The 137,107-nt window shown below is 48.9% G+C and overlaps 3 protein-coding genes and 1 long non-coding RNA gene across 10 annotated transcripts; 3 read left to right on the forward strand and 1 right to left on the reverse strand.

The window, feature by feature from the left end:
* The first annotated feature begins 25,599 nt into the window (after positions 1 to 25,599).
* CORO2B (coronin 2B) lies at positions 25,600 to 70,611 on the forward strand. Of its 4 annotated transcripts, none has more exons than XM_056346983.1 (14): positions 25,600 to 25,832; positions 32,946 to 33,035; positions 39,137 to 39,203; positions 48,272 to 48,475; positions 60,920 to 61,036; positions 65,134 to 65,283; positions 65,654 to 65,818; positions 66,400 to 66,516; positions 66,615 to 66,719; positions 67,028 to 67,124; positions 67,663 to 67,775; positions 68,451 to 68,541; positions 68,651 to 68,790; positions 69,394 to 70,611. In XM_056346983.1, the coding sequence occupies exons 3-14, from the start codon at positions 39,153 to 39,155 to the stop codon at positions 69,523 to 69,525; spliced, it is 1,482 nt and encodes a 493-aa protein (XP_056202958.1). In that variant the 5' UTR covers positions 25,600 to 25,832; positions 32,946 to 33,035; positions 39,137 to 39,152; the 3' UTR covers positions 69,526 to 70,611. The 4 variants fall into 4 exon arrangements, with proteins under 4 accessions (XP_056202958.1, XP_056202959.1, XP_056202962.1 ...); XM_056346984.1 differs by having other exon boundaries at positions 48,275 to 48,475; XM_056346987.1 differs by lacking the exon at positions 39,137 to 39,203 and having other exon boundaries at positions 48,275 to 48,475.
* A 7,155-nt stretch (positions 70,612 to 77,766) lies between these two features.
* ANP32A (acidic nuclear phosphoprotein 32 family member A) lies at positions 77,767 to 100,628 on the reverse strand. 3 transcript variants are annotated; one of them, XM_056346990.1, is made up of 8 exons: positions 100,436 to 100,628; positions 84,557 to 84,706; positions 84,284 to 84,406; positions 82,583 to 82,781; positions 82,278 to 82,376; positions 80,603 to 80,700; positions 79,404 to 79,464; positions 77,767 to 79,201 (listed from the first exon to the last, which is right to left on the reverse strand). In XM_056346990.1, the coding sequence occupies exons 1-8, from the start codon at positions 100,487 to 100,489 to the stop codon at positions 79,140 to 79,142; spliced, it is 846 nt and encodes a 281-aa protein (XP_056202965.1). In that variant the 5' UTR covers positions 100,490 to 100,628; the 3' UTR covers positions 77,767 to 79,139. The 3 variants fall into 3 exon arrangements, with proteins under 3 accessions (XP_056202965.1, XP_056202963.1, XP_056202964.1); XM_056346988.1 differs by lacking the exon at positions 100,436 to 100,628 and adding an exon at positions 98,578 to 98,816; XM_056346989.1 differs by lacking the exon at positions 100,436 to 100,628 and adding an exon at positions 88,942 to 89,432.
* On the forward strand, positions 98,764 to 100,402 carry LOC130152838 (transcription initiation factor TFIID subunit 4-like). The gene is made up of 2 exons (XM_056346992.1): positions 98,764 to 99,351; positions 99,925 to 100,402. Exons 1-2 carry the CDS (start codon positions 98,765 to 98,767, stop codon positions 100,118 to 100,120), a joined length of 783 nt encoding a protein of 260 aa, XP_056202967.1. The 5' UTR covers position 98,764; the 3' UTR covers positions 100,121 to 100,402.
* A 198-nt stretch (positions 100,629 to 100,826) lies between the features above and the next one.
* LOC130152839 (uncharacterized) lies at positions 100,827 to 103,791 on the forward strand. Of its 2 annotated transcripts, none has more exons than XR_008823118.1 (3): positions 100,827 to 101,014; positions 101,943 to 102,068; positions 102,329 to 103,791. It is a non-coding gene; the product is annotated as an uncharacterized LOC130152839 (long non-coding RNA). The 2 variants fall into 2 exon arrangements; XR_008823117.1 differs by having other exon boundaries at positions 100,828 to 101,014; positions 101,938 to 102,068.
* Positions 103,792 to 137,107: the final 33,316 nt, after the last annotated feature.

Here is a 137,107-nt window from a genome sequence, read left to right on the forward strand (position 1 = left end):
GTTTTCGGAGAGGTTGTTTGGAAGCAAGTCACTGGAACCACCCGGCTTGAAGGGTTTTGGGAAATAGCACCAGAGAAAGGGTCCTGGGTCCCGTGTTAACCCTCCCGCCCCAAACAGAGCAAGCAGGGTCTCAAGCACCACATTTCAGAAGTTAAAACTCTCCATGGAAAACCAAACAGCAGCAGCTGCCTCCTGCCTTGAACTCCCCAACCTGGAAACCAGAGGAAAGTCGGATTTACAGGGATCCACTTCTCCACTCCTGCCAGGGGACCGGCCCGAGAGTTTCTCTGCACCCACCACAGTTCCCGTGAAGCAAAACAATGGGAGACACCCCCCCACCAGCTGCGTGGGGCCCACCAGCGGCTCCCCCCAGACCCCTTCTGCTGTGTCTCTCCTTGCTAGTTGTCTGCGAGCAGCCTGCAGGTCCCTGGGGGTTTCTCATTAGTCTAGATTGGACCCGACTGGGGTAGCAGGGGAGCGGGGTCTTACTTGACTCATCTTCCGCGAGACTCTTTTTAACTAGACGGTCACCCACGTGGCTGCAGACCCCTCCTCTGCCAAGTTCTCAGTGCTCGCCCTCAGACATCTTAACAAAACCGAGAGAGAAATGCCAAGAGTTCAAAGGAGAAGAGCTGTGCTGTGATGATATTGATGTAATACTTCCAAAATGTAAACAGCTGTCAGTGGAAGCGATGGATGGGAAAACAAACCCCAAGGAAATAATGGTATTTATAAGTATTGCATCCTTAATATCTAAAAAGCCTACGGAACATAATTTTCATTTATTAATCATATGATATTAATCCAGTAAAAAGCAAAAAAGCTGGGCACATATTAAGAGCTGCCTTCCCACTTCATTTTTGGATCCTGCTCCGATTTCAGTGCTGTTTCATCCAGCCCAGGCAATGCTTTCCAAAAAAATCTCTGCCTGCAGTGGCACGGAGCCGGGGGCAGCCAAGGAAACCCACACGTGCTGCCACAGGGTGAAACAAACTCAGGCAGCTGAAGGAGGGTTATTTTATTTATTTATCCACCCCTACTCCCACCCTCCCCATCTCCCAGCTGCTGACTGCACTGAATGCAGCAGCAAGGGGAGCAGTTTCACACATGAGCATCACGGGGGATGAGGACTGGCCGGCAGCATCGCTTCCTCGTGGGGCGAGCACACGCCAACCATCTCCAATAGAGACCGGCGTGGCTGCAAACAAACAGCCGGTCCCTGCGCAGGCGCTTGGAAGGGCGGTAGGAAAAGATTTGCTGCGAGCTCTTCCTGGCTGTCAGCAAGCCCTTGGGATTTTTTGCTTTATGTTGGGTTTTGCTGGGGGATGTAGGGGTAAGGGGTGCTCAGAACCAGGATGCTGCGCTTTGCAGGTGTTTGCAGGATCCACCCCACCTGTTTAATCAGGCATCCCACCATGCTGCAAAACAACCTGATGAGAGCAGCATCAAGGCCTCAGGGATCTCAGGCAGCCAGGAATAAATTGGTGGAGAAAGTGAGAAACAAAACAATTTTCTCCTGAAAACAGAACAAAGCAACAGCTTTTGGTGGGGAATGGCAGTCCTCAGCTTCCAACCCTGAAAAAGTCTGGATCGTGAGGAAAGTTTCTTCTTATGGCTCAGATGTCTGAAGTCTGTGACCAAAAACCCCTCATATTTTCTCTGCCAGCCTGACAGTTTCCAAGTGTCAAGGTGCAAACTAAGGCTTGGGCACATCAGAGATCATCCACGCTCTGCAGCTGGACATCACTGGGCTTAAATCACACACCCCCCTTCTGCAGAAGCAAAACCCAGGAGCTGAGCTCTGCACCTGAGCCCCTGGCAGTCTGTACCTTCCCGACCATCAGGACTTTCTGCAGATGCCTGCACGAGTCAGTCAAAAGCAAGGAGAGAGCAGGCAGGGACAGTTTCAACCCAGGCAGCAAGTTCATCTGGCTGCAGATCTGGTCAGGGAATTACACAAGCCATTCCTGAGCCATTCCCAAAGGGAAGATCTTATGTCTTCCCCAAATTAACATCCTTGGATGGCCTTCTTATAAAATCTGGAGAAGTAACACACTGCACTGACCATGCCCTTGCAGCTCGTGTGAGGATGACCCCAGTCTGCACAGCTGAACCAGGAGATCCTTCGTGCACCACTTAATAGCAAAGCCTACAAGTAACTATAAATTCCATCCATGCATCCCAGTCCCAGCTCCAGCTCTCACCCCGATGCCTCCAAACCCTACACAAGCTTGTGCTACTGCCTCACTGGCTGCCTGACCTTCCTCCTCTGCATTTTGAAGTCGTCCCAGCAGTTCACTGTAGGTTTTCCCAGGTGTGATCATTTTTTTCCAAACTTCAGCCTTTCCCTGCGGCAGATGCCCCCTTGAGCCTGACCTTTCGGAGGGTGTCATGTATTGGATGCTATTGCTTCTGGAGTTTTGGAAGAATTAAACTAGGATACAAGGAATGTAAACAGAGGCCAGGAATGAAAACAAAATCCTGAATTCACAAATATAAATGGAGGAAGGGCTGATGGCGTCATGTGGGGATTTAATTGCCAGCTGCCCCAGGGTGATGGTGCTGCAGAGGGTCTGGGATGTGCCCGGTGCTCACAGGGGTGCTTCTCCCACAGTTGCAGGGGAAAGGATGGGTGCAGGCTGGATGCTCACGTTAAACACATCCCCCAGCTCAGGAACACCAAACGCTGCTCAGGACCTGGGTCTGGGTTCAGGATTACACCCACAAAGAGCTTTGGCATGGCAGGAAGGGAAAAGGCAGCATGAAGCCAGACTGCCAGCAGCTCCCTGGGGGTCTCTGCGTGCTCGGACCCCTGGGTGGGCACAGTCAGGTGCAAGCAGATTTGTGACAGGTTTGTCACCCTTGGGTGGTGGGGAGCAGCTCAGAGCCGTCTGCCGAGGGCGAGCGTGGGCCAGCACAGCACGTGGCGCCGTCACGCCTGGCCATCATCAGGCAGCCCTGCTGAGCTCAGGGCTCTGGAGACGTGGTTGTCCAAAACAAAAGCTGATGTAAACAGAAAGCCAGCCTCTCCCAGAGACTGTCAGCTTCGTGTGAAGCCAGGAAACCTTACATCTCTACAGAGCACAAGACTAGGAAGCCAAGAGTCTCCCCTGCCCTGCCAGCACAGTGCCCGGCGGGAGTGACCCAGAAGTTTCGCACTTTGGGATGCTCCAGGATTATTTCTGTGCCCTGGGGTTCTCTCCATCACTCGCACTATCCCAAGGACAAGAGCAACATGCCAGCTGGGATTGCCCCGGGTAGAGCCAGGGGAGCAGAGGGAGACCAGAGCCTGGGAAAGGAAGGGAAGATGCTGAGCCAGGACCCAGGGCATCCACGGGAGTGTTGCCTGTGGGAGCCAGAAAATCCCGAGTTATGCCACACGACTGATGTTCAACATCTGCCTCCTTGCTGGCACAGTTCAAGGTGCCTGCTCACAGCATCCCACACCAGCTGCGGGATCCCTCCACCTGCACTGGCCATCCCAGGCCAGGCCAGACAGACCCAGACAACCTAATCCATCCATTTGTCCAGGGAAGCTGAGGAGGCGGCAGCCACGAGCAACACCCAACTCTAGAAGCAACAGTGGGGGACAAAATATACACTAACCCAAGAGAAATTCCTTCAGTGAAATGGTGCCGCAGAGACCAATTGGCTTTTTATTTTTTTTAGTCTTTCTAAAAGGAGGAAAGTAATTTAACCTCCGGAAAGTAGAGACTTGGCACCTGTGCCATGTTTAGAAGAACTTTGGCCCTCAGCTTCCAGCACTCAATTAGCATAAGCTGTATTTATTAGACCTCGCCAAAATGCTTCTTTCCTTTTCTTCCGTGCCACCAAGCTCGTGCCAGGGCCAAATGCTTTTGTAGCTGGACCAGGGCTCACAGGGGCTCAGGGGTGCCAGGCTGAGGTAGGCAGCAAAGCCCTCGCAAACAATATTTTTGCAAAAATATACACAAAATTCAATAGCCGAGACGCAACTTGTCAGGTATTTCTTGCCGTCTTGGCAATTGGCGCCCAGCTGTAAACATCCACCTCCGAACAGATGGCTTTACACTCCGAAAGCCGCTTTCTGAAGTGGGCGAGAACCCTGCTAACAGAGTCACTGGAGTCCCAGGACCCGGCGGCAGGGAGCTGGGGGAGCCGCAGCCTCTCCAGGGGGGACTGCGAGGCTGCAGGGGGGGGAGGAAGCAGCTGTGGGGGTGGGGTCCCCCCTATATTTAAGGTCACTCCTCTCCCAGCTGGACCCCAGACCCGAGGCTCCCCAGGTGTCTGGCACTGCTGTGGTGACTTCACGATTCAAGCAGCTTTCCCAATGCCGTATTTACAAACCACCAACGGTAAAAGCAGTGTTTGCTACCGAGGAATTTCTTTGTTTACTTAGCTAGCATAATTTTTTTTTTCTTCTATTTATTTAGTCTCTCCCTGTTTATTTCGTACTGTGAATGAACAAACATCTACTCTGCCTGGATAATGAATTGTGAGGAAGAATTCCCTGGGGCAGAGCTTGTGCTAAGTAACTGTGGTCCAAATTCCCCGCCTGGCCCATGGCACACGCTGTCTAGACGAGTTCCCAGGTACGGCAGCTTGGATCCTGCTCGGATCTCTTCCACACATATGGTGCACACACACACACACAAAAATCACACAGTTGGGTTTTTCCCCCCGTTATAAGAAGCATCCAGGCTGGATAGATCCCAGTGCATCACCCCAGAGGGGCCCTGGGAAAGCCCTAGCATCCCAAGCACTTAACCCGTTCTCAAAACAAGAGAGATTAAATACAATCAAAACAAACTTCCCCCTGGGAAATTTTCCGTTGCAGAAAAAACCTTACGTAACTATTCCCAGCTATCTATTATGAATATTACTTTATGTCCAGCTCCACAGCAGTGCTATTCGCAGCCGCAGGTTTCTGCTACCTCCATTTGCCTGCACGTAGCAATTTCTCCCTGTCTGGAGGCAACGGCTGTGCAATATGAATTCTAGTTTGGTGGGATGTTCCAGTTTAATTCTACTGAAATGACACACAGAGCTAAGCCTGAAACACAAATGGTAAAGCTATTTAAACCTTGATTTGTCAGGGAAGATGCCAAACTGTCTGTGTGCAGTTGGCAGTCCATAAAAATCACAACATCAGAGGAGAGCTTGATTAATACGCTGCTGAACCTCCTGGACAGGAAAATATGCAATGGTAAAAGTTACTCTGGGCACAAAATCGTTTGCAAAGGAGGGAGAAAAAAAAAGCTTTTTAGACCTGCTTTCCTCCCTGTTGTGCGAAAAAGGGAGGCACAGCCAAGAGAAGAGTGGTGCATCCATCTCCTGCACACCATCCATCTCTCGTGCACCATCTATCTCCACACACCACCCACTCGGACCCCCCACATTCCCTGGGGATTAAACAAGGGATATTGCTTGCACCCGCACAGCTTCATGCTTTGTGGTGAAAATAAAAAATTACCAAGGGGGAAATTGTGTCAATTCAGACAGAGTGGGAGAAAAAATCCACCCACATGATGGACTCCGCATAGGGAAGGTGCCCTGGCAGCATCACCCAGCCAGCCCCTGCAGAGCTCAGTGGTTTTGCTGAAGGTGCTTAAGGAAAGGCAGGCGAAGTTTTACACTGAGTCCAAAATATGGGGTTTCCTTCTTAAAGGAAAGCAGTCTAATAGCCTCTCTTAGCTCAAGCTTTGAGGGGATTCAAAACTTTCAGAAAAGGGAAATACAAATTTGACCTGAAATTTGGTGGAGGCTCGAGACTGTCATGGCACAAGTCCCACCAGTTCCTCCCCACTGCTTGCCTCCACGCCAGCTTCCAACACTCCCTCCAGACCAGCAGCATTGAAAGGGTAAGACCAGCCCTCACATCACTTTATTGGGAATTATTGCTCCTCGATGCAGGTTAGGAACTGAATATTTTGGTCATTTCTCCAGAACAGTCCACTACAGAAAATAAGCATGTTACCCACTCCAAGACACAACTAGGTTAGTATAACAAGCCTTCATGCTTTTGCAAAATACCTCCTTCAAGCAGCTCAAATGCCTTTCCAAACCAGAAATGCCACTGGGCAGCAAAATCTGATCCTCAGCTCCCCATTCACCTGACTCCAAGAGCACTCAGTGCTGGCATTTTCTAGACAGCCCTCTCTAAAAAAGGGAAGGATGAGCCATTTTTAGACTCTGGAGACAGATTTAACACATTCCAGGCACCTGAAGAGCGCTCTGCTTTGCTGTCCATGCTCTGGTAAGGCCATTACTGGCTGAGCGCTCCTGCAGAGGATGAGTGCTGCGGTCCCCTGCCTTGCCGATGCTGATGCCCAGCAGCCAGGACCCAGCCATGTCACAGGATATTGCCTCTGCTGTAATGTTTGCAGACTGATAGCAGATCCCTGCTGCCCTGTGGTTCAGCACCCACATTAAGCATCCTCTGACGGAGGGTTCACTCCCAGCAGGGTGGCTGGCAGCAGCTGCCCTGCAATGAAGCACGTGGAGAGGGCTTTGGCTCTTGCAAGAGCATCCCGGTGTGCTTCACATCCCCAGCACACGCTCTCCCACAAGGCAAGCTGCTCTGCTCTTCCCTCCCCATTGCCAGTATGACAGAGCAGATACCTTCGCGTACAGGATCATGTAGGTTGGCAAAGAACTTTGAGGTCATCGAGTCCAACCATTAACATGGTCCTTTAAGGCTTTTAAAATGCCCCCCCTCTTTGCTTTCCATTTTTGAGTCTGCTTGCATACCCATTCAGTTTGTCAAACATCAAAGCTTTCCTACTCCCCAAGTTTCAAGCACAGAGGTGTGAATTCAGCTGCGTTTAGTGCCCCTTTGGCCACCATCTCCAAAGCCGATGGACATTGCCAGGAACCACGTTGAGCCTCCAGTTTCCAAAAGATTCTCTTGCACATTGCAGTCTCACAAGCTCTGCCCATGTATTGAGAACGCCGATGTTTAACAATGATTTAAAAAAAATGCTTTTAAGCGATTTTTACAAAGTGCTTAAAAAAACCAACCAAGCCTCCCTGGCTGTGGCTGCTGTGATAGGAGAAGGGATGCACGCTGACCTTGGACATGACAGCCCAGCCATGGCCATGCCGTGCAGACTGGCACCTGGCTAGGTGTCAGGGATAGCTGAGCAAGGCAAACAAAAAGCATCATCCTCAAGGCATCGTCTCTCTCAGTCTGCACTGCTTTAAGTTTCATACTAGAGTCAGTGCAAAATTTCCTGCTTCTGCTAAAGAAGAATTTGAAAGTTGTTTTTTTTAAGTAAAGATCAGCCAAAGGAAGGTGCTTTCTTTGTTAATGAATTCAGGTTTTGCTTCAAAGCTGAGTGCCAGCACATTCTCAGATTTATTTATTTTTTTTTTTCTGGAAGAAAAAGTTGAAGACATTATAACGAAAGCCAGTTCTTCACAGAGAACGCTGACCCTACTTTTTACCCTTCCCTGGCTGCCTGTGCTGGCCGGAGCACTGGCAGCTCTGCCATGCAGCATTGTCTGCAGAGCAGGAAACGCCATCTGAAGGCATCCTGCTAAAGGAACCAAGAGAAATGGAAAAAAAAAGGAAAATGTGAAAGCATTTAGGGCCACAGCTGTCAGACCAGCTCTCACCAAAACACATTCTCAATGTCTAAGTAAATACCTCACAGATTCTGGAGATCCACACAAGAAATATTTCAGGCTAAGGAACTTATTACCTCAACGAGCAGGTGGTTTCTTTTCCTCTCTCCAGTCCATAAAACCCACCCAGAGATGTCCCAGGGACAAGATTGCTTTGAAACCACACTAGCACCACAGCGGCTCGCTCCTGTTTCTGGCTGGGAATTCACTGAAGGTTTAACTCCACTGCTAGCTTAAAATCATATAACAGCATTGTTAAACTTTCTCCTTGTCTATTTCTTGGATTTTGGCTCCCTCCATGGCTTTTGCCATGGAACGGGATGGAGGAAGAGCCACCCCTTCGCTGTAGCAGCTTCAGGGGAGAAATCTACCAGCCGCAGGCGTCTGTACTCATACTCCCTATTTTTTCCCCCTAGTTCAAGCTTCCAAACTACAGTTCTCTCTGGCTTCTCACACCTCTTCCCACATGTTATTTTAATATTATTATTATTTCCCAAGTCACGGCACATGCAGAAGCCCTGCCTACAATGGCTAGCGTGGCTTACAAATGCCTCGCTGCCTGGTGGTCCCGTAGCTGCTCTCCACTTGCCCGTTTTGGGGAGCAGACCCCGGGACCACCCCCAGCTGGTGCTGCCAAGGCTAGGCAGAGGGGTGGTTAAGCAACTATTTCAGCAAGTGATGAGTCAGTGTCACAGAAATGCCAGCTTCGAGGGAAGGATGCAGCATCAGCAAGAAACCTGCCTTGGCTTGTAACAGGAAAAAGATGTTTTGCTGCCCAAACCGGCCCAGGGCCTGGGACAGATTAGGAACAGAGAAAACTCCCTGCCAGCATGCACCAGGGATGTGCCAGCGGCTGCAGTGGGCTGGCACCCACTCGGGAGGACAGAGCAGGGATTAGTTAATCCCCAGGGCTGCCTGCCTTCCTGGCCATTCACTGGTTTTAAACCAAATTCCAGCATCTCCTCCAACAGGCTGAGCTGTGCATCACCCTCAGCCTGCATCACTCAACCTCTTCCTGCAGCCAGGACCTCCCTGGGCAGCTGAGTCCTGCTGCTGCTGGTCCTTTTCAAGCCTGTCCCAAAGCAGGGACATCCCCTGACCCGGTCCAGGGATGTTACAGGGGGACCTGGCCTCCAAGCAGCCCGGGCAGAGAGTGCAGCCACCTGTAATGCTCTTCGCCACTGATAAAATCCTTTTCTAAAGAGATTCATGCATCAGAATGAAATAAAGTGAAGAAAACAGGCTATTTTGTATTTTGCTAGTTATGAGAAATGAGAAGTTATTCCATCCATGGAAGATATTTATACCAAATGCAGCACTGTAATAAATAAGCACCTTTGTAAACCAAATAAATCTGTCAAGAAGCAGGTTCTAAGATCTTTAAGATCTTTCAGTGTACAAGCGATTTTTCCTATACCATCTGCATGCCATATTTGTGTTGGAGTCAAGTATTATGTATAAAGGCACCTCTTCCAGTGTCAGGATGCTGTTGGGATGGAATAAAACCTGGTGTGAAGCTCAGCTGAGCACCACACACTGCTCGTCCCATGTGGGTTGACATTGGTGTCTCATATGAAAATGACTCTGGTTTCAGATCAAAAAGGCAGCTTTATAATTTAACAGCTACTTCAGCAAATCTCATTTTCCAGAGCCTTCAAAACCCAAGGAGTCAGCACCCGCTTCCACTTCTGTCAGTGCTCCCGTTGCAAAGTGGCACCGACTGCTTACGGCTCATCCCAGCTCTCTCCCTTCCACTGCAGCTGCTTCTTGGGAAAACGCTGCATTTTTCTTAAGCTCTCAACATCTTTTGGTAGTTACAGATTTTAAAAAGCTTAAAATAATCTTATAAACCTGGAGTTTAATTATTCCCACGTCGTTCGCTTTTAAAACCAGCCTTTTCCAGCGGGATGGGCTGACGCACACCAGGGAGGGCTCCACGGGAGGGACCCTCGGCTCAGCCGCCAAGCTCAGCTGAACGTGAGAATTCACAAGTATCCTTTTTGCTTCCTTTTTAATGAAGCACGTAATAAGGAAAGACAAGTTTCAACGGCCCACAAGCACTACCCATATTAAAGCAGACTTTCTCCTGCTCCTCCACGGCTGCCACCAGCGTTGCAGCACATCTACTCTGCTCCCTCCTACCACCCAGCCGGCAGAAGCAGTCCCACTCCTGACTCGAGGAAGCTATATTTAACATTTTAGGAAAAAAAAAACCCTAACAACAAACAATTTTGCAAACTGTAACTGGAAAAATATGTCATTTTTCAGATATTTTCCTCCAGGCCAGACTGCTGGGAAAACATGTGTTTCATTAGATGCAGTAAGTCGTGCAGGTGGTCAGGGCGAGGGAAACCAGCCCCGTGGCAAATGTGCTTGTTTATTGTTTGAGGAAGGGGAAAAAAAGCCTCACATGATGTCATGAAACCTCCGGACACTGCAGTCCCCTGCTCTAGAAACAAGGATGGACTTGCCAAACCCTTTAAAGGTGCTTTTCCCCCCCAGCTCCATCAGAACTGTATCAGGAATGTTAGACAGATACTGGCTGGAGACTGCAGGGAATCAAGGAGCCTGGCTGCAAGCTTAGCCTAACTTTGTAAATCACAGCTTACCTGGGAAACCTGCAGCCCCAAGGGAGCCGGTCCTCGTAGGTCAGTTCTGTATTAGAAACACAGCAAGAGCTGGTTCCTGCGCCAAAGGCTGAACAGCCTTCACCCACCAGCATCCCCACGACAGAGGGAGCCGAGGCAACATCCTGCAGCCCCTGCACAGCAAGCCAGGGAGGGCTGCAGCCAGGGACCTTTCCTCCAGCAACCACCTTTCACTGGGACCAGTCAGGTCCTTGCTGGAGACTGTACTGTGCACCCACCAGCTCTAGGCTCCACCAGACCTCAGAGACAGAGGGTGCCCAGGCAGGGGCTGCAGTGACATTTCACCCTGTTCCACAGTGATCCCAGCACAGAACAACCCGGCAGCAGCACCTGGACCACACCGAAATGGCACAGCTGTTATCCATCAGATGCTGCTGATACCTGAGCATCCTAGATCCAGACCCAGTCTGGATCTCTCCAGTCCAGAAACCCTGCTATAACCATCACTACAGGACCTTTCAACTGTAAAATTACTACTTCAACTTTTTTTTTCCATACTCCTATCACATAAAAAAAAAATAAAAATCTTCGTTTATGTAGCCAAGTCTCTATTACTTCTAAGTATGATGTATTGTTAATACATTTATGGAGGCAAAGCCATTCCTTTCATTTAGTGTTATAGCCCATGTTATGCTACCTACTCACACCTGAAAACCATTTAGGGGAGCTCTAAATTATTGTTCTGCTGCTGTGCTCGCCTAGGTCTGTTAGAAAAATCAAACCAGAGCGGGTGGATTGGTTTCTCCTCTGCAGCACTTGGCAGCCTGTCCCAGGCCCCCATTTCAGCTGCTGGGATTTACAGAAGAAGAATCTTTTTACAGTATTTTTCACTTCACACACATGCACACAGCCCCTTTTCGTCACCTTTTGAAGTGTTAAGCGGGTCCGGACCAAACGCCAATGCCTTTGATCCAGCCCCACAGTTACCCGGGCTGTTTTGCAGCCAGACCCCTGCATCCACCACCAGGCTGGGCAAATATAAAGCAAAACTGGAACACCCTATAAAGAAATTTTGCAGATATTTCTGGCATTTTGGGGGCTGCTCTAGACACTCCAGCATCAAAAGTGAACCTGCCATAGCCTAGCAGCAGGGGTTTCTCATGCTTGAGGTGCTTTGATTTCTCATGCAAAGCTCATCTAGCTCAAGGCTGGGGAAGGATATGCCAAGGTGACAGTGGTCAGCACTTCAGAGAACCAGCCTTTGCTTGATCCCCCCCTGCAAAGGATGGCACAGGTTTGAAAATAAAAGTCCATTTTTCATTCCTGAGAATGAAATCCACTCTTTGTGCGGGGCAGGCAGACTGAGCCCTACACCTCCTTCTACTTTACTGCACCACGGGGGAGGACAAAGCTGTTTAAGATTCAAGATTCACATCCCCAGGCCAGGACCCTCAGCAGCTACAGGGACAACCACCCAGTTACCAGCACAGCTGGCCCCAAAGCACTTGAGGAGGTCCCCGAGCCCCAAATTTCCATGTTTTGTCATTTCAGCTCCCTCCGCTCTCTTCCTCCTACATGCATGCACGTTCACAGACAGATACAAACAACATTGCTATTAAAGCTCCCAAGTTTATTCGCAGAAAAGCACGTAATATGTAAAAAATGAGCGTGCTGGGCCCCCCTGCTGCCTGCAGGCAGCTCTCCCCTGCCTGCTCCTCCACAGCGGACACCGCACCGGCTGGCTCTTGCTCACTGGAAGGGAAATCATGGGAAGTCACCCTGTACCAGCAGCTGGGTAGCACACATTGTCGTCCCACCCCAAAGCCCTCTGGAGATGATCCCAGCTAAAAGAAGGGGGATATCCCACCTCCTGGGGCTGCTCAGTGTCCCCAGCCCCACACTGTGCCCAGCCACGGAGCAAGCATGTGGCCACGGCGTGTAACGGCACGTCCCGTTTGGGGTGCAGCAGCCCCTGCCGAAGCTTGCATGCTTATGGGCACCGCAGGGGCACACATGCCAGCCAGGGTGGCACTGGGTGTTTTGCTCAGCAGGTAGCATTTGAGCTGGGAAAACAGAGGTATATGCTAATTCAGAGCAAGTCAAGAAAAGAGATTAAGGCATGTCTTTCTACATAAGAGGGACTTCCTATTTGAGAGGTGAAACGGGCATTTCCAGCAAGCAGCTGAGATGTTTGACAGCAGAGGGGTTGTGTTGACCTGGCTTCATCAGAGGGGGAATAAAGAGCTCCCTTCCAGCCTGCACAGAGCCAGAGAGGAGCCTGCATGGACACTCAGGGCTCCTTTCACTCACACAGGGGTACATTTACATGGCACATCAGGAACAAGCCCACAGCCATGCGGCTTCATGCCCGCATAAGCAGCATCCTCCAGAGCTGAGCCCCAGAGCAAGAGCTAGCGGCTTGCACCAGCCTTCTCCCACACCCCTTAGAGCAGCAGGACCATGAAGCGTTGCTCAGAGGAGAAGCCACCTCTGCAGAGCCCATCAGCAGAGCCATGCAGACAACCAACACCAGGGCCAGACTGGACCTCCAGAAGCCCAGCAGTAAAGTGCTCTGAGCCACCTGGCACCTCTGGGTGCTGCAGCAGTAGGGTCCAGCAGGCTAGAGACAGAGCTGAGCTTTGCTGACATCCACAGACCAACGAGGAAAGCACCTCCCATGCTCAAGCAACCCCAGTACTCACCCCAGGCAGGGCCAATTCACTCACTGTCACAGCCACATGAGTCACCTCTCCTGGAAGATGCACACAGCAGCAGGTGCCACCAATGGGACAAGTCTCAGGAGCAGACGGAGGTTCACTACGCACCATCCACAGCCAGAGCAAGGGCAGGTTCCTCCAGCACAACCTCACGCCATCCTTCACGCAGAGGCACAGAGCCAACCTGGGAAGATGCTTACTCTGGGTGCAAAGCTGGGCAGAAAGGCTTTGGTGTCCCTGCAGGACAGACTCCCACACCAAGGAACCTGCAGGACACCACAGCTCCTCGCAGCACCAACAAAATACTTCCCTTGGTCCAGCTCCAACCCTTTTAAGCAAATGCTGCTCATTAGCACTTGCAGCCTAATGAGTTCATTTATCTTGGAACTCACAGCTGACAGCCCACTCCTGCTGCAGCCCCGAAACGGAGCAGCAAGGTGCTGGGGTGCTCAGGAGGGACATGGGGGACAGAGGGAGGTGAGGCAGCCCAGGGTGCCGGGGGGAAGGACCCTGCCTGGTGTATCCCCTGGGAGAGGGCAGGATTTGGGGTCAGCTGTGGCTCCGGCAGCTGCTGCACTGGATCAGACCCAGGTGGCTCCAGCCCAGCCGGGGCCGAGCACACGGATGGCCAGAGCTCGTGACATGCACCCACGCTTTGGCAAAGCTGACCGAAACCTCCCTGTTTGAGCTCACCGATGGGCTTTCTCCTACCAGCAACCACAGAAAATGATGAAAATAAGCAGGGAAGGAGAATCAGACAAAACTGGTATGAAGCAGCAGGGAGAGACCTTTTCGCAGCAGTAGTTGGCCAAGGTGCACTGCACACGGCTGTGCTTCCAGCGTGAGTCATCCCGCGGAAGCGGGCTCCATCGCCAGCCCCAAACCCACGTTTCCAACAGGACCCTGCTGACATTTGCCAAAAAATTAACCCGGAGCTGTGTGAAACGTGTGCAGCATGTGTGGGTGGGCCGGGAGCGCTTCTGGCACCGTAGGAGGGTCAAACAGCCTCTTAAAAACTGCCAGGAGAGGCAAGAGCTGATGCACTTTCTCCATGTGTTATGCACAAAGGGTCGCTTTCCCTCGCTCCCTGGCTCGGCCACGGAGCTGCAGGCAGTAGGACCAAACATCACCCCTCCTAGGCAGAAAAAGCCTGTATTTAAATGGGCGTTTAGAAAAATAAACGTCACTGCTAGCAATGATGCTCAGAAATTTTTATTCTGGGGGTGTGACGTACTGTCCGGCCAACACGGCCAGGGTGCTGCAGAAACCCTGTGCCTGCCTGCGGTCGGTGCTTGGAAAGTAGCAGCTTCCATGCTCTGTCTGGGTAAACTGAGGCACGGGAGCGCAGGTGGCCAAGCAGCCCAGTGGCCTCCATCGCCGTGAGTCTTGGGGCCAGCGATTACCACGTGTAAAATACAACTGAGCTCTGGCAGAGCTGGTGAAGCTGCCAGTCACTGGAACTGCGCCCCACTGGGCCCAGCTCCTCGGTCATGCTTTGTGGCTTTCCTAGGCAGCGCTTTGTTTGCTTTTATTTATTTTGCTTCAAAATATTTGTAAAACGATTGGGGAATGTAAATAGTTCCATAGCCACTGTGCCAGGCACATGGCTCCGGTCGGTGTCACGGTGCATTGCTGCCGGGCTCTGCCTGGTGTGCGCTGTGCATTGTGTGCTGTCCTGTCCCATCCCGTCACAGCCATGTGGCCATGCTGGCATGCTGTTGGGGTGCTTGTCCCCTGCGAAGGCTGAGCACCCCATCCGGTTAACACACGGGCAGTTAGCCTTGGTGCTGCAAGCCCTGGCCTCCCGCGCTAAAAGGGGTGTCAGGGGAGAGCACTATGCATTTGGCTAAAATACACAATTATTTCATGGCTCTGGTGGGAATGGCAGCGGCTTTGTGCACCTTCTCTCACGCCCGGTCCCGCACAGAGTCGTTGCTGTTGGGTTTGGCACCGCCAGCTCAGCACCGTGCTGCGGCTGGCACCGGCACAGGCTGGGGCTGACGTGCTGTGCCTGGGCCCGGGTGGGATTCCTGCTGGCCGAGGTGGGGGGCACCGCGGGGAGACCCCGGCAGGGGGGATGCAGCAAGCCCTCCCCAGGGTACCGGGGGCAGAGGGGAGCCGGGGGCCTGGCGGTGCGCCGCTGGCTGGGCCCCCCGCCGCACCGGGGCAGGATGCGGCCGCTGCGCAGGGACGCGGTCGGCGCTAGGGGGCAAGCGCGGCCGGCGCTGCTGGTGCTGCTGGTGCCGCACGTCCTGGCGCTGCTGCCCCTGCTGCCCGTGCTGCCGGTACTGCCGGTGCCGCCCGTGCCGCCCGTGCCTCCCGTGCCGCCCGTGCTACCCGTGCTCCCGGTACTGCCCGTGCTCCCGGTACTGCCCGTGCCGCCGGTGCCGCCCGTGCTCCCGGTGCCGCCCGTGCTCCCGGTACTGCCCGTGCTCCCGGTACTGCCCGTGCCGCCGGTGCCGCCCGTGCCGCCGGTGCCGCCCGTGCTCCCGGTACTGCCCGTGCTCCCGGTACTGCCCGTGCTCCCGGTGCCGCCCGTGCTCCCGGTACTGCCCGTGCCGCCGGTGCCGCCCGTGCCGCCGGTGCCGCCGGTGCCGCCGGTACTGCCCGTGCTCCCGGTACTGCCCGTGCTCCCGGTACTGCCCGTGCCGCCGGTGCCGCCGGTGCCGCCCGTGCTCCCGGTACTGCCCGTGCCGCCGGTACTGCCCGTGCTCCCGGTACTGCCCGTGCCGCCGGTGCCGCCCGTGCTCCCGGTGCCGCCCGTGCTCCCGGTACTGCCCGTGCCGCCGGTACTGCCCGTGCTCCCGGTACTGCCCGTGCCGCCGGTGCTGCCCGTGCCGCCGGTGCCGCCCGTGCTCCCGGTACTGCCCGTGCCGCCGGTACTGCCCGTGCTCCCGGTGCCGCCCGTGCTCCCGGTACTGCCCGTGCCGCCGGTGCCGCCCGTGCCGCCGGTACTGCCCGTGCTCCCGGTACTGCCCGTGCCGCTGGTGCGACGGGCTCAGCCCTAAAACGCTGCAGTGTGTCTTGGGATCAGCACCCTCAAATGTTGGGGTGCATCCCGGGCTCAGCCCCCCAAAATGCTGGGGTACATCCTGGGCTCACTCCCCACCCCCGAGCCCCAAATGCAATGGTGTGCCTTGGGTTTAGCCCCCCAGACGCTGCGGTGCACCCTGGGCTCAGCTCCTCAAAATGCTGGGGTGCACCCTGGCCTCAGCCCCCCAGAACGGTGCAGTGTGCCTTTGGTTCAGCCCCTCAAAATGCTGCTGTGCATCCTGGGCTCAGCCCCACAAACACTGCAGTGCACCCTGCACTTGGCCTCCCAAAAGGCTGCAATGGATCCCGGGCTCAGCCACCCCAAAATGCAATGGTATGCCTTGGGATCTCCCCCCTCCAAATGCCGTGCTGCACCCTGGGTTTCAGCCCCCCCAAAATGCTGCGCTGTGCCTCAGATTGAACCATTGAAAGACATTGCTGTGCATCTTGGACTGAGGCCTCCAAAACGCTGCAGTGCCCCTGGCTTAGCCCCCCCAAAAAGCTGTGGCACCCCAGCTTCAGCCCCCTAAAAATGCTGCAGTGCACCCTGAGCCCCCTGCCTGAAGGGTGCTGCAGAGCCCCAGGCTGGGAACCCAGAAATGCTATGGCGTGCTTCAGGCTCAGCCCCCTGAAAGTGCTGCAGTGCCCCAGGCTTGGACCCCAAAAATGCAGCGCTGTGCCCAGGCTCAGCACCCAAACTGAAGGGCCATAGGAAGGCCACAAGACCCACTTGGAGAAGTGTTTGACTTGGGGCTCATTTCTCAGTACTTTTCTTTCCCAGCTTGTCCAGGCGAACCAGGAGGGAATGGCGGACAGGGGCTGGGGGGCACAAAGGCTGGGGGTACTGGGAGGAGTGAGGAGTTTCTCTGGGCTCCCATCAGCTGCTGCTTCCCCAGGCCCTTTCCCAAGGACTGTGTGGGGTCTTCCAGCTGGGGAGCAGATCCCATTACTGGTGATGTGATCATTGTGGGGATCCTTGGCAGGTTGCCCACATGGGTCAGTGGGAGTGACTGAGGGGACCTGGTCACTCTGTCCACCCTGACAGTGTCAAACCCCCCCCCCCTCACCACCACCACCCCTTGGTGGATGCTCAGGCTAAGAGGGGAAAAAGAGCAAGTGGGCCAGGCGTTTCAGGTTTGCCTTTAAAATGCATGTTGGAGGCAACTGCCAAACACATTCACCAAACAACAGACTCAGGCTATGGAAAACCCTTCTTAAATGGCCTGGGCTGGCTTCCCACAGCCCAGGATGCTTGCCAGGATGCTCTGCTTAAAATGGAGTCCCGTTTCCATGCCCTCCATGCTGCAAGGAGAGCTCCCAAGTCTGGCCACTTTCCGATCTGCCACCGTATCGTCCATGTTTCCAGATTCAGTGTATGCTTTTCCCCAGCTGGAGATGTGACTTAGAGCAGCCTTAAATCTGGACTCCATTTAAGTAGAAATCCGTATCAGGCATTTGCCTGTCTGAGCAGCAGCGGTTCAGCCAGGCAGACCCACGCTAATGAGGGTTAGGAAATTAGCTCCCTGTATGGTTCAGGGGGCTCAATTTGGGTACCCACTGGGAGACTTTGCACTGCACTCCCTTGTCCTTTCTGCCGCTCTTCCCCGTGTCCACCCAGCACCTCTCTCTATAGGTTACAATATTAAGACACTTGGAACCTCTTGAGATTAAGCCACAGCTCGTGGGGCCCATGGTACCCAAACACTGCTGGGCTGGGAACTCCTGTAGGAGATAGCTGAGAGGCTGAGGCTGAACCTTGGTGCATGGTTTTAACCCGATATTGTCCCTCTGGTCTCTTGTGCTTTAGCCGCCGGCACTGGAAGCGAGAGGAGCTTTGCAAGAGAAGTGCAGGGGGCTACCATAACACACAGCCCATGGTGGGAGCCACAGTTCGGAGCTGGAGGGTGGGGGAAGCATGTCGGGAGTGTGTTGGCTTTGTGGGACAGCAACGGAGAAGAGTCACCTGTGCAAGGAGGGCTTTCATCTCAGTCAGGCTGGTGGGAAAGCTGCTTTCCACAGGATTTTTGTAATCACCTTGAGTTTTCCCACTTATCACTCATTTAAATTTCTCCTGCCTGGGTTTAGGGTTAGAGCTGCTCTGGAATCCCACAGGTGTATCTTCATCAAGCTGAGAGCAACGGAAAAGCTCCAGCAGACCCCAGCTTCTCTTCTGCACCATCTGCTGCTCTTCCCTTTGGTTTCCCAACAAGAATTCTGTATGGGCAAAAAATAAGGAAGCTGGGAAGTATTTTCAAAAAGGAGGGCTAGGTCCTGGTTTGCATGAGGCACAGGACAGACCTTTTATAAAAAAATTAGTCTGGAAAGCAGTGAAAGCTTGGTTCACAGTGCTGCCTCTGATCCATGCCAGTCCTTCTGCACCTGCCAGGGCAAATCCACACGTCCCCAGGGAGCCCAGCCATGCTGGCTGGGGACCAGAAGCACCAGAAGCACCTCCGTAAAGAGGAGAAGAGGGGGAATGACATTGCTGTGCCTCACAAAGAAGATGGAGGCTTCACACCTCCTTTGGGCAGCAGCGTTTCACCCAAGCTCAGGAGCCAGCACCCATCTGTGGGTACCCAAATGAGCTGTCTGATTTCAGAGCTCCTTGTGGCACACGTTGGGTTAGGGAGGCTGAGTCAGAAAAGCTGCTTTTACCAAAAGCCCTCTCCTTTCAGAGGGTCAGAAAACCTCCCTGGGTGGGCAGCTCAAGGGGGAGCCACCGTCTCCTGTGCCGTGACAGAGCTATCAACATGGAGAGTGATGCTGCATGGGAAAAGATGCAAATCTGTCCATAAGCTGCATGTCCAAGAGGTCACTGGAAATATCCTTGCTGGGACACAAGCCATCAAAACCACAACGCGCCCAGCTCATGAAAAGATAGCGAATACTTTCAAAGGGCTTATTTTTAAAAGTAATTGTAAAGTCCTTTGCGCCCCCAGCCCAAGCCCTTGGATTAGCAGCGAGAGCCCGGCTGCCTCCTGAAAAGCCCTGGAAAAACCCACTGATCTCAGGGTGTTCTCCACCGCAGTTAGCCCAGAGTCCACAGATCACAGCCGTTACTGGTGTGCTGAGATGCAGGGGAAGGAAAGCCTGAAACCACACATATGCTCAGCATGGGGCATGGTGACAAGCACCGCAGGAGCCACCAGCTTGGTGACAGGTGCTGCTGCAAGCTGGTGGCTCTGCTGAGCTGGGGAAATGCCGGTGGGCACGAGCAGCCTCTTTGCAAGGTCAGGGATGGGGTGAAACAAGTTCAAAGGCGGAGACCAGCTCTGTGTTTCCAGTGAAATCTGGCTCCCCTGGACGTTGGTGCAATGTCCCTGCCAAGGGACAGGTTTTCTGTGCTAGCTGGCACTGGGTGAAGCCGAGTTCAGAAGGCTTCACTGGCTGCACACACCATCCCAACACCTGAATAATCACACTTCCCTTTGGGTAGAGTGGAAACATAAAAGAGCAGCGACAGCCCTACGTCTTGGCTACTCTGCAGTGAACTGGGGCTGCTTCAGACCTACCTCCAGACAGCAGCCCCGAGGGAGGACACACAGGCGGGTGGTTAACTCCAAGCACATCCCTACTTCTGCTGCCATCAGAAGCTCAGGCACGCATTGAATCACTCTCCCGTGGCCGGGGGACTTGAGGTCTTTGCTTGCAGTACGTGACCGTCCTTTCCTTGCTGTGCTGCCCGCCAGCAGGCAGCTCACCCCTCACTGCGGCAAGCCCTGCTGCAGGAGGCAGCCCTGCTGCGTGGGTGCCTCGCGTCGCACACCCAGTGCTTCAGTGCCGCAGCAGCCGCCGACCTCCACATATGGAAGGAGCACACCAGGCAGGGTCAAGCTCTGAGCACCCCAGGGGGTATATTTATGTATAAAATACATTGTATCTATCTCTTTATCTCCCCAAAACAGACCAACCCAAAATCTAAATGGCTCTTCACCGCAGTTCCCCTGCTTTGCTCCAGCCTCTGACACAATTGCTGTGTTTCTTTCTGTCATCTTCTGCAAAGCATTTCCGATCTGTTTGCATGCTATCAAATTAGCAGCTATGGCAAGAGCTGGCTATAAACAGGCGCTATGTAAACAATAAGCCACAAGAAGGGGCTGGATTTAACTTGCTGGTGTTGAGAAGCTCCCTCTTGTTTGGTTTTTCTTGGGAATAGCTTTTCCCACTCGTGAGAGGAGGGCTCTCCTCCCAGCCAGCTAGTAGAGGCTGCTGGCACCCTCGCTGGGGAGGTGAGCGAGGAAGGCTGTCCCTCCTCCTTGCTGGAGAAAACAGCAGTTTCCCACCAGGGTAAGAGACGGTAGGTGCCAGGAGAGTGGTTTGGGACCCTCCTATCCCACTTGGTGTGGAGGAGCCCCAGACCCCGGCACTGGCTCAGCCTAACCGAGCTGGGCTGCTTCCCCAAACCCACACTTCAACCACGGCTTCACCTTTGCCAGGGGTCATTGCTACCGGTCCTGGTGGTTGCCTGGGGATCGAGGACCAAGGGCACCGCTTTGGGGCGAGAAACTCGGCTCCAACCCTCCATCTCCTGTGCCGTTAGAAGTGATTTTCCACCGGGAGGAGCTGCCATGTCTCTTTGATTCCCTTCACATGTTGGAGCTCACTGCGTTTTCATTTGTGCACCACATTCAATTCATACTTGAAATGAGTAGAAATAGCTCCAAGTTCCCCTCCTAGCTCCCTGAGCAAGACGGGACCTTATCCAGGACTAATCTGAACCAGATGACTGCAGCAGAGGGGAAGAGCAAGGAGAGTCAGTAATAGAGAGATGTTTGTTCTTGCTAACAGTGTTTTTAAATGGAAACATCTTGCTTTCAAGCAGAAGGGCTTGAGTTTTCAGTGCGGTCCAAGCACCAGGTTCTACCAAGTATTGTTATTCCAGATGAACTTTCATCAAAGCAGATGAAAGCTTGTCCCTAGACTTCTCTATAAATTATCTGGTATGAAATCCAAACATTAATCTCCATATAATTCACAGCTGCAGTAACTCTGGGGATAATCCAGGACAATTTGCCATGCACAGACTGTATGTAGTATCTATGCTGTATTTATTTCAATGTAATTTTAGCCAGCACAAACAATGTGCTCAGCTTTGTCCACCCTACTGCCCCAGTCCAGCAACGGGCGCGTCTCTCAGAACTGTAACTCATTTTTGATGGGGCAAGGAGCCAGCTCAGTGGATCTTTCCTTAAGAATCAAGTATTTGCTAAGAGAGAATGACACGTCCCTCATTTCAGAGGGAATGGCATTGCTGAGAAAGAGTATGGACCTGGAAGACATGAAGACTTGTTCCACTGCCGCTGGGGCAGCTCATGGTCGTGGCAGCACAGGGACAATCACCTCTGACGGCAGCACTGGGGCCACCGCGTCCGATGGCAGCATCGCTCATGGCCAGTCCCCCCGGCGCACCAGTGCCAGTGGAGCCCAGCCAGCCCCAAGCACTGAGCGGTTCCGTCTCCCAGCCAGATGGGCAGCCACCTCGTGCAGGAGGTTTGGGGCCTGACCTGCATCCCCAGAGCAGCGCCATCATGGGCTTGCAGCAAGCGACTTGGCGAGCTCCATTCATGAATCATCTCGTAACCGGGGCTCTCTGGTGACACAGTAATTATGTGTTACACTGTAGCTTCGTTATTATTCTCATATGTCCACAAGCACAGCCTGGTGCAACAGAGATGCGTCTTTCTGAGAGTTTCATCAAATGAAGGGCTAAAGTCATCCGTGGTTTAACCAGCTCAGCCTCGGAGCTTACCCAGAGCCAAGCCAAGCAGTGAGTAATGGGTTGATGAAGTCTCTCTAGATTCATAATTCAGGGTGGGTTCGGCAAGATCTCTCTCAGGAGCTTTCCTTGAGCAAGGTGGTGTATTGCACTGAAGACAGATATTTGTCTGCAGCGTTACATGTCCTGAATCTCCTGGACACAGGCACTACGAGCCATGCTCTTCCCGCAGCCCCCATCCACTGCGCAGCCAGCCAGCCAGCCAGGCTCCAATTTTCCCGATGACTTGTTTTAATTGCTCACATCCATCGAGGCAGCATCTCCTTCCTCCTGCTCAGCAGAGCCTGTAAATTAAGGACACAGATAAATAGAGAAGTGGGATGAGCCGCATAGCAGGAAGGACGGAAACGCAGCCGTGCTCCACGCGTGGGCTCCAGATGCTGCGAGGCGGGAGGTCAGAGGGCACAGGGCCCCCCCCAGCTGGTTTTTGGGAAAGCTTTTGTTAATTAGCCCAGCTCAGACCCTTGAGCATCCGTCTGCCTGGCTTTGCTCTGCTGCAGTGATGGCTATGGGCTTTTGCTTGCCCCAGGGGATGTCACTGCCACATCACCCCCCCCCACAGTGTCCCTGAGGTCCCCTGGCATCCTCTGTCCTGTCCCCACGCCATCCATTGCAGCTGGCGTGTGCTCACAGGCTTGCGAGCTCTCCATCCTCATGATATATGCATCAATTTTATCTCAGCAGAGCCGGGAGAGGGAGCCCAAGCCACCCCCGCCGCCGCTCCTCGCCCCAGCCCCTGGCACCCCCAGCCCTCCACACCCACCATGGCTGCTCAGCTCAGCTCAGCTCAGCGAGGCACCGCATCGCTCTCAGCATCACCAGGGACACGCTGTGGGTGGGAAATTCCAGCACCCTCCACAAAAGCTTTGCTCTGCAGCTTTTTGCAGCAGATGCGTTTGCACAGGCTTGGGGCTGCATGGCCTGATCCAGCCCCACAGGAGTGTTCCTGCTAACCATCCCATAGGTATCCTCCTGAGCCAGAGCATGGGGACCAAACGAGAGCATGGGGACCAAACGATCCTCCCCACACGAAGCCACTGTCTGATGCCGATTTCCTCTGCAGGCAGAGGAGGCCAGGACGGATCCTGCACTGTGCCAGCAGGAGATTTTAACTCTTTGCAGGCACTGAGTATCTCATTTTCTCCAGGGGCTGCAGCAGGAGAGCAGGTGCTGTCCATGCAGGTCTGCACAGCCTTGACAAACCCTCCTTCTTGGCCCTCCCAGGAGGGCAAGTCCAGTCTGAGGCCTGAATGGGGTCCCAGCAAACCTTCAAAGCGAAACCTCAGTAACAAAGCCCCTGCGATCTATCACTGGCTTAATTTTGATCCAAACTATAATAAAATCCTTTCCAGTCTGCCAAAAGCTAGATGATTTTGGGTTGGAGTTGCTGTGCTGGTGAAACAAGGAGCCCATGCTATTTTCCTGGCCCTGGGGCAAAGCTAAGGACCTTTTTGCCCTCGCCAGCTCTCAGCAGTGCCCCACGCATCTATTAATGCTATTTTCTGCTGGGACTCATGCAGAGATGCTGCAATGGGTGCCTGCACCCCGCAGCATTGCTGGAGGGCAACCACAGCGCAGGCACTCAGGGCAGGGAATTGCCCCGTGCTCGGCAGGGCCAGCACTGTTGCGGCTTCCCCATCACTGCAAAATCCCACCTTCCCCACCCCAGCAAGGGCTGAGCTGCCCCAGCACCCCTCCTGCTCCCCAGCAAGGGCTTGGCTGCTGGGGCTGCACCTCCTCACCCATCCCTCCTTGCTCCGTGCACTGCTCTGAAGGGGGTCCCAGCCCAGCCCTTTCCCCAGCATTTCTGGGCTTCCTCCCCAAGCAGCAGCGTTTGGGGGATGCTGGGGTTTACCATGACGTGGAGAGGCTGGGTGGCTGCAGCCCCCCTCCATCAGCAGGATCAGCCCCCCAGGAGCCGCGCAGCAATGCATGCCTTCCTAGCAGCCTTTCCCTTCTCACCCTACCTTCACCAGCTGTCCCAGTTCACTGCTCCAAGAGAGTTGTTTCAATCAGATAATTGGTGCTAATTAATCCCAGCGGCTCCAAATGAGCACAGGAGGTGCAGCGGGCCCCGGGCGCTGCTGCTTCTATGGCACAAGTGACGGTGTCTGGGGCACGGCAGCTCCTCTAAGGCTGTGCAAGAGCCTGGTTTCTCCCTGTTCGGCTCTCCTGGGCCAGGTATCCCCTGTCCTGGTCACCTCCCAAGCTCTGTTCAGTTTTCAGCATCATCTCAGTCTGCGTCGAGCCTCGTGCTTCCCAGGAAAGTGTATGGAAGCATTGGGAAGGGGTCATCACTGGGTGGTTTGGGAATTAGAGGTGGCTGCTTCTGCTGGCTAATGTCATTAGCTCTACATTAACTGCATTAACCTTTCTCACAGTTCGCAGTTCAGATCACAGCACATGGTTTATCTTTAAAAACAGAGTTGATTTTTAGGAGAGTATCAGAGGACAGACGTTTTTTCACAACCCTTGGTATTCACTTCTTATCAGACCCACTGATATTTTATGGGAAGGCTCAGCACTAGAATAAAACGCAGTAATCCTTCATCAGACTCTTGGCTGAATAATCTCCTTATAAAAAGGAAATCCTTTGTTTATTGGCAGTGTTTTGCTTTAAGGGGAATTGGAAATGTATTCGGTATCGGCCTCAAGTATTGTTAATTCAGTAACGATAAAATAAGTTGGTGCAACATCTAATCTAATGGCTGGATAATTCTGTGCCTGGGCTGTATCCTGCTGTTTTCATTCCCGTGTAACCAGGAGACAATGAGCTAAAATGCTACTTTTCCTAAGTATTGCTTCTTGCATCTCCAGGGATGGGGATGTTTAAAAATGTGAGAAAACACCTGTGTTTTGTGGCTGGTGCAGGGATGTGCCAGGGTGCAAGGCCTGGTGCCACAGGCCATGGCTAACAGGGATGCTTCAGTGCCTCCTGGTACCCTGCGCTCCTGAAGAATTTGTTTTGAGTTGGTGCCGTCAGGATGGTGGTTTGCTCAGCGGTGAGAAGAGGAAGCAGGATAAAATTACACAGAATTTATTCCCTCATCAGTGACTTGGTGGCAGTTGTTTGGGCCCCAGTCTGTGGAGGTACCTGGGCACCAAGACACTGGAGTCTGAATAACCCTGTGGGTCTGAGCGCCACCTCCAGCCTCGACCACCCTTCGTTTTCCTAGAAAATGGAACTGATGGCTCAGGGACAAAGCAGCGGTCTCTGGTGTTGTCACTTGTCACTGTCTATAATGGAAAAAAGACTGGCTTGTATGCGAAGGGAAATAAGCACATGGATGGGTGTGAAGGGACATAAGCACATGGATGGGTGCTTGTGGGTGCTGTAGGACCCCATGGCGATGCCCAGCCGGGCAGGAGCAGGCAGCAAGGTGCAAAGCCTGCAGCCCATCCCCAGCTCCCGCTGCAGAAAGTTGCTGACAAAACCAGCGCGGTGGGTGCCACGGCCGCGCAGCCCCCCGGCGGGCAGAGCCCCCCGACCCGCCTTTCTCTGCAATCGCTCCGGAGAGAGGAGAGCTACTGCGCTCCCAGTGTGGGTGCGCTGGTTTTACTGGTCCCCCCCGGAGCTCGGTGATGGCCTGCCGGCAGGGGAGCCCTTCCTGGGCCGCCACCGTCCCCCTGTGCATCCCCCGGGGGGGGGGGGGGGGGGGGGGGGGGGGGCAGCAGGTGCCTGCCCGCCTCCCTCCCCCGGGAGGGGGAGTTCGGGTCGGCAAAGAGTTAAAACACGGGTTTTTCTCTCCGCGGAGCTGCGCGGCACCCGCGCCCCCCTCCCCCCGCCCCGCTCCTTGGCTGCCTCCCCGCCTGCCCTGGCCCCCCCCGCGGGAGGCGGCTCCGTCACCGCGCCGCGGGCTGACATCACCGGCCGGGGACCCATCGGCTGCGCGCCCGGGCGGGCTGCGGGCTGCGGGCTCACCCGCTCCGCCGCGGGGACAGCGGCAGCAGCGTCCCTCACCCCCCTCCAACCCCCCCGCGGCCTTTTCCTTCTTTATTTTTTATCCCCCCCCCCCCCCCCCCTTTCTTTTTCTCCACCCCCTCCTCCGCGCATCTCCCGCTCCCGCGGAGCTCTCTCACCCCTCCGCGACATCCCGCATGACTGTCACCGAGGTAAGGACCTGCCTCCCCTGGCTCGGGTGCTGGGCCACCCCCCCCGCTGCCCGCAAGGTGCCTCGCTGGGGACTGCGGAGCGCGGCCGGGCCGCCTCCCCCCACTCCCTCCTCGCCCAGGTTCCTGCTTTATATTTATTTTATTTTATCGTATTGTATTTTATTGTTTTCCTCGCGTTTCCCGCTCGCTCGGCCCCTCCAGCTCGCAGCTGTGCTGCATTTTTAACCCTTGGAGCAGCCGGCCGGGAAGGCCGGGGGGGCTGAGCATCCCCCGCGGGCGCACCCCGCCATAAGCCGCTTTCCGCGGGCGCTCGGCAGATGCTGCCCAGACCTCTACAGGTGGCTGCCGGCTTGTCGGGGGGGGTGGGTGGGGGGAGACCTCGGGAATGGGGCTGGGGGGGATTAAGGAGCGAGGCGGGGGGGCTGCGGGGTGGAAGGGGCTCAGCAGTGGCTGAGCAAACCCACCCCGAGCAGAGCTGCTGGGTGTGGGGGTGATGCGGAGCTGCTCAGGTCCCCCGAATGTGCCCTCTAACCTTAAAGCTCGGCTTTCCCAGATGGCTGCCACTGGTGCGGAGGGGAAAGTTTTGCTGCCTGAGGACTGTTTCCCATTCCTCCTCATCCTCACGATCCCTCATGCCTGGGACCTGTGAGTTCATCACTTCCCACTCACCCCATCCCGCAGCAGGTCGGGCTCCCGTCGCTGAGGTTGTACCAGGGGGATGCTGCCACCGGGGTGGCCCAGAGCACACAGCATCCTGCTGAATCAGGGTGTGTTATGGCATGATATGGCAGTGTCCGGAGGATAAGGGGCCACCTCCAAACTGTGGGAGCCACGAGACTTTGGGAGTAGAGCAGTCCAAGCTGGACCTGCTTGGCCCAAGCCCTCCTTCTCGCTCTCTGGTCCTGACATGAAGATGTGGTCGTGACGATGAGTCTAATGGTTTCATACACTGGAGGGAATACAGTAGCCCCCTTGCCTCAGGAAGCCCTCCCAAGCGAAGGGCTGCCTGGCCCTGCGGCGGGCAGGGTCTGGCTGTAGCTGGAAGCGTCTCAGTGGGCTGTGGTTGCCATCCTGGGAATGGGACTGATGGGGTCCCTGCAGGTGTTGGTGCCACAGCACTGATCTGGGCTGTGACACGGCTCACGGGGCTGTAGCACAGATTTGCTGGGGCAGCGGGCATGGTGCCGAATTAACTAGCTTGGTGCAGGCAGAGCAGAAGCAAATGGGACTGAAGCTGTTGTGGTCCTTCTCAAAGTCCTGAGGCGGGATGTGCCCAGGGAGGGCAGCAGTAGCTGTGCTGTTTGCTGCCTTTCACCACATTGCTGGCCTCCCTGGCAGGAGCAGACACACATATTGGCATGAGTGGGGGGGGGGGGCGGAGGGGGGCACCCAAAAAGCCTGAAGAAGCTCCAGAGCCCACATTAGTGTGTGCCCAGGCTCCCCAGTGAAGATGCTGCTGGGGAAGAATCACTTTCTCCCATCTTTGTCCTTAGCAAATAACTTGGATTTTGCCTGCTTGGCTTTGGCTGGGCAGTCACCACCAATTTGTTGTTGGGTATTTCTGCGTGCCTCGTGCCACATCGTGCTGTCCCACAGCTCCTGCCAGCTCCACAAACCCACCAGCACCTGTGTGCAAGAAAAAGTGTTTCCAGCTCTTCTGGATGCTGAGAGAGGGACTGATGGACAGACCCAAAAGGTCAATTGCGTTGAAAGAACTACAAACTCACTGATTTCAAGTGTCATGGTTTTAAGCCAGGCTGACTAATTTGTAGTGCTCATTAACAATTTTTTTTTTTTTTCTGAGTGCAAATGGATTTATTCAGAGCTATGCTGAGAAGAGGCTGCAGGGCTGTAAGGAAAGCACCTTCAGCAGGATGGGGGAGGGCTCTGCTGTTAGTTTTCAGGGAATGGACGTACAAACTGGGAAGATCTATGCCATGTGCACCAAGTATGCTGTTGCTAAAGCACTGGAAAGCTCTAATACACTCTATACATTTTATTACCTGCAATATGGACTATCCTGATGCAAGCTAAAGGAAACCCAAGAGCAGGCTCCTGACCTGCCACAGCATCGGTGCCGGGGTCTTTCCAAGAAAGTCAGGGCATGGACCCCAGCACCGAATTGGTGAACATGCCCTTCTCTCACCGGTCCTTCCCCTGGGTGTGAGGCTGGGACATATGGCCTAGGCTGATGGAGTGAAGGAAACAGAAAGTGGCATGAGGACCTGTGGGAGAGGATATGGGGGTTTTGTGTGGTTTTGCCTGCCAGGAGTCTGTGCAAGGTGGAGACTCCAGGAAGGGTTTGGTAACACAAGGTTGGGGGGAACGGGGGGGTTTGGGAACCGGGAATCAAGTGTGTGTTCCCACAGTGGGGCAGGCGAGGGGGAAGCTCCCCCGGGGACTTCTGGGGTCTTCACATCCTGCCCAGCAGCAGGTGTCTAACTAAAACCAGTAAAGCCCACAGCTCCCAGTGCTGTCAGGAACAGGCATTTATAGCCTTCCTGCAACAACTCCTCCCACACTGGGGCCGCTTCCCAGGCCGTGCTGGAAACAGGAGCCATGGGTAGGATTTTACAAACTTTGCAAATATTCCCGAGCAATTCATCCTTAGAGGAAAATTGATGTGAAAATCAGGTGTGGGTGCATAAGGCCAGGCAGAGCTGTCCTATTGCAAGCTGGAGACATGGGGAGGCACAGAGAGCTTTTCTTGGGGTGTGTGGGGGGCTGGGGGAAGGCAAGGAAGGGACAGAAATATCTGCTGTCAGTATGTGTAACAAGCTGGTTTCATCTGTGTCCCAAGCCACCCCCCTCCCTCCCACAGGAAGAAATGCAAGCAGCTGCAGCATGTCCCCAGACCTCACTCTTTTGGGGGAGTTTGCTACCCGGGAGACTTTAGGCAGGTTAAAAATAGGATGGAGAAAGACCAATTGAAATGCAAGAGCCCATGTCTCATGCCTGGGGAGCTGCCCAGATTCTGTGACACCTTCCTGGCATCATTGCATTGCGTGGCATGGCATAGCATGGTGTTGCATGGTGTGGCATGGTGTGGCATAGCATGGCATGGTGTGGCATGGTGTGGCATAGCATGGCATGGTGTGGCATGGTGTGCCACACCAGCTCTGCTTGTCCAGGACTTTCTCCAGGCTGTGCAGTAAGAGCTGGCAAGGTGGTGGCCTTTAGCTGAGAAGGTGCTGTAGGAATCAGGAGCAATGTCCTCCCTTCTGTAGATCAGCTGGTCCTGTGAGGGTCTGGGGCTCGTGTTTGCTCTCTGTTGCTTGCAAACAGAAAACCAGCCCAAATGCATTATATATAAAGAAAAGGGTCTGTGCTACGAAGCTAAACAAATCTACTTGCAAAAGCAATAGGCAAACAGTCCTGACAGGCCCAGGTCTCGTGGCAAACGTGGAATTTCTTGATGGCTGTCGTTTACTGGGGCCGGGTGAGTAATTCCTCACCCCGGATGACTTTCAGCTTTATACCAGCAAGCAGGAAGAGCACAAAGCCAGGTTGATGGCGGGCGGGCAGTGTGGGGCTCGGGGGAGAAGGGATGTGAGTCACAGGATGGAGAACAGAAGCGGGAGGAAAGAGCCCACGGCTGGGCTCTCCGAATTCATTTGCCGTTGAAAGGATAATGGGGTCTTTGGGGATACCCAAGTGGGAATCTTGTGGTCAGGGAAGGGCTAGGCAAATATAACCTCTGAGCAGGGGTTGTGCTGGGTGTATTTTGGCAGGCAGAGGCATGGCAGAAGTCCCTTGGTGCTTCCAGCTCCCACCCATTGCCAGAGGCTGTTTCCAAAGCTCTAAATATAATTAACCACGAGCACAAGTTAGTGGGGGCCTGGGGGCGTGTTAATTTGGGGAATATAGTTTTAAAATGACTGGAGGTTTTTCTAAAGCATGCAGTTTGAAAGAGGATGCCATCTGGGAGGTCCCATGGCATGCGTTAGTCTGAATTATCCTATGCTCTCCTCTGGCTTTATTATGTATTAATTGACATTAGCCATTGAGCCACGCTGCCTAAATAATGGTTCATCCGCATAGTTCAGCAAGCAGACGAAGCCAGAACCAAAACCTAGAGAGGAAATTGCCACTGTAGCCTGTTGTGATCGAACACAGTAAATAAATGATGCCCTAAGACGGGCAAATAGCAATTACTGCAGAGGCCCTTGGGTGGGAGGTTACAACATCGTGACATCCCTGATGGCACGGCGCAGTGTCCTCGCCTCATGGGTAAGGGCAGCTTCGGAGTGTCTGGGGCAAATGCTGATCCCATGGAAATGCTGATACTGGTTCGATCAATAGGAAGCTTGATTGAAGGCACTGGGCCATGATGTCAGGGAAAATGGCTTTGCAGCAATTAGGCTTTGGACAGCACAGCATGACTTTATTTCTGGGGAAATAACAGGTGAAGTCTTCTCTAGGCAGTTGGCTAAAAATAAAGTTGATGAAGCACTGTGTGGGCTCTGCGAACCAACTCCAAATAGCATTAGTAAAACTCATGTTAATGGATTAGGTGCAAGATAACCAACATCTCTAGAAAATAGATGAACGGGATTTACCATTGCATGGGGCTTTGCTCACGCTGTTCAGAACAATCGGGCTCCTTTGCTGCTGAGCCCAGCCAGGGCTGTGCACTGGGGACGGGGGCTGGGTCCCCACGCAGGACCCAGTGTCACAGCGAGCTGCTGGCACGGTGCTGTGACGAAGGGCAGATGCTCTTCCCAGCAGGAGAAGGGCACGGAGGCAGCGGTGAGGGCAGGCACAACCCACAGAGGCTGTGGGAGGAGTGGGGCATTTTCTGCCTCTTGCTGCCGTAAAATCCATATATTTTTAGTTGGGGTTCAGCAATGTGGCAGCCAGAAAAGCCTTGCTCATTTGGGCTGCCCAGACAGATGTTGCTTGGAAGTAATTATGCAAAATGGATTCCTGAGGTGGGTTCGAGGCAGGGATGGAGGGATGGTGGCTCTTGTAGAGGAGCTGCTTTGCAGCACCTGATGGATGGAGATCATGTAATGGTGCATGGTGGCACAGCTGACGGGAGGTAAGGGGGTCGCGTTCCTTACCAGCTGGACCGGGACGGAGCAAGGCAGTCAGTACTGAATTGTTAATCAAGTACAGAACAAGTCCCCTTGTCTCCAGCAGTGTGGATGGTCACTAACCTTTAGCTTTGGTGGGATTGCTGGGGGTTAGGAATAACGGGCCGCTTTTAGTCTAAAAATGGAAGCTCCCTGTTTCAAGAAGTATTACTCTCATCAAAGGCAACTTGTCTGGCCTGCGGCTTTTTAATGAGTTTTAATTGAGATTCAATGCAGCATTAATCTGGCGCTTTAATATTGCCTGTCTGTGGCCAGCAGGCTCGCTGGGCTCTGTAATTCATACCCTGCAAATGCAACGCAGGGTCAACCCCCCCCTTCTTCTCCTTTTCATGGAAATTTTATCAAATGATGAATAGTTCAATTCATTACCCAGCTAGCAGAGAGCTCGAAGGAGTCGAATCCTGGATTCCTATCTCCCGAGTCAGTGTGTAATTACCCAAATCTGGCAGCAGGCAAAATCTACGTGACGGAGCCAGCTGCTAGAGTCCCCCACAAATCTGTGAATCCCATCGTTCCCGGGCCGGGAGGGAACCAGTGCCAAGCTCAGCTCCCAGAAATCCTGCGCTCCTTTGTTCATCACAAAGCTGTTGGCAGAGCCCCCTCGCTGCGGCTCCCTGGCCGGAGTTGGTCTGCAGAGCCTCGAGCATCGCTCTGAAAAGCCTCGGGAACAAAACTGCCTGGGGAGAGGCTGTGTGGGGCAGTGCTGGAGCTGCCAGGATGTTGCTTGAGTTACAGAGAGCAGAGAACTAAGGCTAAAGCCTTCAGACCCGAGCCCAAACCTGCTGTGGCATGCAGCTGGTGAGCACGGCAGAGACCCTGCTTGATGGGAAATCTGGGCATCCTCGAGCAGGGCAGGGTGACAGTCACCTCGCTGCACCAAAAATGAGGCTTTCCAACCTGTTGCTCCATATTTACATAAAAGCACTGCTGAGGAAGCTCCTGCTCAGCACCAGGATGGGATGTGTGCTTGAAAGCTGCCCTCTCCATCCGATTGCTGACCACAGCCCCCATCCTCCTGATGGGATGCAGACCTGGGTTTTCCCCTCACAGTGCGGTGGTTTCTTCCACCGACAGCCTGCTGTGCAAATCCCTCAAACAAGCTGCTGGGCCTTATGGAAAAATCCTCACCCACCCCCCGTGCTGAAGGGTCGGGAATAGCTGTGCTCCAGCCAAAAAAGCCGTGGCGCAGCAGGGGAAGCTGCTGGGGCCAGCGGGGGGCTGTGCATGTGCCTGCCTTGGGGACAGGGGGGTGTCGGTGCTGGGCATTGCTGTCATAGAGTTAATGCTGTTTGGTTTTGGTAATGGGAGGGACCGAAAAGGCTGGTTCCCGGGGTTGTAGGGGTGCTGGGGCTGTTGTCAAAGCTGGAGGCATTAGCACCTCATGGATGAGGGTCCTGTTGCAGCCCAGCCCAGCCCCGGCTGCCTTCTGCTCTGAGCATCCCTGCTCTCCGCCTGTACAATAGCTGCTATAAATTCCCCAGGGAATAATGGCCTCTCTGTCCGTGCACAGGGCCATTGCTGCGTGCCTGCCCCAAGGCACGCTGGCCCTTGCAGGGCCTGGGTGGCTCTGGAACGATGGGTGCCCCATCCTGGCCCATCCGTGCTGGCAACACTTTGAGCGTGGCCGTGGTGCTTGGCTGTCCCGTGGCTGCAGGACCCACGGCTGCAGGTGTGCTGGGGCCATCCCTGTGCCAGCTGCTGGCACCCAGAGCCTCTGCACCGCGTGCTTTGGGGCTCGAGATCCCCACGGGTGAATGAGGGCTTGCGCAGCCCATGCTATGAAATCCCTGCTCACAGCTGGGATGAGCAGCAGTTTCGCTGTGCGGGGCCGGCGATGAGGGGGGGGTCTGGAGCTAATCCTGTTATCACTGGGAATCAGCTGCCCGTGGCGGCACAGGCTGCAGCGGCTGCACCCCGGTTTGGCACCCGGCATTTCTTGAGTGCATTTGGCGAAGTCAAAGTTCAGGCTTCGTGCCTGGTGGTGCTGCGGTAACCAAAGGGTTTCCCTTTCTTCCAGGGTCGAGGAGCACCCACGTTTCCCTGAGCCCCGCGTCCGTTCCTGGGTGTCAGGAGGCACCCAACCAGCCCGTGGAGCAGAGCAGGGCAGGTGAGGACCCCGTGCTGTGCCTGCGCCCTGACGGACCCCAGGGCAGTGCTGGGGAGGGCCAGAGAGGGATGGAAACAGCCTAGGGACATGGTGCCATGCCCAGGGTGGGGGTCTGCCACAGCAGCCCCTCTTGCCCAGCCCTAGTTCCTCTGCAGGTAGCTGGGCAGGTGGCTGCACGGGCAGGAGAGCATTTTTTTATCAGCCACTGGAGTTCTCCTCCTCCCAAAATTTCACCCTGTACCCCTGGTACATCGGGTGAGAACAGATCCATGGAAGACTCAGTCCTTGTGGAAGTGCTGAGTTCTTTAAGCCGGTGGTGAAAAAGCTGAGTGTACAGCAATATTGCTGGGCAGCGGTGTGCAGCGAGCATCCCGTGAGGGCTCAGCCTGCGGGATGCCAGCTCCCATGCCTTCCCGAGGGGTTCACAGCTCCGGGTTGGTTCACTACAAACCTCTGGCAAAGAGAGTCACATTGGCCACTCTTGTAATTATATTAAGTGCAAAGAAACCCGATTCTGGAGCACTGTGTGCTAAAATACAGGGAAAACCAGGGAAAAGGCAAGATGTGAGGCTGAGGTGAACGCGTGCACATCACGGGGCAGGGGAGGAATATTGCAACGCGTTCCTCCTTGAGCTTCCCTGCGCTTTTGTTTGTGCCTGAATAACAAGTCTCCATTTTGCCTCTGTGGATGGTTTTCCTCTTCCTGGGAGCCGGCACACAAGGCAGGGCTTGTCCGGGCTCCAGCTCCCTGGCGGGCACCTCGCGGGCTGGCAGCGGGGGGGGTCGGTGCCTCCTGCACCCCGGCCCCGGCGTCCTGTGACCTTCATCCACCCAGGCTCTGGCACTTCCTCGTGCTGGCCAGGAAACGGTTTTCTGAAGCCTGAAATATTTAGAAGATAGTGTTTGTTTTTCTTCTTCTTTTTTTTTTTTTTCCTTTTCTTCTTTTCTTTTGGAAAACTTTTGCCCCCAACTGGGATAAACTTCCAAAAAACCCTCGCAGTTTTGTAAGCTGTCCAGGAGCGAATGGCTCCATGCAGGAGCAGCTGGGATGGGAAAGGAGCTGCTGGAGCCTGGGCTGCGGGATGCTGCCCTACACCCTGAGGAGCATCCCGGGGTGCTTGTTTCAGGAGAACATTTTGGGGATTTTGGGTAGAAAACAACAGTGAGAGTGAGGTGTCTGAGCTGCTCACCCATGCGCTATCTCCCTGCCTTGGAAAAGTCCCATTTGCCAGGATAAAGAAGTTTCTGTGGTTGACATCCTGTACAAAAATGGGGCTTTGTAAGGTTTTCTTTCAGGCTATTACAAAAGTAGAAGTGTTAGTGCTCCCAGCAGCCCTTTTTGCCCCAATATTTTTACCCTCACCCACCCCATAGCATCTTCCCAAGCCATTTCTTACCCGTGGGGTCCAGCAACCACCCCTCTCCCTGCTGTCCCCCAGCCCTTTACTGCCTGTGTGTATGGCTTTCCACCTCTTTACAATTGAAAAGCAGGTGAGTTTAGGAGGGGTTGGATTTATGGCCTCCTCCCACTGGAGGCTTTCTCTTGTTATCCAGGCAGCCCCACTTATTCTGCTTAAAACTGCTGGATCCTGGCTGGAAAAAAACTGTTGTAACCAAGTCTCCAGTAACAAGACTCAGTCTTCTTGATGACCTGTGATGTGACGTGAAATAACACTCGTGGATGAGCGTCTGGCTTGGTTACCCACTCATCTCAACACATGAAAAGAGACTTTTTTCCCCTCTCTGAGTTTCCTAAAAACTTCTCAAGTTGAGAAAAAGTATGCAATATTTCTGCCCTCAAGGAAACATTATTCCAAGCTGGAGGAGGGTAAAATCCTGTGGTCAGTGACCCAGGGCAGCTCCGGGGGCCAGAAATACTTTGTGCTTCATCAGGATGTTTCCGCCAGCTTCACAGGGTGGGAAGTAGTTGGGAAACAGAGTGGGAGGAAAATTGTGCTTGTTTACAGAATTTATTGATGAGCGTGAGATTTGTGTTTCTTCTCAGCACATGGGTCCAGGAGAGGTTTGGTTTGCCTCCCCCAGAAGGTTTCCTGGGGAGAAAATGGTCCAAAATGGGGCCCCCACTAGTCCCACAAATGCTGGTGCCAGGGATGCTTTTTGCATTGTTCCTGGGCGGTCCGGGATGTCTGTGGGACCATGTGAAGTGCCCTGGGAGGGCAGGAAGCAGCACTGTGGTCAAGGAGGGATGGGGACTCATGGTGACAGCCTAGTCCCATGGCCAGGAGACATCTGGCCTCGCTTGGTGCTTTTTTCCCAGCGACTTGGGAAGAGGAGAGGCTCTTCCCAGGCAGTCAGGGGTCTGTAGAAAGAAGACATCATTGAAAAGTTGAACTCCAGGGAAATCCCAGTCACTTCCTTCCAGGCTGGAAAAAACTCAGCTGGCAGATATCGCTTCAGAAATGTTTGACTGTCTTTTGTTTAGAACGCGTTATTGGGATTAATCCTTAATATTGGTAAAATCAATCTACCGCTCTTTACAAGTTGGATAACCATGGAGCTCTCTTTGCTTTTTCTCCTTGTCTGTGCACTAAGGACCAGTGGCTTTCCCACAGTGAACTGTGCCTGCCAAAAATCCTGTCTCAGGGCCCCCCTGGTCACTGTTAGGGAGCTGGGATGCACCCCCTGCCCCAACGGGTGCAGAAGGAGAGATCTGCCCTGGCTCTTGGCAGCTCAGCTCCAGTTGGGGAGACTGAGTCAGAGCAGTGCTGGGGGGGTCGCTGCCCTTGGCTGTGTGACTGCCTGCCTGGCGTCCCCAGTCTGTCTGCCTGGACATTGCCCCAGTGCTAATACCATCACAGCATCACACGTGTAATCACAGCATCGTTCCTGGGCGCAGAGTGCTGCTCATCCTATTGGTGCTGGCTGCTGCAGAGCACCCACCGAGGTGCTGGAGGGCCAGCACAGGGCAAAGCTGATGCTGGATTTGCAGCGCAACCTTGAAAATTGCCTTTTGGAGCATCCCAATGTGCTGCTGTCCCTGGCCCCTTTCTCTGGGCTGCTCTGGCAGGGCTCTGGGCTGGGGGCATGTGGGGCAGAGTGAGCCCAGGGGATGCCCAGGCTCCTGCCTGCTCACCTTGGTGTGTGACCTCCTCACGGGGGGACATCACCCCATGGAGCTTCACAGCAGCCCTGATGCTGCTCCCTTGGTGACATCTGGGCATGGGGCAACTCCAATGCATCCCTTGAGCGCAGCCACTGCTCCTGCAGCACTTGTATCTTGCTGTTGTGTCAGCAGGGTCCGACCTGCTCCTCTGCCGTCCCAGACATGGGGAGAGGTTTGATGTGTGGATGCATTGGTGGGGGGCACCTTTCTGGGGCGCAGCACAAGCGGATGGGGCCGGCCCACCTGGGAAGGAGGCAGCCAGGCCACGTCAGCGCTGGTGCTCCTGCACTGCAAGGCAATTGAATCCATCATCTCACCATTTGCTACAGCAAACAGGCAAATGCCAACCCCCGTGGGTAAGGACACAGTGAATTCAGCATCAAACCCCAGATCTGTGGTTTTGTAGTGCAACCTTAACCCAATGTGCGCTCTGGGGGCTCTGCTGGGCCCATGCTGCGGATGACCCTCGTGGCAGCGTACAGCTCTCCGATGGGCTGGCAGCATCCCCTGCCATGGAATAGCCTGTGAAACGGGCTGCTGCTACTAGCAGGGGGCTGTGAGACCTGAGCTACACCCCCAGCCACCTCTGCTTTCCCCTCTGCCATGCAGTCTGCAAGCTCGTCCTCACCGCTGCCATCCAGCTGTGCCGAGTGAAGCCCAGCAGGACAGAGAGGGTGGAAACATGACAGCCTGTTTTGTGGGAACATACCCTTTCCTGAGGCCCCACTCAGTGCATTTATTCCGGTGTTTATTAGAGCCCAAAGGTGTTTCCTGTGGTGGGTGCAGATCTAGAGCCATTCGCTCAGCTTCCCTCTGCTGCTCCAGCTGTTTGTGCCATCAGGCAGATGCACAAATAAGGAGAAAACAAGATTTGCTGCTTACTGTAGGGTTTGGGTCTCCAAAGTGTTGTCAAGAGCAGGATGAAGGGCTCTCCCCTGCTCTGTGGACTGTGGGGTTGATGGGGGGAGGGGCATGAGGTCTCTTGTCAGCAGTACAAATGTGCACGCAACATGGGACAGATGCTTCAGCACCCTGTCCTGTCAGGAGATGCTGAAAATGGAGCTGGTGGGGTGAGATGGGAGCAGGATGACCCTCTCCCTGCATGGCTGATTCTCCTCTCTTCCCGAGAGAGGAGGGGGCCAATGGCACCTCATCCTGCTGCGGGCACATAGCGAGGGATGCTGCCTTGTGCAGCATCAGCTGGCAGGGACGAGGACCAGCGTGCCCGTGGCTCTGTAGGCTGCTGAGCTCTGCCCACATTAGGTCAATAAAGCAAAAATTATGTAATTGTTTATCAGCCCTCAGCTTTTTGTGGGGGTTAAACCTGTATCAGAACCAGGAAAAAAAGTTTCTTCCCACAGAGGAGACTCTTTTCTCTGTTCTTGAACATTTATAACTAGTTTGTGTTATGTATCGTAACTTTTTTACTGGGGGGTTGAAACATGATTGGAAAAACTTTATTTGAAAGAAAAAGCATCTCCAGGTTGCGGATGGCATTTGGGACTGTGCTTCTGGCAGTGGAGCATTGCCAGGTGGTATTTCTGCCTGTGGGCAGCCATGGAGGGGCTTGCATGGGTCTGTGTGAGACCCCAGGGCAGGGACACGGCTGGGCTGGTGCTGGGGGGAAGCAGAGCTGTGACCAGCCCCAGCCCAGCCCAGCAGCCACCGCGCGCTCACTTCAGCGGGAGATGGATGAGGTCCCGTGGCACCACTGATGTTATCTTGGAGTCATGACTACTGAGCCATCCAAACCATAATAGCTGCATGGAGGCTTAATGGGGAGATTTATTCTTCGTTATTGTCATAGTTGTCTGTAATGGGATGTACGGTTTTGCCTGTCTCATAAATACCCATAATCTGCTTTTTAGTGGTCAGTATGCAATCCTGAACCGGCCTCGTACAACTATTAAGTCCCTTCTTCCCTTCCAGCCCCTGTAACTTTCCCGGGCTGGCAGGACTGGGTTTGGGGGCTCTGATTGTCATCGCTGCTGTGCTGCTGCATGTTGTCAGCCCAGTATGAGTGTGCAGGGTTCCGGCCAGTGTCCCCGAGACCTGGGGCTGCTCCTCAGGGGGACACGTCAACAAGCTGTGTCCATCAGCCTGTACTGGATTTCATGCCAACTGCCTTTTTTTCAAAGGGCAAACAAAGGCTTCTTGCAGAGAAGCACAAATTCTAAAATTGAAGCCTTTGAAAGTGCTCTATTTTAAAAGTTTGCTCCCCAGCAGCGTGTAAAACAGCTTTTCCCTGTGGCTCAGTGCAACCCCCCATTTCTGGTGCTTGCAAAAGCCAGTTGTGCTGAAAATATACAGCAAAAAAGCGTCCCCCTTTCTGTTTCCCCAAGGAAGGGGCTGCCCCTCGCCTGTTGCAGCCACCGCAGCCCTGCTGCCTTCTCAGGCTGTCCCCATGCAGGGTTTGGGGCCAGATCCTGCCCTGGCTGTGGCAGGTGAGGTGCCCATGCCGGTGCTCTGCAGGCTCTGAGCGAGCATCTGACTTGCCGGCAAACTTTACCTGGGTGTATGAATAGATGTTTCTTTACATGCCACTGCTGATCCCAGGGTTTCTGGACAGGCTGAACAGCACGTGAACTGGGTATGAGTCAGGTAATGTGCCGTGTACATAAATGCTTCCATTTGCTAATGGTCTCAGGAGCAAAAACTAGTTCTGGTGGAATTGTTTTGTTCTCTAGAAGAAAGTAGGTGGCAATGCATCATTATAATGGGGCTGGCAGTCGCCAGGGAGGAGGAGACGGGGGTCGGTGTGATGGCTGCTGCCTGTGGCTCGGGGGGCTCAGCCCCGTGCCCTGCTGCTGGCAGTGCTCTGGTTTGTGCAAAAACCCCCCAGGAGCAGCCCCGTGGGGGTCGGATCCTGCCATGCATTGCCCAGTGCTGCGGCGCGGAGAAGCAGGAAGGGTTTGTGTGTTTTATCTCAGCCTCCTGGGTGGTGAATTGAATGTTTTTGCTTTCCCTCTCTGCACAGAGCTCTTGTCGAGTCAATGAGAGACCTCCACAAGTCTAGCGTGCTGGGAAGCAAGCACAGCAGCCTGGTGAGTGTCCCGCGCAGGGCATTTTAATAAGGCTGGGACAGAGAGATGCATAGAAACAGCAGCTGAGCCCAAGCGAGCCAAGAGCCCAACTGGCTGGCTGTGCTCTGAAGGTCCCTTGGCACAAAAGAGAAACCACTTAATTTACACCGGAGACTTGGCGTTTCTTAGCCCGTTTGCTTTTGAGTCAAGCTCGGGCTGCAAACTGGCTCAGGTGCCCCGGCCGAAGCACCAATCCTGCAGCAATGCTGAACCTGGACTTTCAGGCACGTTTGGTGGCTGAATTACGCCTGCACACTGCGAACATGTGTTGCTCTCTGTGGTGGAATTGTTATTAAAATGAAGAACGGGATGTGCCTAAATGTTAAATCTTACCGAGCCTCGTTAGCATGAAAGCCATTAATGTGAACAAAAGCTGTTTTCAAGGTTGAATTGAGAAGCATCAGAGCATTAGAGTGCTGGGGAGATTAAAATCAGCATTTGTTTGGCTCTAATCTAATGTGCATGGAACAATAAGCATTTGATGACTAATTTTGGCAATGCTGGGTATCTTATAAAAATATAGCTGTTTAATTTCAAGCTTTTCTTTAGGGAGTGGATTCCAGCAGCATAAATCGTACATACATGCTTTGCTAACGCACCGGGCATGCACTGAGCAGATCCCATCCTCCGCATCCAGAGGAGCCTGGGCAGGACACATCTCGGGGTGATGGTCCTGCTGCAGCCTGAGCGGCTCTGCCAGCTCCAGCTTGTGCATTTTCCCTTCCGAGTGGAAAAAATACTGGTTTGCTCAAGCAAAGCGAGCGGGGATGGGGTTGGGGCGAGGAGGTGGCTTTGCAGGGGCTCCCCCACCGCATAGTGATCGCAGGGGCAGTGTTTTGTGTTTGCCAGCGTTGATTTAGGCTGTGAGCGCAGCCCTGCTCATCCCAGGGCTTCCCAGGCACGGGTGTCCTGCCTCTGGCTGTTGCAGGACCTGGGGTCCCCCTCAAGTCCATGGCTGATATGTACCACGTCCTTTGGGAAGAGGTTTAATCCCCCCTTGGCCACGAGGCTGCTAAATCCCCCAGTGCTGATGCTCACAGGGTGTGGAGGGGCATCAGGACCAGAGCAAGGTTGTACCCACCTTGCAGGGACTTTAGGGGCGACGGCTCTGTCCTGGAATGCACATGGCAGCGTGCTCAGGAGTCTGGCATGGCAGCGAAGCTGGTGGTGGCTTTTTCCTCTAAAATAAGCCCCTGGTGAGCTATTTTGATATTTTCTTCCCTGCTGTCTGCAGGAGGGAGCTGTGAGGAGTGTGCCTCGGTGAGGATGGGGAGGGGGGGTATCAGGCAGCCCTGCACTTCCTACAGATGAAGCCATCTCCTTGGTTAAGACGTGCCGAAAAGCAGCTCCGTTTTTTGCCCAGTAACACTTTGTTGCTTTAATGGCTGATTGATACTTGAAATGTCAAACTTGAGCACCGCTGACCTTTCTGACAGAAAATAACTCCTGCCCAGCGGCTCGCAGGGATGTGCAGGCTGCAGGTCAGCTCGGGAGCGAAGGAAAATCACCCCACACAGGGCGGGCACAGGGGCAATGAGGGGGTGGGTTTCAGTTGTATTTGGTTTTCTTGATACAAAAGTGTACGTTGAATTTAACTGGAAAGCCCCGGGTAGGGAATGCTCACCAGAACCTCTGCCTGCGCCGGGAGGAGGCAAGACAAAAAGGAATAATGTGATTTTGGAAAGGCACTGTCTCCTGGACTGCCACAAAACCCCTCCTGAAAGCCCCAGATTTTCTAAGCAAAAAAATGAGTGTTGGATTTCCTTTTCCCAACACACTTTTTCATGCAAATATCTTTTTTTTTCTTGCTAGCCAACCATAACCCTGCGACTTAACCACGGGCAGAACAATAAGTCAGAGAGTGGTGATGAAAGAGCACTGGTTTCCCATTAAAAAGTTCTCTAAGGCCATGGGAGATGCTACGTGTCATCGCGGTAACCCCAAGAGCTGCTCTAAGTGCCACAGCCCCCTTGTCACCCTGCCAGCACGCTGCTGGGGGGCACAGGACGAAGGAGAAAGGCCTCCCACCGCACTGGGGCTGGGGGGGTATTGCTAACCCCCCGAATGACTGCTTCATACAGCTGAAAAAAGCAATCAGATTCTCTGAAAGCTTTCACGACTGAGGCAGATTTAACAGCGCTATATGTAGGATATATAAGATATATAGATTTTTTTAGGGATTACAGTCCACTGTGCTGTGTGACTGCCTATTGCAGCGTTCGGGGCTCTTTGCGCAAGCTCTCCCTCCCGGCTGCTGTTGCCAAGACTCCCGATGCTTGAAAAGATGCATTTAAAAATAAACACATTGAGACAAGAGCTGTGTCCTGCTGCTGCTGGTAGGCAAATGCTGGAGCTGCCAGCAGATCAGAAAAGCCTCCAAAGAGGGGCTGGGTTTTTGCTTCTTGGTTCCTTTTCTTTTTTCCAGGCAAATAGCAGCGCTGTTCCCAGGGGGTGTGGGCAGAGCTGGGCCCCGTGGATTTTGTGTGTGCTGACGGGACATGTGGGTCAGATCCGCCTGCCCCACGGCATCTGCTCTGCCTGGCTGATGGGGTATGTGGGGTGGGTACCAGTCCTCCATCCTTGAGAGAAACCTGCAAAAAAAAAAGTTGCTTTTTTTTTTTTATTAAAGCCATTACTCATGAAGCTGTTCTCTGCTGTAAAACTGAATGGAAGCCTGAAACACCCACTTAAAAGCTTATTTCCCCACCCTGCAAGAAGCAGGAGCTTGCAGGCTGCCCAGGATGGGGCAGCTCTGATCCCTCAGCAGCCAGAGGGTTGCTTTGCTCCTTGTCCCGGGGAGCTCCCTGCGCCGCTCGGGTGGATGCCTCCATATCTTGCTCATGTGATACATGATGCAATATTGCATCTTCAGCCCAGTGATATGTGATGCAATATTGCAGCTCTTGTGGGGGAAAAAGAGGGGTGTCAGCTCTCTGCAACTGCCATGCATGGGCCAGCCTGCGCTCTCAGCAAGGAAAACTTGCTCATCCCTTCCCTGGTACGGGCTGCAGCTGCTCCTCAGCATCGTCACCTTAATCCAACCCCACTGCGTATGGGAAGTCTCCTGCTAACCAACCTGCATTTCATGCTCCTGCCCATCTTCTTCCCATATCTGCTTTTGCAGTGGAGCAGGATCAGAGTAAGACATTAATGCAGCTCTGCAAAGGTGCCAAGGAGGGCAGCAGGCTTCACCTGGAGCTGCAAACCGGTCTCCTTGGCTGTAGTATTGTGCCTGGGGGCTTTCCCCATCTCCATGTCTGTGTGTTTTCCTCTGATTTTGAGGAACAGCACAAAACCCAACGCAATGACAGGCACAAGCAATCCAGCAGTCCTCTGCATTTCTCCTTCAATACTCCTTAAAAATATTTTTGCTAACTGAGGGATGCCCCCCCCAAGGCTGGGTGCCTGGCTCGACGCGGGTGCCCGGCGGTGGCAGATATCATTGCTCTGATTATGAAACCTCAATGAGACGCTTTGTTCTTTTGTTTGGAGATGAGGAGCGGGATGGCAGCGCTGCCGGCCCCCCCTCCCCAGGGCTGCTGGGGGAGCAGGGGAAGGAGAGGAAGGGGATGAGATGCTCTGCACTGGCCTGCATCCCTGCTCAGGGCTTCCCAGCACGCCTGTTTTCTGTGCTCACTGTTGTTGCCAAAGAGATTTCCACCTTCCAGCTCAGGATTTTGGGACACACTCTTCCCCTCAAGCACTTAAAAAAGTAAAAAAATTGCAATGAGCCTAAAAACACTGGAGCAGAGCAGAGAATTTTTCTGCTTTTTTCATGAGGTTAATGCTGATGCTGAATGTCGTGATTGGGGATGTGATTTATTTTATTGCCGCACTTCAAAGTGCTTTATAGGAGTCTCGTTTTTCATGTAAGTTCTGCTCGACCCAAAACAAGGGAGGAGTTTTGTAATGAAAGGAAAAACCAGAGTCCAAGAATAATGCAGAACTGGAATGAACCTTGGAAATGGTGGCACATTAGTCTGATTCTGGAGATGGATGGAAATGACTCCAATAAATCAATAATATTTTTTAATGCCTCTCAGCCATTGGGAGTGAGGTGATGGAAAAATAAAAATGCCCGTTACCATCAGCAGAACATAAAAAATTACTCAAAAAGTGAGTTTTATAAAAATTATATGTTGTAGGATTGTAAATGCTCTGGATAATAACTTCCAGAATTGCTGGATGTGGCACATGGCGCAGTGATAGGAGCTGGTCTGTCGCTGCTGGGAGTTGGATCTGAGCTGGGGCCGACCAGGGATATCTGTGGCTTCATGCAAGTGCACCAGGGCAGGCGGTTTGTAGGAGCTAAAATTAGCAGGATATTTTCATCTTCCAGCATCTTCTGCCTTCCCAGAGAGCAGCCAGCAGCAGCGTGCCTGTCGGCTGCGGGGTGGTGGTTGGGGTCTCACAAGCATCCCTGAATTCGCCCCGAGTTTCTTCTTTGCATTTTTCTCTTCTAGAGCAGAGAGGAGGGTGTTCATAGGTGGGGAATAATTTGTGATGAAAATGATAGGTTCTGAACAAACACAATTTTGCAAAATGTAAGTCGAGTAATTTGTAAGTGAGGCAAAAAAAAAAAAAAAGGCAAAGAGGTTTGGGAAAAAAATCTGAGGAGTTTGAAATGCTGTTCATTTCCACAGTTGCTGAAATGCAGATGGAGAAGGGTTTAAACTCAAGGTGAAGACAGCAAATGCAACATTTCTCTTTAAGTTTTGGGAAGGCCCCATCCCCTGGGTCACGTCGATGCCAGCACAGCCGGGTCCGGTCGCAGCCACCTCTCCCCACATCCTGTGGGACATGAGATGCTCCGGTCTCCGCATGTGAACCCCCATGCGAAGCCCCCGGCCGCTGTCCCCGTCCCCCTGGCAGGAAGCGTGGGGCACAGAGGCCAGCGTGGGACCGTGGCCGGGTCGCTTTTTCCAGCCTTTCCTCTCCTGCTTTGTCTTGCCCGAGTCGAGCTCCTCTGGGGAAGGGGCTGTTTTCCTCCCTGACTGGGAAATGTCACACCACCTGCAAAATACTCGGTGCCGGAGGGGAATGCTGAGCTGCATCCCGCCGGTGTCCAAAGCATCCCCCACATTCCCCCTCCTCTCCATCCCCTCCTTGTCTTCAAAAGCCTTCGTGGGCTCGGCCAGGAAATAGGATGTTTGTCCAGCGCTGAGCTCCAGCGTGTCCCCTCTGAGCCCGGAAACCCAGGGGAGCGAAGGAGCACACGGAGGGAAAATAAATAAGTAAATAACAAAACTATTTCCCATTTGAAACTATACCTCTACCGTGGATTGCAGAGGCTGCGGGATACAAGATTTTCATCCTCCTGGCTAGAAATTCGACTTGTTTTCAACAATTTTCCATCATAAAGTGATGTTCCTTGTGAAATCATGTATTTTGCTGGGAAGACTTCCCACATGCAACCCATCGGCCGCCGTCTTTGCAGCATGAGGGCGGTGTATCACCCTTTGCACATTGGTTTTTCATTGACTTTCTTCTTCTCGGCATCCCTTAGGTCACTTGGTGGCCTCGTGCTCTTGTCCGCATCCTTTGGGAGCAGCCGGGTGCTGGGGATATCTTTCCAGATCAGGGCTGTGGTGTCCCCGGCAGTGCAGCCACAGGCTCAGTGCTTGCGGCCACCATGGGCTACCAGCAGAAACCAAAGGGCTCCTGCTCCTTCCCCCATCCCCTGGGTGCTTCAAAGTGCCATGAGAGAGGTTTAAGCATATATAGTAGGGAAAAATAAGTGGAGGAATAAAGAATAAATTAAAATGGGAAAATAAAGCTAGCATCTGCTTGGAAACTTGAAGTTTTCAGCAAGCCAGAACTGAAACATCACTCACAAGAACACCTAGATGGGATAATGCAATGGGAAACTGGTGATTTTGGGGGGGGCAGAGTATCTTTCTAGGTTTTTACTTGTAGGCAATGCCTCCTGCAACCCAGTGGGCTCTGTGGGGAAAGGGGTTTGGGCTGAGCGTGGCAGCCCAGGGTCGGCAGCACCTCCATGTGCCAAACCTGGAGGTGTAAACAGTGCCGCAGAGCGAGGAGCTGCTTTCCCTGGGATGCTTTCCAGCCGGAGAACACAACCTCTGCCAAAGCCATCCACTGAAGGACCAGACACAGATGATGTGGTGAAAGCGGACTTTTCCTGCACGCCCACCTCTTGAGCACCTTGCTCCAGCAACAGGACAAAACGCCGGCAGGAGCAACCTGCTTCAGAGCCTGACAAAGGGGCAAAAGATGCTGAGCTTTTTATTTTTCAACCCCAAAACCCCCATCAGCTCCTTTTCCACGCTCCTCCCGCACTGCAGCACCCTCTCCACCCAAAGGCTGATGCTCCCTGCAGCTGGTGGGGCTGGGACCCCTGTGAGCCCCCCAAGGCTCTCCCACATGGCGCAGGAGCTATTTCTGGCATGGGAAAGCCTCCGCCAGCTGCAAGACCCAGAAATCTGCAGGGAAGGGCTCAGCCGGGAGCCGGCGGCTGCACAACGCCGGCTCTGGGCAGCCTGAGCCTCTTGCCAGGGATTTTGCCGGCGTTTCCGGCCGTCTGCATCCCCGGGGCCGCAGGGCGACATGACGCTGTTTGCAGGAAATACTGACTGAGGCTGAAGGAAAGAAACTCTGGATTTCTCCAGTGAAACAGGCACTTGGGCTTATTGCTTCCGCCCAGTGTGGTGGGGGCTGCGTGGAGACTTGCCCGTTTTTTGGAGAAAGAATAAAATAGGGAGAGCTGGAAAAAAAAAAAAGAGGGATGCAAAAGTGCTGAGGTCCTGGAAGCAGCATCGCCCTGGGAGCTGGGGACCACAGTGGGTAGGGAGCATCCATAGGACACACGTGAGGACCCGCGTGAAGGGTAAAAACACATTTCCAGGCTGCTTGGAGGTCATCTGTGCTGGCGCTTCATTTGGCAGCGACTTGTTAAGTTGAATTTCTGGATGCACAAAATATTGGCAGCCCCTTTTCGGCTAACCCCACGTGGCAGGAGGGGTTTCTGCAGGGGGGGTGGGGGGGTTTTTTCCTGTATGGGGATATGCTACAAGGCATCTGAAAAGTTTGAGTGGGGGAAGGATTGAGCAAATGTCCCTTTTGGTAGAGTTTGGGGCTTTTTTTGCAATAGGTCCAGAGCAGAGGGGCACAGCCAGTAGAAAGTAGAGCAAAGTCCTGGGATCACAGAGCAAATCTAGAGCTTAAAAATATCAAAATAATTTTTTGTGCTTTTTGAATATTATAAAAAAATTAATTTCAATATGAAAACTCATCTGTTCAGACAAAGGAAAATGTAAGACTTAGTGAAAAACTTGAAAGCCACTCCTTAAGCTGTGGTCAGGGTGTTTTTCCTTGCCCTGCCTGGCTCCGACCGCTTGGGTAGGTTTGGCAAAGATTCACAGCGCTTTGTTGGACGTGAGTCTGCATTTCTTCAGAGCAGAAACCTTTCCAGCCAAAAAAAATCTCTTTGCCTTTGTTTTGGGTTAAATCCTTAAGGATCTGTGTCCTTTTTCCTTGCAGCCTGGGGATTGCCAATAGCATTGCATGGCAAGCGTGCAGCCGTGGTGCTGCCGTGCATCCCCAGAAGGATGCTGCCAGTGTGTGCTGCTGGTGAGATGGGAATACCGCTGGGATTGTGGGTGTGGTGGGTGGATATGGGGCCAAGGGGAGGCAGTGGGGTCCGTACCCTCGCACAGGTTTCCTGCAGGCAGGCTGTCGAATGCTGTGAAGAATATCAGCACAGCAGAGCTCTGCTGGTGTGAGGTCCATGCAACATGTCCCATGATGTCAGCCCTATAATGCACAGTGTGGGCTTTACCCGCTACTGCTCCTCACTGTCTTCTGCCCCACATCCGTGAGTTAAGCCGACGAGCTTGTTCATACGAGCTAGAAGTGGGAACACTACTGTTTCCAGTCTTAAAGCGTTCCCTTTTCCTATTCAGGAGCCACTGCTCAAACATGCCGTGCTCCCAACCGCATGCCCGTGGCGTTGAGTTCGGGGGCAAGCAGGGACTCGGATTTATTTAGGATTAGAGCAACCACTGGCGCATTTCTCTGGTGTTACCCCTCGCCGAGAGATGCTCTCAGCAGGTGACCCAGCGTTTAAGGACATGCTTACACGCTCTTGTCAATAGATGCTGGTTATGAAGACGTGAGCGGCTGTGAGTCCTCAGGCGTGTGATTACCGGGTGTGTGGATAGAGCTGAGGGCTTGTGTTGCTTTAAGGTGGCTTAAACGCTTATGCTCTTCCACACACTCAGAGTGCCTTAAATCTTTATAGATTTTATCATGAACACCTGCGCTACCATAAAGATTGTTCAAAAGATGACTGAAATGAAGAAGGCAGTCTCTCTTTCTCACTTAAAAAAAGCAAAGTAGTGAGGACAAGCGAAAGCACGCTCATTTCTGTGCATGCAGCTGCAGCACTTGGACTTGCTCTGGGAAAGCAGGGTGAGCTAGTGAGTCCTTAGGATTCCTGGTCCATCCAGATCAGCTGGTGGGTCCTTGGGAGCATCATCAGCAGAAGTGACTGCAGCTGGCCTGCAGCAAGTGCTTCTGCGGTGTTACGGGTTAGCCCACGCAGGGAGACCTCTGCAAAATAAGCTGAGACAGCTGAACGCAACGTGTACCAGCTCTCTGATGCTCACTCCCTGCCTAAGTGCTCTTATTCTGCCCTGATGCATGCTTTCATGTGGTCCAAACTAATCCATTTCCAAGCCATCGCATTAAAAGCCTTAATTCATTTGTCATATGCACATGAAGGAGTAGTGCTGTGTGTTCTAGATAAGCAGTTCATGCTGAAAAGGAGATCAGCTTAAATTTTGCAACAGTAGAGAGCCTTTTAATGCCTTTTGTGAGTAGTACCTTGCACCAGGGAGACATCTTACATTTTTTCAAGGGTGTTTTATTTGCAGGTCTGGGCCGCCTTGATACTGCCATGCCTCGTCAGGCAAAAGCCCTATTGCAGCACAGGTTGGAAACTGGAAAGCAACTGGGAAACAGACCAGGCGGGGTATTTTCGGGAGGCTAAGACCTCTGTGTTTGCCCAGCAGATGTCATGGCGCCCGCAGTACCGCAGCTCCAAGTTTCGGAACGTCTATGGGAAGGTGGCGAGCCGGGAGCACTGCTTCGACGGCATCCCCATCACCAAGAACGTCCACGACAACCACTTCTGCGCCGTCAATGCCCGCTTCCTCGCCATCGTGACAGAGAGTGCCGGTGGGGGGTCCTTCCTCGTCATCCCCCTCGAGCAGGTAAGAGGTTTGGCCCCGGCAGAGGTGACTCTGATCCGGAGCTGGTCCCTAAGTATGGGTGTGTGGATGCTCGCTCCATCCGGGAATCCCCTCCTGCAACAGGATGTGTTGAAGACTGCTGTCCTTTACTGGGGTTTCCTTGTGCAGGAAAGGGAAGATTTACAGCTGCCTTAGTGAATTGGGTGTTTTCTTTAGGAAGAAAATGAAACATTTGTTAAAAGCGTTTTTGGCATCTCTCAGTGAGCACATGCTGGCAGGGTGGGCACTGGGCACATCTCCACCCTGGCCCTTCGCAGTGGCAGATGCCACTTGGGTTTGTGACCCTGGTATTTGACCGACACAGCTTTCAGAAAGCAAAGGAGTCCCCATGGGGCCCATTGTCCTGCCAAGCAGGTAGCAGGTCCTCGCCATTTATTTGAGCTTGTCCATATCATCTCAGCCCTCAGATGTGATGCCCTGGACAGCCTGAGAGGGAGAGCACAGCTGTGCACCCAGTTTTCCTGTTGCAAAACCCCAGGGCTTTTGCTTTGTGCACTGCAGCAGATGCCACCTCACACCAGATTTATTTTTAAGACTCCATCACCGAGCCGTAGCCCCTTACAAGCAGCCGATGCTCAGGAGCCATGTGCTGTGCAGAGGGCTCTGGGCTTCGCTTTGCGGCTCTACCCATCTAAAGCACTTTGCAGGGGAGGAGCGCACACACCTCTGCACTATTAATCCTGTTTGCAGCACATACCCCTTGTCCCCACCGTGCTGTGCTTTTGCTGCCCCAGCTAAGACTTGCCCCAGCGCTTTGCATGAGTACCCATGTGAATCAGCACATCTCTTGCTCATGCAATTTTAAACTCCCGTAAATTCAGCTGATGCTTCAGAAGTCGCCCCATGGGACCGTGCTTGGTGTGCAGCGGTGGCTCCTGGCTGGGCACTCATCCCCACAGCAGATGCAGAGCTGCCTCTCTTGCAGGAAAAGCCAGACGGCAGTGACCTTGAACATGAAATAAATATTACCTTTGCTTTGCTCCTGAAATTTCAGCGCAGGGCACCACTGCGGGGTACCACGGTTGCACTGATGCTGTTGCTCTCCAGTTGGTGCTCCAGCCTGTGGACTGGCAGCTCTGAGTTGGTACCCTCATCCCATCACCGGGCGGGCACCCTGCCCTCGTGCCATGGCTCTTGGGCTGCAGGAGGGGACACAAATGCTCCCAGTCACTCATTCTCAGAAGGATTTTTGACATCGGATAAGCTGCCATTGCTCCCCTTAAGGATGCACCTACTCCATGTAACTTGAAGACACGCCACCTGCACGGGGAGAAGGTGTTGTCTCTCAGGCTCCTGGACAGCAAAACTGCAGCACCAAACCCACTGGGAGGGGAAGGTGACAGAGCCGGCCACAGTGGGATGGAGATGAGCTCCCTTCCGAGCCCCTCTGCACCCCATCTCCCCATGCCCTGGCATTCCTCTTAGACACTTTCCCCATGAAACATTCCCATCTCTTCTGAATTTCTCTTTAATTTCTGGAGTAGAATCGGCTACAGATGGAAGAAATTATAATCAGCGTTTTAATTGCAGCGCACAGCTTGACTCTTATTAATATTCGAAAAAACAGGAGCTTTGTCTGAGCACTTGGAGCGCTCCAGACTCCATCTCTGCCTCCCTCCCTGTGCCACCAAGCCGGAGCTGGGAGGATGCCTATCCACACACCACTTGCTTGTGATCCTAAATCCTGAGCTAACAACCTGGTATTGCCAGAAAATTACCCTTTTTTTCCTGGCAAACGTAGCCTAGTCCCAGTGGGATAAAAGCAGAAGGAGCGCAATGCCATTTGCAACCTGTTTTGGAGGGATCGTCAGCTCCGTGCAGAAATCCTGTCAATATTGCACCCAATAAATCCCAGCCGGAGTAGACCTCGGCACTCCATGTCAAGTGGTTGCACACGCCTTTGTACAATATAATAATTTCATTTTTTTTTTAATAGGGACTGATTAGCTCATTAAGAGTAAACTAATTTTCTTTGGAAATCAGCAGCCCTCTAATTAATTGGCATCCATATTTAGCAGAACATAATTAAGGTAACCTAGATACTGCAGATCTACTCAGGATTTGATTTGCTGCCATCCTTTTTTTTTTTCCTTCCCCATTTCTGCCCTCTGTTCTGCTCAGAAATGTTCACCAGAAACCCCTCTGCTTTATGCTTCAAGTGACAATGCATTTGCATACATTGGGCCATATGTTCCTCTGCCTGCACATCAGAAATGCTGGTTCCTCACTTATTTATGTAACGAACTAGGGGATGTGTAACCACTTCTGCAAGGCTGTGTGGGTTAGAGGGATGGAGCACGGCTGCATTTTGTTCCCCCATCCTCCCTGAGCCTGTCCCCCCACCCTGTGCTGCAGCAGGATCCCAAATTCTGGAGCCTTGGCCACTGGGAACCAGCCTCTCCCCAGCACCGCAAAGGTTTTGTGCTATAAATATTCCCAAAGAGTGGGCGAAGGAGAGCTTGCACGCTGATGCCTGGGCTGAGGCTCAAGGAGTTGATGATTTGCTCCCCAAACCTTAGCAATAGAAGGATTCGGTCCAGGCTTCAGCTGAAGGGGAGAGGAGACCACAACAAAAACCTCTGTGTATTTTGAGTCAGCAATAATCGGTTGGACTCCGTCATCACAAACAAAACCTAGTCCTGCTCAGATGGCATAATTCTGCAGGAAAGCAGCTCAGGGAAGCGATATCCCTGTTTGTAGTCCAGCATGGACCACACTTCTGCTCCATCCACTCTGGACATGCTCCTGGCACCAACTGTCCCTCACGAGCCATCCCTCATACTCCTCACCTCGTGAAGGGATGCGTGGGTGGAGAGGGGCTGAGCAAGAAGAACCTGTGCAGTTACAGGAAAGCCAGGATTTGGGCTCCATTTTTAAAAAATCTGTGCAAAAATCCCAGAAACATCAGGAATGGTGTGGCTACATTTTTTTTCAGCAGAAAATGCGCTTAACTGGGGAGACTGAGATGGGACATTTTAGAGCCCAGACAGCAGTGCTTTCCCCAGCGCTGCACATCCCTCAGTGCCAACACTGAAACCCGGCATTGCCACCAACATCATCAAGTCACCTACAGAGAAGCCTTCACATCTTCTAGGCTTTCAAATGCTCCTGGCTTTTATTGGTAGCAATGAAGCATTTCTGCTCCTCTGAAAGGAAAGCCACGGCTCTCACATCTACATGCAACCTCAGAGCTAGGATAAGGCCAAGCAGCCCCAGGAGCACCCACCCTACCCCTCCTAGGGGCTTTTCATCCCTAAGCTGTTGTGTTCAGCTTCAATCTGTTTAATTTCCAAAATGCTTTAGCCTTATGCAAAGGCATGGGATGCCTTAGAGTGCACTAAGGGCCAGGGAAGGAACAAAATACATATAGTACTTTTTGAAGATGCTGTACCTGCAGCCCTAAAGCCAGAGAGCTGTTCTCCTCCCAGTCCTATGGCTGGAACAACTTTTAGCAACAGTTATTAAATTAAAAAAAAACAAGCAAACAAAAAAACCAACAAAAAAACAGCCAACCTGGTGTATTCACGCAGCAGCTCACCTACTGCAACCAGCACCAAGGAAGCCCAGAGAGCCCCAGGGCTTTAAGCACCCCCAGAACTTTTCTGACCCTGGGCTGGCTAAAATAGCTGGGGAAAAAAAAGCTCCAGCAGCATGTGGATCTATCTCAGCTGTGCCTGATTTAATTAGCTTCATTTAAACCGGGCTGGGGCTAAGGAGGGCTGTTGGGAGCAGCTCTAGGAGGGGAGGAGGTTGTAATGCAGCTTGCTGGGGTCTCTTAGGGCAGTGTTTGCAGGGGATGGGTGGCTGGCATTGCTTTTGCTGCAACAGGAGGAGCTTTGTTTGTAGAGGGGATGAAGACAGTTCCTTTTCCCCACCAGACAGGGTTATCTGCCTGCGTGCCTGGAGGAAGCAGCGAGCAGGAAGGGGGAGTCTCTGTTTACATGCAGGAGGCTGAAGTCCAAAATTGCGTGTGCCAGTGCTGCCTGTTGTAGCAGTGGCTGCCTGTGTGTGAGCTGCTGTGCCCGTGGCATGGGGCTGAGTGTGGGGCAGCCCCCTCCCCCTGCTGCAGGTAGGGCTGCTATGCTGCTGGCAGTGGGTGCTTGTGCCAGTGGTGTGTGCCCTGGCATGCAGAGGTGTGAACAGGGGGGTCCTGGGGGGCTGGAGGGGGAGCCAGTCCCTCTCTGTCCCTGTGGGACACTGGTGCCCATCACTGCTGCTGTGGGGGTCTGTATAAGCCTCTCTGGAGCAGGGACAACCCAGGGAGGTGACAGACCCATTGCTAATCCCTTTGGAGGCCCCAAAGCTCTGCAGCAGCCCTGGGGAGACAAGGACAGGGACAGCAGTTGGGCAAAGCCTGTGCTTGCCTGTATTGCTTGTCCTTTCGTTACCCAGCACAAAGGGGTACAACAGGGGAGCAGCCCCTGCTTCACAAGGAGCAGTGCCACTGCCCCTTGGCTGCTGGGTTGGTGGCTGTAACCTGCTGCCAGCTGTGTGCCGGGGTGGCAGCTGGCGAGCGGGAGGAGTGGGCTGCGTGCCCTGGGCAGCCTGCCCTGGCTCTGGCATGGCTTGTCTTGGCTCAGGGTCCTGGTGGCATCTGCTCTGCCTGTGTGCTCATGGTACCACCCAAGAGACCCCCATGCATGCCCCCCCCTGCCGTGGGGACACCTACTTGCCAAAGGCAGGCAGAGAATGGGCCAGCTCATCACATAGCTGCTTTCCTCGCTTCTCAGAGCTGCTGTGCTTCAAAGTACCTGGAGGTTTTCTGCAGGCAAAAATACAGAATTTGCTCTAGTTCTCTGTACATGAACCAATTTTCATGTCCTTAGAGCTTTGCTACCTTTAAACTCAGGACACAGGAGACTCCCTTGGTCTGTGCTACTTTTTTTGTTTTCTGTGAATTTTTCTCTGATTCTTAGTCTGCAGGAGACATTTGCTTTGACCTAGAGTTGGCCAGGAGAAAAAAAAAAAAACCAACAAAACAGATGACCTGAGACTTACAAAAAAGCTGACACTTCAGTGTTACAGCTCCACATTGGAACACCATCTGATGTCCTTGCACTTATCAAGGAGATAATGTGAGAGCAGCTGCGGGAAGCCCAGACCTGGGCCCTGGCTGGTTTTAAGCACCTGGATCAGTCAAAAAGTGTTGGTGTAAGATTTTTGTGCTGCCCTGAGAGTTGGTGATGGGTCAGAGGAGGAAACAAGGTTTGAAAATGTGGGTCCTTGGGCTTGGGAGGGGAAAATGTGGATTTTGCCCCACTTAATGCTGCTGCATTTGCAGCAAAACCTGGGGAAGCAGGAGCTCAGCTTTGCCTGGGCCAGCACAGTGCAGCCCTGCCTGCAATTGCCTGCCCCCTCTGCCGGTTAAAATAGAGAGAAACCCTGTCCTCGCTGGGGAAAAGTGGCTTTTTGTTACCAATAAACATGGATTTATTTTTCCATGGATTTATTATTCCATAATCCAATTTAACAGGGACATTATACAGGCTTTTGTCTTTTTAATTAACAAGCCTGAGCCTGGCTACTGCTTTTATGGTGCAGAAAAGTACTTCTGCAGCAAGGCTTCAGGGTTATAATCTGTGCAAATTGTTTGTCAAAAGCTGCTGTGCGCCTTGCTTTGTGGGGTTTAGGGCTATAGGGCTCCGTGGGTCCAGTGTGGTTGGAGAAGCTCATCTGACAGTTACCCCAACAGCCCACAACAGTATTTCTATTTGATTTAACACCATTTCTGTCCGCACAGTAGGAGTAACTGATATTTAAACCTTCATCCTGGCAACAATGGCGTGAAGCAATGCTGATTTCTTTTCCCGCTTTATGACTTGCGTGGTTTAGTTGTACGACAAAAAGAGTAAGTCTATAAATTGTACTTTCTTATGGCAAGTGACCTGATAAATCTGTGACAGTTCATTCCAAAGCACCCCTGACCATGGGGTTTGCCAGGGACAGCGATAGCATCATCACTCCGGGGGGAAACTGAGGCAAGGGGACTGGTGATGCTCGCTCAGGGAGCGTGTCACGGGGGCTGAGGCAGAGGTGCCTTCCAACTGCACCGCTGGTGGAGCAGCTTCTGCTGGGGCTGGGATGGCTGGGAGTGCTTGCTGGGCAGAGACGGTCCCTAAAACCTGCTTGGATTGCAGCCTTCCCCGCTTTCCTCCTCTCCCCACTCACGGCGAGGCTGGCTGGGGAAGGTGCCTGTAGACCCGAGGGTGCGGGAGATGCACAGGCAATAAAATTTAAGGTCTAAGCAGAAATCCTGCCCGGTTCGGTGCACCCCTGCCTGTTTGCACTGCTTGTTTAAGAACACAAACACTGTTTTAGCAGGGGCTGGGGGAGCACATCTCCATCTCCCTCCCCTTGCTGAATATCCCAGGTGTTACAGGCTGGGAAAAGGGGCGGCAGCTCTCACTTGGGGCATTATTTTCTTGGAGGTGCACATGTAGCTAAACAGCTTCTTCACTCAAGAGTGCCAGAACAGGAGCTGAGCTTTTAGAATTTGTTTACTGGAAAGTTGGCTCTTGGTTTAGTGTTTTACTTACAGCTGCCATTCACAAGAGCAGTCGGGAAGCTTGGCAGTGTGTTCACCACAACCTGGTTACTCTCTGCAGGACCCAGAAGCACATTCAGACATTTCCAGTGCCTGGAGTTAGTGTTTTGATGAACAGTTTTGTTGATGGCATGCATGGAGTTCTTCAGTGGTTTGGTTTTTTCTTTTTTTCTTGTCTTTTTTTTTTTTTTTTTTTTTTAAATGGTTTTATATTACTGAGAATCCCTGGACCAGCTTCCAGCCAGGTGACTTGTGGGCCCCATCCCTCCCAGGGTGTGATCCTGCTGGGAACATGTGTGGTTGTCCAATCTCCTCAGCCTTGGCTGGCTCTGGCCAAACTGGGGCCGTGCAATCGCGCCCATCTGGTGGTTTGCATCTGCTGGAGGCTGGATGAGCAGCCTGGCAGAAGGGAGGCTGCTGGGGGAGAGCGGAAAAGCTGGAGAAAGGCTTGAGGTATCTGTTTTTATATTTATTCAGTTGTTGGAGAGAAACATCCCCAGTAGCAACATTGTTCCACCTGCACGTGGGAATTTCCTTGGGGAATTTTTTTGTGCAGCTGCACAAACTACTAGGGCAGCAAGTGCTGTCTCCTGGTGCAACACCTCTGCTGGCCAGTAACCCGTCCCCTCGCGTTCAGGCTCTCACCACTCTTTGCTGGAATAGCTCGTGTTGCAGATGTGATGCCCAGATGTGCCGAAGCCCTCCTCTTGCCCTCCCCCTTCCCACGGGCTCTCAGCTCAGGCTGGTCCCTGTTACCGTGTGGGGAGATGTGCAGCCGGCAGCGCATTGTGGCAGTGGGTTTTCTGGGTCCCCCAAGGGTTTGTCCAATTTCTCTCTCACTTGTGCTGGTTCTGTTACCGGGTTCCTGGTGAAGATGGGTTAACCTGCAGCGATCTTCCCTCGTACCCAAATCAGCCGGGGATCTACTCCAGGTCAGCAAGATCTGTCTAATTTCCTCCTCTTTGGCTCTCAAGTAGGAGAGACCTTCTTTAAAAAGACAGCAGTAACTGTATTTACTCTTAATCTCAGCCACTAGAGACTCGTGTGTACTCAAGGATTTCCTGGGAAACCCTGTAAATCCCCTACGGCTCAGGCAGCGCTTCCCTGATCCCCCTCTAAGAGCTAATAAGGGGTTAGGGAGCATCTGGGGGAAGCTGCTGGGCGGGAAGGGTGGCCTGGCTGGTCCCCAGGGGCTGCTGGTGGGTTTCCCCCGCCTCCAGGAGGTTTCTCACCCATGGACAGGTGCTGGAACTGCTGGTGTCGATGCCAGATGGATGCTGCAATTGTTTATGTAAAGTTTTCTGTGTGTTTGAGGGTAGAGTTGAAGGTTTTCGCCACACTTGCAGAGCCTCGTAGGAAACATGAGGATTTGGAAACATTCTGGGCTTGTAATTCCAGGGAACCTGGTGAAAAGCAAGTTTTATGAAATATATTCAACAGATTTATCTGAGTGTCCTGCTGGTTGGTTGTAAATCAAATGTGGAGTCCTGCCATCACCAGCCTGAAGCCTGTGGTGCTTAGAGGGTTGGAAGTGATAATGCTGCCCATCACTTGAGTCTGGTGATGCCAAGGGGTTCACTGAGATGGGCTCCATCAAAATGGCTCGTGAGCTCACAGCACTCACAGCAATGCTTTGGTTGCTTAAAAGTGGCGCTTCTAAGAGTAAAGAGGCTTTGCTCCTCCCGGCAATGGTGTTCCCCTTCCTGGGGCAGTCCAACCTCTGTGGACCGTGCATCCATCCCTCCTGGGCTCCACGTGCTGCTGGTCCCTCCACCCTTGCTGCTCTTCCAGCTGTTTCGAGGAGAAGGCTTCCTTCTTGGTCACCAAGCTGCAAAATGACTGAACTAAACAGACTTAAAAATTTCATTGTCCTTTTCCCCCAGATATCATACAAATAACTTTCTCCTTTTTAAGCGCTCCTAATTGCTTCAGCGAAGGGAGGGCTTTGAGTGGCTGGAGTTGCTGGAGGATTTGCTCCTTCCAGCCCATGCCGTGCAAAACATCAGAGCTGCTGGAGTCCGGAGAGCCACGGCACGGCATGCTCTCACTGAAGGGATGGTATCTGGGTCACCGAGCTTCCCGTAGCCAGGGGTCAGGGATCCAGCGATTAGGATTCACCATGGCTTAATGCAGAGCTGCTGGCACAGTCCCTCTATGAATGACTAAATAAGAAGCTATGGCATGTATTCCTGATTTTTTTTCCTTTTTATTTCCTTTATTCAGCTCTTTCTCCTCTTCCAGGTGCCCTGAGCATAGGCACAACCCACCACTGCTCCGGCGCAGGGACTGTCCCTTGCCGCGGGCACTGTGGCAGCTCCTGCGTGCTGGCTGCATTCAACTAATTTTAATCAAAACTCTTGATTTCTTGGGCAGGAGCTATCCCTAGTAACCAAACTCTGCTTTGTCCTCTTGAAAGCCTAATGAATTTTGACAAAACCCTTCAAATCTACTTTGCAAAGGAAATCACTCGGCTGGTTGCTCAAAATTAAAGTGATTGCATATTAACTTGTGCCGTTAAAAGGTCTGTCCGCCTGGAATTTAACAGCTGTTGCATGAATTTCTGCTCTAGACTGTGTTAATAACGTCATGCTAATGCAAATACGAAAATAGGGGGAAAGCTAGATAATCTGAGCCATTTGGGTGAGCAATGTCTGCTAGCACACTTATAATAACCGCTAAAGCTGTGCTTTGCATGCCATTAATTCACAGGAGGGTCCTGGGTGGTACTGGGAGGCAGAGCTTCGTGTGCTAATGAGGCACCGAAGCCGCTGTGTTTCCCTCCACCTTTTGTGTCTCACCTTGAGGTTTTCCCTGTCCAAACCTTGGCTGTTTGTCCCAGGGCTGCATCCCTGCAGAACTGTGGGGTTTTTTTTTCCATTTTTCTTCATAGCTTTTCGTGGCAGGGTTTTTGCAGTGGAGTTTGGGTGAAGGCAGGGGCTCTGTGGGTCTCCCCAGGTGATGGGCAGCTCTTGCCCGATGTCCCCAGCATCCATCAGGATGAACAGCCCAGCAAAGGGTGCCTGACTCACCAGGGCCCCGAGGAAACAGCTGCTGAATGTGAACAGTTTTAGATATTGAGATGTTTTTAGTGAAAAGCAATATTTTCCTGAATCTTCCCCTCCACCCTTTTTGGAGAATTCAGTTTAGTGGAAAACTGATTTTTTTGATCAAATCTGTTTTCTGGGCTCCGCACTGGAAAGACTTTATTTAAATGAAGGGTTTATCTCCTCTAATGATTTCCCTTGTGTCATGGCCCGCGTACTCTCAGCACTTGGTCAGGCGATGCTCCCCCTTTGCCTTGCTTTTCCTGGGGACCATTGGCTCCCAGCATGGAGATCTTGGTGTCCTGGGAGGATCCCTGAGATGCTGGGGGGGCATTGCCCCCCCCCACGCAGGTCTGGTGTGACAGTGACTTCCCAAGGGGCTGTCTTTGCCACTGAGTAAAAGAAAAAATTAAAATCCATGGCTGATGCGTACTTCAGTGTATTGTCCTTCCTGCGGGATGCTCCAGTGTTTGCAGTGGTGCTGGATGTAATGTAGAGAAAGAAAAGTCTGCTGGGGGGATGAGGGGCTGGGGGGGATTCAGGGGACTGTCCCTCTGGCCGTCGCATCATCCAGAGCTGCCAGCTGCCAGAGGTTTGGGTCACCCTGGCAAAACTGTCAGAAAGTCACTTTGCTTGTTTTTATCCCTAAAAACCTGAACTGATTTATGATCGTGCTAATGAAACCCAGGTCTGGGGCATTAATCAGGAAAATGCCCTTTCAGCTCTTCGGTAACGTCAGGAACATTCTGTAGGTCAATCGCTGCTGCTTATCTGGGGCGAAGCTGCCAGGTAAATGCGGGGAAGAAAATGCATTAGTGAATGGGAGGAGGCAGTTAAGGGTCCAGGGCTGACGTGGCAGCTCAGATCCGAGCCAGGTTGTTGCTGATGGGCAGAATTATAAAAATTTAGACTCTCTGAGTGAGCCAAAGTGATGCTGTTGGCAGCTGAAGGAGGAGGCGGGTGCAGCTGCCCCATCCCAGCTCTTCCATCCATCCCTGCCCTGACACTCCTGAAATTGGCCCTAATGGAGGTTAAAATCGCACCAGCAGCTATCAGTCACCACAGGGAAAGTGAACCCTGCCCTGTACGGGTAGGAAATCTGCATAACATGCCCTAATTAGAAAGAGGCTCATGAGTTAGAAATCAGTCTTGCGTTAAATGCTCATCACAGACCAGCTAACGGGCATGTGATCCCGCGCCCGTCACACGCCGGGGAATTAACGAGTGTTTGTAAGAGACAGCACGGGGGGCAGAGGGGCAGGGCTGCCAGCCACCCTGTTAGCCAGCCGGCGATGGAGCCGAGGGCGTCCGTTTCTTCACGTACTGAAGGCAGTGAGAGCAGGCACCTTTTTTTTTCTCCTTTACCTTGGTACCTGAAATGACCCATGTGACGAGGTCCCCAGTGTTTTAAGGCCAGCCTAGTTCTCATCTTATAGATGGGCCGTGTCCAAGGGGTGGCTTAGAGCTGTTGTGGCAATGGGAGCAGGAGCTGGCTTTTCACTCTCATCATAACGCTTATGAAAAGTCTTTTAAAATTGTTAAAGCAGCTGGGGGAGAGTTGTGTTTGCCTGTGTTTCTCAGTGCCTCATGCGATGGTTTTCTGCATCTCCATGCCTGCCGGATCAAATCCAGGCTGGCAGAGCCACTGTGCCCGTGCATCCCGTGCTGCTCCCGGCTGGCATTCACCGGAGCTGCGACTGACCGTGCAGTGCTGCAGCAGGCACCAAGGCTGCCTGGCAATTAGCAGCCACGTCTCCCTGGGAGCAAATTCATTGAAATAACCCTTCCCACCAGCAGCAGCACAGGGGTGAGCCCCTGGGCCTGATCCAGCCACCCCAGAACACGCCTGGCCATTGCCCTTAGCTGCAGATGGTAAAAATGCAGCGTGTTCTCTTTGGTGTGTTTCTTTGTTCATGTTAAATGGAGCCAGGAGCTTGATACGTTAAAAGGTCAGTGCTGGAAGGGCTATGAAATATTTAGTGGCTGCGTTGTGCTGACCTAGTTAGTTTGCACGCTCCAAGTGTGCCACCACCTCCGGGCTGCGGCGAGGAGCCAGAGCAGGGGAAGGAAGGGCAGCGGGGTGGCTGGCCCCGGAGGCATCCTGCGAGGTCCCTGCAAGGAGCAGGGGGTCCCTGCAACCCACCTGCCATGGGAACCTGAACAGGAGGCTCTGCTGCGTGCTGGGCATCGTCCTCTGCTGTGCAGCTCAGCACGTCCTCGCTCTGCGGGGGTGTCAGGAGTAGACCGTCCCTAAAAGTCTTGCAAGGTTTTCCATCCATGTGGAGGATCCCATTAGGTTAGTAGTGTCGTTAAGCAGAGTATTGACGATCCTGAAGTCACTGGGGGCTTGTCCTGCAGAGACCTGTGCATGCCTTGCTCAGCATCACTTTCCAAGTCTGGGAAACAATGCTTCCCAAACGCTTCATGCACAGCCCAACATCTGATCTGCCTAGAGACCCAAGGATTGGCTTGGAGTCTCTCGAGTCCCCTCCAGCCCTTCCACCCATGGTTTCAGACTGTCATGCAACAATTTCCTAGGGAGCTTCCCAGCTGGCGGTGTCCCCTCCTGGGGCTGGGCAGGGCAGCCCCGTGGGGTTGTGTTTGCAGAAACCCCTTTGCATACACGGAGCAGCTACAGCCCCCCCCGTGACAAAACCAATCCCAGACTTGGCTGGGTGTCTCCTCCTGCCAAATATCCCATCCCAGGGTCAGTTGTGGAGCTCACTTCCACAACAAGGCTCCAGCCTTAAAAAGACCAAACTTATCACTAAATTTTTTTGTTTGTTTGTTTGTTTCTGGGTTTATTTTAAATTACAGACAGGCCGGATCGAACCCAACTACCCCAAAGTCTGTGGTCACCAGGGCAATGTGCTGGACATCAAGTGGAATCCCTTCATTGAGAACATCATCGCGTCATGCTCTGAAGACACCTCGGTGAGCTGCAATGCTTTGGGCTGGCACCTCCATGGAGCCATACAGCTCCGTGCACCCCCTGCCTTTAATTTATAGACCCGGGTGATGCAGGAAGGGGCTGCTGGAGGCACTGCGGGTGGGTGATGGCTCAGCTGTCTCAGGAACGGAGAGGGGTAAGAGATTGATGTAGAGCAAAAGGCAAATTTTGCCAATCCCCAGCTGCTGTGCCAGTGGTGCAGGGACTGTGGCTGGTGCCCAGCTCCTCCGCTGTCCCCAGTGTCACTTATTGTCACAGTGCTGCTCTTTCTGTGTCCCTCACTGCAGATAAGCTGTACAGCTGTGCACAATGAGGTCTTTTTTTTTTTTTTTCTCCCCTTCCTTCAAACCCAACAGCAATGCTATTATTAATCCTTGCTCTCGGGGACTGCAACTGCTCTTGTGGCCTGATCCATCAAGTGATATGAGCCAATGGCAGTTTTGCAGGCTGGGATAATGAATCAGGTCATCTTTAAGTAGCTGTTCTTTGCATCCTCCTCCTCTTTATTTTCTGAACACAAACAAGTCCATCCCAAAGGCTGTATCATAAAGGGAAAAAACCCTTTGTATGAGGGAGAAGATTTGGGATGATCCAGTTTTTAAACCAGTTACAAATCTGCCTTGCCTGATCTATAGCATTTCACTGTATTATCACCTAATGTCTCATCCTCTCCTTAAGTTCAGTATATTGGCATTTTTTTATTAGCTGAGAGCTTGTCAAGGAAGATATTGAGTGGGGAAAAAGAGTCAGATCCTGGCCATGAATCATGGTGAGCTGTCTCCTTTAAATTGTAACCTTTTATATGCAGTCGCTAGGGAATAGGAGGTGCTGGGAGGGAGGGAGCATACTGGGAAGACTTCGTAAGACATCATTAAACTTGGGAAATTAATTGCCCCTGAGGCTGTCTGGTGTGTGTGGGGGGTGTCCCCCCTGATGAGGAAGAGTTGGAGGGGAGCATCCCTGCGGCTGGGTGGGCTTCTGGCTCCCAGTGCCACCCCATGCCCAGGGTGCTCATGGGCAGGTCTTGCACCTTTGGGCTCTCTCTTGCTCCCAGGGGTTTAACAAGCTTCAGGTCAACCGTTTTGTCAAAGAGAGAGGATGATCAGGTCCTTGCCAAGTCCGAGCTGCAGAAAACAGAGTATTTGCATGACATTTGTCACCTGGGTACACCATCCGTCCCAGGCTGGGGGCACCGCCACTGTGGGAGACACGGAGGACCTGCCACATGCACCGCCGGCCCAGTGATGCTGCTGGCTGGTCCTGCTCCAGACTCATGTCTTTCCTCCATAATGCCCTATGCAGAGAGGATGACGTATGCAGCCTTGTCCCCGGGGCATCACTGTGGGTTAATCCTCTCCAAGGGGTTGATGAGGATTTTACGTCTGGGCAGCACCTGTTATTAATGCTGCCTCGCTGGAGAGGGATCGTTCTTGCAGGCCACCCGGGTTATCGTGCTGCTTGAAACCCCTCCTGTAATTATTCCCTTGCTATCAGACCTGTATCCGTTCATACCTGTCCATCCCCGCTTGGATAACGGCGTCTGTCCTCACCTGATGCTCTCCTGTGGGGTGCCAGGGCCATTAATTCATTATTTGTTCTTGTGGGACAATTAGCAGCAGGGCTGATCCTCTATAGTTCCGGGTCCCTGCCACGGTGCTGTGAGCTGCTGGAATGATGTGAAGGCTTTTTGGGAAGGAGCTTTTAAAGGGCAGGACAAACCAAGCGGGAAGATTAAAAGGGGAATTACCCAATCTCCGTAAGTGTTTCAGGCTCCGCATTTTCTCGTGCCGGAGCTCTCCGTGCACTCGGGCACAGTGAGCTGATGTGGCACATGCAGCTGCGGGGAGGGGTTCGCAGCACAATGTCTTGCTTGCAGGATACAGCTCTCCTTGGAAAGAGGCGTTTCAGGGAAAATTTTATCAAGAGGGTTTCTTGAGACGGGTTGGGAGAGGAAGCCTCCAGTTCCATAGGCTGCATCCCGCGCTGGCTGCTCTCCCTGGTGTCACAGGAGGAGGTAGAGATGCTTCTAGGGCTGTTCCTCTGGGTCTTTTTTTAATGACAATTTTCTGAAAGCATCATTTCCGTCCCAGGGTGGGACCAGGTTGTGAAACGCAGCATTGGATTTTTGGGTTAGCTCCAGCTATGCCTACACTGGCAACAGAACAGCATTAGTACTACAACCAGTTCCAACACGTCTATTTTCAGGTCATAGTGACCGTGGTAATGGGGAAACCTGCCTAAAATAGCCTGTCCCTGGCACTCACCCCTTTTTTTTTTTTTTTTTTTTTTCACAAGACACAAAGAATGATGCAACTTCGTTAGGAGCAGACTGCAGAGGTGATGCGGTGCTGCAAAGCCCCAGCGATGGTTCTTGGCTGAGCACAGATGCAGGACACATTTAATAACCAACCTTTAGGCTACTTGCCCAGTGCAAGGCAAGAGGTAGCTCCTATCTGAGCAGACCCTGACAATGCAGGGAGCCCAGGCATCGCAGCTGAGCGCAGGAAGGTTTCCCAGTGTGTATCCCCTGGGTCTGATGACACGTGCCCTGAGCAGCGAGCATGCAGCAGGCACCGCGCCGGTGGGCAGAGCTCGCTGGATGCATTTGTGGATGCAGATCGCTGGAGCGAGGCGCAGCCGGAGGTTTGGTAACAGCCGTTTCGTAACCCACCGCTTTCATAACCGGTTCCTTCGACATCAGGGTTGTGTTGCTTGTTCCTCATGTTGTGCCTTGTTTGAAAACCGCTGATGCTCTCAGAATTGTCCCTTGGAGCCAAACCAGCCTCTTAACCACGTCTCTCTCATAATGCCGTTTCCTCTGCATGCCACGCAACCCAAGAAGCAGCGTCTTTCACCACTAAATGTGCAGGTTCAGGGAGAAAACTGACAGCTCCACCTGTACATCCCTATGCAGATTTTTCACTTGCATACTGCAAATTAAATTTTGTGTCACACACCCCTCCCCTGCTGTAGCTGCTGAGCTGGATGGGGCAACCCTTGTGGGAGCTGGAGTGGGAAGAACAACCGAAGGGGCAGCAGGATCAGTTCTCTCCAGGCAGCAGCCTCCCAGATATTCCCTACGTTTTGGCAAAGCTTTATTTCAGCTCAGTGATGCTCGCTGGGGCAGCACAGCCCCGGCCACCGCATCTGCTCAAAGGCAAGCTCATCTTTCGAGATGCTGGTGGAGGAGGTGAAAGGGAACGTGCACAGGCTGCATGCTGCATTCAATACGGTTGGGTTTTTTAAAATGAGCATTACTGAACGGTGGTGTGATGTGTCTGCAACTGGTATCAGAGCGGGGGCGAGGCAAGGGCTCCGGGATGGACGGGTGTGCTGGCCAAGGCAGCCTGCCGTGGGGAAGAGCTGAGAGTGCAAAGCTCAGCGGTTTCATCTCTTCACCTGAGCCACGGGGACATGTACACACCACCAAATGCTGCCAGGTTTCGGGTGGCTCTGGGAAGCCGCAGGGCTGGCAGGACCCTGGGTCTTGCTGCTCAGACAAGTGCAGGGTGCTCCGGCACGGAGCAGACTGAGGGTGGGTAGATAAATGTGCCCTGTCACTTTGGCTTCGTACTGGTGACCTGCCGGGGAGATGAAAGCATCTATACTGGCTCTCTGATAGCATTAGCTGGAGCTGTTTAATTGAAGAAGAGACACTATAGAAGCCTTATTCTGTCTCAGTGCATCCCCTCCTTTTGTTCAGCAAGCAGCTTTTCAGGCTTGTTTTTAACCCAGGTTCTCTCCCCTGGTGGGTAGCAGCTCCTGGTGAGGCTGGTGGTAGCAGGGGAGTCTCCCCTGGCCCTGCTCCTCCGTGAGCGCTGCTTCGTCGGGTCCTTCTCCTCAGCACCCACAGTTCGGGGCGAAACCATTGCCTTGTTTTGGGCTACCCTTTCCCCCCAGAGCTTGCTGGTCTGATGGGATGGATTCTCTGTGCCTTCCCCCTGCCCTCACGGGGACCAGATCACCTTGGGACAACCATTAGTGCAGGATGAGGCCGCTGGCGTCGGGACATGGCAGGGATTCAGCAGCTCAAGCCCCCTGGGGCTCCCAACCCCCTCCCGACGCCTGCCCCATCCTGCAGGTGCGGATCTGGGAGATCCCCGAGGGTGGTCTGAAGAGGAACATGACGGAGGCTGTCCTGGAGCTGTACGGGCACAGCCGGCGCGTCGGCCTCGTCGAGTGGCACCCCACCACCAACAACATCCTCTTCAGTGCTGGCTACGACTACAAGGTGAGCTCTGCCCAGCCCCGCTCCTCACACTTGGCTGCTGCCCTTGCAAAGGCTTCCCGGGCTCGTGGCACGGGTGGGAGCCACCCGCATGCAGCCATCGGCGTAAAATGACCCGCTGTGTCTGCAGCAGGAGGTGCCTGCCTGGTGCGAGGGTCTTGCACCCGGTTGTAAGGAATTTCTTCATTTTGCACAAACAGCAGCTGCAGGGCAGCCCTGGGAGGAGGGAAGGGGGCTCTGTAAGTGACAAGCAGGGGGGATTTCAGCCCAAACAGGTGATATTAAGACACCTGAAGTGGATGTGGAGGTTGCAGGAGGGGTGGGAGGGTCTTCAGGAGCGGAGACCCCAGCGCAGCCTCCCCACTTCCCACAGGTCCTCATCTGGAACCTGGACATTGGGGAGCCGGTGAAGATGATCGACTGTCACACAGATGTCATCCTCTGCATGTCCTTCAACACTGACGGCAGCCTCCTGGCCACCACCTGCAAGGACAAGAAGCTGCGGGTTGTGGAGCCGCGCTCCGGCAGGGTCCTGCAGGTGTGGTGCTTGTGCTGGGGCAGCTGCATGGGATGGGGGGAGGATTAGAAATAAGATCTTGGGGAGGAATCCTACTGAAACGTGTCAAAATGTTTGCAAGGTACTGTACGTACTTGTGATGTGATGTTTTCCCACATGTCAGGATCCACTGTGCCACTGTGGGGAGCGGCTGGTTGTTTTAATTCGGTGGAGATGAGGAGGGCTCAGCCTCATCCTAAGCACAGGAGTTGGAGGGTTTATTCTTTTATTAATTATTTGTGGAAAGTAGCAGAAATTTGGGGGTGTGTGCACAGAACGTTCTGTAAAGAGCCACGGTTTGGAGGAAGACGGTGCTTTCTCAGTAAAGGTGATATCTAATATTAGGGAGATGGGCGTTTTTGTTCTGCACAGGGGACAGGCACGGGATCACGGTACCGCAGCGCTGTCTGCCGCCTGGCCAGCACAGAGCCAGCGTTCCACTGGGACGAGGCGGGAGGGGTTTTGTGGGGGTGGCAGGTTGGGGTGCCTAGCAAGGGGAGAGGCTTTGCTGGGGCAAGGGCCAGGGAGGGGAGGCTGCCAGCTAGCACAGCCCTGTCTTGCAGGAGGCCAGCTGCAAGAACCACCGCGTCAACCGGGTGGTCTTCCTGGGCAGCACGAAGCGGCTGCTGACGACGGGGGTGTCGCGCTGGAACACGCGGCAGATCGCCCTCTGGGACCAGGTGGGTGCCGGGACCACCGCTCTGTCCCCATGGGGACCCCCGCTCAGCACGAGCATCGGGACATCTGGCCTAATCAGACACTTTTTCCTCTTGCACAGGAAGACCTGGCCATGCCCCTGATAGAGGAGGAGATCGACGGGCTCTCGGGTCTCCTCTTCCCTTTCTACGATGCTGACACTCACATGCTGTACTTGGCGGGCAAGGTACGGGCATCCCGCAGCATCTCCTGGGGAGATGAAGGGGCCTCTCTCCAGCAAACGGCTGTGCTGAGCCCCAAGCACTGCGTTGCGCAGCTCTTTGCCCACGAAACCCTGGTTTGGAGAGGTGCCTGCTGCTGTTGCAGGAGTGGGCAGCATCCCACCGGGTGATGCAGAGGGCTGCAGCATCCCCAGCCTGTGTCCCCCCAGCATTCCCCAAGGACGGGGTGCTGGGGGTTGTTCTATGGTCTTTTTTTCAACCTCATGTCTGCCAAAGCAGTAAACAGTCTCCCTCTTCCCTGTGCTCGCTCCAGGGTGACGGCAACATTCGGTATTACGAGATTGGTTCGGAAAAGCCCTACCTGAGTTATCTCATGGAGTTTCGCTCCCCAGCCCCGCAGAAAGGACTGGGTAAGGATGGCTGTGCTGCTGATCCTTCGCTCTGAACATGCAAAAGGTAGATGATGGAAGGTGCTTAATTAAATGCCACAGGCAAATGGGTTTGGCATGGGTTTGGCGGGTGCCATGATGGCTCTGGAGCATCAACACGGGGCTGCAGTGCTTGCAGGGCAGCATTCACATCGCTATGCCGTCCTTCCAGCAGTGATTCAGCCAGTCTGGGTCCCAGCCAGGCACACACCTAGTGACACCCTTCCTGCTGTCACCCGTACCACAGCTTTACCAGGGGACATCAGTCGGTGATCCCCGTGATTTGTCCTGAATAAAAGCTGCTCATCCCTTTCCCGATGTCCCTGCAAACACCCGTGGTGTGGCCCACGTCTGTGCCCCCGGTCCCAAGTGATGGCAGGGATTAATTCAGTAAAGACCCAGGTCTCCTGATGGAGAGCGAGGAGCTGTTGGGGTGTTACCTGCTGGGGAGGTGATGCGTCCCAGCTGGCTGCCCGGGGTTTGCAGCACCCGCGGGTTATTGTCTGCGCCTCCTCCGCAGGAGTGATGCCAAAGCATGGGCTGGACGTGTCGGCCTGCGAGGTCTTTCGTTTCTACAAGCTCATCACCCTCAAGGGGCTGATTGAACCCATCTCCATGATCGTGCCGAGGAGGGTGAGTCCCTCGGGGTGTGGGGGCGAGGCAGCGTCCGGGGTGTGCAGAGCAGGAGTGGTGTGATGGAGATGCCCTCGCTTGCGCTGTTTGCCTGACCAGTCCAAAGGCTGGGTCTCTGCACTAGGCTTAGACCTCCCAGTCTTTACGCTTCCCAGGCATGGAATTCCCAGGGGGCTTTTACCCCAGGCTTAATGGGAATGTTTTAGGAAGTGCATCTCTGCATTGCTCCTTACCTTGATGCAATCGTTCTGTGCAGAATCAGCTCAGTCCACTGCAACAGGTAACCAGGGGCTTGTCTCACCTGAGATTTAGGGACTGTTTCTGGTAAAATACATCTGGGAACCGGAGCAGGATTTGGCGGATGGAAGCAAACCAGGGCTGCGTGGAGGGGCCGGTTCCAGGCTCTGCTGCAGCTCGGCAGCCGCTCGTCCTCCTCCGGCGGCTCCGCTCTGCTGCTGGCCAGCATTGCCCAGATTTGCTGCATGCCCCGAGCAGGCAGCGCTGGCGTTTCTCACCCAACTTAATGGCGCAGACACCAGTTTATTGCTGCCCTGGGCGGCTGCGTTGCTGCATGCCAAAGGAGTGAGCACAACTGTTTGCAGCACGTTGCAACGTGTAGTTAAACTTGTGAGCATATTCACGGAGGCGGTTGCTTCTCTTTCCCCGTGTTTTCAGTCGGAAACGTACCAAGAGGACATTTACCCGATGACTCCGGGTACGGAGCCAGCCCTCACGCCAGATGAATGGCTGAGTGGGGTGAACAGAGGTAAGGCCACTGGTCACGCTGGGCAGGCAGCACGGAGCCCCGAAATGGCTGGGCTGTGGGATGGGGCCGCAGCCCCCCCTGACCCCCTCCTGTGCTCTGCCCTGCTCAGATCCCATCCTGATGTCGCTGAAGGAGGGCTACAAGAAGACATCCAAAATTGTCTTTAAGGCACCAGTGAGGGAGAAGAAGAGCGTTGTCGTTAATGGCATAGACCTGCTGGAGAATGTGCCGCCCCGGACGGAGAATGAGGTAGGGCAGCGTGGTCCTGACATGGGGACGTGAGGGGATGGTCACTGGCTGAGGGGGGGACGTTTTCTGGAAAAGCTACCACTGCAGGTCTCTGCTTGTATTCCCAAACTGAGGTACCTGGGCACTGTGTTTCCCTGTGGCTTGAAGCATCCCACTCTACATTAACCACAGAGTACCCAAAAGGGGCAGCGTGAAGCTCCTCCATTTTATTTATTTTTTATTATTAAAATCCTTCTCCCAGATTAAAACCCTCATCCTGGCCTAATGGTTGGACTTGATGATCTTAAAGGTCTTTTCCAACCTAAGGGATTCTATGATTCTCTGGGAACAACATACGGAGGCGCTGGGGAACCATCAGCGCTTGGACCCGGAAGGAATTTGTTTTGCTGGAGCTGAGTTTGCAGATTGGGTGCTTAGGGCATCCCTGGGCTGGAGGGTGATATATTAAATCCGAGAGCACAGGCAGCACGGCAGATGAAGGCGTGTTGCAAAAGCAGTCGAGTTATGAAACGGCCCCAGCGTGGCTCCGGGGGCTGGCAGGAGGGTGAGGGCCCAGGGGTGAGCAGCCGGCACGGTCCCTCCAGCTCCCTCCTTCCCTTCCAGCTCCTTCGGATGTTCTTCCGACAGCAGGATGAGATCCGGCGGCTGAAAGACGAGCTCTCACAGAAGGACATACGGATCCGACAGCTACAGCTGGAGTTGAAAAACTTACGTAACAGCCCGAAGAATAATTAACTTCCAGGGACGTTTTATAAATAAACTTTCTTTGTTTATACTCGCTCTTTAATTTTATTGTATCCACTTACACAGAATATGAGCCAGAAGTCAAGTGACCTGCCAAGAGCCCACTCGCTGACTGGAAATACGTCCTCCTAGTCTTGCCTAGCACTAAACCCGCTATAACGGAACAGCTGCTGCACGAGAGGTGGCTGGGGCGGCCGTGTGCCCTGGCGATGCTCTTGGAGTAAGTAGACGAGCCGTGTCCCCTCCGTCGGGATTAACCGGCACGGGGGAGCCAAGGCGGCGGTGACTCGCAAGGAGAGCGTGATGCTTTGTTGCTATTAATTTTTTTCCTATGCAAAAATGTGACAGCGGGTGCAGAACTGGAATGGGGGGTGGGGAGGGCTTAGTTGACAAAAGCTCGCTGCGGCGGCAGCAGCCTCAGACCCTTCCCATGGCAGCGGGAAGGCTTTGGCAGGGGCAGCCTGTGCGTGCCCCGGGGGTCCAGCCTGGGGAAGGGAGTTGCTCCACATGTGTGCGTGCATCCACGCACACGCACCTCTATCCTTAAAAAAAAAAAAAGAAAAAAAAAAAGCTGTGTTTCCTAACTGGAGAGGGATTTTTGCTCACTTTGCCTGAGCAAAGAGGGACTTACCGTCCTCCTGTCCGCTGGGATGTGTGCCAGTGACGTAGGGAAGAGGAAAGGATGTCACCCAGCTCGCCCCGAGGGATGGACCCGGCGGGTTCCAGAGCTGCATGGGCGCTCGATGGGTCTAGCATGTGTGTACAATCACAGATTGTTGTCGATTAGGCCTGTAGCACAGGGAATGACACCAAATACTGCTAGTTTACCTATATATATATATACATATATATACATATTTTCACTAAATCAAGTTGCTGAACTGCCCAGCACTACCAGTGCTATCAAGTTGCTGAACTGCCCAGCACTACCAGTGCAGCGGTTTCTCCTCTCCATTAATTTACATTGTGCCCCGGGCCCACTGCTTCCCCCTCTTTACGTTACATGTGCTGTCATTGCCTCTTATTTATGCTACCACGGATTAGTGATGAAATAAAATGTTTTCAAGATACCAAAACTTTGCCTGTTCCTTTCTTTGCCGGAGGGCTGGCCCCCACCCGAGGGGGGGTGGTGGGATGCAAAGGGGCGTTTTTGGCTGTGCACAAAGTCGTTCTCTGCTTGTGCTGCTGCTCTTCCCCCAGGGTGGGAGGTCCCTGCAGGGCTGAGCGATGATGTGGGGTGGCTGCAAGGGGCTTGGGTGTGCGACACAAGAAGCAGAAGCCCTGACTGTGCAGGGACAAAGTGCTGGGGACTGGGCTGGGCAAGTGGCACCTGGGGAGATGCTTGCTGGAGGCAGTTTACTAGATGGGGGAAGCAGCCGAAGTTGAATCATGGAATCATGCAATGGTTTGCTTAAGAAGGGACCTTTAAAGGACCCCCCTGCCATGAGCAGGGCCATCTCCAACTAAATCAAGGTGCTCAGAGCCCCGTCCAGCCTGAACGTGAATGTTTTCAGGGATGGGGCATTGGCCACCTCCCTGAGCAACCTGTGCTGGTGCCTCACCACACCCATCATAACAAATTTCTTCCTTATATCTACTTTGAATCTCTCCTCCTTTAGTTTAAAACTATCACCTCATTCCTATCGCAACAGGCCCTGCTAAAAGTCTGTCCCCATCCTCCTTATAAACCTCCTGTGCCAAGATTGGACCTAAATTTGCAGGTAAAATGCAGCGGTTCTGCTGCTGCCCCTGCTGCCTGCGGTGCTGCAGTCAGGCATGCGTGAGCAAGAGGGTAGCACGAGGGATGCTGAGATGGAAATAGAGCTGTAAGCTTTATTTCCTTTTTGTTTTCTTATGTTGAGGAATGTGTTATCGTTTGGTGTCAGGACCGGAGTTTTCGGGTTTTATCGTGTCTCATAATTGGAAGGAGAAACTGCTATTTAAGCACATCTCGGCTGCCTCGTGCAGAGCAGCAGTGGCTTGGTCCTGGTTGAGGTTATTTATGTCTTATGGCCTTAGTCAAAGGGGGTGTGTTGGGACTTATTGCATGAAATTATCTCTTGTAAGGGAATAGCCAACGTTTCTCCAAAGCCCCTTGAATCGATGCAAAATGAGCCCAATTACGGCTGCGGGTGGTGATGATTAATGAGCCAGTTAGCATATCTGCAAACATCAGCACAAATCCGGTGGCAGCTGCCGCCTCTGTTGCAGGTGAGGGGGATGTCTCGGGGTGCGCAGGCAAGTGATGCAGGATGCTGCCCCACGGGGTGGCTCTGGGTGGGCTCCAGCACGTGGCATTACCTTTGCAAAGCGCGCTCATGGAGCTCCCGAAACATTTGGGATTTGCCAAAAATCTCCAGCCCAAGTCATGGCCGTGCAGTTTCCAGGTTCTCGCTGCTCCTCTTGCACCTTTCCTCCCAGGCTCCCCTCTCTCGGTAACAGCTCGAGCTTTTCCCAGCATTTCCCCCTGCACCATCTGGGCTCTATTTAAAGCAGAAAAGCCCATTTTTGGGGCACTTGATACATCTGACTTCAGCACAGATTTCCCTGCACTGCTGCAACCTTACGCCTCTCCCATGGAGCAGGGGTCCCGTGCAGCCGGGTGCTATCCTGCATCGCTGCAAGGACCCACTGCAGCACCCCTCATCCCCGGGGTTTTGGGCCACTGGGGTACTGTGAGCCCCGCTCCCACACTGTCCCACATCCTTGCCTTTTGCTCTTGATGAGCCTGTGGTTGTGTTGTGGGTTTTTCAGACGCTCCTGGGTATCTTGCAGTATTTTCCAGGGTCTAAATGAGATCAATGAGTCTGTAACCTCCCAGCTTTTTTTCTTTCCCATCCTTCTTGCAGACATCACAGCATCTTTAAAGCCTCCCAATTCCTCCCTGGTCCTGCACTGGTAGCAGAGCTGATCCTGGGACCAGCTCCTCCAGGACCCCTCCAGGAACTTTATCCAGCCTCAGTAAGTCACAAACATCTGATTTAGCTGCAGCCTTTCCCAAGCTGTCCCCATCCAAACCCAGGCTGGGGTCTCACCCTTCCTGTACTGCTGCTAATTGCAATTACCTCTCCAGCACAGCTGACATCTTCAGGGATAACAGGTTTTAAGCAAAAAGGATTAAAGATCTCAGCTGTCCCTAGCAGACAGCCCCTTCCTTCTTCAAACAGGGCCATGGGGTGATTTCTTTCCTACTTTGTTTTTCCCCTCCATATTAATGCCGTCCCTCTGTGCTCATCCTTATCAACCTGACCTACTTTCTGCTTCCTGGAGATTTCGCTTTGTTTGAGGCTTGGCCTCCTCGTACGCTTCCTAGCTGCAGGATTATTGTTAATTCTCTGTTCCAACATTTTGTGAGTGCCTACTTGAAAAGATTTCTGGTGATTAAAATACCCCTGAATTTATAGCTGAAGATACAAGATCTGGGTTTTGAAATCTAAAATGAAGTAAATGCAGAGGAGAAGCCACTATGTGTTTTAGTTTAATTAAATGGGAGTTTCCCATCAATTTGCCGAGGACGATGCTCATTCTTCCTTAACCTCACATCCTTAAAAATAAGGGGTGCTTTGCACTTACAGAACTTGGCCCCGCTTGGTTCAGCATCTCCAGCTGTGCACTCAGGGACCCTCTGTTGGGAGGGCAGCTCTCTCACAGCAAAAAAAAGTAGAAATTTTTGCAAGTTGAGTGCATTTTTAGAAATTACACACTGCTGCCTTTGACTTACAGCAAGATCACCAGAATGCAACTTTCCCTTCCCCTCCCAGAGGTTTTCAAACACCAAAAGGGGAATTTGATGCTGAAAGAGAGCTGAAGCCCCATCAGGATTTGTGCAGCAGGCGGCTGCTTCTCTGGGCATCCTGGCAAGCGCCAGCCCCGTGCCACATCGACCTGCTTGCTAGGACTGATGGCCATGCTTGGGCGTACCTGCTCCAGCCAGGTGTGGCTGCTCCAGCTGTTCTGCAGCATCTGTAAAGGCTCAGCAGGGAAACACCCTGTTGCCTGCCCTACTGCCCAGCAGCAGCCAGCTTCTGGACAGGGCTGGCAAATCACAATGAGACCAGGAATTACAGCAAAGCTGGGATGTTTGAAGAAAGGACGGCTGGTGGGCTTTCACGGGAGGGTGTCCAGGGTGAAATGCTCATCTGGTGCTACCTCTGTGGCTGACTCCCTCTTGGCAAGTGCCAAGTGTCACGGAAAAATAAAAACTCCAAACAGAAAGCGTCAATAGCCTTGCCAAAAAGTTCACCGGGTTTATATTGGCTCTAGGCAGAAGGAGCAAAACCAGCAGCGACAGCAACCAGCTGACAGCAGAAAAGTCACTCGGTGACGTTACCCGGACCAGACGAGTGCTGACCAGAGCAGCAGTCAAATTACGCTCAGAGAAGCACCAGTATGAGTTAGTGGGAGATGCTGGGATAGAGGAAGCGGTCAGTTTTCCAGTTAAAAGGGGAGTGATAACTGCACTCCCGAACCACACACCCCTTGTCTGCCTCTAGCCTGTGCCCCCAGCCTGTGCTTACCCCCCGACAGATTAATCCCCCTCCCCATTCCTCCGTCCCCTTGCCCAATGCATGAAGCACAATAACAGCTGAATATTTCAATCCTCCCTCGGCGATCCGTGCAGCCATGAATCAGGGTGCTGCTGCTGCCAGAGCCTTGCCTGGAAGAAGGGCGAGGGCTGCTGCAAGCGAAGCCGTGGGTTGCTCGGGGCGATTGCTTCATCCGCCACAGCAAAGCAAGCATTCGTCAGCGTGAAGCAGAGCAGGAGGGAGGAGGAGGAGAGCTTCCCCAGCTCTGTTTCGGGAGGCAGCAGGAATTATTTGCAAGAGGAGAGCAGTGAGCCGAGATGCTACACTTGCTGCCCTGGCCGCTGGGCATGGGGCAAGCATCGCGGTCCTTCTCTCAGACCCACCTGCCACCAGCCTTCATTCCAATATTCCCAGGCTGCCCACTTACCTGCTGCTACAGCCGAGCTGCCAGCCATGGTCCGGAGGAGCTGGCAGGATGCAGGCAGCAGCATCACACGCTGGGGCATCCTCCCTGGCTGCAGCAGCAGCTGCTGCCAGCCCAAACCTCTGCCCAGCCTGTGCTGCTGCTGCTGGGGTAGGTGCATCAACACAGTGGCTTCAGCAACTAAAGCTGACGTGGCCTCCAGACAACTGAGAAAGTTATTTTCCCATCAGGAAGAGCTCCATGGCGCTGGATCGCTAATTGACTCTCATTTTTTAAGTACTCTGCGGTACATTTCTTCCCTTAATGTGGACTAAAAATCCTCAGCCATCTCGTTCCTGATGTAATCATCAGAGATTTCTCAATTTCAGCATGGGATGATTCATTCTTACTGAAGCATAGGATGTGTTTAAAGACAACCGTAACAGATTCTTGGTCGAAGCTGGGATTGTCCTGCAGAGGACTAGGGCAGCGATTTAATACAACCAAAAGCATCGCAGGGCAGGGTAAGACCCAAGACTATCAGTTTCAGTCCACTTTTGTCAAGGATGGTCGGTCGTTACAGCTGGTTGCAGACCAGCAGATTTGCCTCTCTGTATCCAAATCAAAGTGATCTGGAATGTATTTGTGGTCAAGCAATTCACTGGCCCCACCTTGGGCAAGGGGATGAAGGAATAGCTTTCCCCGACTATCACAAATTCCTAAGTTTTAAGGAAATACCATCAAAACGAGTGGTGAAGGATCTGCTACAGAGTCCAGACAGAGCCTTGGCTTACCAGAGCCAGCAGTTAGCACCTCCTGTTTCAATGGACAATGTTGACAATCATTTGGGCTTAGAAATCCTTCCTGACCTTCAGCAGAGTTCTGCCCCTTGCTTCAACCACCACAAATAGTTCAGGTACAAGAGTGCATTATCAAATCAACCGAGGAGCAGCCGTCCTCGAGGGTGCCAGAAATGCAAACACCTAAGCCGTTATGTTGTTAGGACCATGTGGATTTGCAGTCCTCTCTGTTCAGCTTGGCACATAACGATTTTGACCAAAAGCATCTTGTTCCCGGCTTGCACGTGCCCGTTGACAGGCACTGCACAACCCCGAGCAGCGCAGGAGAGGTTGGGTTTGTGAAGAGGGGGCACAAACGAGGCTGGAAAGCCCCAGCAGCACATTTCAGGCGGTCTGAGTTTTAGAACAGGTTCAGGACAGCAAAGCAACGTAAAGCACCCCAGGAACAAACTCTTGGGGACTTGTCTAACATGGGAGGACTTTGCTTTTCCATGGAGAACCTTTCCCCAGCACCTGTCAAGTTCCAGATAACGCTGAGTTTCATGCTACACTCAAGGATGAATGCACAAAAGAGAATAGTTTTGGTATCTGGAAAACACCAAGCTCCGTCCCCATGGTCCCTGCCCAGGCAGATCCATCAGCCCTAGCCTGCTGCATGGCCAGGGCTCTTCAAATTGCCAGGTAGTTAGAAGGCAAACCGAGAGCAGAAAGAGCAAAGTGACTCAAAAACTTGGCATTTGAACAAGCTGAACTCTCCCACTAGTCATTTCTGACAGTATTTCTACCTGGGTTTTCCTGCTGAACTGTTATAAAATACTGGGGTTTGGGGTTTTGCCAAGGGTAAGTTGCTAAGTATCTTTAGCCAGCACTTCCATACACACAGAGCACTCAGGAAAACAAGCCCTTGGTTCTCAGCCTGACAAGACTGTACTTACACACTACGAAACATGAAATAACAGTGGAATTAACCACACTGGGCAAACCTCGGGTTTTGTTTTCAGTGGCAGCAGGCAGGCAGAAGTCACTTAGTTTCCCCCCTTCCCAGCACACGCAGGCAAAACCTTGCTGCCGATCAGACACCTGCCTCGGAGCTTCCCTCTCATCTCCCGGGATTAGTGCTTCGGCAGAACTGGGCGGCAAACAGGACTCTTCCTTCAAAGGGAAAGCAGTAAATAAAAGGCATGGGTATCAAAGGTCTTACTGCTGCAGTTTTCTTTGGGAAAACTAATTAATTCCAAAGCAAGGTCCGAAACAAATAATGGTATAAAGAGTTGAGCCACTTCGATGACACCTGGGCCACTCACTGCTCACACAAGGTCAACAGCTGAATGGTTTCTGAATGCTTCCAGGGTAAAACTGCTTTGCTAGCCAGCAGGGGCTTGCTAGCGCCCATGGGTGACAACGGTTAAAGCAAACGTCACTTCAGCATCACCGTGTGAGCTGGGTATTGCCGCATCCTCTGCGTGGAAAGGGGATGCTCACCTGGGCATCTTCAGGGGACACAGGCTCATTGTGCAGGAAAAGTCAGGTCCAGTCGCTGCAGATTCCTTCTAGCGGCTCGAGTAAAATTTGTGTCTTTGGAAAACTGCGTTGCCCAGAATAAAGCCGAACTGCAGTCTTAAACTAAGTTGGTTTAGAGCGACGCAAAGGTTGGTTGGGTTGCTGCTCCACAGCCGCAGGCCCTGCCCCGATTTGCTTTGCAGGAGCCTGACCCTGCCCTGCCAGTTCATAGTTTCAGTTTCACAGCAGCAGATCCCGTCTGGGGAGGGAGCAGTTTGCCCAGTTGGATTTCCTCTTAAAAAAAAAAAAACCAAACCAAAACAAACAAAAAAACTCCACCCTACACAAACCCTTCAAAACAGTGCAGCTTCCCACCTACAAAAACCCTTTTTTTTCCCCAGAGATCCAGTTGAGAAGAAATAGGCGATCCTCCACGGCTTCTCACGCTCTTGCACGGCACAGAAACTGAATTTTAAGTACACAGAATATGCTACTTGCTATGGCCTTCACCTTCAACACACAAGACATTCACAAGAGAGGAAAAGGTGGAGACTTTAGCTCTGGACTGGCAGTAAGTCACAGCAGACAGCCCTTGCCTCAGATGACCAAAGCTCCTAGATACACTGACCCAGCACTTGCACACCGCCCCGCAGCACTGCGCTCAGACGAAGGAAATCAAGAACACTTTCCTCCAGGTCTGGATAAACAGGGACAGGGTTACACAGCACACATGGACACGCTTTACCGCAACAATCATACTGGTAATACAGAAGAAACCGGCATTCTGAAAGAAAAATGGCATACCATTATTTGCATTAAAGCCACAACCTCTCCCTTGGTGTCACCCAACCATGTCTACAAGTAGTTTTTATGGAGCAAAACATATCATCAAGCTACTAAAAATATCAGGGAATTTACCAGAATAGCTTAGTAAATGCCTTTTTAAAAAGGTATGCAGTTCCTTCCCAGTGGCCCATTTTACTCAAATAAGCCACAGAAAAAATTGTATAAAAAGATTTATTGAAATTCATCAATGACAAACAGACATAAAACTCAAAAGTTTGGCTCTTCTGGGAAAAAAAAACAAAAAACTATTGCAAATGTATTTATACAGATGAAATATTGACTAGGAAATACAAGTCACTTCTAAAGCTATTTTAAAGAGGGATATGAAAGTAAAACTGTACATTCACTAGGCATTTTCAGTCATTTTACTGACTTCCACTAGGTAAGAAAATACAATTTTGTATTAGTATCTCGTGCTTGAGTGTATGAAAAGAAACCTCCTACCCTACATGCTGAACTGCCTCCTGTATTTAGGTTTGTAAAAATTTTCAAAGTATATAGCACAAGTGGAAGTAGTTTCTCATCACTTAAAATTGACTAGGTGTTATATATTACAGACCAAAATAGTACACACCTTATTTAAAAGGGTTGAAACATTTTTTTATTACAATTGTCAAATTCATTTCACTAGTAACTCAGGAATTAGGAACACTTTTTATATATATTTATATATATATTTAAATGCCTGCCATTTTCAGTGTATTGGCTATACCCTAGCCAAAAAAAAAAAAAAACCAAACCAAAAAACAATCCCAAAAACAAACAGAAAGGAAAACACACAACACACAGGGCAGGGAGGGGAGGGGGGCGGGGATTGCAAATTCACCCCACAAACCAGATCCAAAGGAACACCCCAAAAAAACCAACAAAAACATTTGGTCACTATTTACAAACAGCAAAATAAAAGGTACCTACAAAAGCAGGGAAAGCATTGGCTGAAAATGGCAGTCATTCACGGACAGGCAACAAAGAAATCACTTTATCAATATGCCATTCTCACACCTGTTGCTGTGGAAGGATGCCTTGCCCAAATTTGCAGCATCCCCCGAAAAAATGCTTACGATGTATTGAGTGACTGGCAGTGGTGGAAAAATCCCAACAACCAATGCTATTGAGCTGTCTCAGAACAAAGTATGTGTATTTGGGGTATCATCCACTGATCTGAAACTCTTTTGTCTTTTTTTTTTTTTTAAAAAAAGATGTCAAACTATCCACTCCGATAATAAGAAACAAATTACCACTTGGTTTATACTTACTATTGCAGTTACAGGGACTAAGAGAGGGAACAAAAAGAAAAAATTTAAAATGAATAGGAGGAGGAGTGGCAGTAAAAATAGTATTTTATTCCCTTGCCCACCCAGTCTGCTTCTCCCTCTCGTTCCCACAGCAACATTACAATCAGGAAAAAAAAAAAAAAAAAAGAAAAAAAAAAGAAAAAGAAAAAAAAAAAGGTTGGGGGTGTGGGGAGGGGAAATACAGGGTAAAAACAGTCAAATCACAATAGGAAATTTTCAAAATAGGTTATTCAGTTTAGTCATCTTCATCCCCTTCATCTTCAGGTTCTCGTTTTCTCTTCTGTCCCCGTTCTTCATCTAGAAAATAAAACACAACTTGAATTATATGAGTGTTCCCTCATGCTGCTGAGAAGTTGAACAAGTTCAACAAGCTTCTACTTTAGCTACTGGCTTGCTATCAAAGAGCAGGCATACAAACAGCCTGCTTTTTAGAAAATGGTAATGTAACTTTTTTAAGCAAGTATTATTATCTCTAGCAAAAACTGGATTGCTGCCATACCGGGCTCTTCTTCATCTTCATCATCATCTACCTCACCATCGTTGTAGCCTTCTTCATCCTCCTGGATTTAAAAAAAAAAAAAAAAAGGATTAAAAAAAGTCAGTTTCAGTGCAGCACCTTTCACAATTTGGCAATATCCAACACCATTTTATAACAGAGAGAAAGCCCTTGAAGCATCTTAAACAAAAACCAAACAAAAAGGCAGACACTTCCCACGCACTTATATAAGTGCGGTTTTTTGGTACAGTGTAACTGGACTCTGGCCCAAGTTTCATTGCAGAAAATCACAAGCAATCATAGCAGCCACTTCTAGCTTCAAGCCTTCAGCAAGAAAATGGTTTTGTACTTCACGCTGACACGCTGCTGCAAATTCTGTTGTGATGACCCCAGTTTAGTAAAACATGGTGACTGGTCAGTAGAAGGAGTAGGTGCAGTGCTTAGGGGCACGGTTTAGTGATGGACTAGGCAGTCCTGGGTTAATGGTTGGACTTGATGATTTCAAAGGTCTGTTTCCAACCTAAATGATTCTATGGGTCTAGGGGCAGACAGGGTTAAAACACAAACAGATATCTCCAGAGCCTGCGGAGCTGCTGCCAGTTTTGAGAAGAGGCTGACCATTTGAGAAGAGGCTGACCATTCAGGAGTGGCAGTTAAGGATCTAAGACTGTTTGGCCAGAGGACAGATAACATGACCTCTTACAGTCAAATTTTAGCCCCATCCCAGTGATTCTGCCAACAGCAAAGTCTCACCAGACTGTAGCTGGCTCAGCACAACTACACACAGAAGCTGGGCTACGCTAAGAATTCCAGCATCCTGAACAACCACAAGGTACATGCCCAAGGAGGAACCTTGCCCTGAGAGCACAGGGTCAGTAATTCACATACCACTCTCGTCTGGAGGAAGGCTGTAACCCCAGCCCTTCTAAGAACCCACAAATTAGGTCTGTAGACATTCCTGATAGTAGTTTTGATACCAGCCCAATAAACAGAATGATTTCATGTCAATGGTCACTAGATGGCAGCTGGCTCATAGACAGGCAAGCCTCAAAGCTACCCCCCACTGTGATGCTTCTCAAGTAAAAAGGCAAGCACATGCCTGAAGTACTAAAAGCCTCTAATATTTGGTCCATTTCTTGCCGAACTATTCCCAGTTACAGCACGTTCACTCCACACCCATTATTAACTGCCTAAATCCTTACCTCTTCCTCTCCGCTCACATCCTCCTCTTCTCCTTCCTCCTCTTCCTCCTCGTCTTCTTCATCTTCTACTACCTGAGCATCATCATCATACTCCTCTTCTGTACAGCCAAACAAGATTAACCACTCAGACATTTAAAGTTTACTTTTTTTTCAGCATGGCCACCTGAGATCTGACCTCCTATCGCCACAAGGAGCAAACTGAAAGCATTGCTTAAGGGCAGTACTGTATTAAAGGCAGTTCTCCAGCTGCTAGGCCGGGCTACTAGGTGCAGTCCGGTGCCTCTTTAACCCAGTGACAGGGTAGTGTGGCAGCTGCACCCATGCTCTGAGCTGCTCTAGGGCTGCAGGGGCCTTGACAGTAAGTCACTGCAGCCTCGAGAGTGCTTTAGCTTCAGCTGCTCCGGTTCCCACTACTCATATGCATTTTTGAGTCCGTAGGATGCTTGCAGCTCTTCATCTGCAAGTGTCCATCTGCTCCCACCAGGGATGGAGCAGAACTTTACAAGCCAACCATGCACTGGGAACCCTCCCCAAGGGACACCCCTTGCCTTTATATACTGCCAGAGCAATACAAAAGGATCACACATCATCCATCTTATGGCTTTGCAATCTCTTTTTCACGAGAGGAAAGAGATTAAACGCAACTTAGCCCAAGCAACAAACCAGAAAGTGTTTTCCATGCTGCAGGAATGGGTTTTTTTGAGCTTTTTCATGCATTTGAATGCAGGCCCAGACTTGTGCTCTGATGAGAACCTGTCCCTGCTGAACCTGTGTGCTGCTGGCTGAATGCACCACTCTGCCAGGCACTGCTGCAGCACTCGCCCCTCTCACCAGAGCTCACTCACATTCAGCACTCGAGGGAAAAGTGCAAGTCCAGCTATTCTGCTTTTGCTGTGCAGCTGGGTTTGAAGAGTCTAGCAAATTCCCCAAACTCAGCCAGATACTCATCCAACTGGTACACTATGCCTCCGAGGGCAGTCTGCTGGGGAAGGCAGAACCGCACCTACTGCACATGGAACCCACCATGTGTTTTCCTAACATTAAAAAGTTGCTTGCTGCTTTGTTAGTGCCTTTCACAGAGCTTGCTCTAGGCAGACTTCAATACGTACACTCTCCTCTCTTCTGCCTGATCTCAACTAGTTCTTCTCGATCTCACAGAGCAGCTACAAACTCCTGTTAATGCCATGGCTCCCTCACTTAATTCCTCGACCCAGCTATTTTCTTCTATGCCCAACCTGGCTCTCCACCTCTCCCTTCTCCATCAGGCCCTACACAACTGCCCATGCTGTCCTGACCGTACCGTTCCTGGAAAACTGCAGCGTGTGCACACCATCCTTTCTTACCCATTTCTGCCTTCTGTCCTCACCCCCTGGCATGTACTGTTCCCTGAAGTCTTTCAGTGTCTTACTCCTCCTCTTGGCCCCTTTCTTCTGCCACCCTTTCACTCCCCACCTTTCACTAGACAGAAGACTGAAAAAGTAGCCCCTTCGGGCCCTGCCCATCTCCTCGCCCCTCGTTCCTTCAGAGGGCACCAGGATCTTTCTGCTTTACATCGGTCAGGAAGGAGCTGCTGAGGACACCCTTCTGCCAGCAAGCCAGAGCTGGAAGCAAAACATACCACGCAGCACATCAATCTTTCAACTTAACGTACACCAAGTACCACAAATTCACATACCGTCTTCATCTTCCTCCTCGTCGTCTAAGCCCTCCACGTAGCCCTCTGCATCAGAGTCCGGTGCTTCTTTGTCATCCCGATCTTTCACTAGAGATAAGACTGAGAAAGTAGCTCTTTCAGGCCCTGCCCATCTCCTTTCCCCTCGTTCCTTCAGAGGACACTGAGGTACTTCTCCTTTACATCAGTCAGGAAGGAGCTGCTGAGAACACCCTTCTCTTGCCAACAAGTCAGAGCTGGAAGCAAAATGTACTAGGCAGCATATCGATCTTTTAACTTACGTACACTAAGTAGCATAATTCACATACCATCTTCATCTTCCTCCTCGTCGTCTAAGCCCTCCACGTAGCCCTCTGCATCAGAGTCCGGTGCTTCTTTGTCATCCCGATCGTAGCCATCGAGGTATGTGAGTTGCGGGAGGAGCTTGAATACGTTTTCTCTATAATCATTCAAGTTGGTTACCTCACAATTGAAAAGATCTAGGCTCTTCAGGTTTTCTAACTTTTTCTGCAAAGGAAAAAAAAAAAATATCTCTGAAGTTCAGTGTTACAATAATTCTCTACAAAGCAGAGAATGCAACAGCAGCCAGGGTTAATGTGGTCAAGAGCTACCCATGACAAAAGGGTCATTTTGGTCTCTTCCTACTAAATTGGTGTGGAACAGAAATCTGCAATGCCTGGCCATTGCTGCTTTGGTATCTGAGAGTGGAAAATCAAGTTCAGCATCTCACAAGTAGAAGACTGAAGTCTAGAAAAAGGCAATGGTGCAAAATCATACATGCTGTGAGGGGGCAAGCTAAGAATAAATGGTAGTCCAGTCAGTTATCCCAAAAGCACAATGCAAGATACCTGGAGTCAGCAGTCAGGTATATTTAAACTACTACTTTCAGTAGAAGAAGAAACAGACTATTCTTTGGACACATGTATTTTGCTAAGAGAGATTTTTAAAAATTTAACAGATTTTACCATAGCATTTGGAAAAATGAAAAAAGGCATAGAAACCGAACAGGAATTAAATTCCCAGTTTTAATATTTTTTTGGGTTTTGTTTCTTTTTTGGTTTTTTTGAGGAGGATGAGTTGGTCTGCATTGCCCATGGCATTTTAAAGTACTAACAATAAAAGCACAAGCAGTTGAGGATTTGTATCAAGTCTTATGAAGTACCTCCCTACTGGAGTTTAGCATGCGGAGTGACGGTGACATCAAGAGAACTGTAAGTCTGAAACTGGGAGCAGTTACGATCCTCCCTCTCATCTGTTTGCTACATGCGTTTAAGAGCTCTGCTTTCCCCTTCTGCTGGGGGAAAGGAGATCCAAGATGAGAACCGCTCCTCTAGACATCTTAAGAGGAAGTATTTGTGAAATAAGCATGAGCTAAAACTTCATTTCTGAAGAGCAAAGGGCACATAAACCAAAACCTAGAAAACAGCACTACCAGAACTGTCACTTGGATGCTTCTTGGAACCACCACTGGACAAACTTGACCTCAGCACTTGAAATAAGTAGTATAATGGCCGTGAGCAGGAGAGATAACGGAAACCAGCAGGAGTCAGTTGGAAGCTCAGCAACCTCTGCACAGCTGCCACAAGCCAGCCCAGCATGGAAGCACACGGTGCTGCAGCTGGCCCCTACCACCACCAGCGCGCTCCACGCCCCTGGCAGAAGTGGTGGCTGGTGATTGTAGACCCAGTGCTTCAGGGAAACCACACCGAGCTCAGGAAGAGCATCTGGGGGACAGACTGGCATTCCACGCCAGGGTGGAAAGGCTGCAGTGCCCGTGGGGCAGCCCGGCCCCGGAGCAGCAGCCACTAGAGGGAAGCAGCCGCTCACGCTGCCGGCACAGCCCGGGGCAGCGCTGCCCGACGCCCGGCGCTGGGCTGGGCCCCTCGCACCCCTCCGCTGAGAAGTGGCAAAGACACTCCGCTGCAAGTTCCTTCGGACTTTCCAAGCCCATAATGCCTCCACTCATCACAAAACAGGGGTTGATTTCACCCTGTACGGCATCAACTTACCAGAGGTTCTATTGTACCGAGATCTTTTATTTTGTTGCCGCTTAGATTTAGATGCATGAGGTTCGGACACTTTTCTGCCAACACTTCCAGTCCTCCTGAGATTCTGTTGTCGCTTAGCTCGAGCTAAAAGGCACATAAACATCTTGAGGTTTTAGTGCAAACATGTATCATAAGACAGTTTGGTCAGCTAATTATGTTTTTATACAAACAACTATTTTACACATGTGGCATACAGCAAAGAGGGAGGGATATGACACAGGACATTTTATTTACCTTCTTAAGTTTGTTTAACTTTGGTAAGTTTGCAACTGAGGCTAAGCCTACGTTGATTGTACTCAAGAATTCCAGCTCTTCAAACTCATCTGTAAGGCCTTCGATTTTGCCGTCATATGACCTACAGTTGTCAAGAACGAGTTCTTTAACCTGGAAAGAGAACAATGCAAAAATGTAAGACGTTCTGCATGGAGGATAAAGATTTCACTCACAAGCAAAGGATGACACAGATCAGGCAAAAATGAAAGGTATTCCAGTAAACTGGCAAGTATGCAATAGGTTATTTTCAGTATCTGATCCCTACTTTTGCTGCTACGGTTAGCAGTGTCCCAGAAATACAAATTATTTGGCTTTGCTTGAACTGCTACCTTTGTGTTGTTCTATAAGCAGTGTAAACATTAATAGTGGCTTAACCAATTTGGTTCTTAGAAATAGCATCATCTTTTTTAAACGCAACGAGTAAGTGTTCTAAAAAATAGGAAACCAACCTATTTTTAAACTAACCTACAACTCTGACACTCCGTACAACCCATGTGCTATTACAATGTACCATCAGCTGTTAAAATAGGTTCTTTCTGCATGCAAAAAATTATTTGAGCTTTTCAAGCATGGAGAGATCACTGCTCAGATGCTCCTGAAACCTAAAGTAGGGTACTGGTGATCCTGAAGTGGGTCTTGCTGGAGCCCACCCTCATCCCTCCTCATTAGGGCAGCTTGATGACAGTACTTTAGGGGAAGATATCCATGGATTCTTGGGGAATTAGAAGGGATGTGTCAGATGATGCTGGCAGGGGAGGTTCAGCAAGCACAGCTGCTGCTGCAGCAGTGTGCCCCTTATCTCCCTTGTCCTGCTGCAGCAGGGAGGCTGGAAGGGAGAGAGGCAAAGATAATGTCCCCATGGGCCTGAGCAGCACAGGGCTTGCCTGACAGCCAAAGCAGGGCAGTCCCACGGGTGGGTACAGCAAGTTACAGCCTGCAGGGTTTTGTGGATGGTTTTAAACAGAGCACGGCTCTTTTTGCTGGTGCTATCTTCAACGGACACAAACCAACCACATCAACACAAAAGAGCCCTTAAATATGCCCCACCCTGAATAAAACTGCTCCTTTTCACCCTAAAACCAACTCAGCCTTAGAGGATTCATGTGCCTTAGTAGCCAACGCGAGTTTTCCTATGCTCTGGGGAAGCTTTGCCACTGAGGACTGTGACCCCACAGCAAGGGCCCACCCATTCCGGGAACATCCATACATTTTCACACCAACAAGAGAATTTCTGGGGGTTATTTATCCCCTAAAAAACACCCAGGAAAACCCATCCTTCTGCAGACCCTGTCCTGTGCATGAGGTTTCTTCAGGGGTTTGGAAAGGGAAGGCGTGCTGCTTTACGCTGAGGATGGGATCAAAAGAAGTCTGCAAGAATGGTGTATGCAGAAACACGAAGCAACTCTTCAGTTCACACCAAGGACAGTTAATATGCAAATATTTAATTTTCTTAATTTTTTTTATTACTGTAATCCTGCTGCACAGAGAAGAATCCTATGTAGCTTTATAGCTCCAAATAACATCCCTAGATTTCTAATTAAATCCCAGGCACTGAAGTCAATAGGGAAGTCAGCCCAAAGCAACACGAGAGTACAAGTGATTCATTGAGAGTAGGAGGATCAGCGTTAGACAGGAAATACATTTTCCAAGACTCTACAATTTTCCTAGAAGAATTATGATAGGGAATGACTACACAAAAGTCTTCCAGAAGAATTTGAGGCTAGTCAGAAGAAACCAGAGTGAAATGCTCCTGATCCCACATATATCTATTCCACTGGGGGGTGGGCAGAAGGAAGCAAAACCCGAAAAACTAACTACAGAAAAATCCTCTTTGCTTTGAAATTTAGACAGCAAGAAAGCCATTTTAAAGGCAAACATGCTTATCTTCTTACTGTACCAGTATCTTGAGTATCAGGAACCTCCAGTGAGATCAATATGGGGACAAACACACACTTTTCTCAGTCATCTGCTTCACACACACACAGACACACACAGAGACGAGTTCCCGCCCCACCCCTAAAAAAAAGGAGGGGGAGGGGGGGAGACGAACGAAGTAAAATAAAAAAAGCTCCACCCTAAGCCCGGAATGTATAGCAGCTACATCTCCCCATTATCTGTGTCCTTCCCCAGCAGCACACGAGGCCCCTGCCTCCCCGTTATCTCCCTTGGCCAGCGAGGTGGTTCATCTGAGCATCCACCTAGGGACACGTCTCAGGGCGAGGAGGGCAGAGGAGCATGGCTGCACCACGATGCCGAGAGGAGGTTCTCTGCAGAAAGGGGCTGATCTCCCCATGCTGGGGAGCTAGCGCTTTGCAGAGCATGGGTTGGTTTGTTCTTGGCTTTTTTTTTTTTTTTTGCCTTATTCTCTTTGCAAAGGAAGTTTGCAAGAGCACACGAAGGAAGATGAAGCAAGGCGGGAGGGAGTTTTCAGGGAGGGAAAATGCTCACAGCCGCAGCAGCCAGCACTTGGGAGTCAGCTCTGGCTCCAAGCTATGCAGCAGACAGACCAAAGGCACAGAGTGAAGCAGCACCTAAACCTCACACTGAGAAAGAAACGGCATCTGCCTTTGCCCCAGGAGTTGGGACATCCATCCCTTCATCCTCCCCATGGGCAGGGTGGAGAAGCAGCAAACAGAGAACTGGACAAAGCTTCCTCAGGGGTAGAGAAGAGATTTGACGGGAGCTAGAAATATCACTGGATGCAGAAGAAAAATACTTTAATACGGCAGCAGAAGAGCCAACTGGCTTCTACTTTTAGTTTGCTCTTTTTAGGGCAAGACTGCCGATTCCTCTCCGCTTTGCAGAAAACTTTGATACAGAACTCTTCTTTGCTGTGCCCAGTACAGAGATACTGGGCAAAGGTGCAGTCAAAACAAGTCCATGGGGAAGCTCTCATGGAATAAAACCAACCAGGTTTGCAAGTGGTAGAAAGCTTGGTCGAACTGAGGAGCTCATATAAGAAACAGCAGAGCACAGACTCCTAATGCCCCACAAGCGCAACCGCAGTAACATAATTTTGGTGCTTATGTGGTCAGAGGTATATTAATGCACTGGATTGCTTCTGAAAGAATGTGACTGCACAAAATAAAATTCAAATCAAAATTAAGATGGCTTTATGCTCTTAGAGGTTTTAGAATCCCATAGAAAATACACACGTGCAAAACAAGGATGAACTGGGCTTGTAGGGCTTCTCCCAATTTCACTGCCACGTGCACGCTCACTGCTGCTGTTGTACCCAGTTCTCCTGCATACAGTACAACCAGCAGAAACTACCACCAGCTTAGTCAGTTTTGGTAAGTATTAAAATCACCTGCAGCTATTTGCCCATAGCCTCAGCCTGCAGTCTTGTCCACCCCGCATCCCACTCTCCTCCCCTTCCACTCTGACTTGCCATCTCCTCCTTAAGAAGCTGCTATTTTGCAGTTAACCAGAGAGGCAACGCCATCCCCCCTGGGCGAGGGCATTGCTCCCCAAGGCCCCTCTGGGTTGTTAATGGGGCACTTTTCCAGCTAGCCGGCTGCTGCACAGAGGTCTCTTCTCAAATCTTAGTCCCCTTGTGAGATGTTGGGCCTCATCCAGGCATACTACAACCCTGACAGTTAGTAAGCACATAACTGTGTCAGTATACAGAGAGGGAGAAGCGGAAAGGTGACCTTAGTAAAGCTACATTCCATCTAAAACAGCTCACTACCACAGACGTATGACAGAAGGGCAAAAAACCTATTCCCTGTTTGTTTTTCAGAAGTCTTTGTAATCTTAAGGAAAATTTGAGCTCCTGAATCACTCTCCAAACATCTACTGAACTTCCCTGAAAACACACAGCAAGACTACGGTTTTTACATTTCTTCCCTCATCTTCTGTCACTAAAACACAGAATAAACCTTTGCCTGATGCAGGTAGCCCGGGCAAGCACCCTTTTCTGAGTCTTGTTACACACCTGAACGAGATGAGCAGGCCTCAAGCTGGTCTGAACCAATCTAGTTGTATCACGCTGCAGTCTCTGTAATACTACAGACACACAGGTGAGCAGTGAGAATTAGGGGGGACAATCCGAACACATTTGCAGAGAGGCTAAGGGAGAAAGCGCCCTCAGCTGATTTGTGTTTCACTGCATCAAAGACAAGAAGACACAACTTGCAGAAGTTGTATATTGTTAACTTTATCGCTGTCTATGCCACAATGCATAAACAAATCAAAGCACTAACTGGAGTAAGTACTAATAAAAGTACAAGACAAACCGCATGACCCATACTTACCTTCTCAAAAACCTGCTACATAGCGAGAAACAGTGGACGAACAACATAGCACAGATAACCAACCACCACAAATGACCCCGCAATACTCACCTGAACAGCTAAGGTGGCACCCGCAGGTAAACGTCTAGCAGAAAACCTAACACACAGGTGGCTAGGCTGGTTCCTATAGTACATACCCACGTCTCCGATAGCATTTACGATAAGGCACCGCCAGGTGCTTGGGTAGGGATATTACACATCATACGGCTCCAACTGCCAAGCGTTTCTTGCCCAGCCTGCTGTTCTGCCTTGTCCTCTGCATTCCTGGGGTGGCTCAAGGCTCTGCTGCCCCTCTCCCCCGTTCAGCAGGTGCCATCTGCTCAAGCAGGTGCTTCCTGGTTGTCTGTGTACTTCTGCTTGAGCGTTGCTCCATGGTTTGCTGCTATCAGTCCTCACGTTTCAGCAGTCACACATAAGCAAGTAGAGATTGCTGCTTCTCCAAGAAACTCTTCAGGCCATGCCCCTCGGACCTGTTCTCCTGTGGCCATCTCAGTTTCTATTTCTGATAGTCCCAGACGCTTTCAGCACATGACATCACATCTCTGTTAACGCATGCTACACAGTTAACCGTGGATTACAGCATCCCCTGCATCTCTACATGATTCATGACATCACACTACATTACTGCCTGCTTGATAACCGGGGACTCTTATCTGTTTCCTAGTATGGTTACTACATTAAGCTGTGTTCCCAACTGCATATACAACACCCTTAATATAGCCATGGGGTCTACTGTGAGACTCTAACCTATTCCTAGGGTAAGTACTGGCAGCCATGTGCCAGCAGCCACCAGATTTCCTGGGAGTCCTCAAAAGTGACATCTGGGACCTGCCTGCTGTGCACAGTACCTAGCAGACCTCCTCCTGCCTCCCTTTCCCAGTGCAGGCTGCCTCACTGGAACGGACCCTGCTCTTGAGTTACCAACACATACACAGCCAACAGAATGTATTACACACAAGCAACTATTAAGCCACACATGTTACCACCTTAACCTTCATCTACATTTCCATTGTAACAGATAAAAAGGCCAAAGTCTCTACTTCAGAAAGCCTACAACCCATGGGCAGGGAGATCCATTAACTGGGACTAGGTGCCCAAATCCCAGTCTGTAATTGAAAGCTTAACAAGGTGACAAAAGGACACAGTTGCGAATACAATTTAAAAAGACAAAAGGCAAATTTACATGTATAAATACCATTCTTCTGTCTTTACAAGCAGGAACAGCAAAGGCTGCAACATCTCATTTTCAGCACAAAGAACCAGATGCTTTTGAAGTGTACATTGTGTATGGTACCCTAGGACCGGAATATCCTAGGATGTGGCATTTTTATTGAAAAAAGCAGGTAAAAATGAGGGTGTTAACTCTGTCTTGCACTGCTCCCAACCAAATGATCTGGGGGAGCATGGAGAGACATGCATCTTAACTCAATGGAAACCTCATTTGGAGGAGAGCAGAGCTGTGGGAAAGGGGAAGAAGGGAAGGGAGAGCAAGGGAAGCCTGTTGTAGTATGCGGAAGTGAAGTCGAAATTACTTCTTAAAGCAGAGACAGTTTTATTCTCTCCCAGACGCACAAACAATTCTTGAAGACACTTGGGTTTCTGTCTTTGGGAGATTTTTGGTCTCGAAAGTCCATACAAAGCCCTGCATCACTCCACAGGAAAGAACAACTGTTGCTGTCTACTGTAACCAGACTGTCAAGACCTGTGTCCTCCTAGTTCTTGTACTGATTCTAGATCCATAGGCATGCAGATTTGGGGATCCTTGAGCAGAAATGGGTCACGATACATTTCTATTCCACTCGACTTGTGCAAAGTTTAAGAGAAGCCAGCCCTCCTCCACAGTCACCATGTTCTCATTTGTTGGGGAAGACATGGCTTTGACAAGGCTCAAGATAATGCCCAAGTCTTGAGGGAGCCCATCATTCATGCTTAGCTCCACCGTGATGGTGAGGATATGATGTTCTCCATGCTCACATTACAAGCTTCCTCCAAAGTTACTACTGGAGGATATAAATGTTGCATGAACTTCCATTTCAGATACTATCTGGAATGTGCCTAGGCCAAAAGATGCTTGAACGAACAGCCTACTTAATACCTTGGGCTAACAAAGCTGCTCCAAAGGCTCAAAGACATGATGCAATTTTCTACTCTAGGATGATCACCAAAATGTAAACAACTTGAAGAACTCCATTTTATTTTTTTTTTTAAAAAAAGGATAGCACCACATGCCATTTGCGACCTTGCATCCAAGACACATCTTCAGCTGTGTTACAGCCCCCTGTGCTATAAACACAGAGCAAAGCCAGGCTATGCGAAGTTCAGCTCCTGGTGGAAAACAGCGATGGAAAGAGGAGTGCAGAATTATCTCTAGCCCCAATTAGAGCAGCTGCTGGGCTGCTGTAGATCAATTAAGACGGACCTCAAGAGCTCTTCAGCCTTTCCAGGCTTGCCAGAGCACTGTCCATTCAGGCTGTACCCCCTCGTACCTCTGGCATGCTGCCCACAGGCAGGGGAGGGGAGGAAGGCAGGTGCTGTGGCATTGACTACGCTGGCTTGGTGCCATGGGGGATTCCCCTTCAGCAGAGCAATCCTCTGCTGCTCCTTCTGGGCAGCTCAGCACTGCCCAGTAGAGATGTTCAGGGATGAGGATCTAGCCACAAACAGAATTAAATTTAACAGGGAAGGGAAAATTTCAAGAGCATTGATATCTTCTTCCTCCCCCCAAGATACAGTAAAAAGCAAAGCAGAATAAAGGCACCAACTGCAGGTGACGGCAGGAAAGTTTTTTTCCTTACCAAACAAACATGTGATTCTGGATTTTGATATATCCCTTCGAGGCTTTATTGTAAGTATCTGAGATGAAATAAATAGATCTAACTCATTTGCAGTACTTGTCTTAACTAGTCAGCCAACAGCCATTTACCTTGCACAGGCTCTGGCCATTACCACATTGGGCAAAGAATCTGCAAATCCCGGGGCAGGGAGAAGCGCTATACAAAAAATGGCCACATAACACAAATCATTTCCCTTGAGATATGGGCAAGGTATCTAGCACCCAGACTACTTGAGAGCTGTATTAGCAGAGGCAGTGACCGACGGCTGAGAAGGGACTGGCTGGGATTAACGCATATACCTTGTAATTTTGAGCAGTGCTCCATTACCAGCATTACAGACAGCAGGTACAAGCACAGAGCCTCACCACAGCTGAACGGCAGGTGTCTGTCAGGACTTCAAAGCAGTTCAGGCTGAAGGTTACAGGATTTCCCCACACCCCAACACAGGTGGCCCTTCCACCAGCACTCTGCAACTGGCCCCTTCCACTGCAACCCACAACTGCTGAAAAAAAAAAAAACAGCTTTCAGTGCAACCTGGTTCAACGGCAACCCGCTCCATTGCTAGCTGTTTTGCCTATTTTATACTCACTCAACCGAGCTGGAACTCTAAATTCTTGCAACACGGTCACATGAAACTACTGCCTGACCTCAAAATTCAACTAGGGGTTTTCAAAATGATGCAACCCCACCAAACTTTCATTCTTCTGCATCTCTTTCTCAGAAACTCCCACCAACGCTTTTAAAGGCATCAGCGGAAGGTTTCAGAAGCCCAAAACTGAACTTCCAGCCCCATGTCGATATAGTTTTGGTGCCTCTTGTATTTTTCACTACCAGCACCAATACACGTGTGTGTGCACAGATCCTAATACCACCGTCTTTGAACTATAATGACATGGTTCTCATACAGGTTTACTCTGTGTTTGTAAACTATACCCTAGCAAGCGCTTTGTATTTAATGTAGTTGATCCAACAGTCACATGATAAAGAAACTCAGACTTACTCCACTCGAGGGTACAACCAAGGAACTGCATGAAAACATTTGTATAGGGACCAAAAGCAATCCAGTGACAACATGGGCACCTCTGTGCACATCTGTCACAGTCCAGACTCAAGCAGCTTGTTACATTGCTGTACCCAAGTTTAACGTGATGCAGTAAAATAGGAGTTTAAAGACACCTTTCAAACTCCCCTCAAGCTGGGCTTCTGTTTCACTTCATTCTCCCAAGGATGAGCACACTTCGCGCCCTCTGTTTGCTGGCCACTCTGCATGCATGGAGTGGGCCCTTTATCACTTCAACCCTGGCAAAGGGAAAGGGAGCAGGGGAGGAGAGACGGGAAATTTTTGTTGTTTTATTTGTTTGGTTGTTGTTATGTGTGTTGGTTTTTTTTAAATCAAAGCTGCTCTGTGTTCAGAGACAGCTTAAGGCGGCTTGCACAGTTCAGAAAAAAAATCTGGCTCAGTATCAATACATTTACTTTTTTTACCCTCAATATTTTACATAGCATAGCTATAAACCCTGAGAGCAATACATATGGCTCCAACTAATTTCATGTTCCTTTGCTCTGTTCTCTGAGTAACTAAAGGTCCAAGTGAAACACATAAGTGGCAGAAGAGACTTGGCAATTCCGACTACTTCTTACACTGCTATCTAATTATGAGGCACCTCCAGTACTAAAAAACTTCCAGAAATAATAATCTGCCATTGCCTTTCTCAAAAAAACAACCCCCCCAACAAAGAAACCCCATGAGTCACATAAATATACTACCACACATTTACAAGGGTCAGTATAGCCATATGCACAAGCAACACACTAATTAATAAATCAAGAACACACTCTAGTGACATGGAAAGCTGTTTCATTCAAAAGCATAGAGCCGGTTTTTGGGTTTGTTTCCCCTGTTAGCATGGTAACTCCGTAAAAACTCCAAATATTTCTTTAGACAGGCTGTTTCAAATACACAATTAAATTGCTTGATCTTTGCATTAAATGCTTTTCTAATATTCACATTAACATTGCTTGCTTCCCTCTTTTCCACAGAGGGTATCGTCCACTGCAGAGCACTTGGCTCTTGTCCTGGCTGGGGTGGGTGACACTGCATGGGTCACTTCAGCTCCACGTCTTGCTTTCTCTCTGTTTGAGAAACAGAGTGCCTCATACCACATTCAAAGTGCTTTTCATTCACTGCCAGCTATTATTAAATAAAACAGAAGCAAAACAGGAGATTGCATTGCACCTTTAATTTAAAAATTTTGCAGTTAGAAAGTTTAAGCATTTAGCTGAACCGCTTAGTTTGTTCAGTTGCACGTACTCTGAATTGCCCTCAGCAACAAAGGACTGATGTAGAGACATACATAAAAAAGAAACACTGCATTTAAATGAAGACTAATTTTAAGAGCTGCATATTTAATATGGAAAGCAGTCTCTGAAGATGTCAGCTGCTATAGAATGCACTGGCAAATCTTACTTGCAAAAGATAAGCTTTTCCTAGCTTTTTTTATGGCTTTGAAGGGAAACTGTTCAATAGACCAAGTCAATGGACAAATGAGTGCTCCAATAGAGAGCACAACTTTTACACAGTGGCGTAAAGGCAAACCACTCAGGCTTTTTTTTTTTTTTTCTTTTTGGAAGTATTTCAAAGGTCATGCTTACATATGCAAGGGCTTTGGGACTGATTTTAGCAACCTAGTAAATTTTACAGGCTGTGTATTTACTAGCTGTTTTGTCTGAAGGATAGCAGAGCAGGAGAGGATACAGGAAAAAATCATATGCAGAACAAGTCCAGTAGTGTCACATAAATAGCTGAGAAGTGTCCATCACTCCAAAGCACAACAAAAACATCACTGCTCTCTATTCCCACCCGAGACTTGTACCTCGCTGCAGACACAGAGGGTTTGGTTCATCGAGCTGAACTGTTTGTCAATCAAGACTGCTGAAAGCCATCACGCGCTCCACAAATGGCAAGCCTGTCTCAGCGGGTGGCAAGGAGAGGACCTCCCTTCCTCCTTTCCTCCCTTCACAGCACCAGGGGCAAGTCCTGCTCCTTCCCTGCCACAGCGCTGGGATCCCAGAGGTGCCAGGATCCTGGTGGGCAAACCAGAACTACTCCTGTAACCTTCCCTTACTGTTAATTCACTCTAAACGCATCCAAAACATAGCACCCACATGTTTCGTGGGTCTGGTACTTAATTTTCAAGCTTCTCCAACTTACCAAGACATATACCTTTGTGGCAGGAGGATGGGGGGAGTAATCCACAGAATGAATGAAATGGAAGAATCAAGTAAACATTAACCTTACGGGATGTAAATATTGAAGAAAACAACCACTGATATTTGTGCCACCATTCAATGGTACATTTAAAGATGCATCACTCTCATAGATAAAGTGGTATTTTAAATACAGCAAAAGACAAAATGTTTTAAAAGTCCTAAATCTCTGCAAGAGATTAGTGGTACCTTGAAACAGTCAGGAGTTTTTGCCATACGTTTACAGCAGAAAGGTATGTTCTATTTATTGATACATAGCACACAAATCCTGTGGCAAGGATGGATTATAACAGCTAGGCTTAACCCTAGGAGGTTTGTACTAAGAAGCATTTTATTTTTTCATTGTTTCAACAACTTGTTTCATTTAGTGGGCAGGACAAGATCCTTTGTTTCTTCAGATGTGTTTCTTGACGGACTACAACACAATTACATCAACTAAACCCCAGCTATTTCTCTTAATGTGTTTTATCAAGCTTGTACTTGGACACACAACCTGAATCATACAGAAAGTTTTGTAAGTGTGACTGCACTTTACATATTGCTTGTCAAAAGGGAATTCCTGAAGAGTCGCAGGTTAAAAAAAAATAAAAATCTACCATTGTTACTTTCTAGCAGCATCACTGAGAAACAGGAAAGTTAGGCAACGTTTTAGATCTGTATACCAGTGTTTTTCAGTTTTACATGTGTAGCTCCTTTCATATGCTTAAAACTTGGTCCAGGTTAAGAGAAGAGAATTTGCCAAACACTTTCCTGGTCAGCCCAGTAGTCAGCTTCGAAACAAGTCTAAATTTGAGTGAGGACAGCTCACACATCACACCCATTCTCCAGCCTGATTTTTTAGGGCTGCAGTTCCTCCAAGATGAGCAGCCATCCATCCCACAGAACACTCATTTACCAGGTTTTGCATCTGGAAATTCAGAGCCATGAAAACTAGCTGTTACACAAACCTGAGAAGTTTGCAAAAAAGACAGCTGTTTCTTCGTACACTTACACCCTGCTGTCAGCTACGTAAGTGGTTAAGCGATACAAGTCTGCAAAATTCCACAATACCCTGCACACGCCGCACAGAGTTCGTATGTGCTGGCCTCATGCTGCCCCAGACACAATCCTATTCCACTGTGTTTCAAACCTAGGAGCACATCCCCTTCCCATTTTGAGGTTGTTCAGACTGGGGAAAGTAAAAAAGTATGTATCTGCACCCACATGCAAGACCAAAATACTTTTTTAAACACAGGTCTTTGAAATGACCTGCGTCACTTTAAACTCTTTACTCTTCTTGCAAGTATCACAACAAGGAACTAGCTGGATGAAAAGCGCCTTTTTTTTTTTTTAATATTCTTCATTCGAAAGAAGACTGTATACATGCTTATACCACATTTCCCTTCAGTGTTAAAAATCCACAGAAAACCAAAGAGAAATCAGACTGTCAAATAAGTTTTACAACACAAAGAAAGCCAGAAGAACGGTGAGAAATATTCAATGTTACAGTCAGTATTTTATCACTGTCATAATTTTGAGCTGATAAAGGACTAAATCCTCAGACTAAATGAACCGGAGTGGCAGCTGTAAAGCAGAGATGAGTCTTGTGCATGATTTCAAAAACCTACCTCCGTGTCACTTGGCTCACAGCCTTAGTACTGAACCTGTTTCACAGTCTTTGCATTTTACTAATAGAGTTTACGATGGGAATGAACAAGAATGCCCATAAATGTGCCCAGGTGAGCAGCCCTCTGCGAGGTCAGCAGTTACACCACTACCAGCTGATGGTTCTGGAGGAAACCCATGTGAAATAATTGCACCTGGCCCATTTCTAGCAGGCAGTTAATTATAGTAGAAAACCATGTCGGTAAGATAAGCAAAGTGACACAGGCTACAGCCAGTGCATTACTATGAGTGACCATTAAATGCAATGGGATAAAAGTTGAAATATCTGGGCAGAAAGTAGATATGCAAGCTCAACTCTGGCTGTACAACCCACAGATAAAACAGATTTCAAGCACCAAAACCCCAGACCTCTCACCAACACTGGATTCATATAAAAATGACTGAATTAAAACCCAAACCAAACCAAAAACCAAACCAACAAAATAAGAGAGGCTGAGGAAGGAAAGGAAGAGATGGCTCCTATACAATCCACTTCAGGACATTTGCATTATGCATTATTAGTCAACATGTTACCTTACAGGATTATATGACTTAACAGCTCAAAGTAGCTAGCTCAGCTGCACAGTAGCACATGGCCTTCTACTGAAGGACTGTATTAAGCAGATCAAAATATAAAATATTAATATAGGCTCAGAAAGAACCACAACACCTTATCAACATCCTACTATCTAACTCTGATTTACAAAGTTTTGATCCTGTAGGCTCTGGCAACAGGATATAGTAAATGTAAGATGTACCACAAAACTTAAGTACATACTGGCAGAAGCTCCCAAACAAGTTATTCACAGTTATTTTCACCAAGATTTATTTACATGACACTTAGAAGTTTGAAAATAACAATCCCCCCCCCCCCCCCCCCCCCCCCCCCGGAGGACAAACACTGCCTACCTATCAAAGCAGGGACTAATGGAAACAACTCACGGAACCATCCCCTTTGTGGCCAAAGACTTACTAAAACCTGTAAATAAATGACACTGGCATGAGAACTGCTTCTAAACGTCAGTTCCAAGTGTTTTATCTGAAGCGCTACCTGGATTCAGCTAAATTTTATTTTAACCAGGCATTTCAGAGAAACAGACTTCAAACCACACGCTTAATTCTCCACGACACAAACGCACATGTGCACATCTGTCATCAACGTCTTTACAAAGCGGACTCTAAGCAGAGCAGCATTCCCAAATGGCATCTCTATCCCGCTTCATCGGAAGCCAGGAAGATCTGGCTTTGTAACGGAGGCGATTGCCTTCGCTACCTTGGGAGGACTGATGCACTTAACTCACTGACAGAGTCAAAGGCTAGCAGGTAAAAAGAAAAAGCGACAGGTTAAAGCAGCTTTGTTTTACTTTGAACTGCTGCAGATTTCGAGTTGCTGAGGAACAGTGAACCCCCACCCCATCACATCTCTCTCAACTTTCTCCGGCATAAGCTAGAACAGAGCAAAACCGGAACAAAACCCAAGCATGGAAGGAAAAAAAACCCCACACCACCAGTTTATATCTAATACATGCTGGATCAGGTCTTTAAACCGTAGGTCTGTGTTTAAAATGGTGAGTGAACCTCCAGCAGCAGAGCGAGGGGCAAATCGAGCAAAACTAAGGGGACACACACACACACAAAAAAAATTACTTAAAAATAAAAGGAGCCCCAAAAGCAGAGACCTACCTTCCCGCCGGGCCCTGCCCAGGAAGGCGTGCTGCCCGGGGGCGGCCAGCTCCTCCCGCCGCCGCGGGGACCCCGGCCCGGCCCCGCTGCCCCGGGCGGGCGCGGCGGCGGGGCCCGCTCCCTGGGGTGGGCCGGGGGCGGGGGGGGCGGCCTCCCCTGCCCCACAGCGGCACCCGTAGGGTTAAATAAAAAAATAATGACTAAAAGTAATAATAAAAGGGGGGGGGGGGGGGGCAGAAGGACGACGGCGCCTTTTTACCCTCCTGGCTCGTCCCGCTGCCGTCGCCACAAGCCTCCTCCCGCCCCGCGCTCGGCGACAAAATGGCAGCCCCGGCGGCTGGCAGTCATGTCGGAGAGGGCGCCCGGGCGCCCCTCCGCCGCCGCCGCCCGGCCCCGCCGCCGCAGCCGCAGTGCCGGCGGGAAGGCCCCCCCTCCGCCAACGCCTCATGGCGCACTTCCCCACACCGCCGCTACCCCCGGCCCGCCACAGCGGGAGCCGGCGGCGGGCGGGCCGGGCCGGCGGGGCTCCCCTCACGGCCCGGTGGGGCGGGCAGGGCCGCCAGCCGTTCCCTCCGCCGCAGCTGAGGAGGAGGAGGAGGAGGAAGAGGAGGAAGGGGGAGGGGGGGGGGGAGAGAGGAAAAAAACATGGCGCCGCGTCCTACTTGCGGTGTGGCGTTGCCAGCGCGGGGCCGGGAGCGGCCCGGCGGGGCGGGGGGGGGCCGAGCCGGCCGGCCCCGCTCGCCTCATTGTGCCCCCCGCGCCCGAACAATGAGCCCCCCGCGGGCCTCTCTGCGCCGGGCCGGGCCGCGCCTCACCGCCCGCCGGGGCCGGCGGCGTGTGCCGCGGCGGTGGCGGGAGCTCTCCTCCCCCCGCACCCCCCCGTCCTCCTCCTCCTCCTCGCCCAGGAGTTTTTAAACTTTAAAGAGCAGGTTCCATCGACCTGCCCGCCTTTGTCCCTCGGACACCGCGCTTGGCCACCGAAAAGCCGCGGGGCCGCGTCCCGCCGCCTTGCCTCCGCCCTCCCCCCAGAGAGGTACGTTCGCCCCTTCTTCCCCTTCCCGTTCGTCTTCCGCGGGGCCGGGGCGCACCTCGCCCTCCCGGCCATTATGCAAGGGCCTGGCGGGGGCCGGCGGGGCGGGGAGGGGAGGGGGCTTCCCCGCCGCTGCCCTCAGCCTCCCCGAGCCCCGGGTTCGCGCCCCGCCGGAGCGGGCTCAGGGCCCCGCCTGCCTCCGGGCACCCCCCCGCTGCCGACTCTGTTGGGGTGGTCTTTTTTTTTTTTTTTCCTCTCTCTCCCCCCCCCCCCCCTTTTTTTTTTTTCCACCCTCGTCCTGACAAAGTTTTTTTTCTCTCTCTCGTTTATTCCGCGAGACGCGGAACAACAACCTGAAGTCCGGCCCCGGGGGAAGGAAAGGGGAGGGGGGGGGAGAGAAAAACACGCACACGCACACATCCAGCCTTTTTGTGCGTGTGTGGGGATGGAGGGGGTGGAGAGTGCGTTTATTTCTTGCAATATTTTTTTTATTCAACGCTCGCGCTACCGGCGGCGATACCCGATCGCCAAAAACGCTAAGCATTGGTTTAAAATTCTTTTCTTTTATCTTCTCAGCATCTGGAGAGAGGGAGAGAGAGAGAAAGGGCGCGTTCATGAGGACTACAAAGTTACAAATATGGCTCCCCAGTCTCTCTTGCCTGATCACTGCAAAGAAATGAAGACGCACTTTAAACTAAACCATTTGCAACTCACTCGCAGTCCCTGTCTGCCTCTCCCTGCCCAGCACCCAGTACAAATATTTGCGAACTAAACACGCTGAGAGAGGAGCACCAACTTATTTTTATTTAATGCACGGCGAGCCCCCTCGAAGGCATCGCACACCGGCAGACTCAGGAGCAGCCTCTAGTTTCCCCCTAGACCATAACGCGTGCGCCTTCGGGCACCCCCAAATTGGGGTGCACGGCCACACACACACACAGGTAGGCACCTCAAGGGCAGCAGCGGCCCCACCGCCGCCGCCGCTCCCCCCGCGGGGCTGGGATGCACCCCCCCGCCCCCCCCCCCCAAAAAAATAATGTGGGATGGATTTTTATTATTATTATGATTATTATTTTGCATTGCTTACATCTGAGGGCGTCCTGTTCCGCAGCTCTAAGTGGATCCTTCTATTCATGTCCATGTCCGTGGCTGGTGGGAGTCGCTCGCTGTCGCCGGCTCCGCTCGTGCAGTGACACCGATGGAGACCCCCCCAAAGCCAGCGCGGTGAGGGACTTTGAGGGCTCAACCAGCTCCGCTCGGAATCCCGAGCCCCAGCACCGCGGCGAACACTAACCTGATAACTGCGGAGGCGGGCGCTCCCGGGGGCTCCGGCCTGACTGACGTCCGTCCCCGCCAACCGCGGCGCCGCAACGCGAGGCCGGAGCCAATGGGGCGGGCAAGGGGCGGTGGAAGCCAATGGGGGAGCGGCGCAGCCGGCCAGGGGGACAGCCCGGCTGGGAGCGGAGGATCATTCCGTGCTGGTGGCTGATGGGGAAGGAGCAGCGGCGGCTCCGCGGTGGGGCTGGGGTGCGCTCTGCCTTCTCCCGCCCCGCTCCGCTTCCCCCGCCTGCTGGAGCCGGGGGGGAGGCGCCGAGGCGCGGGGCGGGGAGCGGCGCTAGAGCCGGAGCCTCCCGGGCAGGGGCGCGCAGCCAGGAGGGAGGGAAAGGTGCGGAGCGGGGCGGCGGAGCGCGGGGAATGGCGCGGGCCGGCGGCGGCGGGGCGGGGAGAGCGCGGGGCGGGCGGGCCGCCGCGCGGGGGAGGGGCGCCGATCTCCTCAGCGCGGCGCTGGCCGTGAGGGGAGGCGAGGCCAGGCCGGCTTGCCCTGCCGGGGAGCTCCGCGGGCCCCGGGCGGGAGGGCGCGCAGCGGGGCCGGGCGGCGAGCGCTCGGTCAGCGCGGGGTGCTGCCGCTCCGGGTGCCCCTTCCGCGGGCGAGCGGGCTGAAGGGGCTTCGGGCAGAGAGGGGTAGGGCGGGGAGGCGGCGCTTGTGCGGAGAACCCCCGGGTCGGTCGGTTCCCTCTCTGGAAAGCTTTCCTGGGGGATGCTTGTCGCGGCTCTGAAGGTGTCACCAGCGCCTTGCCGTCTCTCGGAAGCCCGCTCCTGCTTTTGCTCACGTCCAGTCGTTGGATGAAGCGGTGGGGCCGGCTGGCCTGTGTTGCCAGCAGAAGGTATATTCGTTCTCCTCTACCTTTTGCCAGGCGGGCTTCTGGAACGAGGTGCCAGCTGTGCCCTGGCAGGGCTCGCTGGCTGTGGCAGGTATCGGATCCGCTAGTGCTCTGACAGCGGCAAAACCCCATGCTCGCTCCTCTGCGTGTACTTGTGACTGGTTCTGTCAAACACAGGGCACCGTTTTTGTTAGGCGTAGCAGGCGATAGGTAAAATGAGCTTCATTCGCTTGGCGAGACTCCTTCTTGCCCCTTCGTGACAGAGTCACTGGAGTTTTGATGGACTTGTTAACCTTGCCTTCACCTCAGGTGGTTGGAAAAGACAGGGCTTTTAAAAATCCCCAGGAGTCATTTGAAACATTTGATGCTCAGAATCAACAAAAAGATGAGAATTGCTGGAAGACTGACTTGTCAAAATATTTTGCAGTGCAGGATGGAGATGCTTCTAATACCTGTGTCGCCTGCAGATAAGCTGTAATGAACGCAGCTGGCAGCTAAGCACAAGTTTGGTTGAGAGAGTCTGAGCTGGGACAAGGGTCAAGCTGGATCCAGCTTCAGGTAAAAAGTGTACCACTGGTATTCTCTAACAGGCTAAATATTTTTGTGGTGGTTTAGGGCCTCATGATTTAGCTGTTAGAGCCATTGGATTTTGGTTTTGTCTGTGGTGTAGACGGGTCACTATTTATTGTTCTGTGGCACTGGTTTCGGTGTAATCGAAGTTACTGCAGTAGTTCTAGAGTGCAAACTTTTCAAAGTGTTTAGGACTTCAGGATCAGGGTGAATTTTATTTTAGCTCTGTTTTAAATTCTCCTTTACAGGTATGGACAAAGGTGGCCCCTGGGCTGAGGCTTCACAAAGGAAGTTTTGGTCTGGGATTTGTTTTCATGGCACAGGTGAAGACCTTTGGAAAAGAACTTTTATCATGGAAACAAAGTAACTAAATTAAAGTGTATTAACTACACTGTTATAACTTTTAAAAAAATCTGAGAATACAGAGATACTTTTTCCTTTGTTTTCTCAGAAGAAAGAATGTCTTGTATGTTCTATTCACATGAAGTTGTAGAAAACGCCGCCCTGAAAACTATTGGGGGAAACTTACTCGAAGTTCGAAACCAAAATTAAATGTTGAAACTCGTTGATTTTCCCTCTGCCCCATTCACATGCGCGCTGCTTGTATTGCAAGGGTTTGAGAAGTCTTGAGAACTGTTTGGAGGACTAAAAATGAATGGAAATGTTCCATAGGCCAAATACCTAAGCATCCTATCACAACGGTAAATAAATTTTAAATAATGTCTTTGTGGAGTACAGCTCTTCTTAAACAGACGGCAACAACAACAAAAAAAACCCTTGTCACTGTACTAATACTCTCAGGATACCAAAAAAAAGTAAGTTGGATTTAAAAATGGATATGATGATGCCATTTAAAATGAGGATCCAATTTTGCTGTTTTTAATAGAGGGAGAAACTGTTTACATTTTGATGAAGCCATACTAGCTCTTAGGTGAGGAATTTTTATTATGTGTTTCTATGAATAAAGCTGTCAACTGTCTGTTGTAGATGTCATTGATTAGAAATACTGTATACTGACACAGTGTATGGAATCCTGCCTTGACGGAGTCCTTAACAGCGGAGCAGCAAAAGCAGTCTGAGCCCTGCTTACAATAGTGGGAAGCTGCTCTATAGGATCCCTGGTCAGTCTCCTGTTGGAAGATGAAAATATTCTCCATCCTTATCTGTATGTTCTGTTTTTTAAAGCTCAAGTACAAAGAAGTTAATATTGTGAGTAATTGTTATAATCACTACAGTTAATGTTTGATTTTTTTGTACATGGTTCACATTTTTGTCCAATTTCTTCATTGCCTAAAAGAGATCTGTTGTTATCTCTATGCAAAGGAGGTTCTAAATGCAGGTTTGCAGCTGAAGCTGATCATATGTCAGAATCCTGGGCCAAAATCTGAAATACTAAAAACACCCGCTATGGAAACTTCAGTTATGGCTGAGCCTGTGTTAGCTTTTCATGTGCTTCTATATGATTATTTTCCAGGTATTTTCTGATCAAGCTTTATAGACTATTTAGTGTAACTGCAGTGTGGCCAATCGGGTGATTTCATCCACACTTTATATTTTGTTATGCATGGTTTATTTGCTTTTTTTTTTTTTAACATGAGTACTGCAGCCTTGCATTAACACAGGTTTTGAATGAAGGGCTCCTATACATAAAGTGTATGCCTCATGTGTGAAATCTTACTGTGTTCTATGAGTAAAATTGTTGAATAGCTGAGCGTTTGCTGAAATGAGCTGCTGATTGTTTTTTGTGGTTTATAATACTCCTTTGTAGATCTGCTGATATCTTGTTTGTCCATGCTGCATCCGGACAATGCATTCCTTCATGTTTTGTGTAACATCGAAGTCTTCAGTCATTTCTGTGTATGTAGATACGGTAACTGGAAAGTGAAAATTTGTTCTTAAATTGTCCCTCTTCCTGCCCTTAACTTCCCCACCTGCCAGCATAGCTGGAAGATGGTCATTAAGGGCAATTTGGAACAGTATTAATTGCTGGTATCCAGGAATTTTGTGGAAAAGGAACAAAAATGAGCATTGGCAAACCATATACATTTTCTGACAACACAATCTTATGCTTTGAGACCCTTAAAATCAATAGAAGAGTGCTATAGGCAAAAAAAAAAAAAAAAAAGAGCTCAAGACATTGGATGAATAAGCTCTGGAGCTTATGGCCATTTTCAGAGGCTTGGATGTCAGTTGTCAGGCCTGTTGTCTGTTGTTCAGTTGTTTAAATCTCCCCAGTAGTGGTTAGCAAGGTGTAAACTGCATGGTCAAGTCTAAACCCAGAAGGGTTCTTGCTTATTGCTCGGTTTTTAAAATGTAATCAGTCCTTTGAGGGAGTTTTGGCAAGTTCAAAACAATATGTTTTTCAGTGCTTGCTTCTGGGGCTGGTGTATAATTGCTCTGGCATGTGAGTGATTCCATTGGTTTCCGCATTAATTGCTTGTGAATACTTCATGTTTGTGTCACAATATTCTGTTTTCCAGCAGTGTTTCGAGTAAGGGATTGATACTCTACTGGGAAGCTCAGACGAGAAATGAAGAAAAGTTATTTAAAGCAATGCATAGAATGGGAGGCAGCTGTTTTAAGTTAGCAAATTAGGAGGAGAAGAAGAGGTGAATACTTCTGGTATGTCTCAAAACATTTCCCTCCCCCCCTCAGAGTTGAGTGTAGGATATTATTTACCTTTTTATTCACACAATATCAGGCATACCAGCAGAGCCTGGAAATTTGTAAATAACAGAACAGGGGAGGAAATTGTTCCACACATTTTTTGTGGGTCTGCAAGAATAGACTGATCAATATATACATTGATAAACCTTCTAGAACTTGTACACTAATTTTTAAAATAGTTTAGTTTTTTGCAAGTCTTTTGAAGTATGTCCCCCCGCCGCCCCAGTTTCTGTTTGTCAGAGACAGTTGTTTATTTCCTACCAAAACTGGTTGTTGTAGTTGGTGTGCTTCTAGGACAGGTTTTAGATGAGTTTTGGAGGGTGGTTTGTTTTGATTTTTTTTTTTTAAACCAGGAAATGCACTGTATATGGTCTCTCTTTGTGAAAAGGATGCTGAAGAGTATTTATTAAGTTCATTCTTTGGTGTTCTTTAGATAATCAGGCAATTTCTCATGTAAACTGGCAAATTTATATGTATTTCTTTTCTGAAACAATCATTTTATTTATGAAGGAGGATGACACCATTACAAACAAGTTTGCTTTTTTATGGCTTTGATATTTGATTTTACTGGACAGGATTTAACAACTGAAAAATAATGGTTCTGTTAGTTCCAGAGGCTTATAATATGTATCACTTATTTTGAATATTCAGCCATTCTTAGTATTGTTGGTCTTCCTTTTACAAGCTGTTTTTTCCATGATCAACTTCAGAACTTCTGTAAAATCTCATTAATTAGACACTGTAAACCAACAATATTATGGATTATCTTTATTGCTAGATAAATCTTTGGGGTAATTTGTGGGTGAAATGAAAAATACCCTAAATTGAAGAACTAGCATAATTTTGAAGTCAAATGAGCAGGCCATGGAGCTTTCCTGAGTACGTTGTAGAGAATCAAAATAGAATAACCTGTTAAGATGTGTGACAAGAGGGAGAATGGGAAATCAGCACTTTTTTTTTTTAACCTGTCATAAATCTGTGAGTGGGTCAGCACAGAAGTAGGAAAAGAACTTCAGAGATTCTTGCAAAACTCCTGATAAAATTCCTTTTAAAAAGCTGACAAACTCAGCTGTGGTATGGCAAAATAAACACAAAATCAGAGGTGGGAAAGAAATGACAATTATTAGTATAAAAAGTGTAAGGTTACATAAAGAATTCAGAGACTAAAAATGTGTGTTAGTGGATTTTGTAACTAGGGTGGAAAATACAGTGAATGGTGGTGTCAAAATGAAACTGTATTAAATGAGGTTTATTGAAAAGAGTTTGCAGGACTGATTTAGCTGTTCCTGAAGATGACGAGAGATGTTTGGAGGACTCAAAATAGAAAATTTGGAGATTCTTGCCAAATCTGAATGTGTGTTGGTATAAATAGAAAGGTGTTTTGGGTTTTGTTTTTATGGCAGTTTGTCTGAGTAACTTGAAGCAACAGTAACACAATGTCAGGTTTTTACAAGGTGTGCACACCAGCAGCATGAATGTAGTTCAAAGTACAGTAACCTTACTGTCCCGCTAGGACTCTTAAGAAAACTTTTGGGACCATTTGACCAGTTCTGCTCTCTTCTGGGGGGGAAAAAAGGAAATGTGCTTGTAGTTTTTATACTTTACAGAGTTATTAAGTTTTGATTCAGCAGAAGTACTTTGGAAGAATGGAGTGTGTTTCTTTCTTGCACTCAAAATAAGAAGCACTTGCTGTAGAAAGAGTGTATTCTACAAAACTTGCTGCAGTGGATGTGGGAGCTTTCAAGTCTGACAGTTTTAAGTAGTGAAGATGAAAGTGAGGACAGTTCTTGGGCAGGGGACTTCAAGAGGAATGTGATTCATGGGACATAGTTACTAGTGTAATTACCAGTGCAGCTGCTGTAGTAACTTCTGCCAGTAGTAAAAAAATCTGTCCAGCACTCTACTGGTCGTAGTGTAAGTGATAAAGGTGGCAGCAGCTGAAGTGTCATACCTTGTTCTGCTTTCCAACTTCAGGCCAGCGCACATGGACGGCGCAGTTCCTGCAAGGTTTCACGCTGTCACCAGAGCTTCCCAGGGTTTCCTAAAGTGTTCAGGCTGGGCTAGAATTTTGGAATTGGAGGTGGTAAGATTTTGTTTTGTGTTTTCTGTACGTAGCAGTGAAAGGGCAGGGATCTGGAGGGACTGCGTTAGTCTCATAATGACTAAAATCTTTTAAATTCAGGCAAGAAAACCCCCCAACACTTAAACATAAATAAAAAAACACAAACATAAAAAACCACCTTCTGGTTTTGCACTTTCATTACACAAGGTTTTGTATCAGTAATAAATTAATTTGTTTCAGTACTTCTTGCTGTGTTAATACCTTCTATTTGCCATTCCTTAAACTGTAGGTCAGACTTTTTGTTTATTAATATGTTTCCAGTTATGTTGAATGGAACATTTCAGATTTGATTCAAAATGGAATTAGGGAGTGAGAAGCTCTTGAAAAATTTTGAGGGACAAGGGATAAGGAATGTTTTGCTAGATCCAGGCTTTTTTTAAATATAAAGTTCTAGTTCAAATGAGAAAAATCTTTCACTGGGAAGTGGGGTACTTCTGAAGTACTAACCCCAAAATATTATTTTTTTCTCACTAATGTGTCATTGAAACTCACTTTCCTAGCACTTGGTAAGTGTAGTTTCAATCCAAAATTGTTGAAGTGAATTGCAAAAGGTCCTGCATCAGTCTAGTGTCAAAGACAGGTCTGGAATTCAGGTACTCTGATTTTTATAGTCAGGGCAGTCTATTTAACTGCCTAGCCCCAACATCTGCATTAGCAGATAATAACATTTCATCTGTGCAGTGGAAATAATTATTTTGTCCTATTTAAGAGAATACTTGGCTTCCTTCCTAGCTGTTCTGCATGTCAGTGACATGTATGGAGACATATGCAGCCTTCCTAGTTTCATTGAGTCTTCCTTATCCACTTCGAAGAACTGCCAGGCTTGCTTTTCTCAACCTCTCATCTGCCTGTTGCTTCCCTTTTGTCATTTCCACCTCCTGTTTCTTAAAAACTTGCCTTCTGCAGCTTGTTTGGCATTCTTGAACAAAGGCTTTCTGGCTTGATTTGGGAGAGAGGTGAAGAGGGAATCAGAAATTCCAGTGCACAAAGTTATCACAAGATTGTTAGCTATTTCTTGAAAACATTCTATAAGCATCCCTGACTGCTCCTGGTGACTGCTGTGGTACAATTCCTACAGCCACAAATTGAGTCCTATAGTACTCCTACTATAGGATTGAACTGTACTACAGGGCAGGAAGAGACGCGCTGTACCGCTCCCAAGCACGTCCTGACAGTAAATGCAGCAATGCTAAGTAGTATAGTTTTGTAGCTTACATCTGGCATGTATATGTCTGCACTGGGGCTCAGCCCTAATAAAGTGACCTTTTTTTCTTTTTTGTGGCAATGTTATGCATATTTTCTTTGTCATAGATGGCTATAAGTTTATGGAATGAGAGTCACATTGCACTTTTGAAAATGCTGTTAAAAATTAACATTCTCTACAACATTTATTTTTGCTTGAAGGTTGTGGTGATTGTTTTGTTTGGTTTTTTTTTTTATAATGATGAAACCCCCAAGCCCAAAAATTGTAGTTTAATGCTTTTTCTGTGCCATCTTCAAAAACCTTTCCAATACGGAAGGCAGAGTGAAAGCTGATTATTTTTTAAAAAAATTAAATAATCTCCTTTTAAAGCCAAGGAAACAAAATAGTTCTAGTGCTAAAATGAAAACTACAGTTTCAGCTGGTGTAAAAGCAGATTAGCAGATCTCTGACTTCTTCCTCAGCAATCAGGTCTTCACAGTTTCCAGAGTAGGTTATCTGAGTTTAATAATCCTTTAGTTTCATTGCTTTCCTTTGTGCTTCTTAATTTTTCTGCCTAATGTAAAGGTATGGTGTGTTGTACCTCCCGCCATATTTTTTTTTTTGCCCATTGACAAATAGTTTCATAGTTAAACTTGGAGGTCAGTCACAGCTGGTGATAGGATACGAAACTCCTTATTTAGCCAGCGCTCTGAAAGAGGGTTTTGCAATTCTTGTAATGGTTAAAAAACTCACTGAGCCAGAGACAAAGCCAGCCAATGGATTGATAACTACAAATAATCATAGCATCATTTATAACTGAATAATGCCCATGAGATGTACAAACTAGTAGGAGGTCTCATGTCCATTTTTAAGGTGGGTAAGTTGAGCTGCAGTAAAGTCACCTTTCCTGCTCACCCAAAAGGACTTGGTCCTCCTTAGACATGCAGGCTAGTCTTCAGGTTTGTGGGGGTTTATGCCCAGTTAGTTATAAAAATAGATGCAGCTACTTCTAAGACACAGAGGCAGAAAAGGAAAAGTTAAATTAACAAATTGAAGACTTGACTTGTATGAGAATACATGGATACTTTTTTTTAATTCAGAGACAGAAGGAGGGGAAGAAGAGGGAAGGAAGCAAATTCCATGGCATGGAAGTTGTTATCAAAACCAAATTAATTTTAAAGTAGACGGGCCTTTTTAGAAAGTTACAAAGCGGGGTTCCTTCACTGTTGATGCCTTTAAAGTGGACACGATATACTGGAATAAGGGTGATGCATTGGTGCTGAATAGGAGGCGCACACTGGATGCGATAGCCTGGCTGGTGGAGTTAATGGAGTTGCTGCCATTGGCTTTGTGAGTGCTTTGGTTTTGGCTCATAAGCTGCTTACAGTTCCGCTTCTGCAGGGAGAATAAAGAACAATCAGCAAGTTTGTACAGAGGCTGCTGGTAGACATCAGCCATGAGTTCTAGCCTGGCATTTAATTAAAATTTAATTAAATAAATGTTTCTCTGGAAATAATTGAGAATCGTAATCCCCTTGTGGCGGCATTGTTTTTCCTCCTAGGTGGGTAGGGAGTTTCTGGGTGGCAAAAGCAGGAGTTTTACAAGTAATCCCCGCGCTCTGTCCTGTAAAGCTGTAATTCAGGTACATTTTGTGTCTGCTGATGCAATAGTAGCTACAGGGGTGAAGGAGGACGTGGATAAGTAGTGTTCAGTTTTACTTGAGTAGCCTGCAGAGTGAGGGTCCCTACCTCCTTCCATGAGGAAGGAGGACTTTAAAGCATGGGAAGCGCTTCGTGCACCACCCTAGTAAACGGAGGCCTCGACTGAAAGATAAAACTTGTGTGCTGCTCCAGTAAAACACATTACGTGTTTGTTATTTTCTGGGTAACAGCCAGATCATTTGTTGTCCCTCCGCACACACACTTGATTTATAAAGGAAGTCTTCAATCTTTTGAATGTCATACAAAACTGTTCAAAACCAGATTTGAGCAACTGAAATTCAATTAGTTCAATCAGAGCAATTCAATTGACACAGCTGAGTCCTGTGATCTGAACAAAAGATTTTGCTTTAATTGTGTAGGAATATATAAATGGTGATGTGATTGTCTTGTTCCCAGTCCTCCAGATAGATTTAATGCATTTTAAAGTTTACTGGTATACATCCCATTCCACTGCTTGAGGTTTATGTGATACTTCCACCTTTCATTAAATTATACGTGAAAACAGTCCCCTGGAAAACAAGAAGGTGTTGGTGTTTTCTGTGGGCGAGGCTGGTGAACATTCGGGGTTAACGTGTAGTGTTACGGCTAAATTCAGTAGATGGCTCAGTCATCCGACAGAACAGTCCTGTAACATCCGTTTGCAGATGATAAACCATTTGAGGTTGTGATTCATGAGCAGCTGTAGTGATGCTCAAGTCAAAAACTGAGCTTTATCTCAGAGCGGAAGAGGTTATGATGTCCCATTCTCTTAAATCTACTCAACACTGGTCAGTCTACAATGTATAATGGGGTGCAAAGCAAGTGTAAACATGTTTATTCCCTAACAAGAAGACCAAGATGCTCCACTGGCTAGAAGCAGAGGTTTCCTTTGTCATCTTGCTGCTGCCACTAGCAGTTATGCTCTTGGACTTCATTTTTCCCGTGGCATCTGTGGCTGGTTGCCACCAGTCCTCTGCTCACCCTCTTAGGTGCTTCCTTACCGTGTCATGGTTGTTTTTCTGTATATAATCAAAGACTGTAGTTGTCATGTTGCTTCTTCGTCTCTCACTTTGCATAAGCGTGAAACTAGTGGTCATACCAGAAGTTCTGGTGTTACCTAGTTCTGTTTTCTGTCACAATTTAAAATCTCATTTTGCCTTTCTGAAGGTGGCTGTGTAAATGAGGCATCAGCGTACGCATCACACAGTTAAACTGGCGATAAGCTTCCTCTGCCAGTCTTCCTTCACTGTCTTAGTGAAGCAGCAGATCAAACAGCCTTATTTGCTTATCATGCAAATTAAAATTGGGCACCATCTTTGAAATAAGATTTTTCTCTGAAAACTTCCATATTTCTTTCTACATGAAATCTTAAATGATGAGGTCCTTGGCCATCTGCACATGAGAAAACTTAGGCAGCATCTCATCATTTAATTAATCACTCCTTCCAACATTGTTTTCTCTAACTTGACAAATTTCATCGTGTGTTACATCCACACAGAGTGATGCTGCGGAGGGTCTTGTACAGAATGGTGGTTTGTTATTTCATCCCTTTCTTGTGCTCTGCTCTCTTGCTTTCAATAAGAAGTGTTTTTCCTTATCTCGGATCCTGCCCTGCCTTATTTCTCATCACCTCTCCTTAGTCAGCTGCTAGTTTTGCTTGATATAGTGTGCCCAGCCTCTGTTGACTGCATGTTGCATTTAAAACCATGATTTTCATACAAGGAGGAGTATCCTGTAAAAAAACCCTTCTCCTAAATAACCCTTAATTTTCCTTTACTGTGATGACTGCAAAAGTTTTCAGAATTCTTTTTCGATGTGCTGTTGGGACTGTCACTGGTGTCTTGCTGTTTCTTTGGGCCTCCCTGCCTTGTCTTACTCTGCTGTTGCCTCTTTTATTTCTTTTTTGTGCATTTTGTGGAATTACTGTCACATATTTATCCTATCCCAGGACTAGGCATGAGTCAGTGGCTAGACTTTATGGACGTTAGAGTAAAAGAAATAAATAATGATAGAATATGAACTAATCAAACATTGACTCATAAGTACAGAAGGTGACATCTAGTCCATACTTTTTCAGGGCAGGGTCAGCTGCACGTAACTTTCTTCCTAACAGATGTTTATGTAGGCTGCTGTTGGAAGTAAATAATACTGACCTTTCTGCTCCCCCAGTAATTTGCTCTAGTTCCTTGCCATTCTTGCTGGTCAAAACATGTAACCTGAATCTTTCTTGCTGCGGTGTAAACCCATTTCTTCTCATATGGGCTGGGAAAAGGAAAAAAAGTATTTCCCTTTTCTTTCTTTCTTTTTTTTTTTTTGCCCCCCCCCCCCTCCTTCCCCCTCAAACACTTTATTTAAAGTACTTACAGACTTTGTGGTCACTTTTTCAGGCCAGCCTCCTCTGTCTCTTCAGCCCTTCCTTGTAGGTTATTTACTGAACATCTGATCATTCTTACTGGCCTTCTGTATATAGTTTGTATTAGATACACCCCTTTCTTAAGGCACAACGTTCCAAAGCAGGGTGCTGTGCTCCAGCTGAAACCTGGGCTATATTTGTCTTTGATCCGCATGAAGTGCAGCACTGCTATCAAAATAAACACTGTTGACTCATGTTCACCTTGTAATTTCTCTGCAACCATTAGATTATTTTCTGTAGAGTTACTTAGCTCGTTCTTTCCATCCAGTATTTATGTGACTGAAGTGACAATAATAAGTAGCTGCAGTTTTTTCCCCTCAACGAGGGTCTCTGGATGATAAATGTGTCTGAAAATCTATTCCTAGAGGGAGGTGTGATCACCATGGCAAAGTTCAGTGGCCTCAAACTGGAAACAGGACTGGGGAAGATGCAGAGGCTGTTCAAAAGCCTCTCGTGGATACAAGACATCTTAACTTTTTCATGGTGGTTTGGCTGTATCCTTGGAGTCACAGCATCTCTTAGATGAAATAGCATTGCTGCTCTGATACTTATCCGTTAGGTATGTAGAGGGAGGAATTTTATCCCTTTTCAGCCTTCCTTTCTGTGAAGTGCCTATACACTTGAAGAGATCTGTTACAAAGATAAGTCTTAGCTTTTCTTCTCTGGACTTGTTCTTTACTAACAAGCCCAATTATATTTTTATTCACTTCTCTGATCTCTTTTTATCCTGGGTGATGCAACATAAGGGATCAAGGTTTCATTGCTGAATCTTGAACCTTAAGAGACAACAGATAGAAGCGTAAGTGTATCAGATGGTACATGGAAGAGTGAGTCAGTGGACCAAGTGCCTGAAATACATTTTCCCCATCCACATGGTCCCAGAGTGCTGTAGTGGTTGAGGGGCAAACTGCCAATAGTGGACCCAGCAAAAACTTGCAAGTGTTTTCAGAATGAAAAAAATGCTTGAGGGGACAGAAAAGATTTGAGTAGAAAAAGAGAGGAAAGATTTCTAGTTACTAATTGCTATCCATACTTAGTGCAGTACTACTATTCTAGGCCTTGGGAAATGACATGGTTTTTTTTTTTAAATACATCAAAAGCAAACCTAGGAGTAAGCGGTGGATATTAAATATTGAAATACCAAAAAGGATTTGTCATCTGCTAAGCATAAAAAGACTTCACTTCAAAAAGAAACAGGCTGTCTAGGCCCTGTATGTTTGTTTTTCTTTATATGGATCATGTATTCCCATTTCTGTTAAAGCAACATTGACATTTGGTTAAATGGAAGTGCTTTTACTTTACAGAAATGCTATTACAAAAATAGTGATTTAATCAAATGAGCTTCACAGAATATTCACAGTTCACCCTCTTGTGTGCTAGAGTTCAGCGCTGTACAAACAGAATCAGAAATTCTTTGCTTACCTAGCAGCAAATTGGCTGCTTAGTCAGATATGCAAAACACCCTGTTGAGCATACAATGCTGAAATAAAGTTTTGATAATTTAGCTTTCTTCTATAGTGTCATTTGTTGCGGGGTCAGACTTTTCAGATAATAGCTGTACAAAGTGCCTCAGCATTCTGTGTGTCTTCTGAATGAAGCTCAAAGCACAGATCTTTACGCTGGAATGTGTGCTTGGAGATGAGCTAGGGAAATATTCAGAGGCTCTGAATGTTATTACTGCTTATGTGCTGCATTATTCTTTTTGAAAATTCCCAGAGCTTGCGATATGTTGTGTATATTTAAAAGCCCCATGAGGGGAGGGATAAAATACAGTCTTCTTCTTTCCTCCATACTTCATGAATAGCTTCTTTCTTGAAAATACAAAATGATATAACCTTGTTTATTTTCTTACGTCTATTTCTACTGTTTTTACAGTTATCTTAAAAATGTACTCTTTTCTGTCATTGTTCCTTAAATATTTGCTTTCCTATCTTAGCCTTATGAGTGGAAAGCCATAGGAAATGGATGTTTGTGGTTTATTAACGTTTTAAATTCTTCTGGTAGTTGAGAGTTCTAGAAGTCACTGCAGCATGGGCAAAACAAGTAGAATTGCATTTTCAAATCTTGTTTCTCTATGTGGAAATTTTGTGGCCGCCCTTTGTTTTTCTCTGAGACAGTTCTGCAAGTCAGTCAGACATTTGAAACTCAAATTAATTTGTGTGAAAACTACTAAGAAAGTTAATTTGGCAGTCAAGGGGTATCTTAATACAGGCCTCAGAAAACAGAGGAGTGGCAGTCAGCATAAATGGGAGTGTGTGCTTATAAAGAAAGGTGAGCATTCATCTGAAGAAACAGGTAGATTTACAGGATCAGATCCTGAAAATACATAAGTGCTGAAGGAGCCCATGGAGGTACGTAGAGCTGTATGGCAAATGTACCTGCTCATTTGCAATGGCCATTCATGCAAATTGAGCTTTTATGGATGCAGATGAGCTGTACTTGTTCGTACCGTGCCTATATCTAATTCACACACAGGTTCAGGTCAAGTGATTATGCAAGTGAGAAGTCAAATGACATGAGTGTTTTGTATTAATTAGTATGTTTGTGAACTTTTAAAACACTCTGATATGTTTGGTCATATGTATTTGAAGATACATCTCTGCATTACAGGTTACTTAAGGTTAGTTCTAGTACCAGGAACAGTATTAATACAAGAACAGTACAATAATACAAAGAAGTCACCTTTGTTTTTTTATTCTGTGAGGTAAAATGGAGGGATTCTGATTTATTATTTACTAGCTGGGATGAGTAGTGAGGGTGGCTTTTTGTTCCTCTAAAATGAAGACAGTGGCTTACCAGCTTCTAGTTTTCACAGACACCAGCAAAACATCTTCCCCTTGATTTAATCTTCAGCTTGTTCCAGCTTTCCACCTCCCTTCTGTAAGTACTCACAAACATGTCTTTATTCAGCATCTCTGATCACAAGGGAAACATAGGTGGGACTTAAAACTAGGGATAGGAAGTTAATTTTAGCAAAGGGCTACTTGAATTTTTTTTTTTTCCTACAAAGGGCTGCTTCTGTCACAAACTCACTTTATAATCATGGAGCAATGTTGTACTCCAGAAACATCTAAACTCCACCCAAAAAACGTCCACAATAAAGGAGGAACAGGAGTGTAGAAGTACCTGTAGAGATCATGTTTTGCATTACATTTTTTTTTTTTAAAGGGCTATCTTACAGATTCCTGCCAAAAGGTCCTATTACTGAATCCCGTACATTAAGCTCCCCTTAAGTCTAGATTAGATGCCCACGTACATTGTTCCCTCTGTCATGAACAGTCTCCTTTACCTCCATTCTGGCCACCTCTTCTTGTGGCCTAATCCTGTTGGGAGAGAATCCCCCTGCAGCTAACTTGAGGCCCGACTGAGGGGATGAACCCTCGGATTTACACCACAGTTGACCACATACACAGAAAGCAATTGGTTTTAGTTGCTGGTTAAAGTGTTGAAATTGTGGAAGAAACTTTCTTGAGATCCATAGTGTTGCTGTCCTCTTTGATCTCCTTGGAAAGCCCTCTGTTTAGGCAAGTCAGGTCCTTAACGTCTTGAGGTTTTGATACAGGCAAGTCCACATCGCCACAGGGGTTAAGTGGGTCTGTCCTGCCCTTCTGTCTATAATTTTACAGTTTCCTTGGCAATTCTTTGATCACCTCCAATCTTGGATCCCTGAGAGATGCCGTAGTTTTCCAAGGGGTCCCTTCTCTTGACAAATCAGTTCTCTGTATGTTGTAGTTTACTGTCCAGCTTAGTTCCTTTCGGTGGGGTAATCCTATAGTCAAAGAGTTCCTTTTACTAGCCTGTACTGGTACCTTTTAGGTATCCTATATGAAGAGTAGAAGACATTACACTGAAGAAGGGCCCAAGCAGTCTTTTTGACAGGTACCATCATTTCAGCAGGAGACCAGTAAATCTGAGGATTTCCAGATCACTTCAAGATGAGGGCTGGAATGAGCTGTGCCAAGGGAAAAGGCAGCAGAAAGAGCAGGGTCCATAGCCTTGGTATCGCCATGACCAAAACTGGACCATGTCATCTCCAGGTGCAGGAGGCTCATGAGCAAGTGAAGGTCAGAGTGCACAGTTGTGTATTGAGAAGCCTTTGGAAACAGCCTTTGAATTAACCAGGCTGCTCCGTGCAGAACCTCAAACAGCAATAAAAAGATGACTGATCAGAGAGAGCAAGTAAAACAACATGGGTGTCATTGCGATTGTACAGACCTGTGGAATCACACTGCTCGGAAGGGCCTACAAGTGGGCTGCAGCCGTGCCACTGCCCTTCTCCTTGCCGGCTCTCCCCAAGACAGAGTTCACAAGAGCCAAACCCTGAGGTGAGGAAAATGTGCTGCTGATGTGAGATGAACACTGGGGAAGCGTTCAAATGAGGGAGGTGGATTCCACTACCTGCTGGTTAATGAGGTCCCATAGTCTTTATTTCATAACTGAAATTGCAGGGAATATCCTGTAATAGTGAGTAGCAGAATAGATGCCACTTGCTTATGTGGTGAAGCTGATAAAAAGGACTGGGTTTGGAGTAACCTACCACTAGCTTGCCTTACAAAGCTTTTTTTTGATGTGATGAACATACCTGCTTTTTATTTGTTCATAAATACCAGTGATTAAAAGCATTAATAGCCTTTCTTTCAAGGCAGAAGAATGAACATTAAATGTGTATCTAGACAGCAGCCTGTCTTCCAAACAACAGCTATGAAGTGCCACAGTGTTTTTAACCTTCCCATTTTTTCTTGCTTCAAGGTAAGTATATGTGACTTGGCTGTCAGTGTGGCTGTAACCTACCACTAAAATGAAAGCATTGCCTGATATACATAGTCAGATATTCTAAAACCAACAACAAAATAGTTTTCTCTTTGTGTGGATGGCTGTGACTGTCTGGTGAATGTCATCTGTGTTAAAGTGCTTTTAACTTGTTGCCCAACAAAAGATGTGTTATTGCAGTACTTTGTTAGCATTAACATTTTTCTGGCCATATCCACTGCCATTTCCAGGGTCTCGTCTTGTATTTCTGGCTCTGGAATTCTGTATTGCTGGATTTCTAGAAACAGAGTTTCTTAATCTTTCACACACTTAGTAAACATACAGCCCAAAGCAGATTTTATTCTGAAATTTGCTTAGGGGCTACGTGCATAAAGCACAGCATAAGTTTTGCTAGCTATACTTGTTTTTAAGAAGTATAAGTAAATAATAAGGTAAAATCCTTATTGTACACGAGTTTGGAGCAGGAGGGATTCATATTCTATGAAATTTGCATAAAAGAAAGGTGTTTCTGGCTGTCTTTAAATGTAACATTATTTTATTTAAACACGTTCCTAAGGCTTTTGTATTGAAATTTCATTTTACCAGTACCCCATGATTTGCTGATTTGTTGTTCCTGAGCAGAAATAACTGGCTTGGCTATTTTGTAACGCTGCTGTTAGAAAATCCAAAAGTAGTATTATTTCATCGCCTTGTACACAATTTATTATTCCACTGGTACCAATCTTCAGTAGATCATAGAAGCAAAAGATTTGAGAATGATAGGAGTGACTAGCCATAGCACTCAAGTAGAAGCAAAAAGAAGGAACAGAGTGATTGAGCAATCTGTGGAACATTAAGAGTTCTCCAGATGTGACTTTGTGGCCTCATGTCCCCAAAAGGGGTTACCAGTATAGATTGGGTGTATGTAATACCTACAGAAGCATTAATCAGCCCCTAGATTCCTCAGCAGCCTGTGAAACACTCTCAGGAACACTCTGCCAAAGAATGCCGATGATCAAGTGATTTGTAACCTGTCTTTCATTGGGGAAATGTGTTGTCAGTCAATATCTTGCCAAGCAAGTTTAATGGGGTGGAGATTCTGGGAAAACTGGTGGGACTGGAAGTAAATACTCCTCCTCTAATATTAAAATTGAGTTAGGCTTCTGAATAAAAAGCGATTATTTGCCTAATTTCCCTTCAGATGTTCTAATATACACATGGGTCCAAAGCTAATTCTCTGACTATTTAATAGCTTTTAGCTGGTTAAGATGCAGACCTTAGAATTGAGGGGGTTGGGAAATGAAGACAACTCATGGCTGGGAAATCGAATATGTAGAAATTATTTTTTTTTTTGTTCCTTCTAAAATAATTTCTTCATGGTTCCTGTTATTTCCAGTTCTCTTATTCCTCTGTGATCTGTTATTTCTGTGGATGTTTCTTAAAAAGCTGCTGTTCCTGTTTATAGCATATATCAGAATAGGGAGAAGTGGTTTGTAATATCGTTTAAAAAAATTTTTTTTACCATGATGCCTAAAAAAAGAGGATAGAAAACAAATCCTCTTTATAATTTCAGAAATATGTCTTGCTGTTTTTTAAAAATCTTTTTTTTTTTTTTTTTTTTCCTGTTGGGAGAGTGTGAATAACCCAGAGATAGGGGGCTGTCAGCTTTGGAAACCCTTACTTGAAAAGGCAAGCATGTGAAGTCTCGGCCAACATTACTTCTCCCAAGGTATTTGAGTTAATGAACATAAATAGAAACCAGATAATTTTAAGCCACCTGTAGTAAAGCAATTTCCTTTGCAGAGCAAATTTTGCTACAGTCTCTCTCAGATTCTGACCATGCATACCCTGTGGGGGAGAAAACTTAAAAATCCAATGTAACATCTCAGCAGGCAGGAAATTTTTTTCCCCTTTTAAACAAAATGTAACTAGTTACACTGCCTTTATTTTTAGGGTATATAAAGGAAATTTGGGGAATAAAGGAAAAGGGGGAGGAAAAAACCCACCACCTTTGATCTTTCCCTCAAATTAATCAATTTGGAATATTTTCTTTGAGCAGCCTGACTTTTCTTTTAGCTGTGTGTGTCTGTCCTGTGGGCTGTTTCTGTTGCCCAAAGATTCCAGGTATTTAAGGTCTTCATTCCTTGAAGGTACCATGTGTTAAAAAAAAGCAAAACAAACACCAAAAAATCAAAACCAAGCCACCAACCCACCCCCCCCAAACCAAAAAACCCCAACAAACCAAACCCCACCACCCCTCAAAAAACAACAACCCGCCCTCTATTCAGGAATTCCTAGAGTGCCATCCACATTTGAAACTCGCCTCAGTGCCATAAGCATTTTGCATTTGAGCGACTGTTAAGAGAGCAGAGTACTTGTAGTCATAGAATCGTAGAAGGGTTTGGGTTGGAAGGGATCTTGAAGATCATCTAGTTCCACCCCCTGCCATGGGCAGGGACACCTTCCACTAGGCCACGTTGCTGCCAGCCCTGTCCAGCCTGGCCTTGGACACCTCCAGGGATGGGGCAGCGTAGAGATGCCTTATGATTAAGCTATTTTAAGTAATGGTAAGCCAAACTGCCTTGTGACATTTTGAAACAGGTAGTCATAGTTCTGGTAAACCATCTGGTAGTTCTCTGTGGTGGTGTGCCACATGTTCTAGCAATTGCTGTGTTGTGTGTTTTAAGAGTTGTATCAGGGGTAATTGAAATTTGGGTCTTAATCTCAAACTGAGCAACCCCTGTGATGCTTTATGGAACCTTTACTCCATTCTTCCACCTTTTATCTCTGTTTTGGCCAAAGCAGCCTCTCCAAGAGTGTATTTTGTACCATTGTTCCTCTGGTGTAGGCTGGCTAGGAATTCGGAGACCTGAGCAACTTTGTAGCAGTCACCAGCATAGTCAAATAGCAGGGGGAGAAAAGAGCAAATTAATTCTAATGATTAGGTAGAACATACCAGTGGAGAGTCTGGCAGAGGTGCAGCAGCTGTTGGGGCTGACTGACTGCATGTGCACTCCCTCTGCGTCCCAGCAAACCTGTTTCCTAAATGCTGCTAAATACCAGTTGTTTCCTAACAAATTCTTCTGTTTATCAGCGCAGAATGCTCTGTAACACCAAATAGCAAGTGGAGCTGCAAGAAATTTCGAGTATAGGCAAATCGTTAGGCTTGAGGCCTGAGTGTATTTTCTGGAATTTAATGCCATCTCTGTGTTCCTGTTATCTCTGATTCCTAATTTAGATTTTAGATCTCTAAGGGGTTCATTTGAACATACTCTTTACTAGCACTTTAAAAATGTCAGGCATATGTTTGTCAAATTTAGAGCTGGTTTAAGCACAATTATGCATGCATTTAAGCACAGTAGTTAAGTGATTTCATGAACTATATCAGTAAGTTTACACTAATGTAATTACACTGATACTAGCAAGTTTTATGAATTAACTGCATTTGTTTCCAAACAGATCTAGTTAGTTCTATTGGTGCAAAATCCAGGCATAGACAAACACTTATTTTTGCTAATAATACAGTGTTACAAAGGTGCGATGTGTTTTGTAAGATGCATCATAATATTCTTTCCTTCAGCCAAGAGGAAACTGAGAAGTCGGAGCAAAATGCTTTAGTAAAAGCTGGGTGTCGATTTTGTTTGGTTTGAGGATTTTTTGGAAAGGGGTTAGGGGTTTTTTTGATTGTTTTTTTGTTGGAGTTTTGTTTGGTTGTTGGGGTTTTTTTTGTTTGTTTGTTTGAGGGAGTAGAGGGCTATATATTTCAAGGAAGAGGCACGCTTGGCAGCAATCCAGAGATTGTTTCAAGTGTACCACAGTCAAAAGAAGTAAAAAGTCAGAATAACATACAGAATAAGTATTGTCAGAATTGTCTTGACTGGTGATGGCTGGAGAAGGACATCCTTGGTGGGTGAGCGCTGGGGCTCTGAGCACGGTTCCTGGGGGAGCTCCCTGCAGCCAGCGCCATGCTGGCAACAAAGGTGTGTGCTGGGCTGTCACAGAGAAGAATCTGGAGATTCCTTTGGCTGAGCATTCACCAGGTAGACATCAAAAAGGGAAAAAGACACATGGGTTGTGCCTGGGAAGTCGTTTCTCCATTGGATTCCACTCCTGGAATGGCAGAGCTCAGAGGGTTGCAATCAGCGGTGCTGAGTCTACCTGGAGGCCTGTAGCTCATGGCGTTCCCCGGGGCTCAGGGCTGGGTCCAGTCTTGTTCAATGTATTCATCAGTGACCTGCATGGAGGGGCAGAGCACACCCTCAGCAAGTTTGCTGATGATACAAAACTGGGAGGAGCGGCTGATAACCTGCGAGGCTGCGCTGCCATTCAGCGAGACCTGGACAGCCTGGAGAGCTGGGTGGAGAGGAACCTCGTGAAGTTCAACAAAGGCAAGTGCAGGGCCCTGCTCGTAGGGAGGAACAACCCCACGTACCAGGACAGGCTGTGGCTGACCTGCTGGAAGGAAGCTCTGTGGAGGAGGAGCTGGGAGTGCTGGTGGCCAGTAAGTTGCCCATGGGACAGCAGTGTGCCCTTGGGGCCAAGACGGATTCTGGGGTACAAAAGGAGGAGTGTGGCCAGCAGGTCAAGGGAGGTGATCCTCCCCCTCTCCTCTGCCCTGGTGAGGCTGCATCTGTTGTGCTGAGTCCAGTTCAAGGGAGACAGGGAAATACTGGAGAGGGTCCGGCAGAGGGCTACAAGGATGATGAGATGATGGAGCATGTCCCTTATGAGGAAAGGCTGGGAGAGCTGGGTAGCCTGGAGAAGACTGAGAGGGGATCTTAGCTATATCTTACGTGCAGGTGTCAAGGGGATGAGGCCAGGCTCTTCTCAGCAGTGCCCCATGGCAGGACAAGGGGCAATGGACATGAACTGCAACAGGGAGTTCCATTGGAGTATGAGGAAGAACTTCTCTGCTTTGAGGGAGACCAAGCACTGGGACAGGCTGCCCAGAGAGGCTGTGCAGTCTTCTCTGAAGACGCTCAAAACTCACCTGGACGCAACTCTGCAACCTGCTCTAGGAGAACCTGCTTTAGCAGGGGGTTGGACTAGATCTCCAGAGGTCCCTTCCAACCCTGACCAGTCTGTGATTCTGTGGTCCTACAGATCACGCGGTGCCAGAAACCCCTTCTGGAGCTGGGGGATTTGATGCGTGCAGGGGAACAGCTGCATGGTCTTCAGGGGTTCTCAATGCCTACAGGGAGGACCAGGAGGATGGGAATCCCACTGCAATAGCCCAGGCCCTAAGCTTACTTCTCTGTGTGTGCAGAAGTAGTGTGACAACCTGCAGCCCCTGGTGTGGCGTTCCCAGAATTAAATATTGTAATTAGCCTTTTCCTTCTGATTTCCAGTTCTATAAACCTTGCATCTGTACTGCCATCTCTAGCCCTTGGGAGTACTGCTGCACTCCGTCCGCTGCTGACAGCAGTGTCAAGCCTGATTCATTGCTGAGTGAGACTTGTTTTAAAGGGATGAGCCTATGTTTTTAAATTAGCCGTGTTTTAACTGACCTGAAAGGTAGGCCAGAGCCTGAGCTGCCAACACTCTCAACAAAAAGAAATTGTATTTTGAGAGGAATGCAGTAAAAAGTCCAGCCTTTTGTCTGGAGCGGATGCCATCTTCATTCAAACTGCTTTGCTGGTAGAGGAACCTCTCAAGATCAAGTTCTCACTTGATTTGGTTTAGGGACTAAACTGGAATGGGCAGAAATGTTTGGATAGAAGTTTCATATCAAAGCATCTGTTTTTTTGAAATTAATGTGTTAGGTGTTCCAGTAATGTTTTGGAGGGTGGGGGTGTGGAGAATGTAACATCTTCAAAAATCAAAAGTATGTTTTGGTTTGCCTCTTCCAGCTCGCTTTACATTTGATAGTGTAAAGGGTCTTGTTTGACTTTCAGACTTCAGACTTCCCTATTTTGAGGTGGTTCTTCTTTCAGCCGTTCCAGCCAGGTGCCGCCTTTGGAACAGCTCTGCTGACCCCAGGGAATTGCTGTTTGGTCACAGCTACTCTGGTGTTCCCTTCCCTGTGGGTGCGGTGCTGGCTTGCGGGAGCTACTGCCGGGGTGCTCGTGGTGGGTATGTGGTGGCTGCGGGGCCAGCCCTTGCCCCTTGCCCCTGCTCCCAGCACAGGGCCAGCCCTGCCACAGCGGTGCCCGTGAGCTGGTAGCTGGGCCAGTCTGTTCTCCCTGTTTTGAAATGCAGGCGTCAAGGTGAAAGAAATGGTCAAAACTTGTTTTGAAGCTCTAGAAGAAAACTTTCATTTTCCTATGTGTTTTCGATTTTGTTAGTTTTGCAGTATCAACTTGTCATCCTAATTCAGATATTTTTTGTCCAAAACCAAACAAAAAATGTAGCATTTTTCTGGAACAGAAATCCCACTTTCACATATGCGTTTCCGTTGATTTTTGTGGGACTACTCACATACATAAATAGCTGCAGAATCTTATTGAAATCCGAACCATAAATTTTGTAATAGGTTAAAAGCATCCTGTCAAACTGTGGATAATAAATTCTGGATATAGTGAAATTGTTCGTAACTTTCGGGGGGAAAAAACGAGACTGCATTTCCCCTCGCTGATTTACAATGGCTGTGATTTTTAAAGGACCTAAAATACCTTTCTGATGTAAAATTACTTAAAGTCCTTCCCTGAACAAACAGTGATGCTATGTTGGCCATACTGTTATCTAATTAAAAATTTACTACGGTATCTGGTGCCTGAACCAGGAGCACGGAAGTGCTGATGCACACAGCTCTGGAAGGAGCACGGTGCCGGCTGCTGGCCCCGACCTTGGCAGGCTGACCCTCCGCCTCCCGCACCCTCGCTTTGCTCTGGCTACTCTCACCCTGGCACTGTCGCTGCAAGCCTTTCATCCCTAAAGCTCCTCTGCCTTGCATGGATTTTATTTCAAAAAATCTCTTTTGACAGGTGAAAATGTCTTTCTTTGAAGTTCCCTGGAGAGGCAGATTCCCCTTTGGTCTGCAGTTTGCTGCACCAGCGCCTGTGCCTCTCTGCGTGTAAATGTTTCTGTTTGCTCTGTAAGCCTTTTGCCTCTGCTGTGCTCTAAATATTCCTCATTTAATGAAGCAAAGTTCTTTAATTACTATTTTTCTTTGTGGAATGGCTTGTCATCCCCTGGTCTTTTGATACTATCAGACTGGAAGGGAAAAAAAAAAATCCTTTAAACAATTTTCTGACTCCCTCTAGAGGATTTCTTTCCAAGCCCAGAAATAGCTCCACAGTGGGAGAAGCTGAGGGTTCAGTCGCTGCGCCTGCACAGCCAGGTTTCAGTGCAGATTTCATCTTTTCCAGTACCCACAGACAGCTTTTTTCTGTCAGTTGCTGCTAATGTCTCCCAGATTTTATTCCCACTGTTCTTTAAATATAAATGCTCACAGTCCATTTTTCCTTAGGCAATGCAAGCCCAGCATTCTCTGTCAAAGGACCCCACTGCAGTCATCGCTGCCTGGAGAACAGCCGTTCCTGTGATGTGCTCACTCCTCTGGACCAAACTTGCTGAGACTATCAAGTAGAAAGCTTAATTTTAACACCTTTTGCATGCTTCCTCTCCCATTGCAATAGTGAAATTCTAATGTCTGATTTTCATGATGTCATTTTTTTTCCCCCCTTCACATAATTTACTTGTATTTCTGTCCTTTCCTATTGCTGTCCATTGTGTCAAGTCACAGGTGATGAAAAATGCCATTAAATTTGGACAAGAGTGGTGTGGCTTCTTTACAAAGGTCACAGGAAGAGTGGAGACCTATTTACTGGAGCATACTGATGCGAATGGTCCTTCTCTGAACGGTGGTAATGTGGTGTCTGTGGTCTGTAAAGAAAAATGCTCCGGAGCACTCTGCATAAAGGCTGGTTCTCTGACATGTTTAAATGACAAATTTAAATTTATTCCTCATATTTCAGATGCATTATCTTATGTAACCATTCAGTACCATTACCTTATTTAAGCATTTCAAATGTGTTATCTTATTTAACCAGGGGAATAGTGCTAGCTATAGTTGGAAGAAGCAATCCTGCGCTCTTCTTACTACCACTTGTTAGTTCAAAATTCTTTCAGGATCTTCCTTAGCAATCGGCTGTGGATAAGAGCTAATACTGCGTTATTGCTGCACTAAATCATTCTCAATTTGATAAAGGTTGCAGCCACCTCTAATTTACCCTCTTATTTCCTAAAGGAAATGTTAACCAGAACAATCACTTTAAAGGCAGTAGCTAATGATGGGCAATATCATTTGATTCTTTTAACGTACTTAGAGTCAAGAGTGAAGTAATCACGGTGTAACCAACTAAGTTTACTGTTGGTCCCTTGGACAGGGTGTCAGGCATGGGTGCATGCATGGACCTCTCTGCCTCAGCACTCCCTCATCAATCCGTGCTCCGCAGTTCAGCTGGTTTCCTCGGAGAGCCGGGACCTGGATGATCTTGTCTGTGGCAGTGACTGCAGTACAAAGGTGGCGCTGGGTCCCCCTTCTCACCCATCACACCCCTAGCGCGTACTGCTGGGCCATAACCCCCTGCACACCCCAAATGCAACGTACTTGTGCTGTGAGGCGCTGGGACTGCTGCAAAGACTGCTCCAATGTACCCCTTTAAAGGAGCTAAAGGTGTTCATTAACGTGTGCCGTTTACCTACAGGTTACAGGGTTGGTTTGACCCCTTGACCAGAGTCCCTGCAAAAGCACAGTAAGAAATACCTCGGGGTTTGGAAGGGCTGTAGGTGACTTGCCGGGGGGATTTGTGAAGGGGACAGTCCATAGAGGCAGCAGTGGACACCCATGGTGCGGTGGAAGAGGTCATTTCTTGCTGGTCACACATCCTGGCTGCCGCTGTGTAATTCTTTGGCCTAATTGCAGCAAATTGTGATTGCAGTAATTTCATATCTGGATCCTGCATCCCAGAAATGGCTCAGTTTTACGATGTTTCACTTGTGATGGCAGAGCACCCCCAGAGCACCAACATTTAAATGGAATTGTTTTTTCAGTGTGTGGCTGACACACGCCTGGGCCCTGCAGACCGATGGGCAGTTGGCTCTGCCCTGCGCTGGTGCCTGTTTGTTTCTCAGGAACCGCCATGGTTTGTGCTGTATTCGTGGTGCTGAGCATGTGAAAACAGATAGGAAGCATGAGAATTATTTGTAAAGGGGGTGCTGGCCTGCTTAGCTATGTATACAATTCCTCACCAAATTAAAATGTGGAATAGTGAAAAAAAATTTAAAGGGACTAGCATTATACTACTGAAACTAGTGCCATTAGATATATTCTTTTCAATGTTTCCTAACACTTCTTTTTAAAAGGTGGTTGTAAGTGCCCAGAAGCCATGTAGCTTCTGTGTGTTTATAAAAATATATTTATGTCCTCTCCGTTGTAGGTTAAGGGTTCTTACTCCATCACATCATGAGGGGCCTAAAGGAACATCATGTTCACCTATTTACGGCAGTGGCAAGCCGAAATAGCTCTTCTGCAGCGCTTAAAAGTAGCAATCTGGTGTGAACGCTTGAGCTTTTCTGCCACCAAGTGAGGCAGAGCGCAAAGTGATGACTGACTTCTCCCCACTGTCGTCGTCTCCTGTGACTAATGTTGCTTTAAAATTTCATTTTCCTCATTGCATTTGCTATCCATTTCTTCAATTTATTCTCTCGTTTCAAAGCTTGTCATTCGTTTCAAGGGAAGTGTTTGGTTATGCCCCAAACCACAGGCGTTTGCTTAGTACTAGTGCATTAGGCTGTTGGTGCTGGCAGTGGTAATTGTGTCAGGACTCCTCTTCTTGCTTAAGTCAAGGCTTTATCAAGGATGATGTTGCCGGGGGTGGTATGTGGGAGTTCAGGACATGTCCGAAGGGGAGCGAGCAGGACAGGGAGCTGGCGGCGTGGCCGTATGCTGCTGGTGCCCGCTAGCCCGGGCAGTGGAGGAGGGGGGAACACGACAATGACCACTGTTACAGACCTGAGGAAAGATCGTGGATTTATTCCACTCTGAGCTCATGTTCTTCCATAGCGTATCACTTTCTAACCCTCGAAAGGAGCGGGTGCAGGAGGGATGGGATATTTCTGTGCAGAGGGCTCTGCCTGGTGGGTAACTGTCCATGTGCCTGCAGGAAGCCCTTGCTGGTGTTGGTCGTGCTGCATAAACCACCTTTTTCCCTTTGTTTGCTGAGCAATGGCTTATTAGAGAAGACCAAAAAACTTTACGTTCTTGCTCAGAGATTGAATGAACTAGAATAAATCTATGGCCTTTGCACACAGTCTTCTGTGTACCTTTGTACAAAATACATATTTTAAATATTTAACCGTTACAGAAAATTTTACAGAAATAAAAATAACACTAGGCTTTGCCTTCTGTGTAGCAAAAGAACTTTTAAATCGTCTGCACAAGACTCTACTCGAATAAACCGTTAAAACACTCTTCATACCAGAAGGCAATGCAAGGTAAACTTGTTAAAGGACATCTATTACCTGAAACCTTTCCTTGTTGATGTGTGCTGTTCCCAGCGTGGTAGAAGTTGTAGGGGCTGTTGCTAACTGAGGCATAAGGAACATTTGAAAAGAGCAGAAAGCACCTGCAGGTGCCACCAGAGTTTATAATATTTCTATTCTGTTGGCAGTTTACTTGATAGTAGCATTTATAAATGTTTCCTATTGATACTGAGGAGGGGAAGTGTCTTTTTTTTCTTTACGCATTTCGGAGATCAGCCCGTGTGATAGCTGTGCCTTTGAGTTCCCAGCTGACAGCACTTAGTGCGGCAGCATCTTCTGTGGGGTGGTAAGTGCCCTGTCAGTGGATGGGATGCCTCTCTGGTGAGCCTACGGGCGAGAGAATGCGACGTCAAGTCACCGCTGACGGGCCTTCTGCTCCTGCATGAATTGCTGTTCTGGGGAGGTTTGGAGGCAATTTTAAAGAAGACAGCTGAGTACAAATCAATGTTTTTCTTGACAGCCCTGGTTGTCTTCCCCTCTTTCCAATTTACATCTGTTCTCCTGAGATGACAAATCGCGGTTAGGAACGAGAGAGCCTTTCTATCTTCTGGATTACAGTGTGGGTTTGGGGATGGGGTTTTTTTGTGATTCCATAGGCAAACCTAATTAATCGGTATACTTTGTTCACTGTAAACCCTTTGAGATTCCTTAGATTTTCAGATTCTCCCATGGCTTGAATAGGAATGTAACTGTAATTTTTTTTCTGTGTTCTCAGGTTAATTTTTAGTCATTAAGATTGTTCATCTAAATTATGAAATCAGAAAACTTCAGGCACTGCCTGAAAGTCTCTGTAAAACCTCACTGGTTAGAGAACTGATCATGTGAGGAACATTCTTTGTCATCAAAGATCAAATTTATTTTCTTGTGTGGTTTCAGCCTTGTTCCAAACATGATTTCTTGTGCGGATGCTGTTCTGTAAATAAAGTTTTAACTGAAAAAGTTACATAATCTTACTTATTATTGAGGTGTTGTAAAGCCTCATGACAGACAGGAGAAAGCCAGAAGTTTATTTGCATTCTTTCAGCAAAAATCACAGCGTTTTTCACAAATAAATGTTTGTGTTACATTTTAATTTGATTTTGTAATGGTTAGTTGCATTGCAGTTCCATGTTCCTAGCTTTGGCTTCCTGATTAGCCATGAAAGCTTTAACTGTGAAATTCTTATTTTACATTGTCTGTCTCTCAGAAAAACATAGAATTAGGAAACAATTTGCAGTACTTTAGGTTGAGCAGTTACTGTAACGCAGCTTTACTATTAAGCTTCAAGGTTCAGTATGGTCTTTGACATTTTTCCTTTTGTGTGCCTTTAGTGCAATTTTTAAATGATCTAGGTAGTAACATAGCCATAGTAATGATCACGTCATGGAAGCGGTTGTGCAAACGCATGCTGATATTTCACTAGTCCTGTTCTGCTGTGCAAGTTATTTAATAGCTGAGGTGGAAACTTGCGTAGCTCCTTCATCTAGCAGTAGAAGATCAGATCTCATTTTTATATTACTTTTCATGTATTTTTTCCAAAGCTGCTCTTTTGTATGGCTCAGGAGGGACCACGAAGATTTTCAGTACTCATGCAGTGTCATACAGGCAAATTGTGACTAGCTTTATTCCTAACTCGCTCTGAAATTGTTAGGATGAGCTGATTATGTAAGGTGGAAGTCAGCGTCCCCCCCCAGATAAACCTCTGAACTTTTGTGAACACTTGAACGCTTTCAAATATGTACCTGGGGGATCACAGGAACAGCGTGGCACGGGGAAAAGAGATGCATTGTATTCTCTAAAAGGTCAATAATAAGGCTTTACAGCGTTTCGGTGGTGGGTGGGTGCGGGGGGTTAGACTGTACTGAGCTGTGAGATAGGCTATTTCATGTATTATCTTTATGAAGATACTACGTGGGGAAATAATTCATTTCCCCTTTGTTTTTAGAGGTGCTGATCCTCTGAAGCAAATTCCAGCTTTGGAAGGGAAGCCGTATTTCAGAAAAAAGCTGGACAAGTTTCAGAGGACTCATTGCAAAAAAAGAAACCTAGCTGTGAAAAAGAGACCACTCTCTTCTGTTCTTTCACAATAGAGCTGTGCAGCTTTCCTTTACCAGAACTGCTTATGACATGGCAACTTCTATTCAAAGCAGAAGATTATAAAGCACAGAGAACAGCAAATTCAAGCCTATGTATCAAATTGAGATCACGTTGTTTGTGTTTGTGCTGAGTGACTGATTATGGTTCTAAAAATTTTTTCTTTCTTTTAGCATTGCAGCATAATTTCAGGAGTGCAAAATGTGTAAAGGTAATTTTAACGAGGGGACTTTGGAACGTGGATGTATTTTTTCTCATTAATTACTCACTGTTTTGGTGCTGCTGTGTGTGTGATCAGCCAAATTCTCCTGCTTCTGAAACTGTTAGGAATCTTTCCCATTGATTTTTATGGGAGCAATGGGAAGGGAGACAAAAGGGGATCCTAATAGGTTCCCAGCATGGAAAGACTTGCATGAATTTCATTTTAAAATCTGCAAAGTGGAACCTTTCATAAAGACCCGTATTTATTTCTAGTGAAGAGGATTAATTTCACCAACAGGCACTTTTTATAAGATGTCACTTAGTTTTGATATATCATGCTATTCCAGTGCTAGGTTTTTAATGATGTAGGAATAAGTGTCATACGTTGTTTCCTGATCTCTTATTTTTTAAACATAATAATGTGCCATCTTTTTCAGAAGTCTGTGACATACTATGAGTTTTGTGACATTTTATTGTAGTTGTTAGCGATGACCACCTTTGTTCAGTGTTTTAGAATAGCTCTGAGTGAAGAAACTTTGCTTCTGAGATGCAAGTTATTTTAAAGAATGCCTGGTACTTTTTACATAGTTGTACAGTACTCTTCAAAACTTGTACTTTCTTAGTTGTGCTGTACTGTTCAAAATACTAGGTCTACTGACAAAAGAATATACTGTATACCATGTAAGGCCACTGACTAACCTTCTATGAGGCTTTTAGGCCTGAATGTACATTAATTTATATTCAAAGGCTTGCACATGTGGAAGTTCGTATGTATGTTTCTTGCATTTCAGCATGCAGGCTGGCTAGCCATTTAGAATCTACCTGCTGTACTTTATTCCAAGAACAAAGGTACCAAAGCAAAGTGTAAATTAAAATGTTCAGTTGAAAGTGTTCATTTGCAAGTTGGATTTTGACATTTTTAAACTTCAGAAAGCCTGTGTTCTCCCCCACATAGTGCATCTAGAGGCGAAGCAAATTTATGAGTTGTGAGTATTGTAAAGAATATATTCACGAATGTACTGGCTTTTTTTTTCTTGGCCTGGTTTGATTGCTTCTTTACTAAAAATAGTAGCCTTAACTTTGAGTTTCCAGGCCTCTCTAGGCATAATGTTTTGATTAAAGTTGTCTCCTTCCACCCCTATTTTTTTACAGTAGTTATTCTTAATTTGAACCTAAAAAATTCAGTGTGATAATACAGTGATGAATATTATCACTTCAATGAGCTGGAAGTCCTGATGTGATTAAAGTTAGGGTTTGTGTTTGACAGATGATGGTGCATCATCCGTCCTCATCTACTGAGATTTCAGCTGTAGGCACGGTTGGTGCTATAGTCAATGGTAAGAACTTTCCCCTTGCACAGCAACAGTCCCCAGTTCAGCTGCACGCTGAGTGATACGGCCTTTTCCAAACCAATAAACTCTTGAGGAAGGTGTCCCATGCACATTTCCCATGCTCATCAGGACATAAAAACTGCAGTTTTCAAGAGTGGATGGAAAAAAACCCTCTATTTCTCTGCAGAGACGGAGTGAACTGGAGAATTCACTGCATTATTCATCCATTCAAGAAAGCAGGGTTACCATCTAGTATGACAAAACAAATGGATTTTCTGTAAATATGAAGATCATAATTATATTGTTTGTATTAAAGTTTAGGTTATTTGTGTGGTGGACTGAAAGCATAGCAAATGTACACCTGACATCTGCATGAACATATAACTCAAAAGTTATTTAATACTCTTCTGCAGCATCTCAAGTCCCTCTAGGATGGAAGGAGCTAAAGAGGAAACCCTGAAGAACCTTCTGGACGTTCTGCAGGAAGTAACGTGCAGTGTGCCCACGCAAGGCACATGGGCTCAGCCTTCAGCTGTTACACCCACTCTTAACGATGCCATTGATGCTCTCTGGTTAAAAGTATACAGGAAATATGCTAAAAAGCAAACAAACCTAGAAAACATCGCCATGACAAGAAAACCGACCATTACAAAGCCATCAGTTTTGAGACTCCAAACTGACCCAGGTATTTGTGGTGGTTTGTGTGTTTGTGAGTCTGATCAGCTGTCAACAGCACTGAAAGGGCTAGCCTTAATATTTCAAACAGCTGCTACCAAAAAGAAAAATAAGACTCTTGATCAGTTAACAAAAGGATTTAGTGAAACCTTTGAAGAATGTTTCATAAAAAAGGAACGTTAAATATCACAATGAACTTTGAAAAGCCAAAACCTATCGGCAAAATGATGGTTGCATGAGTCTAAGAAGGTGGAACATCAGGCTCTAGGTTGTCGTCTTGGGAATGATTGGAACGGTACAGATAGCAGTGAAGAGCACACTTGAGAGCTTTAAACAAACCACATCCCGATGGGCACGTTGAATTGGCTGCAATCTAGACAGCAAGAGCTCAAGCACTAGAGAAGGAATAGAGAATTTGTAAGAACAACCATGTAATTTTTCTAATGCTTCCTCTGTTCTTCTGTCTCCATCTTTCTGTCCACCGGGTCTAGGAGAGAGCTCAGCTGAGACCAGGAAAATAACTTCTTTGATAATCTGCTTAATGATTTTAGTCAATTAAATACGTATATTGATAGTTATGTTGAGAAAATATTCTGACTTTTAAGAATGCTGAAAACACTCTAAAAAATAGTTAAATACTAATATCTGGAATATTGTCATTGTCTTTCCTTGAGGTTTAAAAGACTGATTTTCAGTTTTGTTATTCACCCAAACCAGATATAACTATATCTAGCCCAGTAATTAAAAGTTACAAATTTTTAGATATTTTTTCTCATATCTGTTATGTGACAATGATAAATTGGGCCATAGTAATGCTATGTGGCATTAAACAGAGAGTAATGCTCAGTGGCCTCTTCCAAATTTTGCTGTTGCATATGTGCATGTAAGAGATGACAAGTCACTCGTTTCTAGAATACGTTCAGTGTTCTACACTAATGGTGCAATAATAAATTGGCTCAAACAATTTCTCCCTTTTTTTTTATGTGTGTGTGGACACATTCCAATTTAAATTTCAGCATTGGGAAATATGTTCTTACTTAAAAATAGTGCTATGCAATATTTACATTTTCTCCTGCTAGTTGCCAGATTTTTGGAACTCTGTATTTCTATTTTGCTACTGTTTATTCGGATTTTCTTTTGAGTTTAGTTAAATTCTTAGAAAGCTTCTGTCAAATATTGTTCTTTCTTGAAATGTAGCGTTCTGCAGGGGTTGAAAGCTGAAAATGGGAGGATTTTGGGTTTTGACATAAAGATGTTTTTAAATATGTTTGCTTTTATATCTTTAAGTTCAGTATCCATGACATTAATGGAAAAATCAATAAAAATGGGTTTATACCATGATGACACAAGGCTTATATTCAGAGAATTAGAACGTGCATGTTCTTGGTATTTTAATATCAAGCAAATAAAATAATTGTATTCAATTTATTTTTTTTCTAGCATAGTCATTATTTCATAAATTTGGTGTAGTCAGTTAAAGTGTTTTCTTAGAATGATTTTTGTTAGGCAGAAGAAAAAAACAAGAGCAATAGGCTGTTGGCTTTAAACCTTTAACGTATGCAAAAGTAAGGTACAAAAAAATAAAAATGCGACATGGAGATAGCAAAAAGCACCGCAGAAAGCAACGGAGTTTAGCTCCTAACTGTTGTATGACAGGCTTTCATAAACATGGACAACCTTAGAAATGAAGGCTAAAACTGAAGTCAGTGGGGTCAGAACTGAACTGTCATAGGAAAGTTTTGGAATAGGCTGGATAAAGAATCGGAAATCTCATTTGTCTTCTATGAGCAATTGTGATGAATTTTTCTGCTTTTCCACATAGAACTGTACATAAACAAATGAATTTTTTGATTGTGGGGGGTAGTTGCGTACATTTTTACTTAGGAACAAGCGAATCTTCAGTATGCAGTTTATAAATTGTGGACAGTTTTGATTTTTTTGTTTATTATTATTGATGTTCCTTGTTTGAAGTTAATAATTCATGTTCTTTCAGTGGGTCACTGGAACTTTGAGGCAGAAGACTGATGAATAGTGAATACAGTACTCTGAACTACAGGGTTTTGTGCGGGTAATCAGTTCTGACTAGTTTTTTTAAAATTTTCTGGCTTGGCAAATACTCTCACCAGCTCTGGGTAGCTGTCTCAATAGGTATCACTGTCAGTGTAACAGTAAGGTCACAGTACAGGGATATTTCTGCTTCACGTGAATTATGAGGGTTTTTTACTTATCAAGGGTAAGCAGGCAGTATCGAAGCAAATTACGTCTCTTTAGACAATTTTAGGCACAGGATTTTGGATAGTCAAGCGCTTTCGGAACAGATGCCTTATTTTCATGGGCCTCTATCAATATAGGCTAAATATATGTGTGTTTTGGTAAAGAGAGGTATTTAAAATAACCCACCGTACCCTTAATATGTTGGAGTACAACTTTCTTACGGCACAAGTTTGCGGACATAACAACTTGTACTTGTGCCTGTTGACAGTAATGAATTATAAGACTTTCTGCAAGACCTGAGGAAAGATTCATGTCTGAGTTTGCACAGTTTGGATGCAAAATGGAAATGACCTCCATGACATTAGCAAATGTCATTGACATATGCGTGAGATGAGCTCGTGGTGTGTTATCTTCTCTATGGGAGTTTGAAATATGTACAAAACGTGAGACTAGTGTCTGGCTTGCCAGGTTGGCGAACGGTGGTGTCACGTCAAACGCATGACCCTGTGGATACAGCAGAATCCTAATCCAACTGCATCACCTGATTTGACCCGTGGGTGCTGAGTGCCCTTCCGCCCCTGTCTGAAGACAGCTGAGAGAGTTTTTCTGGTTTCAAAACACTTTGTCTATTTTTCAGTAGCTTGATGCTTCAAAACACCAAAACCTCCCAGGGCTTTAGAGCATGATGGATGGCGATTTGGGAGCTTGGTGCCTCCTGTGGTCCATCCCTTTAGCCAGAGCCCCTCAAAAGCATGTCTGACCACAGGGTTGAAAATCGTAGAATCATAGAATGGTTTGGGTCAGAAGGAGACCTTAAAGCCCATCCAGTCCCACCCCCCTGCCATGGGCAGGGACACCCCCCACCAGCCCAGGCTGCTCCCAGCCCCGTCCAGCCTGGCCTTGGGCACTGCCAGGGATGGGGCACCCACAGCCTCTCTGGGCAGCCTGTGCCAGCGCCTCGCCACCCTCACGAGGAAGAATTTCTTCCTAATAGCTAATCCAAGTCTACCCTCTTCCAGTTTAAAGCCATTCCCCCTTGTTCCATCACTACGTGCCCTTATGAAATACAAACGGACTTGTACTACCTTCTAACTTACAAAATCCAGTACTGCTAGGAGCAGAAATGAGCTGCGGGCTGCTCTTTGCCTGGCTGTATTCGGCGTGTCTCACAGGAGAGCTCGTGTACGGAGGTTTCTCCATCACCACCTGGATGCAGGGCTCGTGGCTCCGCCAAATGGTTCCCCGTCGCTCAGCTGATGGCCTGAGATGGTCGCTGTGAATAACTTCTGTACGTGCACTCGAGGAGCCACATGCTCCCTTCTATTTTTCAGAGTATTTAGGCAGGGACCCATAATCCACTTTCAAATTAGTGCTAAAATAACTAGGTAATTACAGAAATGTCACAACCAGATGCTCCTTAATGGTTCAGTTGAAATCCTTTTTTTATCTGACATGAAAAGCTTTACCAGGGCTGACGTAGCTTAAACCTTTAAAAGGGTACACATCTCTGTGGTACAGTCATTTAAGGTAAAGTCATTTAAGGTAAAATCCTTTAAACTGGCATCCACAGCTACCTGAAGAGCACCGGATCTTTGAACAAACAAGAATGAAAGCTGTATCAAATGTCTGATTTAAGGTGAGTTTAAGATTTAAGAATGTTACAGTAAATACTCTTCGAAGGAAGATTATTTTTTTTTTTTTTTGCCACTTCTAATATAATCTAAACATCTTTAGGTTTTCTGCTTTGTAGAAACATGTGTGTAAAATCTGAGCAGACTTAAGTATTTGTAGTTATAAGTTGATAATTAGTTAATATAGATGTCATCACTTGCCTTAATGCAAATATTCTGATAGTTGGTAAATACAACATTAACTTGATCTTTTCTTTAAAAAATCAAAATAGGATAGTTTGAGGATTCTTTAGATTGTTGTAATTCTAAATTCTGTATTTTTATAAATAATTATATTCATAATTCTAAATTCTTTAGATTATTATAATGTTATATTGGTATAATTTTGTATTGATTGTGCTTAGTTTGAGTATGTAAAGTACTGTAGTTTTAAAAGTTTTTAAAGTATTTAAATTTAAAGTAATTAATACTTTTAAAGTATTTGAAGTATTATATTGCGTGGAATTACAAAGTGATAAAGAATGTTTAACTTGGTTCTAAGAAAAGAAATGGAGCACAGCACTTAAATCACGATGCTTCTGTACGTGTTTTTGACACGAGAGAAAAACTAAATTGTCCTGGTGAACAGGACATTAGATTTTATTTAGATTTTATTTCTTCAGAAATTTTTGGATAGTGTTTAAAAAAAAATAATAATCTAAATAATAATAATCATCATCTACTAATCTGTGGTGATAGGACAAGGGGTGATGGTTTCAAACTGAAAGAGGATGATGGATTTAGATTAGCTATTAGGAAGAAATCCTTCCCCGTGCGGGCAGCGAGGCGCTGGCACAGGCTGCCCGGAGAGGCTGTGGGTGCCCCATCCCTGGCAGTGCCCAAGGCCAGGCTGGACGGGGCTGGGGGCAGCCTGGGCTGGTGGAAGGTGTCCCTGCCCGTGGTGGGGGGGTGGGACTGGATGGGCTTTAAGGTCCCTTCCAACCCAGATCATTCTGTGATTCCATGACTCTATGAAACCAAAACTTAAGCTGCTAATAAATGCAAGAAGCGATGAAAAATAACTAAATTGTGGCTCATGGCTTGACTGTCTTCCGGGTTCTGCCTGGGGTGACTTTCTTCCTAGAGCAGAACTGGCTTCACCTCTGCCTTCCCTCCTCCCTGCAGTGGGATGCTCTTTTCCACCTCCCCCCAAAGATGAGGTTTATTGTCCCACGTCTATGGACATCTAGACTTTCAAGCTCCATTAGCAGGGATATTGCCTTTGGAGGAGTGACTCAGGAAGGCAGGTGCACATTTCAGAGTTGCTTCTTGCCTAAATTATTGCTCAGTAATATTACAGGGACATACCTCTTCTGTATTAATTACAGCCTCTTCGTTCAGGCAGGCATGAGCCTCGCTCTTTGCTGCTGGGGTATTGCCAATTTCTCATCCTCGGCTGTTTTGCTGATTCTAAGGACCTTGAACGTGTTGGTACATTTGATTTTGGTGTGGGAGTGCCGGGCAGTTGAGGCACTGTCCTGTAAAGTTTTACAGATGTATAATTTGACTCCAGAATGTAGTTTTCATTAGTGATTTAAATGGAA

The sequence above is a fragment of the Falco biarmicus genome, chromosome 7 (assembly GCF_023638135.1).
Source record: "Falco biarmicus isolate bFalBia1 chromosome 7, bFalBia1.pri, whole genome shotgun sequence".
Taxonomy (NCBI): Eukaryota; Metazoa; Chordata; class Aves; order Falconiformes; family Falconidae; genus Falco; species Falco biarmicus.

Excerpts from the sequence above, each read along its gene's own strand:
- CORO2B (XM_056346983.1), top strand. The coding sequence starts at position 39,153 with ATGAGAGACCTCCACAAGTCTAGCGTGCTGGGAAGCAAGCACAGCAGC. Across the intron at positions 39,204-48,271 it reads GAAGCAAGCACAGCAGCCTG|CAGATGTCATGGCGCCCGCA; the intron begins GTGAGTGTCCCG and ends GTGTTTGCCCAG. Across the intron at positions 61,037-65,133 it reads CATGCTCTGAAGACACCTCG|GTGCGGATCTGGGAGATCCC; the intron begins GTGAGCTGCAAT and ends CCCATCCTGCAG.
- LOC130152838 (XM_056346992.1), top strand. The coding sequence starts at position 98,765 with ATGGCGCACTTCCCCACACCGCCGCTACCCCCGGCCCGCCACAGCGGG. Across the intron at positions 99,352-99,924 it reads TCCGCCCTCCCCCCAGAGAG|CATCTGGAGAGAGGGAGAGA; the intron begins GTACGTTCGCCC and ends TTATCTTCTCAG.
- ANP32A (XM_056346988.1), bottom strand. The coding sequence starts at position 98,766 with ATGAGGCGTTGGCGGAGGGGGGGCCTTCCCGCCGGCACTGCGGCTGCG. Across the intron at positions 82,377-82,582 it reads CGAGGAGGAAGATGAAGATG|TCTTATCTCTAGTGAAAGAT; the intron begins GTATGTGAATTA and ends CTACTTTCTCAG. Across the intron at positions 80,701-82,277 it reads CGAGGAGGAAGATGAAGACG|AAGAGGAGTATGATGATGAT; the intron begins GTATGTGAATTT and ends TTGGCTGTACAG.